Source organism: Emys orbicularis, chromosome 10, assembly GCF_028017835.1.
Source record: "Emys orbicularis isolate rEmyOrb1 chromosome 10, rEmyOrb1.hap1, whole genome shotgun sequence".
NCBI lineage: Eukaryota > Metazoa > Chordata > Testudines > Emydidae > Emys > Emys orbicularis.
In genome coordinates this window covers 87310346-87454524 of record NC_088692.1, presented here as the reverse complement: position 1 = coordinate 87454524, position 144179 = coordinate 87310346, and the positions used below count along the sequence as shown (strand labels likewise).

The following is a 144179-nucleotide window of genomic DNA, read 5'->3' as shown; positions in this document are numbered from 1 at the left end:
ACCCAGAAGTTCGATTGCCTGCCGCCGAACCAGCGCGGTAAGTATAGACAAGCCCTAAGTCCAGGATTTTTAGTGTCCAGCAGAGTTATGAATTTAAGTTCCCAGCTTGCCTTTTGAAACTGTTGTGTAGGCTTGAGGACAAGGACTGAGAAGTCAGATATGGAGTTCGTTTTGTGAAAAGTGTTCATCCATGGGGAATAGGGTGTTTTTATATTTTATCATTTTTCTGTATGAGTTCATTCAAGAGCATAGTTTTTGTTGGGGCACTTGATGCATTGGATGAGGTACACATGTCATAGGAATGTGTAAGACCCATGGATCTTGAAATATATGTTATGGGGGGTATTAATCATCATAGCAGTGGAGATATGTCTGCAGGTTTGATATCTGTTGTTCTGGCAGGGTCTGGTGCTGCTCTGAATTTAAATATAGCAGTTAAACTACTTCCTACTCTTTCACCATTGCAATCTTTAATGTTTTATACAGAAACAGGTGGATCCTGGGGAGTGACAACTTAGTAAGAGGGGGACTACCGGTAAAGCAATGGTATGAATAATCAGAGGCTAGCTACAAAAATATATGCTTTATGTGGTAAAAGCCAGGACTCCTGCTATTGGCTAACCAAGAAGCTATTTAATTATTTGTTAATCTTTGTACGGAAATGTGTTTATAGTCATTACATGAATTATCTGTGATCACTGCTATAGAAAAAACACTCATCTGTGATCACTTCAGAACAAAGTCACTTGGATATTTGCCATCTAAGTTAAGATGGGTTTAACTGCCAAAGGGACTTTTAAGAATATTCATTAAGTTTATACTTTGAAGAGTTTTGCACAAAAAAAGCACACTATATCTTGCATCTGCTAAGTAAAATCTGCAATACACATACTATAATGTATTTAGAATAATCAGCTTCTGCAGGAAAGACTGCCATATATTTAAATATGTAAAAATGAAATCTCAGGCTTAGTTTAAAAACTGACACACAGGCTATGGGGATTTATGAGATATTGGTCAATTGCTTTGGCAGATTGGAAAAAATTGGTGGTATTTGATTCCTTCCCTTGTTCTCATGAGGTTATGTATTTTCTAAGCACCATTAATGTGTTTGAGATATTGTACAATTGAAAAGACAAGGCCCAGTCTACACTAAAAACACTTAGTCTCTTGCCACAGAAATCAATTCACTCACACCATGTACTGTGGCCAGAAGTAGCATCAGTTGTGCACTACAGACAAGTAATGAGAGCAGTATGAAATTCTGAGTAGTACATATAATTACACTATAGTTTTATGCCTTCTATGTATTGTGTGTCCAGACCAGCATAAATGAGAAACAGTTAACAGAAAAGAGGGCTTTTCTCTTGGCCAGAGGCTGAGACACTATTATGTGAGGCATGCCAAACAGCATTCAAACACTGGAGTCAGGGTATATTCCTTACTCCTGGTTTGACATGGTATAAAGAAAGCACTCACACTCCACACAGAGCCCAGCACAGTGCTCATGTCGCAAAGAAAAATGAATGTTAACCTCCACAGCTGAACATCCATTAGGTGGAGGCATAGGTACCCAAACACCATCAGAATACATTGCACTTATAAACCACGTGCTCACAAGTGTTACCAGATTTGCCCATTACCTTGGGGTACGCTCATTTATTAGGGTTACTCTTTGGGGGAGAGGGGTTCTGTAATTCTATCAATGTACTGCTTGTCACTTGTGTTCTCATAGGGAGCTCTACTCCTCGCTTCTGCAAGTTCCCTCCCAGTGGAGCTATCCTGCAGGACCTAGGTTTCCCAGGGCTGGGTTCTTCCAGCTCCAGAATCAGGCAAACACAGACACAGACACCGTGTGTCCGAGACCGGGTTAATCAGCACTCCCAACCTGACCCCTTATATGTGCCTGGGTCAGTAGGCTGGGTCGAGCAGCACCTCCAAGCTGTCACCCTCATATGCCCTGGGCACCACACCGGAATAGAGTACGCCTGAGCAGGGTGGGTCGAGCAGCACTTTCAAGCTGCCACCCTCATATGTCCCAGGTTCAGCACATCCCTATCCCCACTTTCATGTTACAATTGTTCTGGTAGTAACGCACTTGATGAGCAAACCCCATGGGATTTTTGGGCGCTGCAGGGATCTTTAGCTTAGGTATGAGAAGCATTGCTGCAGAGAGAGAGAGAGAGAGGCAACCGGCTTAACCATGAAAGTTATTTATTGCCAGGTAATAACCATACATGGGGAGCCAAACAAATAAAACAGTTATATTAAAACTAACTTAAATTTGATTATAAAAGTCAGGTTTAGAAAACTATAACTGATCACACATGTCCGAGAGAGAGATAGATTCTCACCACTCCGTGAAGCTTGACTCTATCAGGAGTCCCAGGTGGTGCTAGTAGCTGTGGGTCCGGAGTGCTGGAGACAGGCAGAGCCCCCAGCATGATCAGTCAGGAAAAGATAAGTCCCAGTGGAACTGATGCAGATTTGGGATCCAGACATCAGAGAACTTACTTGAGTGTGGGTAGGGGCTTTTGTAGGGAAAGAACAATGGTTCAAGGGAGAACACTAGATTTGTTTATGGGTAAATTGATGGCTCAAGGGAGTATCCCAAAGTTGTTTTGTTCAGCTAGACAATAGGAACTGCTCATTCCTGGCTATGGGCAGAGTTCCTTCCAGGGAGCTCACAATGCAATTAGGCAGCTTCAGTATTTTGGATACCAATAAAGGATTACTAGAATTGGTCTGATAACTACTGAGCTGGGGGTATGCAGATATGGGTTCATTAACATCTGGAGCAGTGATCCCCCATCATGCAGTGCTTTCCTGCTTTTCTGGTCCCAGAGTTCAGTGCAGTTCTTGCCTTAGAATCTCTGTTCTCCATTCTGTATGCTAATGGAGATGCCTCCCTACCCCATCTTTGATGCAAATGAGGCTAGGGGAGTTTCCTTAATCCTGTCACCCTTGTCCAGAGGGGTTTAGGTATGTCTTTCACTGCCTTTTCACTGCACCATAAGGTACTACACTGCATATAGGCATGTACACATTCAGTTGCACACATATTACTAAAAACAATGCCAAAGATGAAAATGATGATCTGATCTACATCTATGCTATGAGCTAAGACAGTGATACACAGACCTCAGTGGTTCAGGAGCCAAATTAGCGATCATTATCCAAGAGCCACAATAGTGTGAATTCATTGTTTCATTTATATATATATATATATATATATATATATATATATATATATATATATATATATATATATAGTCAAATCATCCTGATTGGTTACTAATTAAATCACATTTTAATATCATGTGCTGCAAAGAGTAACAGGAGACACATTAAAGAGTCACTTGCGACTCACGAGCCTCAGTCTGAGTACCACTGAGTTAGCGCAAGCATAAATAGCATTGTAGCAACGGTAGCAGTTTAGTCATGCCAAGTACATACCTAGCTTGTAGTGCATCATTTTCGCAGGAAACACTCCTGATCATCATCTGTGAGTGACACTCCAAATGCACTTATTGAGCTACCTCCTCTCATTAACGAGAAATACCACTTATTATGATGCTACATTTAATAATAATATTTGGCATTTATAAGCAGCCTTCCATCCAAGGATCTCAAAGTGCTTTGCATACATTACTGAATTCAGCCTTCCAACTCTCCTCTCATGTAGATTCCCCCCATTTCACAAAGGGGGAAAACTGAGGCACACAGAAGTTGACTCTCCCAAGAGCACACAGAGAGCCTGTGGCAGAATCAAGAATAGAAGTGACATAGGGCCACACTCCCTGTCATTTCTGTATATATACTTACACTCAAACTTTAAATCAGAGATTGCTCACTTCTTGACTGATGGATTTGGATTTCATTTTTTCCCCTTTACTGTCAGAACCTCTTTTCATGGACTGCTCTGGAAGTTGTTTCCCAACCTGACAATTTCCTTTTCCCCGCTCAGATTTAGTATGCGGTCCCCCTATGGCATGCACATTTATCTTTCTCGATTCAATCTATGATTCTGCACATATACTGAATATGCCATAAACAGCCCACTAATTCATTACTAATCAAGTTGTCATTTTGTATATGAATATTCCTGTTTCCATTTGTTTCCCTAAAAAAAGGTATAAAGCAAGTTTCTTGTTAGCTTGGTTTTGCTGCTTTGAACAAGCTGCTCCATCATTTGAGTTTCACTGTTATACACTAGCCACTCTTACTTTAAATATAATTTAAAAAATAGTCATTTTGAATACTAGGAGTCTGATTATGCAACCAGTGTTTGCAAACAACTTCCATTGAAGTCAATGGGAATTGGTTATGTGCAATATCTACCATATATTATCAAGTCCTGGAAGTTTCAGCACTAGAAAAACAATTATATTTCATATTGTTTTGGAATAATCTAACCCACATAGAACAAATTACAATACACAATTTTAGGTAAATAATGTCAGATCAAAATATCCCTGAACTTTGGATCCAGATGTAACCTAACTAGTGCCTAGTTATTAGTACAAGTATCCAACAATCCAATGTTTTTTTAAACGATTTTAAGCACTGGAACTTTTAAGTCCAAGATGCAGAGACTTTTACTTATGTCTGTATATTTCCCATATTGATCATATCAAGAATTTTAAAAATATAATTGCAGAGGTTGTAAAAAATGTTTATCACAATTTCCCATAAAAATTTCTCTCACTTTGCTTATTCTCCCTTAACAATCCCTCCGTACAAATCACAGGTATAGCATCTGTTTAACTATAAGGGGTTTGGCTCAGAAATGGATTATTTTCATTCCAATTACCATATCTACATGCACTACCAGTGAATGAAGAAAAGATGTTAGCAGTAAAGTGAAGAAGGAAATGCACTGTTCAATTGTAGCAGAGACTGATAAGATACTAGTTGGTCTCCAAAGGAATATTATAAACAAGAAAATCCCCACCAAGAGCTCAATCCAGCAAATGCTCAAGCACCAACATAACTTTATTTACATGAGAAGTCCAACTGAATTGATTAAGACTAATTATGCACTGAAACATTTGTATAGGCAGACCCTCAAGTAAACCGCCTGTTGACTTTGGAATGCAGTACTCCAGATTCCCAGTCCTGTACTGTAGACTTTTCCTTTAGAAATAGACAAACTCCAGGTTAAGTTAGCTAATTGGTCAAAGCTATTGAGGTGTTTAGCTAGTAAAATGAGGAGCACAAGCCCATGTCTACAGAACCACCACACAGACTTGGGTATGTTTCTATTTGGTCAGAGCAGTAACTGAAAAAACAGATACTTTTTGGAATTATAAAACGTTAATGGAGAGTGCATTTTAGTGTTTGCAGCATGGGACTAGAAATCAGGCCTCCCGGGATCTGTTCTCAGCTTTGTCATTGACTCACTGTATAATGAGGAAGTCACCTGAGTAAATCAAGGCACAGAAGTTTTATCTATAAAATGAGATTGACCTACCTCCTACATATGTTGTGATTTAAAACTTCATTTTGCAAAGCTCACTGGATGCTATGGTTTGTGCTAGGTATGTGTGAATTATTTGGAGATCTTTTCTCATGCTACTGAGTGTTTGGTATTCTCTGCTAGGCTAGGACTCTACTAGTAGGTTCCTCTAAGATTAATGAAAAAAACCAAACAGAATAAATGGACAAGTACATGGACTCCAGCGATAGCACAGGGTTAGATATTTAATTGCTGTGATTCTTACTCATATCTATAGTATTAACTGCTTGCTGTAATTGGGGCTGGAAAACAAGAACATATTGGTAGGCCCTTTGGAGTATTTTCACCTTCCAAAAGATTACCCAGAGATCACAAGATCAATTTCCTGCCATTATAAGATGAAGACTCTGGTCATTTATGCTTCTTCGTTCCTCTAAAAGCCCTGCAAGATAGGATCCCATAAACTTCACCAGTAAGTAATATATCTGAATTGACATATTTTATATATATATAATAGGTATATACAAAAATGCACAAGGAAATAACTCAATTAGGGTTAAATTTTGCTTCAGTTGAAGTGTTTTACCATTATTGAGCCCTTAATTATTTAAGTGAACTAATTAAGGCTATACTATTTTAAATGGTTTCACTTTGGTTTCTTCTTCTGTTTTAAAACTAATAAAAACCTTTCAGTGACCATACTGAGGCATGACATCAAAATTCAGCTTCTGTTTACAAAGCTAGAGCTTCCTCTGTTATCTGAAATGCATTAACAGTTGTGAAAGTGTGCTTTCTTTCAGGTTTGGGCCCTTGTTCTGTGCTGGGAGAAACTGTCAAAAATTAAACTCTGTGCTCTGCTTTTCAAAACGTATGAAATCCTTGTAATAAGAGGAAGTGCGGGGGGGGGGGGGGGGGGGGGGGAGGGATGGGAACCTCAAGGAATTTCATTTGTTTCTCACTGAATTTTTATGTAATCACACTTACATAGCAGTTAATTTTTTTTGTTGATTTTAAACATTTGAAACAACTTTATTGAAATGTACAGAAAGGAAGTTTGTACTTTCTTATATGATCTGGAAGTAATAATAATACCTAGTTTTTACGAAGCAATTTTCATCATAGCTTTTGTCAAAGTTCTTGGTAAAAGAAAATATATTTGTACTCTTTCAAAAAAATATTTATATGGTACAGCTCTAATTAAGGTTCTAAAATATTTTATTTCCATGAGCAACTCTGCTTTAGAGAGGCTTATAACTTAGCGATCAAAATTCATTGCAGAACAAAACTTTGCACAAAGTCCCAGACTAAGAGACAGTTTTGTTCACGATGTCTGAAGGGGGTATTTGGCCACTTTTAAAATAAAATTCAATTCATGTATCCTTCTTCATCCAATAAACCTAAAATTCTTTACAAACATTAACTTTTTAAAAAAAATGTACATAACTTTAGTTATTGTGGAAACTGCCATAAAGGTAAATAAAATGACTTTTCCAAGGTCAGATCAAGTCATAAAACAGGGAAAAAAAAAAAAATCAGGAGTAGAGGCTCTTAGTCTTGTGATATAATCATTACATAAACTCTTGAAAGAGAGAAAAAATAGTTCTGACCACTTCAAGACAATTTTATTAACTATGAATTTGTTTTGTTTCTTTTAAAGTTATGCTTTAAACATGTGGCCTTCCCCAGGTCAATCTAGTTAAATACATATTATTTCAGAGCCTATGAAGCTCAGGAATAAAAACAACCCTCCTGAGCTTTAATGAAAGACTAGTCCCCTCCTAACTGGGTCTTGCTGCAATTTTCCTTCAGTCAGGAGAGCCAAGCAACTCATTTAGGAGGTGCATTGATAATCTCTAAAAGTCATTATGTGGTGGTTATTACAGACCATCCTTGCCCTGGAGCTCAGCACACTTTTGCTTTGATCAACACAAATCATCTCCAAGCTACGAAAATTGAGGCTGAAACAGCCTTCAGCCAGGCAACAGATGGCAACACCACTAGACTCATTTTTGTTGGTGCTGAACATTTAAAACTAGTCCATGGGAATAGGGCTTCTTCCTACCTCGGGGGGGGGGAGAGGAGGGAGAGGAGGAGGGAAATAAAACAAGAGTCTACTGAAGCTTTAAGTCTCAATGAATGGTAAAAGGTGCTTAACCAATGGGCAAGTTGGAATCTCACCAGGTGATTGAGGCATGAAGTGCCAGATTGAGTGTTGCACACTGATCCAAGTGAAAATGGCCCCTGTCCCTGATAAATCCATTTAGGGTGACCAGACAGCAAATGTGAAAAATCGGGACAGGGGGTGGGAGGTAATAGGAGTCTATATAAGAAAAAGACCCAAAAATTGGGACATCTGGTCACCCTAAGTCCATTCATACGCAGAGGCAAGTGAGTGTGGGGTTTCACGAGCTAAATACCAGTGGAGCCAGTATTTGACGCAGACAGTTAGCCTTGCCAACACATATTTGGGACCTCATTTCAGAAATGTGCCTGGCAAAAGGTAAAGAAATACCTTATTGGCACCCTAGGACCTCCTCCACCTCTTAATCTGACAACAGGACATACTACAATCAACAAAGCATTTTGAAATAAGACTGCAAGGTTTTCCTTGTGACAATCCTTCATTTGTAAGACTAGACTACAGAAGTGGCTCCACAGTGACCCAGAGCCGTCTAAAGAGAACACTGTCCATTTTGGGATTTGTTTGATTTACAAACAGGTTCTTCCCCTGTGTTTTTTTTCAGTGTTTGACACCTCAGTCTTGAAATGCTGCCTTCAGAGCTAGCAGCTTCTGTGGCTTGCACAGACAAGAGTCCCATGCAGGTAGATGTATGTGGGAGCCATGTATCTTAACTATAGTACCTTTGTGTTTAGCAGGTGCTCCTGCCTTGGCTCAGTGTATGGGGTGGTATGGAGAAAGCTGGGGCAGCAGGGATGAGAGAGAAATGAGACGGTACAGTAAGAGGCATCTTGGGCAGCATGAGGATGGGCTGGGGCAGTCTATCTAAAGCTGATGCAGCAGGCACATGCACCCCCTCCGGCTAGGGGAACCACAGAAAAAGGCCCTTCTATGTCTCTCACAGCACCAAGACTGTGCTCCTCTGCACAGCTCCCCACCAAGCTAGGGGGATAGAGAGCTGCGCCTGACCATGCCAGGGCTGCAGCCCATACATCCAGTGAGTAATGTCTGTCTCTCCCCCCCCCCCCCCCCCAATGCACCATTCTCTGCTGGCCTCCATACCCAACCCCCCTCTGATAGGGCTTGGACTCCAACCGCCACCCTTTCTCCCCTCATTCTCCCTCCTGCACCACACCCCACCCTCATCTCCCTCGAGCTCTGGGTATCCTTCCACACCCCCTGAGCCACAGCCCCCCCATACCCCAAGCCACACACCCCCACCCTCAGTCCCCCTCCACACACCCTGAGCCACAGCTCCCCCAACCCTCAGTCCTCCTCCACGCCCCAAGCCACAGCCCCCCATACACTTACAGCTCCCCCCCAACCCTCAGTCCCCCTCCACACACCCGACCTCACCCACACACCCCCTACAGCCCCCCAAACTATCCCCACACACACCCTAACCGCAGAACCCACAGCCCCCCCACCCCTACCATTCCCCCAACTCTCAGTCCCCCTTCACACCCCGAGCCACAGCGCCCATACCCCTACAGCTCCCCCAACCCTCAGTCCCTCCATACCCCAAGCCACACCCCCCCACCCTCAGTCCCCCTCCACACTGAGCCACAGCTCCCCCCAACCTCAGTCCCCCTCCACACACCCCAAGCCACAGCCCCCCATACCCCTACAGCTCCCCCCAACCCTCAGTCCCCCTCCACACACCCCAAGCCACAGCCCTCCATACCCCTACAGCTCCCCCCAACCCTCAGTCCCCCTCCACACACCCCAAGCCACAGCCCCCCCAACCTCAGTCCCCCTCCACACACCCCAAGCCACAGCCCCCCAGACCCCTACAGCTCCTCCAACCTCAGTCCCCCTCCACACACCCCAAGCCACAGCCCTCCATACCCCTACAGCTCCCCCAACCTGTCCCCCTCCACACACCCCAAGCCACAGCCCCCCATACCCCTACAGCTCCCCCAACCTCAGTCCCCCTCCACACACCCCAAGCCACAGCCGCCCCAACCTCAGTCCCCCTCCACACCCCCCAAGCCACAGCCCCCCCAACCCTCAGTCCCCCTCCACACACACCCTACAGCCCCCACCCCCCCCAACCGCAGAACCCACCGCTCCCCCCCAGTCCCACGTGCCTCCTGACCCCAGAGCGCCCCCCCCAGCCCTCGGCCCCGCGCGCCGCTGTCCCTCAGCCGCCCGCCCCTTCCAAGCGCCTCCCCACCCCGTCGCGCCCACTTCTCCCCACAGCCCCCTCCCCCCGGCGGCCCGCGCGCCATTTCTCTCACCACCACCCGCCGCGCCTCAGGGCCCCGCTCCGCGCCCCTCCCCCTCTGGCCCCGCTCCGCGCCCCACGGCCCCCACAGCACCACCCCCAGGCCCGGGGGGGAGGGAGAGCGCTGCGCACCCCGTCCCCACCATAGAGCCGCCGCCGCTCCTTCCCCATCAGCCACCAGCACCGAATGATCCTCCGCTCGGACTCGGGCTGTCCCCTGGCCGGCTCCGCCGCTCCCCTATTGGCTCCCGCCGCCCCTTGCCCGCCCCATTGGCTCCGGCAGCCAGCTGCGGCGTCGCGGTTGGCCGATCCAGGTGTCAATCACGACGGAGCCCCCGGGAGTGCCCGCCTCCGCTGTTATCAGGTTAGTGTTAGCCGCGGTGCTGGGGCTCGGGATTCCAAGCGGAGCTGGTTGAGCCCTCAAAGTCCCTCACCGCGCTGGCTTTGGGGGGGTCTCCACTGGTGTCAATACAAAAGAGGAGCTGAGCAAAGCGAGAGACTCCTGCTAACCAGGGACATGGACATGAAGAAAAGGATCCACTTAGAGCTGCGGAACAGGACGCCCTCAGATGTAAGCAATGCAAAAAAAAATCCATCCCACATTTTGGGGGGTGCATTAAAATTATTACAAAATGTAGGGGTGCCGTTGTAATAGGTAACGCCCGTGCCAGCTGCTGCTGAAGCCGCTGTTGCCCTTGAGGTGCCTACCGGTGTGTGTATGTCTCCGTGCACCCAATTTGGGGTGCCCAAAGGCGCACGCGTTATGGTCTAGGGGAAAACTATAAGCTGCTCCTGAGTCTGCTGGTGTGAAATGCATTAAAGGGGCTTGCAATGCATTAAATGAAAATAAGTTGGTGGTTCTCTCTGGCTGGTTTAGTTTGCAAATATTTGCACTGGGTGTTGGGCAGGGAGGGACTGTGAGTGAGTTGGAAATGGTTTAGTTTAAAGTGCGTCTTCATTTCTTTGCAGTGATCAGGCAAGAGAGACTGGGGAGCCATATTTGTAACTTTGTAGTCCTCATGAACGCGCCCTTTCTCTCTCTCTCCCTCTCCAGATGCTGAGAAGACAAAAAATAGGATTTTAAAACAAATGTTCACGGGTTTTTAAAATCTGATCCAGCTGACAGTATCGCAAGCTTTTAATAAAAAAAATTGCCAAAATAAATCCACTCTCCACCCCCTCTCCATCCACACACACAAAAAGACTGGATGTTTTTTTTCCCTTTGGGGCTGGACTTAGGTTGTTGTTCAGCGTCTGACTGAATAAACGAGAACAAGAAAGTTTGTCAGGACAAAAATAGTCCATGGCTGGTTGGGTACAAATTATGCAGACAAGAGACAATCTAGTTACCTCTCCTCGTTTTTCTGTTTGTCTCCTACTGATCCTGCAGCGATTGCAGGAGAACGGCGAGAGGGGTGGGGGAAACCCAATTTGGGAAGACCCCCTAACCTCTTGCCAGATGCACCCAAGGAGAAATTAAGGTTGCCTCTGTGTTTGTGCGTGTATGTGTGTGTTAGAATCTCCTGTGACGGGAATTTGGTGTTTTGTGCTGCGCAAAGGTGACCGGTCTCGTCTCTCCTGTGTAGTCATCGGTGTATGGGATCGTTGCAAGCGCCTTTTCCTAGCCTGGCCGCCTTGGGAACTTTAGTGTAACACACAGAGTAAATAGCCAGTCTCTGGGGGGAACCCTCCCCCCCAAAAAACGGATCCCCCCAATCTGGCCAAGGATTTTTTAGAAGCCAGGGCAGAAGAGGTCATTACATAATGGCTTAAGTACTAACATAGTTTGATATTTGGGGGGGAAGGGGAGGTGTTCTCCAAACGATTCGCCTCCCTCCTACAGACTTCTAGGCTGCTTTGGTTGGAAGGCGCTGGGCGTAGATAGGACCGAATGAAAACATACCTCTCCAGAAATCAAAAAGTATACGTCTCCGAGGGAGGGAGGGTGGAAACTGCCCCCACGGTTTTCCTATCGCTAGTAAAATGTCTGACGGACAAAGCTGGGCAGATTTACGTAACCTCCTTTTTAAACTTAAAAAAGTATTGGGGATGGAGCAGGAGGAGGGAGTTTCCGTTGTATTGAGCTGGCTAGTGGGTCAGACGCCTTGCCTTGAGCAGCAGCACCTATTAATAAAAAGTGGTTTGTGTGTGTGTGTGCAGGTTGCTGCATGAGTGGGGCTGCCAGTGCTCCCTTGTGTTGCACTGTGTGTGTATGTGCCAGCTAGCTCAGCACACGAGGGCTTGTTGTTTGTGAGAGCTGTGCAAAGGGGACAAAGAGCAAACGGAGGAGCTTCCTAATGAGGGGCCTCCGTCCCTACATCTCTGCCGGGGAGATGAAATATTCCTCCCTCCCTCCCTCCACCCCATGAAATCATTCCCAACTTTGTATCCTCGCGTTGGCAGCACCACAGTAAACCTGAAGTAGGACAAGACGCCATGTTTTTTTCCGTCGAGCTGCAAAGGAGAAAAAGGCTGGGGTATGAAACCAAGGCGATTTATTCTTTAGGATCCGTGCGAATACAATAAAGGAGGGAATTCTTAAAGGCACCATTGATGCAGTTAGCAAACATTCCTTGTTTGTTACATTCTAGAGGGAGTGTGTGTGTGTGTGGGGGGGGGAGTTGCTTTAAATGTTAGTATTTGTAACAAACTATTAAATGAGAAGCTTATATAGATCTGCAGTTTCCTAATAATGGTGATTATTTGGTGGGGGAGGAGAAAAGCTTAATGTTTTGTTATAGGGCAGGTCCTGGATGCAGAATCGTAACGATTAAGCGGCTGAAGCAATGAGGGCGCATTCAGGGCTCGCTCTGTGTGTGTGTGTAACATGACTGCCAGCATTCAGGTCTGCCATTTTGTCACTGTTGTTGTCACTGAGTGGGGGGGGAGGGGAGGAGGATGTTTTTAAAGAAGATAAAAATCTTTTAGCACGATTCCCAGCAAGGTACCAACGGTCTATTCGAACCCGAAAAACTGCTGCAGAGTGGCTGATGTGGCGGGGGCCTTCAGGGAGGGAGGCCGGGTGTTGGGGTGTGTGTGTCTGCCTGCAGAGGGGAGAATCCCAGTCCTTGTTTGTTTCCCTGCAAAGGCGTCTCTTGGCAGCGTGGAGGAGCCTGTATCTTTAAATGGAGCGTTGGTAGCTCGAAATGGAACGTTGTGTTCGCGAGCATTCTGCGGCGTGGTGACTAACGTTCGGAGGAGACTGGAAAGTCGGCCGCGGTCTCGCCAGTAGCACCTGGCCCCTTTGCACCCGTCGTCAGCGCGGGCATTAATGCCAGTTTGTTGTTCGTTGTCCAAATCCCGATAGAGGCTTCCCCGGAGCTGGAAGAAGCAAGCAGACATAGAAGGTCGTTTGCATAGTGGGTGTTTTTTTTTTTTTTTTTTTTGATGGCTTTAAAATGCCTGCAGCAGCTTCCAAAGGGAGGGGAGCGCATTATTGATGAGTTGGGAATATGCCTTCTTCCTGGGCAGGGCCCTGCGGGAAGGTAGGTCTCGGTTTTTTCATGGATTATGTAGCAGTAACAGCGAGCGCCGCTTGAGGCTTATCTGCACTTTTCTTCATGCTCCCCATTTTTAACAGGGGTTAACTATAACGATTTTCTCCAGACTGCTAAGTGGGACGTTTTTAGCAACAATAGTTTTTAAACCAAATTTGGTTTACTTTTCTCCCTGTGCTTTTGATTAATGGAGAGTAACATTAATAGGCCTTTGATTGGGACAATGTTGCATCTGAAGAAGTGGGGTTTTTTTTACCCATGAAAGCTTATGCCCAAATAAATCTGTTAGTCTCTAAGGTGCCACTGGACTCCTTGTTGTTTTTGCACTTATATAACTCAGAGATTTGGTGGGTAAAGAAACCCTGTCAGTCATAAAATGTTAGTTATCTAACATGTTACTTTGTCACCTGTTTAAAGTCTTTTGACTCTGAGAATAAACTCACATAGCAAATGCTATAATTAAAATTGTTCTAAATTTCATTATGCATATTTATTTTAAAGATAACTAGGGGGAATAATGCTTGTGAGCATTGCTGTTTTACCAACCAAATCCGAAGGCACCCATTAGAATGTGGCCAGTTCATGTGCATATAGGTCCTCATGTCATGGAGAAATCAAGTGTACAATTTGGGGCCTGCCACTCTTCAAAAAACCCTTTTTAAATCAAATTGAGTGAGCCTGTGCCTTTGGGCACTAGATAAAGTGGCGACTGAATTTTAAAAGTGATTATTGCTTGGGCCCATCCACTACTTCATGTGGATTGTGCATGTTTCAATATAGACAGAACAATGACATTAAATTTGATATTGTATTAGTCTGTGAGCTCTTGTTTACATAGGTAAAGATGATGCAGTATCTTCAGTAACTATCTGGCAGGTTAATGGTTTCCAGTATATATTTGCACTATAATCCATATTTTAGCAGTATCTGGTCACATTGTTCTATTATTACACCTCTACCCCGATATAATGCTGTCCTCGGGAGCCAAAAAATCTTACCGCGTTAAAGGTGAAACCGCGTTGTATCGAACTTGCTTTGATCGCAAGCCCCCCCCCCCCCCCCCCCAGTACTGCTTTACCTCGTTATATCTGAATTCGTGTTATATCGGATCGCATTATATCGGGGTAGAGGTGTATTTTTAAAAATACACATTAAAAGAAATATACTCTGAAAAATTGGTCTTCACTTTACAAAACCAAAGTAGATTTAGCTGAAGCTTTTGAGCCATTTGTGCCTTGGTATTGCAACCCATGTGGTATTTAACTTACATCAGCCCCTTGCCAGGGTTGAGATTTTGCAAATCAAGGGGAGTAGTGAAGTATTATATCAGAATTTCATTACCTTTGTGGGTTTATGTTAATATGCTGTAGGCTGTAGAGAGATGTAGTATAATTCTTGTTTGGAATACTGCTTAATACTGTGTAACAGAGCTGGTTACTTTGAGATGTTAAATCTTATAATTCTGTAGGTTTAGTATACATATTAATTAACAAAAATATATAATGCAAATGTATTAAATATGGTGGAATGCATAGGAGCCCCATTCCCCCCCCCCTTTTTTTTTTGTTTAACATGAATTTAGGGCTAATGAAAGGTGCCAGATTGATAGTACCTGAAATTATATTTTTCTATGTATTGTACAGTTGGTAGTTATGCAGTTTTTCCTACTGGAATTTTCTCCTTTTCTTCTGTATCCACTGTGTTTAATATTGAGAAAGTAGTTCATGTGCTGTACACATACACATCTAAGCTTGTCTTACTTATGATAGTCGTTTTCTGATGTAACCACCTGTTCACTTGGAATTAGAAGAGATTATTTCACACAGGTTACTAGAGAGCCATCAGATGGCAATGTAACTACTGAACTACATAGAAGACGCTTTTGTGGGCAGATTTTTGGGCACTCTTGTTTATTTGTATTGTACATAGCCTAATTCAGTAGCTAAATACAAAGGCTGTAAAGCAAATTATCAGTTTAACGTTGTCTGTCTGGCTGTGCAACACAGATCTTGCCTGTGTCTTTGAAATTGTGCTAAAATGTCTTTTTTTTATGCATTAGAGATAGATTGTTGGTTACTTTAGTCCAAAGACTTAATGCTTGTTCTAAAGGGGACACTATTCACTTGAAATTTAGTCAATTAAAATAAATGTTGAAGGTTACTTCACTTTTTTCACATGCTTCTGATTCCCCTGCCAGAAACTTCTGTTTAATTTTATTTATGTCTGTTCTCTTCTGTTGTGTGGAAAACCTACACAAACAAAAGGGAAAACAGTGAAAATGACTACTTGTAAAGTCTTATGAAATACAGAAGGTAAACCAAAATATAACTTTCCCCTCTAGTCCTTTATGGTTACTATGTTAATTGCAATAATAGTAAATGGCTTCAGTTGGTGTCTCTTTAAAAATTTGCATTCTTGTAAAAGCATTGTAATAATCCAAGTTAGTGTCTTCATTTAAATTTTCTCTCTCTTGTGCTTAACAAATAAAAAATGAAAGGTACTCTAACTATTTTATGCAGCTACTAGCAGCCTCTCTGAATTTGTGACCTGCTGGTATTCTGCCAAGTTCTCAAAAGTTTATATTGGGGCTATATATCTCTGCATCTATACTGCTGGATCCCCAGAAGGGGTGTTTTAGTAAAGTGAATAAATTGTTTGTGTTGGAACAACAGATATTGGAAACAGGTAGGTATGAAGGAAACATAGTTAGGCAAATATGTACCTCATTTGATCTAGGATCATGGATGAGAATGAACATATACAGGTACAGAATTTGTGTGTGCGATCCATAGTGAGTGGTCTAGAAATCTTTTTTTTTTTTTTTTTTTTTCCTTTTTAAACTTGACCAAGTTGTAAGCGTGTGAAGGGATCTATGTACATACAAGATAAAAACTTGCTGCCTAGCTTTCTAATCTGTCCATGATGTTGCCATTATCTGATGGATTTTCTAGATTTTTATTGTGTGGTTTAATCCTGACATTTCACCCTCAACTGTTCAAAATTCCCCCGCGGCTATCAGTATCTCAAATGCAATCATATTTATGTAAGGTGTAGGATGATTCATGTGTGTACAGAACAAGAAAACATCAACTTGAAAAATTGTTCTCTTGATAAAGTTATCAGAACAAAAATAGCGAGCTTTAGTTAACAAGCCACCATATAATGGTATAAAGAATTGCATTATGTCACATGAAGAAATAATTATTGGAAAAAAAAGACACCAGAAGTTGAAAAAAGACACACAGCAGGAAGAACAGCTAACTAGTACGGATTCTTGAGGGCCTACGTGATATGATTGACTTAAGCCTGAATCTGATAACTTGTCCTACAGCCAGATCTGCACACACAGAATCTTGGAAATCAATGGGCAGAATCTGTCGTCTGCTACGCTGCCCTACTTATGCACCAAGATGTGCCAATATTTTGAGCTTAACCATATGGACCTTCAAAATGCAACTTTAGAGGTAATAGTTCAGGGCCTACAGTACACTATTCTTCCCCTCTTAATTAATCTTGAATTCTTAAGGACTGTATTGTCTACAAATACGTACATCTTTAAAGGTGTTGAATTTGTAGTGTAAAGGATGATGGCTGCCTTTTAAAAACTGATATACTGTATGTAGTGCACCTCAGTTAGGAATAATCATAGACATGGACTATATTTACTAATTCCACCTCTAATGGAACTGTAGAGGCCGGAGAAAGGTAAGAATTGGACCCATAAAAATGTAACTACTTACGTTTCAAGTGCGAACCACTTTCAAATGATTTAAACAATGTAAAGCTTTAGATATGAGTGGTGCTATGAACTCAACTGGTTTCCCAGCCAGAATCTCTGGTGTGGGAAGAAGCGTGTTTGGAATTCCATGTGAACGGACTGGGAGGTAACAGAGCTGGCATAACCTGACGCTAACATTGAGACTTTTCTTGCTGTGGCAGGTCTCAGTAGACTGTGTGATAAACACCTTGGCCAGGTAAAATGAAATGTATGTAGTCAGGTATGGTTGCTCCCCAACGAGAACAGTTAGCAGTTACTCTCTGCTGATGGGCCTAGCTGGAGTTGCTGGTTGTTACTTGACTATTAACTTGTTATTACTGTAACATACAAACCATTTTCATTTTCTTCCTCTGCCATCCTTTCACCCTACCATTCTTCAAACAACATTTATAAACTCTTATTTTCTGCCTCTTGCCTAACTCACTAACCTTGCTTTTCTCTCTTTCCTGCTAGATTTTCCCTCAACTGTAGGATTCATTTCCTGCATGCTTCTCTTCAAATATATTGTGTTTCTTCTCTTCTTCTTTTTTTTTATTAATAACTCCTTGGGCTCAATCTTGCAGCCCTCACCTACATGAGTAGTCTGAGAGAAATCTAAACAAGATTCAGTATTTGGGCTTACTATCAATCTTCATGTCTTCACTTCGACCTGTATAACAAGAGTCACAAGGCAGACTCATTATTGGAGCATTAATTTTTCAGTCAAACTGGCCTATCGGGCACTTCCAAGTATTAAAAAGGTTGGAAACAGCATGTCCCAGTAAATCTAGTGGGACATTTCACTTACATGGTACTCAGTACCTACAACTTTTCAGATAAGATATTGATTTAATATTAGTGATTAATGTGCTAACATTCTTAGGAAACTTTTATTTGACTTAAGGCAGGAAATAAATTTCATGCTAAATTTATGAGAGTAGCAGATATGATTGCTCCAGTACTGAATGACCACAGAATGTGTACAGCAGTCTAGCTAAATGTTAACTTGGAATTAAACTATTTTAAAATTAGCTATGATGTGCACAAGGTATTTGAATGTGTGTTTACTGTGTGGCGCTGAGGTCATTTAACAATATCTAGCTTTTCTATAGCGTTTTCCACTGGTAGCTCTCAAAATGCTTTACAAAGGAGGTAAGCATCATTATCCCTATCTTACAGATAGGAGAAGTGACTTTCCCAAGGTCACCCAGCAGGCCATCGGCAGAGCCAGGGATAGAGATGAGGTCTCCTGAGGCCCAGTCAGTGCTCTATCCACTAGGACATCCTGCGTCCAGGAAAAGGAGATGGAAGCAAACCTCAAAGTGGCGCCAAAAAAAGGGGGAGGGGGGCATTTGTTTTGAAAGTCAAGCAATTTAATCACTTCCCTATCACTGTTTAGGCCAGGCCCCCTCAAACGAAGTGTGTTCAGACCTCAGTGGTTCAGGAGCCAAATTTGCGATCAGTATTACCCAAAAGAGCCACAGTCATGTGAATTCATTGTTTCATTTACATATATATAATTCTCACAGCAAAATGACTGACCAAGTATTCTATAATTGGTTAATAACATAGTAAAAGCTTCCTGATTGGTTAATAATTTAGATTAATAATTAAATCACACAGTTTTAATATCATGTGCTGCAAAGAGCTGCAGGAGAGGGATTAAAGAGCCACTTGTGGTTCATAAGCCTCAGTCTGAGTATCACTGTTCTAAGGCATTTGTGCTGGTCTATAGGTAATTTTATAAAAGAAACAAACAAACTAGAAAAACCTGCCTATAGATGCCCTTGAATAAAAGGGTCTTGCTACATTTTTATAAGTATTCTTTGACTTATTGACTAGCATGGTGCATAGTCTTGTGTATGTACAGGTAGTTACTGAGATGTTTCAATTGGAAGCATGCTTTCATGTGACATGATTCTTAAAAATATATGTAAGTTTTACTAAAGTCATAGATTTTTTTCTTTTTCTTCTAGAAGTTTTGGATTGGAGGTGCTATGTAGTTAGTCTCCACAATTTTGATTATAGGGTGTATACCATTAGCTTTCTTCCTCCCTCCCACCACTTTCCTATTTCATTTGAAACTTCAGACTTTCTTATAACTCCACTATAGAAACATAGTTCTAACATCTTGTCTTTGACTCTCTATGTATTTGTTGGTTTCTGGGCTGATGGTGACACACTGTACAGAATGTTATAGAGTGGAAATTATCTGATAATGGACCAGAGTGATGGCACAACCTTAAATCCAATTCAACTGGCTAGTGAAGAATTATTTCCCCTATGTATAGGAACAATTTGGTAGAGTTGATCTAGTAGTTCTTCCTCCATACGTTCTTCTGGCCCCCGTGCATTGGGTGTGGCCAGGGAAGAGTGGGCCTTGCCAGGATGCCCCTGCAGGCTGTTGGCAGGCAACAGAAAATGGTAACCTGTAAATCCTACGCCTGCTGACTAGTCATTCAATCTGAATCATTAGCTCACTTTCTATGGGCCCTCCTTCCATATTCACAATGAATAATTCAAGAACAAAATGCTAGGCTGGTTAAGATTTGGGATAATTGTTTAGAGCTAAAGTGTTGGTGTATTGTATTTTTATTTTAGTTGATCTAGTAACTGACAAACTGCTTTTTCCTACTAATGAACTTGTAATGCTCAAATATTTCATTGTGGCTAAACATTATGGTATTAATATAAAAAAACTTGTTAAAAGTGCACTAGAAGGTAATGTTGGGGTCTTTGTGCACACACACGCACTCACAACTTGAGTGAAGTAAGCAGAGAACTGTGCCAACATGATACAAAAGTTAGTGAGCTCTTCAAATATGCACATGCTGAAATTGTTGGATGTAGTAGTTTGGGATTAAGTAAACAGTACAGGGAGCTTCCAAGCAAAAGGATGTGTAGGTGTTAGCATATTGAAGTTTGATGGGGCTGCACCATTCAAAGACCACCCCCAGATAGAAGCTTTTAAAGTCCAGTGTTGTATTTCATATGACATTTGTGCAAAGCTTCAGAATTCCAACTCAATGAATACAGGTGCCAAGTGAATAAAATAACTTGAGATGTGAATGGGTCTTATTTCTAGTGCTGTCTGTGATTTCATGAACTTGGCAGCACCAAAAGTGCATATATTAAATCAGGCCTTGTGTGTTGGTGATCTCCATCTTGGATAGGATTTGAACCTGTCTTTTTAAAGGGCACCTTTGAAGTTAGTAGGACATTAACCATAGTGAAGATGCCTTTGGGATGCTCTCTCTCTTCATACACAGTTTCCATAATGTGGTAACTGAATGCCTCCCAAAGTTCTAAAGCAGGGGTAGGCAACCTATGGCACGTGTGCTGAAGGCAGCACGCAAGCTGATTTTCAGTGGCACTCACACTGCCCTGGTCCTGGCCACCGGTCCGGGGGGCTGTGCATTTTAATTTAATTTTAAATGAAGCTTCTTAAACATTTTAAAAACCTTGTTTACTTTCCATACAACAATAGTTTAGTTATATATTATAGACTTATAGAAAGAGACCTTCTAAAAACATTAACATGTATGACTGGCAGGCGAAACCTTAAATCAGAGTGAATAACTGAAGACTGGGCACACCACTTCTGAAAGGTTGCCGACCCCCGTTCTAAAGTTATACATTCGGCCCATTCAGAGTGTCCCCTCTTCCTGAGACCAGGAGATGCTGCCTCAGCTGCTAGATGTGCTGTTCATAGCTCAGGATGGGAGGGGTGTGTGCTGTGTGGTTTCCCAGAAGGGAAGTGTCCCATCCCGATATGTGGCGTTCTCTGCATTTGTGTTGCATAACATTGACCAGGCTCCGTGCTAGGTAAGTGGCACTCCCACTGCCAGTTTTCTTAATCGTTTGTTTAAAACGCTTGTGATATTTGCTGATAAGTAGGTGAGTGAAACCAGTTTGTTTCATCTTGTCAAAGGCCTAGAGTAAGGCCTGTTGGTTGAAATATCAAAATTACTAGGTTTATCCTGACTCAGATAAAAAACAAATCTTTAGTAACATGCTCATGTTGGGAGGGTGGAGGGGGGCAGGTGTGTGTGTGAGTGGTTATATTTAAAAAGTCTGTGTTTTGGGGGAGGTTCCAAGTATCAGAACCCTTCCTGTATCTGTTGAAATGTAGGTTAGAAAAAACTCAGATTTAGTCCGGCCTAGGCTGTCTCCTGTGAGACACAGAGCAGTGCTAAAGGAGTAGTTGAGGATTACCCCATTATAGGGGAATCCCTAGTGGCATAAAGCCAGCACATTCAATGCCAGGCGACCTATTCTCCCCCCACCCCATCTCCCTCCATGTTGGTGCAATGCCAGAGATGGGAGAGGAACATGGCCAGAGTATGCTGAGCTCTGGCAATCCTGGAATGGCAGAACAGTCCCTAGGAGGTGGGTCCTAGTTGGCATATATTATAATAGCCCAGTAACTATTCTAACTTGACCTGGGGGCCACACAGGGTCCTGGCTGCCCCCAACGGTGTATAAGGGTGGTATATTGCCCCTCTGCCACCTCTCCTTGGGTGTGTCAAGCAAAGCTAATGCACCTCTGAGGATCCACCTCTAAATGCCCAGTATTTTCCAAAGGGCATGTATGCTGCTAACAGTTACTGATTAAAAGAGAAAACAACCTTTCCAAACCTCTCTTGGTTTCATTTTGGTTGCTGGTTTAGAGCAGGAAGTGCAGGGGTTTGCATAATTGCACCACGAGTTTGCAAAGCTTCACGGCAGCTGCCGCTTTAGTGCAGCCTGTTTAATAGGCTGAGCACTCGAGCATGTCTGGATGCCACATTCCCGATAGTATCTGAAGTGAACGTCCATAAGAATTGAATCCTTTCTGCCCGGGTGTGGCAAAAGTAACTTTGAGGGAGAAGATCGTCTTGTAAACACTGAGAATGTAAAGCTCTTCACCATCAGTTTTTCTTTCCCCTGATTTTTCTGCGAAGTGCCAATGATGGGCTGTCCTACTTTCATTACACTTCTGGACAGTTTAACAGGATTCGCCCTTCCCCAACACACCAAAACTTCCAGTGTGGAGTGTATTGTGTCCTTTTGCATGGAATATGTTAAAGGATAATTGCTCTTGCTTGCGATGACAGATTGTGCCAGAGAACAGTTTATTGGAGTAACATAAATTGGGGTGAACAAACTGGTAGGTTTCTGCCAGAGAATCCCCAGCCCACAGGATCACTGATCTGGAATTAAGCTGGAGCTAGAAAGAAATCTGATTTGACAGCCTAAAAGGATGGGTGTCCATCATTAATTATGAGTGATGCAGGGGCAGGACTTCCTGCCAGGCCCAAAAGCTCAGAGGGACGTGCTCCCGCATTTGGGGGAGAAATAGAGTTTCTGCAGATGTATCTAAAGAACTGAGCAAGCTCCCATTTGTCACAGACCTTTTCCCCTCTCCTTATGGATGGGGAGAAGGGAGCACCTGGCACTGAGATTAGGCAGTGGGGGACAGGAAGGGACATAACGCAATTGCTAATTCCAGTAGACCAGACACTGGCCAAGAGCTTTGTGGTACCAAGTGAATGTGCTTCCCCTTACTCTGCGGGTAGCATGGCCATGTGGAATGGTGGCCATTTTCTGTCCCAAGGGAGCCAAATATACAGGGTGGGATTTACTTGTGTGATGCCCTGATAATCTACGAGGTCCCTACCTCCAATATCAGTGGAGTGGTATGGCTGAATTTGATCCTTGGCTTTCTACTAGTAAATTTGCTATTTAACCTGTTAAAAACTGAGCTTTAACGGTGTGGTTTTTGTAATATCATTTATGTCGCTCTTCTAGTCTTGATGATCTGTCATGGATTACAGTTCAGGGATTTAATCACTGGCAGTGCCTACTTGCCTTTGAACCATTGCGCTGTGCTTGCAGGAGTGAAACTGTAGGCTGTTTGGAGCAGTAACTTTGTACTTACTGTAATATATATGTAGACTTAATGTAAAAAACCCACCATGTCATAAACCCATTGGAAAATACTGATGTACATGTCTGTATTCTATAGCATGTGTGTAAATTAGTATGACAAAGTATATTCGTTTTTCAGAAAAGTAAACTGACCTATCTTAGGGTCTCTGTCACCTAGGCAGAAAAGCGAGCAAGGAGAAAAATCGTGCCAGGTAAACTGTGCAGAGAATGTGTAATGAAAGTTGCGTATGAGTGTCCCCATGGAATACAGTGCCTGTGTGCATACAATGGGCTGTCGTTAACTCAGAAATGAGCATCGTTCCACAGTGCAAAGCATGGGTACATTAAGAATGCCGCATAAGCAGTGATGAATACAGCTTAATACAGCATCTGTATGAGAAAACTCTGGATTCTGTTGGTTATCAAACATGGAGTACTGCAAGGAGTGATGTAATCAAAGGCACGGAGAGATACAGGACACACTGTAATCCATAGTTAGGCATGCAAAGTGGACAGACATCAAGGTGATATCAGTCTGGAAGAGTCTGCCAACACCAGAGATAGAAACTGGAGAGCGGCCACAGAAATAAGTCAGGAGTCAGGTGAGGAGGGAGCAGTGACCTATTTATGGTTCTTGGAACACCACACAAAAGCAAGCCTTGACACTAGCAAACCACAGAGTAACACACAGGCAGCAGTACGTGTACCACCAGGAAGCACCTGGCGCAGCAGGTGGCAGTTTGGCGGGCCACAGAGTGGAAGAATGGGGAAATGGATCACCCAGAGCAGACCCCTGGGACGTAGAGACGAGAACCAGTTAGGGCTCTGCACACCTTGACCAGACAGTCCCAACCATGCAGCAGTCATTGCCCCGCCCCCAAATGCACCACATTGCATTGCAGGCAGAGGCTTTAACGATCCACAACGTAGATCCCAATGAACCAATCTGTCTGTTAGCCTCTCCACTGGGCTTATTGCAGGTTCCTTTGCCGCAGTTTAGGTGTGAGACCCACCTGCTCTGGCAGTAGAGTGGCCATATGAGACTGGCTTATGGACAGGAACCCTCTTCGATACAGAGATGGTGAAGGATAGTGTTCTCTTTGGTGGTCACAGCTGCCTGCAGCGTGCTGTTCTTGCATTGTTTCCCAGAACACATCAACTATTTTTGGGCAGAGAGCATGTGGCATGCTCACTTTTCTGTGCGGTGCATGGGCTGAGTGCTGATGGTATGCAGTTATGGGACGCTTAGGAGAGCGGAAATGTGATGTGATCTCTTAGAACAATATTGCACAACTTGTATCTTTCCTTCTGTCTAGATTCTTGTGGAGCCCACTACCGCCAGTAGTTTGCTTTGCTTGTGCATCATGCAGTGAACAGAACAGTTGGAGCCTAGATGACTTTGAGCACTGGGGGGGCCTCCCATCCTTTTACACAGCCATGTAAAAATGATCTCTGGAAACTTACTTCCATAGTCTAGCTCAGGAGGTCTCTCAAGAAATTTTTTGATGGCCTCAGACTGTGGCCACCAACTCTTGCTGGTGGCTGCTGACAGGTTTTTCCTAAAATACTTAATTAACTTTTAGGAAAAACAAATAAATATGCACATATACATGTCCAAATCATTATAATTTATTTATGTACATTTTTATTGGAGACTCAAAAATAATGTACAGTCGACTGTATTCTTTACTGGACCTAAACAGAATAGAAACAAATAATGTGCTTTGCATGTTCTTGTCATTTTGTTGTTGTTGTTGCAGCTTCTGTTTGGTTGCTTCTTTTTTTTTTTCTGTTTCTGTGAAAAGTGACATTTGTATGTCTAACACTGCTTTGCCCCTCCTCCCCCCCAGTCACTGCCCAGGAGGGTATGGCCGCACAAAAAGCCCTTGGTAGCCACAGTTCGAGAAACGCTGGGTAGCTTGTACCTCTCATCAGCGATAGTGTCTTCCTTAGCTTGACTGAACTGCAGGGCTCCCGTAAGACAGTATTGGTTCAAATATGATACGGGAGACTCTCACGTTCTTAATTCATAATGGTTAGGGCCCATTCATCACGTTCTGACGTGTCTAACGAGCCCTGTAAAGGGGGTTAGGGTCTGAGTGGTGAATACTACATCCATCCAGAAATGCTTATCTGCTGTGTTTTATTGGGGTGAAACAAAAGGGGAGAAGTCCTGTGTGTGAAAGCAAAGAGCTCAGTGACCCACTCGGCATGTTCAGTGGGAAGTGTGATAGGCGTGCTCTGTCTGAGACCAGTTTCCACAAAACTTCCCAGTTTCTTTGAGTAAATAATCCAGTGCAAAAAGCCTGCAAATCTCCGTCATGCCTTTAGATAGTCTAGTCAGATACGTTTAATGGGAGTGGGGTCTTATTTGCCCTTCCAGTAACCCTGCCTTTTGTCACTGTATGTAAATATCTATACAGTGTCCAATCTTACACCCTGCCCTAGTCCACATGTAACTCCCATTAGCCTGGGGGGGGAGGGAGTATGCAGTGCCCAACACCTTGGAGTTCCAATGGTGATTGTCTTTTTTGGTCTAGTTGGGCAATAGGATATGCTAGATATATGTGTGTCTTCCCAAACAGGGCCCTCTTGAGGATGGGAGGTCACTGTCAGACCTCCTCAGCTGTGTGGACTCTAACAAAAAGGGATAAGCTCTAGAGAAGGGGAAGATAAAAGGAGAGGTAAAGTAAGAAAGAAAGGAATGGAAAGGGGAAGAGAGGAGGAAGTATATGTGGGCAGGAGGAGGGTAAATTAACATGGGGTATATAACACCCGGGGGAAAATTTGCAGGCTGGTTGTATCAGCTGCTGTGTGTAAAAGTGCAGACGAAAAACTAATGCAAAATTAAGTTTGTGCACTGAAAACAAAGTGAAGTCAGGAAGTTCACAGTGTATGGTTTCATGCAGCCATGTTACCTTGGTCCCATTGTACACCTGTGGTATTTGCTATTCCTGTATATTTAATGTGGTGAAGCCAGCTCTGTTGTGGGATCCTTCACTTTTGAATTTCAGAATGATTTTTAACTTTGCCACTGTAATGTTGCACTAACAAAATTCGTTGAATGAAATTTCTCTCTCGGAGAAAAGGACCAAGATCCCCAACTAAGCTGGAGGCTGGCCGGCTCCTCTGCTGCCATTTCTGATGTGTCCTTCCTCCCCTATCCCCTCCCTTCACTGCTGAGGGAAGAGACTAGAGAGTCCTTCTCTCTGTCTCTCTTGCTCAGCTTCAGACTTAAACACCATTTTCCCTTGAAGTGGGTTGCAGGCCAGATCTCACCCCTAACCTTGGTGCCAGCTCTTGGAGCTGTGGGCGCTCTCTCTCTGCCTGAACTCACCTTGGAGTGCAAGGCTGTGTCGTCCCTGTCACCCCCCGCAGTTTAATAGCCTTCGGATAACTGGATCCAAACGGACCTCACGGAGAGTCTTTACTCTTGGTCCGCTTTGCAGCGGTGAAGCCTGAGGCTGCAATCTACAAACAATCCGGGGGAGATGGGCTAGCTCACCCAGCTGAGGGGGGATGGGAAAAGGAGCCCCATGTTCAGCACATTAGCCCTTTCCTTTGCTGTCACGGTTAGAGGGATAGGAGAGATTCCTTTTAAAGGTGGATTCCAAAACCACTTAGTGCCCGGTGGGCGGGCAGGCTGCAGGGGATAAATGGGGCAGGCAAAGGCCCTCTGCCCTGCTCAGCAAGGACATGATCCGATAAAGGGAAAACCGAAGGGTGTGAATGTAAGAGTGTCTTGCTTGGGTTTGAGTAAGTAGAGCCGTTTGAAAAGTATGTGCATTTGTGAACTAAATGTAGAAACGTCTTTAGTTTAGGACAGGAAGTGAAGATTTGTAAGATTAGTTTGAAACTGCAGGAGGAACTAGGTAGGCTGGAAGGATGTAGCTACTCAGATTCAAATTTGAACCAGTCACTGGGGTGAATTCTATTTAAAAGTGCTTATGTGATTATTTTTAAATGAGCACAGTTGACTACAACCTCCGTTTTTTACAGTACTTCTCATCTGCAAGTTGGCATGTCAAACCACTCAGTCTGTACTGACCAGTACTCTAGCCCTGTGTTGGAGCAGAGCTTCCATCACTGCTTTATGTGGGAGTCTGGTTGTTTTGGGAGTTTTCTACCCCTGGATTTGTCTCATCCAGGTACTAACCAGGCCCCACCTGGTATCTTGAAGTATTGTGGCAAAAGGATATGCCTATTGAATACTTTTGGGTTTGTTTGTTGCTCCTGCCTTAATTTCAGATGAAGTGTTTTTTGGTTTTTGGTTTTTTTAAAGTGAGACATTTATATAGGAAATAATACATAAAACTTTATTAATAGTCTTCTGGTCTGTGTGTGGATTCTTTTGCAAAACTTGTACAAGGACACTTGCTTATTGTTCTTCTGGGGGGGAAACTGGGAAAAGAAACCTGGAAATTGCATTTCCTGTTGAAACTCTGATTACGTGCATCACTTGTGAACCTATACCATCTTGGATCTCCCTTCACCTGCATGGAGCCCCCTTGAATTCAGCCCATGGATTTCATTGCAAGAATGGAGACTGTGATTCAACATAAAATGGAGTTAAATATCTAGTAAAGCTGTTTGATGCACCCATCAAATCACATCACATTGACTTGAATCTCCTGCTGTGGGATTACTGCAATAACCATTTTCAAAAAAAGAAACATTTGCATATTAACTGCCTCATGTATGCAAAGGAAGGTTTCCTCATCTTGCTAACTCTGTGGTTCTTGCAAACTCTCTTGGGTCCTGTCCCCTTTGCTTTTAAAACAAAAGATTCTCCAGATTTCTCAGGCGATCTGTCACAGTAGGGGGACCCGACTATTGCTGAGTTTTGGAACACTGCTCTGCCTCCAGCCTTTCCCCCTCCCTGAGTGTCAATGGTCTGTGGTACCCCTTGACAACCTATATCATGCAGGGCTCTGCAATGCAGCCATAGGGGTGTATTCTTCTCTCAGTGTGGGAGAACTTGCTCTCATAACTTGCCTGTTGGTAGGGGAGTATTTGCACTCTTTATTCTGGCAAAATGGGGGAGGATTTACTGTAGTGGGTCACCGCTCATACTGTGTATCCTGCTAGTGTTTCTACCAGGGATGTACTGAGTGTGGTAAGACCGCGTGAGGATTTTGGTTAAAAGTGAACTGTTTTTATTCTTTGATCACTGTGGTGGGGCTTTTTCGTCTTAAAGGGCTGCTTCCTTGCTTGAGCATCGAGCTGTGTCATTTGAAGGTGGCACCTTCCTAAGGTCTGATCATCAGCCAGGAGCTCCCATACAGTAATTTATCCCAGCTTTTGCTGAATGGGGCAGGGTCAACCACATGGGCAAATCCTGCATCCTCCTTTCCCTCCTCCCTCTGTTCCCCTCCATGCCCGCTCTTTCTCTACAGTATGGGGGAAGGGGAGGGTGAGGCAGAAGATACAGGATCCGTACATGCTCAGGTGAGCGCAGAAGGAGAATCAGGCTATATCCTCTACCCCTTCCCGTTCCAGAAACATCTGAAGCCTGCCTTATAAATTCTTCAAGAAAAACCCATCTCTGTGGGGAAAACCTCGCCTTAGAACTCTGAAGCCCGCAGAATACTGAGCGGGAGACTTCCAAGAGTACGTAGTGGAGTTAGGATTACAAGTGCCATGGAAAGTCAGGCACTCCCTAAAATGTAGCTCTGCATAGTATTAGTCAACCTGTTTCACGTCTCAGAAAATAGATATCTCCACAACCAGCGGTCTAAAATTAAAGTTTACTTCTTTGAATAGCTTGTTATGATAAATTGAGATAATTTCTTAATGCAGAAAATGGTATTTTAAATGACTGATGTATTGCATTGACAGGCAAGAAGTTATCAGAGCTGTAGGCTCTTTTTAATGAAGTCTTGAATATTCCAAGCTATTGTTAAAATGTCTTCAGCAGTAACTTTGATGAACAGTTGTTAGGAACTACTAGTAAATCATGTAAACTAGCTTTAATGCAATAGAACTGGCTCTAAGCCAGTTGCAGAATGCCATCTATGTTCAGGTTTGCTTCATTTGTCTCTCTCTAATAATCGTGTTTGTGAAATGTAGCTAAAATCCATCGTGAGATGTTAAGCTAGCATTGTAAACAACACTGCATGGCAGAAGCTGGAAATAACCATCCAGCGCAGTTGCAAAGTAGAACAACAAACTGTTGTATTCGGTTTCATAGCTTAAGTTTTTTTTATTGTGCTTTGCTTGTGAATTAACTGTTTAAACATTTATATGTATCTGACTGTAGGATAAACATTTTAACACATTTGAATTTTGTCTTTTCCAGGTTAAAGAACTCGTTCTTGACAACTGTAGGTCAAATGAAGGCAAAATTGAAGGACTCACAGATGAGTTTGAAGAGCTGGAATTCTTAAGTACAATCAACGTAGGCCTAAGCTCAGTTGCAAACTTACCAAAGTTAAACAAACTTAAGAAGGTAAATAAAGACGTGCCACATGTTGTATTTCTCTCTTTTTATATTTTTTTCTTGCAATATATTAAGTGCGAAATAGACATTCACGTAAGAGCTTCCTCTAACGAGCTCAGTTGCGTTTGTTTTAAAATCTCTTTAATTTTTATTTTTTTTGTCTGACTTCTAGCTCGAACTAAGCGATAACAGAATCTCAGGAGGACTGGAAGTATTGGCAGAAAAGTGTCCAAACCTCACGCATCTAAACCTAAGCGGCAACAAAATAAAAGATCTCAGTACAATAGAACCTCTGGTGAGTTAATGCGACAGCAAAAGGTGCTTTAAGTGTAGTTAAAACCCCTAGATCTGTATGTGACCACAGGTCCCTTACAAGCTGACACCCCAAATAGAATGCGAGGTTGTCCACATCTGACACTTGGGCCTAACAGAGGCAGGCTGTAATATATTGGCTGTGTGTGTGTGATAACGCCTCCCTCTAGTGGCCAGTCCTCATCAGATAGTCAGTACACATCCATATTGGGGCGGAGAATGGGTGTGGCTTAGGGGAATTTGTAGTGGGATATGGAGTCCTGAGGATGATAGTGCAAGTCTAGTGCAGCAATAGCAATCGAAAGTTGCTCTGTGGTGGCTGTTTACTGGGCTATTCCATGAGTTGTGTTGGTGGGCTCCATCCAGTTTCTGGTGGGCATTTGGTGACATCACAGTCCTCTTCCCTCCCCATTTGTGTTTGATACTAATTAGTGCACTTGTTGCATAAAGAAAACCCAAGAACTGGAAGGGCCAAGGTTACCATGGCTACGTTCTCCGCTCCAAAAATGATACCGTCAAGCCATGGCTGAGATTGGATGGGGGGGGATGTACGCACAGGTGGCTCACTGTACTCCACTTGTCCTGAGACGAGAGGAGGGGCTGCAGTCTCCAGGACTGCCCATCTGGAATTAATCAAGAGCCCTGAGACTTACAGTAAGGGTGTCCTCACATTAGCCGTGCACCTATCAATGTCCCACTTCTGCTCTGGAAGTGTGAAAGGTAGCTGCCAGTCATTTCTGTACTCTTTAAAAGTGGGAACAATCTTACTCTTCAGGGTAGCTCGTCAGGAGCGAATAACAAAGCCATTTTTTATTTTACAGTATTTTGGTGCCATGGATCTTGTCCCTCGGCCCCACTCCTCCACCGGACACAGTTCTGCTAACAGGTCCCTGGTTTGGAAACCTGTGGGCCATTCCCGACTCTTCCATTTTCTACCCCTGTTCATGGCTGGCTTCTACTAACAGAAGCACCTACTCCCCCTGAGCAGTCCCGTTGGCATAGCTGGTGCATAGCCCTGGAAGCATGATCTCATAACTACCCCCTCTTTTCCTGTTGGACTCCTTTAAATCTCTTGTTTTCATGACCCCTCAACCATTGGGTTAAAAGTGGATCAGATTACAGTTTCAGAACACAGCCGGTGCCCTTCACTTCTTGCCCGATAATACTGTGGTGCTGAGGAATCAGGCTGCAAAATCAAGGGCTATGGCAGGCTTTATCACCTTCTTACCTTCACTCTTTTTACCCCGTTAATCTTTCCATGAAAATCTCATGCTCCTGAGGCTTCTCCTATGTCGCTGGGATCCATCGCTAGCTATACACGACGGGCAGGGTGGCCGTGAGCCTCTGCCACCTGCTCGTAATCTCCGGGCTCTAAACTAATAAACCTTCACAATTTCGTAGGAGACCATTGCTCTACAGCCTTCCTACTAAGCTCTTAAAGGGAAACCTTTCAGAACATCCAAGGCAAACCCTTAAGCCACCACACTTCTCTTTTATTGCGTTTAGTTTGTAAGTGGCATTGCTTCCTTTTCCCACCTAAAAATTCTGTGCAGCTGAACATAAGCTGAAACCCCTTCCCCCCCAGTTTTCATCCAGCTGTTGGTGGTTATGTAGGCACTGGCCCCTGTGTGACATTGGGTCAGAGACTTTACCCCGTTCTATGCCTCAGTTTCCCATTTGTAACATGGCAGTATTGATACAGAGCTTTGTAAAGTGCTTTGAGATCTGTGAACAGAGAGTACGGATTTAAAACACTCCATTTTATCCTTAGAAGTTGCTTGCCGAGATATGTACCTTTTGGGTGTTAACTGGCTGCCCTTCAGTTTTTAAAGTCTTCCCAAGACAGGTCTCTGATGGAGCCTCCATTTTTACTTACAGAAAAAATTAGAAAACTTGAAGAGTTTAGATCTTTTCAATTGCGAGGTAACCAACTTGAACGACTACAGAGAAAATGTGTTCAAGCTCCTCCCACAACTCACGTATCTCGACGGTTATGACCGGGATGACAAAGAAGCCCCAGATTCCGATGCAGAGGGCTATGTGGAGGGCCTAGATGATGAAGAGGAGGATGAAGATGGTATGTTACTAGCTCCATTTAGCGTATTTAGATTATAGCCAACTGATGTGCATGCTCCTTTCTTCTCCAAAAGCAACCCATTCACCTGACTTGTTGGTGAGAGAAGGGTTCTCCCAGCACCCAGTTCCCTGGCTTACGTAGATATGAATGTACCTGTGGCTCCTCCATAGACCGAGGAAAAACTGGACTTGGATAGCCCAGGCAGGGCCTAAAAGAGACGCACACCCTTATCTTCAGTCAGAGAGTGCTGCGAGGTCTGACCAGGAGAGAGAATGAGACAAGCACATGGGCAGCAAATGGGAAGAGGCAAAACTGAGGGGAAGGTGACAGGAGGGAGAAACTGAAAAGACATACGTATTGCTCTCCATCTTCCAAGCCTTTTACAGTTAGGCGGCAATAAGGCATTTTCCCCATTTCCAGTTGAGAAAGCTGTGGCAGGGACAGAAGCAAAGCACATATAGCTATTAAAGATTGAGAGGACAGACCCTCAGAAAGGGGGAGGGGAAGGGAGACTGAGAATGGAAGATAGCAGCCGGATTAGGGGACAGTGAGTGAGGCTGTCGTGTTGGTTAATAGGAAAGTGTGACATTGAATGATCAGTAACAAAGTAAACAACGGCTGAGATGGATCAAAGGAGCAGAGAAGGCACAGGCTGAACTTTGCTTGGGGTCAGCGCTGTCAGAGGCACTGCAGAAGCAGAGAGTAACTTTATGAATGTTAGGAAAACCAACCTGCCAGTTCTCTTGGGGTAAATTGTGCCATTCTGCTTCACCCCGCCAGCCTGCATTCAGAGGCATCTGGCTTACCAGTTGGACCAATGTCAGGCTGGGTTTGGGGAATTTGCTAGACTCTTCAAACCAAGCTGAAAAGCAAAGCACACAGAATAGCTGGAGTTGCACTTTCTCCTCGAGTGCGGAATTTGTTGTGTTGTGATCCAGTAAACACTGCGGCACTGCCTGGCAGACGGGTGCGCTGACAGAACAACGCAGGGGCTCAGTGGGGACAAAATCTCTCTCCAGCACAGTATAAATGCAGGCCTGAGTGAAAATGCTTTAACTTTCTTCTCAAAAATCCATACCAGTCGCTGGATTATGGCCCCCTTCGCATTGCTCTTGCAGCCTAGCAAGGATTGAGCAGCCTCTGGGGGAACTTTCCCATCACTGGGACTGGACAGGGTTGCTATGTGCAGCTTTTTCCCTCCCCTTCCTCCCCGCCACCACCGGGTGTAAGGAGCAAGCTGGGGATAGAGGGTTCTGGTCAGTCCGTGATGCTGGGTAGCCCACTGGCAGCAGTAGGGAAGCTGCTGTCAATCAGAGCAGCCCCCGGTCTGCTCTGACTTACTCCTGGGCCACCCATGTTCCCCCAACAGCTCAGGATCTGCGAGGCACACAGGTGGCTTTAAGCCACCATTGCACCACTCTGTGCAGGATTCACTCTGGCCTCGTACCTTGCACCTGGAAAAAGGCAACAAGCTAGATTCTGCCTTCAAGCAGTACTTGTGTGAGTGCCTTTTACATCAGTGGGAAGGCAGGATTTGGCTGGTAATGTTTGAAAACTAAGCTTCCTGTAGACAGTTAACTGAGCTGATAGTCTTGCTTGCTTGTGTAGAAGAGGAGTATGATGAAGATGCTCAAGTAGTAGAAGATGAAGAGGAAGATGAGGAGGAGGAGGAAGGAGAAGAGGAGGATGTGAGCGGGGAAGAGGAGGTAAGGATTCGTAGCAGGGGGAACATCTGTGGCAGGTCTGGTCTGAATACCTGCATAGAAATGTAAACCACATCACAACCTTTGTTTTTAAGTGCCCACACTTTTTTTCTTCCATCTAAGATGCAATGAAAATACATGGGGATAGGTTTTGAAGAGCATCTGCCTGTGAGCCAGCTGCCATCTAGTGACCAGTAATAAATCATTCAGCTTCTTGGGATCATGTTGAAAACAGATGTAACTTTCAGCAGCTCTGTCGTTAATGTCTCCAGAGCTAGCCACTTTTCTCACACACAGCCTATTAAAAGCTGGAGTCGAAGTCTCTGTGAACGATTGAGAGAGAGAACCTATGTCTCAAAAAGCAGATGCTTAAAGGAAAACTGAGCCCAGACTTTTGCACAATGATACTGATTTAAATAAGATTTCAGTCAGAATGTTTGAGAATAAGATTGGCCTGAAAGTAGAAAACAAAGTACTGTTGGCTTCAGACTCGGGGTGGGGGTGTTTGTCCATGGTCTTTATCTAAAAATAAAAAGGTGCCAATTTTTATAGTACAGAGATTCTTCCCTAAGTCTAACCTCAGAGAGGTTGAATGGGTAAAATGGAAAGCAGAATTCAGCACAGTGTGTGGTTCCTACAACTGACTTCTCTTCCCCCTGCCCCGCCCCCTTCTCTCTCTCTCACACAGCTTTCCCTCCTACTGTTAAAGTAGTAACAGAAGTGGTGAGGTCCTGTGTTTAAGTGTGTAACTTTGGAATGCTTAGAACTAAGCTTAGTGTTCTGTTTCCACAAACGGGCCCTGATCCCATTGAAATTAGTTTTGCCATTGATTTCATTGAACTCGACTTGAATTTGTGTGTTTACATATCAGTGTGGCTTTTAAAACCATGTAGTGAGAATATCGGTTTCTTCTTTGAGAGGAGGCCAAATTTTAGATGAAATTGGGTAATATGGCTACTCTTGAGTCCTGCTGTGAAGAGTGGGCCAGAATCCAGTGTAGGAAGGTATTTTAGGGAATAAACATGCACACTTATGCGGGGGGAAAGACACCTTTCAAGGGATTTGCTCAATTTCAAGATACTGTTGAAGGTTGTCGATTGGGAAAGGTGTTGAACAAAACTTTTTGTTAATCTTTCTGTAGGAAGATGAAGAAGGTTATAATGATGGTGAAGTAGATGATGATGAAGAAGAAGAAGAAATTGGTATGGCAATAATACAAACTTTAGTACAGAACAAAAGTAGTAATGTACTGTTTTTAAAAGTAGAACTGTATCTGAATATATATTGCTGTGGTACTAAGCCATTTCTTAATGTAGCCGTTTGTATGAATTGTTTGTTTTTACGATTATGCTATGATAGTACATCAAGGTACACACATAACCCAGTCCATGTTTATTTTGCAGAAGAAGAAAAGGGGCAGAAGAGAAAACGAGAACCCGAAGACGAGGGTGATGAAGATGATTAAACTGAATAACCTATTTTGAAAGTTTCCTATTGTGATTTGACTGTTTTTACCCTGTATTCTTCTCCCCTCCCCCCCCCCCCCCAACTTATTTTTTTTCTGATTGTAATGTTGCTGTGGGAATGAGAGGGAAAAGTGTTTTGGGTGGGTGAGGGAAAATACTATTTTTACTGCCACTCCTACTTTTCATTTTAAATTTTTTTTTGTCCCTTTTAGTTCCTGACTGTAAATGCAATAGTAAGTATAAACCAAGTGGCAATTTGTTTCTTATTATTGGAGTGGATAGTTTGACATCTTAAACTTAAGATCACTAGAGGATATCCAAAGTAGGCATACAGTCTGTTTTGAGACCGCTAAATATCTCTGGTTGTTGGGATTTACCATCTCTGCCAGTCACTAAGCATATTGTAAGCATTTTTTCGGGGGGATGCTGCAGATCTAGGCAAAGCATCCAGTCCACAGCAACAGGAGTGAGAATGGCATATTGATAAAGTGATTTCTTTGTTGCCTGTTTGTGAATGACTGCCATTTTCAGCCAATGCTTTCCCTGCTTCTGTAGGTAACTCTTATTTTGCTGTTTGTAAATAGTGACCAAATGTGTTCTTTTTGTTTTTCCTTTTGTTGAGTTCCTTTGGATCTGGTTTATGGGGTGACTACTTTGCAATCCCCCTCTGTGTGTTGTGTTTTGGGGGTTTTTTCCTTTCTTTTTTTCTTTTTTTTTTTTGGCCTGGGGTACAGCCAATACACTGAAAATGGCAGGCATTTAAATATATATATAAATATATATAAAAAAGTGTTCCTAATTCCTGAGTTACTAGTGAAATGAATTTGAAAATTGTAATAAAAAAATGTTTCAACCCTTTTAAATAAGGTGTGTACTATTTTGGTCTGTAATATATAATGACACTTAGTCAATTTGAAGTGATGAGAAACGACTTCCACTTGTGCTATATACTTTGAAAATTTTTACAAACCTAAATACAGGAGACAGTACAGCATGTAGTGTAGAAGGTTTCTTTTCATACACGCAAGCACGAAATACTAATACAAAATTGTATTTTCTTACCTAGTGGAAGTCAGTAAAATGACTGAAAATACCTAGTGAATGTACAGTTTTACTTTCGTATCCCTCTTTAAAATAGCTTTAGAAGTGACTTGTATTTCCTAGTCAATATTTCATCTGTATAAATACATTTGCAAGTTTTTTTTTTTCCCAGAAGAGCCAAACTTTTGAGTTTTATGTCTGTTTGTCATTGATGAATTTCAATAAATCTTTTTATACAATTTTTTTTTGTGGCTTATTTGAGTAAAATGGGCCACTGGGAATGAACTGCATACCTTTAACGATAACATTCTGTTGAATTCCCTGGTATTTTTAGTAGTCGCTTCATACATTTTCTTCTATAAAATTGCTCTAAGCCATGGTTGGGTGAAAGCAAGGGGATATTTTCGCTTTAATGCAAATGATGGTATGCTATCTTTATTTCAGAATGTTTGTTTATTTTTAAGTTGCCAATAAGGTGACTCTTACATTTTAGCATGTTAATTTTTCCCATCAGTGGTCTGTCCTAGCCATAGTAATCCAGGTCCAAACAGAGATTGTTTTAGTTACCAGGGCTCTACATGTCCATTGCTAGGCCAATCTATTTAGCAACGTTGGTGTGGTTTTTGCTTGCTAATGAATGAGATGAAGGTTCCTAGAAGTCATCTTTTGTTTTTCATTGAAGATCCAAAGCAAAATCTGGCTTTCCTTTGTTGGGAAGGGGTTCTGTACCATAGATGTTTGGCGTACAATGTTCATAAAAGGGATACACATAGAATGATGCAAGCTACAGAAGAGCACACGCACTCTAGTCACCTTTAAGAATGTGCCAGTTGCTTTACGTATAACGGCATATTTGCAGGTAGGCAACGACACTATTTGCAGCATTTGTTTGTAAGGCGTTTCTTAAAGTACGTGAACGTAGAAGTGAATGTGACAGACACTGGGGTAATCTATATACTTTATGTAAAATTGGTAAGTTTAAGGGCCAGATTCTTCCAACCAGAGCAGTTGTTAGAAGGTCTAACTAACAAAACACCAGACGCCTCCAGAGCCTTCTCTCCACTACAGCTGCTGTCTCTAAAACCAGATCAAGACAATCGGTGGGGATACTTGTGTCAAGTTCCCTAGTATAGATATGGCCTTGAACCAGTAAAACAGAATTTGGTCTGTTAACTTTACACCATTCTTCTAAAGCTAATTGCCTTCCTCTCGGCTGTTTCATGATGGAACAGACTTGTGGGAGTTATACAGAAGCAGAGTTTATAAAGGGTGATAGGACGTAAGTCAGTTTTGTTTGTTCCACTAGTAGTCTGTGTGCACCTACCAAACTCTGTTCTCTTGGAAAGTAAATTAATTTTTAAGAAATCATTGCAGAGATAAGAAATTCCCAGTGATTCGTGATGCCAGAGGATGTGCATTGCATATATACACCCATAAAGTAAACATGTACTGAGGTTATTACTTGGCACATGAAATAACGTTCCTGTGCACCAAGCGTTGCATTTCCAGTTACTTGTTAATTGGTGAGGGCTGTTAAAAAAAACAAAAGCTTTCCACCACAGCGCGGGAGGGAAGGGGGACCCAACCGCTTTCTTTGTCTGGGCCTGCACCCATTAAAGTCGAAGGGTAGAAGATCTGTCTGAAAATGTATTGTGACATTGTCTTGGAGTTCACTGTATTATATCTTGCAGTGTCCTTATCTTATAAAGACAGTAGTTTGGCCAGTGAATGGAGCATTTGGTAGCCAGATCCTAGTGGATGATTTTGGCAAACTTAGTAAAATGTTTCTGGTTTCAGAGTAGCAGCCGTGTTAGTCTGTATCTGCAAAAAGAACAGGAGTACTTGTGCCACCTTAGAGACTTAACAAATTTATTAGAGCGTGCTCGGGGGTCGCATAACTAGTTATGCTTTTGAGACACACCTAACTAGCCAAATTCTGCCCTCGCTTTGTTCCCAGTTAGTTCTTCTAGGATACAGAGTTTAGTCCACTAGCCCATATTCATCCCTACCCTAACTCCACAGAAGACTCTGGGCCTAGTTCCCTGCATCCTGGTGTAAATCCACTGAAGTCACCCCCAATAGAGCTAGGCTGATGATGAATGTGGCCCAATATCTTTAGTGCTTATAAACAGGCAGTCTCTGCTTCAGGTATTTAGGAAGTAAAGGGTGACTGACCATTGCATGTGCTGTAATTGTGTGAATTTAGCAACAGGAGCCGTGCGAATATCTAATGAGGCTCCATTCCAGTTTCTCACTCCTCTCGCAGATAGTTATTTTCTCTCGTCCATATTTTGCAGAAGCAGACTTGCTTGAAACATAGAACAGACTCTTCAATCTCCGTGAATTGTGCATGACTGTTCTTCCGCATCTCTGGGCCTTTATGCACAGCTCAGGGCCTTGGGTTACTTATGTAACATTGGTCTGGTGATTTGGAGCCAGTTCTTAAGTGCAGATTTTCAAATGCGGGTGCCCAAAGTTATGTTTCTAAATCCTTATTTAGGCACCCTAAGTGGCCTGATTTTTCAAGTGCGGATCACCCAGCAGCGCCTGTCTGTGCCAATGGGAGGCAGTGTGGGCTCAGGATTTTTGAAAAATCAGGTCACTTGTTTGGGGGCCTAATTTTTGACACTCCTTGAGCAGGTTAATAAATGGCAAGTGATTTAAGAACTTCCTGTTCTGTTAACCATTTCACTCAAGCAATCTGGAATTTGGCCAGTAAGTGCTAATATAAGGCCTGGTTCTGCAGTCATGATGCAACAACTCCCATTGAAGTCAACATCAGTGGTAGTTATGTTCCAGTAAGCCTGCATCCAGGAGCACACCATTCCAGTTTGCTTAACACTTGGATCTCTCAATTCCAGCTGCTAAAGGATTTAATCACCCCAGAATTCACTGTTTTACAGGACTATTGGACTCTAAAATGTCACGCTGCCCCCTACAGGTCTTACCATTGTCTGATTTGTACTTTCCCTTATTGCATTGCTAGATCGTATTGTTGTAAATATGACGGGAGAGAGAATTTTGCTCTATTGCTCTGTCCTTACATCTTGTGCACTAGGAGTAGAAACAAGCTTGTCTAATACAAAGAATCTTGCATAAAATTAGATTGGGGATTGCCTTCATCCCACTGGTTTGAACAGTCGTGGGTGACTCCTAGCACAAGTAATTATTTTGCTATGTGGGATAACTACTTGATGTTCTTATTCCTGATTGAACTTTGTCAAGGGTGTTTTGTTTGGCTTAAACTTCATTGCCAAAAGTAAACCTGGAAACTCTCCATATCCAGGAGTTCCTTCAGTATTTTGCAATTCAGTATTGTCTCTTGCGTATTCGGCCAGGTCTTCGAAAAGCCCAGCTGTCCTTTTCGTGGGCACAATTTCCATCCACAGTGCATTGCATCCTTCTTTTGAAGAATACCTCTGCCTAATTGTGGTTGCACTTGAGGTGCTTAGAAGTGTAAGTACTTTATTTCATGCCCAGAATCATCTCTGCAACAGAAAATTCAGTCTGCAAATGCTTTCTGAAAATGTAGTCCTAACTATTCTACTAGGCGCTTGAGATTGCATCATAGCCTCGGTGTTGAATTTCCTTGCTTTTGGCAGTTAAGTCTAGTCCTTGTTTATGTACGTTATTTTGTTAATGTTACATAAAATGAAAATCTTAACTGACTTCATGGCCGTTGGACTGACCCGGAGTATAATAGAACCTCAGAGTTACGAACTCACCAGTCAGCCACATAATTCATTTGGGACTGGAAGTACACAATCAGGCAGCAGCAGAGATAGATTTTTTTAAAAAGCAAATACAGTACTGTTAAATGTAAACTACTAAAAAAATAAAGGGAAAGCAGCATTTTTCGTTTGCATAGTAAAGTTTCAAATCTGTATTAAGTCCAATGTTCAGTTGTAAACTTTTTTTGAAAGAAACACCATAATATTTTGTTCAGAGTTACGAACAATCTCCATTCCTGACGTGTTTGTAACTCTGAGGTTCTACTGTAGATGGTAGCAGAATAGATTTTATCATAGTTTCTTCTGACTTGACCCAATGTCAGTGGAAAAGCTATGGTCCATATCTTGCATCAGATGAGGATCTCTTTCATTGACCGCTTCTCTGCATGTGGCCATGCTATTGCATTATTTAGTTTTATATCTCTAATGTAATGTGCAGTATAGCGGGGACTTTAAAAGAGTCATCCTTTCTGAATTTTCTTTTCTAAATGGATAATTGCAAAGTGTATCTGTGTCTAGCCAGGGTATGGCACAATCAAGATTTCAGTTTAAAAAAAGAAAACAACCCCCCCCCCCCCCTGATTTTCCCATTGGCAGGAAAACAAAATAGCCATGAAAATAATTCATCTACTCTATATCAACACCTTTACAAATCTAATTCTTAAAAAGCTTCAGGGTTGACTACTTATCACAAGATTCACTGTGCTAATTAAACTGACAATTTATAAGCTTCTGCATTAGGGTCTTCTAGTGGAATATTTACTTGTCGCACTCGTCCATCCACCAGTACTGCTGATTAACTTTATTTTTATGAAATCCTTAACTACCCAGCATTACTAGTATTTAGTTTTAGGTTATGTAGTGCATGGAAAGAAAACCAAGTCTTGACCAAGGTGATGTTGACCAAACTACAGCATGCACCAATTAAAACACAGCAATCGCTACATTTTGTATGGGGTCTTAATAGTAGAATGACTTGGTCATTCATATTTCTGGTATCCTCCAAGCAGCATTCCCTTGGTTTTTGATAATGCTTGTGGCTGAATTACTAATGCCAGAAGGAACCATTCCATCTAGTCTGACTTGCATATCACAGGCCATTAAACTTCAGAGTTACCCCTGTATTGAGCCCAATAACTTGTTTTGGCTAAAGCCTATCTTCTATAAAGGCATCTAGTCTTGATTTGAAGACCTCAACAGATGGAGAATCTACCACTTTCCCTGATAGTTTGTTCAATGGTTAATCACCCTTATCGTTAAAATCTTCTCTGTTTAGTGATGCCCCAGGGCCTGAACCTGCATACTCTGACAGCATAGCATTTTGGCCAAAAAGTAGAAAATCTCTGTCCGTAGTTTGGTTTGTGTGCAGGACAATTGTATAACCTCACGTACTTGTCACAAATCTGCAGAAATGCCTTTTTTGCCATCTCTAAAAATAGCTGTTTTTAAATCTTGCACTTCAATAGAAATGGATCATTCTATGCCGAAACTTAGTTGCTTAAGATTTCTAAGAAGTCAGGATTGATAAGCAATTCAGTACACGAAGTAAGACGGTGGATGTTCACAGCCCACAAAATTGAGGAACAGCATTGAAAATTTTTCTTTAATACCTGAGAATCACTTTTACTTATTTAGTTATCCAATTGCATGGAGATCTCCATCCTAATGTGTGAATGCCTAGCCATTTTTCCATCTTTATGCTGGCCATAATCTTTTAACTATTGATTTTCATGCTTACACTAGACCTATCATTTAAATAATATATTTGAGAGGTGCATCACATGAGTATTGACTTTGCAGTCAGAAGTTTGATGGGCTGGCAGTGGCCATTTCAGCACTGATGGGGAAGACTTTAATCAGTGTTTGGACAGCACTGAATGGAGGACTGTGTAGATATTTTGTATGAGAGTAGTTTCTGGATGCCACAAACAGTAAAAGACAGCCCAATCCCTGAAGAGCTTACAATTCTGCATCTTAGATTGTATTTCTGATTGAACACAACCCTTTCTAAAGCAGGTTTACTCCAATATTTACCGGTGGCCAGTGACTCTTGCCTCTCCCCGAGCCCCTAAACACACCAAGCTGTGGAAGCCAAAGACAATAGCTAGCTATCGGTGTCAGCTACTGTGGGTCAATACCAGATGTTTAATTGTAAAGGTTGAAGCAGAAATGGTTCTAACAACTGTCGTGGCTGATGCATATTGGGAAATCTGTGATTCCAGCAGCCCCTTCTTGCTTCCGTGTCTCAGTGCAAAATCATCTGCAAGGCTCTGAGTGTGTAAAGTTCCTGCTATTCCATGGCAGTTCTGAATAGGGTCACTCCTAGCTCTGATATCCTGGCCCCATTCCAGGTCGGGAGCTTACATTCTGCCTGTACAAATGGCCTCTGACATGTAGTTGGAAGCAGTCCTCTTCCCACTTCCCACCCAGAACAGTGGTGGGGCTTTGCTGCGCGCTGCTGAACGTTTCCCTGTTAATAGTGGGCAGAGCAATCATGTGTATACAGTTTCATTTGCCAAGGCCCTTGGCTTCGAGATGAAAGTCATTCTAACACAGGACGACTCTTATTATTATTCATAAGAACTGTTTGAAGGAAAGGGGGATGGATATCTTATTGTAGCAACCACAACTGTAAATGGGTAACTTTTTTTTTTTTTTTTAATAGCGTGTTTTAGATGAGGGTAGCAAAGACCCAACCCTCACCATCTAATATCACAAGACACCTGTTAGTGGGCATCAAGCTGTTAAAAAGAGTACCAGCAACCTTTAGTACAATGTTTGTAGTTAACAAGCTACAATTCTGTGCCCTTTTTGCTAGTGAACTTGAAGATTGTTTTCCTCTCTCTACTTCTCCCAATAAGTCCCTGTTGTTTTTCTAATAGTATTTTGACTACCGTTGTATTCAGTTTGGCATTTATTGCTTTCCCCTAAGAAGTGTTTTGTCTAAACATTTTGTTACAGGAAAAGTAACAGCAGTTTTATTGAATCTTTGTTTTATTCCTTATATTGCTAGGCCAATAAAAACTGGTAATGAATTTTTGGCAACATGTACAATTTTTGTTATGATTTTTATTTTCCATTATACTTAGCCATACTGTAGTATATAAATAACAGAGAGGTAGTGCCCTTCAACCACACTAGCTTACTAAACTGAGCTGTGTCAGTTGATAGAAAACCCCTAAACTCCCGCAAGATGCACCCAGGAGTCAAACAATTGCATATCCAATTATTCTGCAGCCACTACTTTTACCATAACTTTTAAAGAAAGAAGTACATTTCTGACCTAAGAACATAAGAAGGACCATTGGCCTGACCAAATATGGCCAATCTAATCCAGTATCCTGTCTCTTGATAGTAGCCAGTGCCAGATGCTTCAGAGGGAATGAACCGAGCAGGGCAATTTATCGCATGATCCATTGTCTGTTGTCCAGTCCCAACTTCTGGCAGTCAGAGTCACAGACAGAGCACGGGGTTGCATCCCTGACCCTCTTCGCTAATAGCCATTGGTGGACCTATCCTCCAGGGACTTATCTAATTCTTTTTTTGAACCCAGTTTTACTTTTGGCCTTCACAATGGCGTGAGTTCTACAGGGTGACTGTGCGTTGTGTAAAGAAGTACTTGCGTATATTTGTTTTAAACCTTCTGCATGTTAATTTCATTAGGTGACCCCTGGTTCTTACATTGTGTGAAGAGGTAAACACCACTTTTTCTCCAGGCCATTCATGACTTTATGCCCCTCTGCTATATCCCTCTAAGCTGACCAGTCCCAGTCATCTTAATCTCTCCTCATATAGAAGCTGTTCCATTTCCCCGCCCCCCAGTCACTTTTGTTGCCCTTCTCTGTACTTCTTCCAATTCTAATACATCTTTTTTGAGATGGGGCGACCAGAACTGCATTTCATATTCAACATTTCATTCTTTATTCCTATTGAATGGCCTCTGGCATGTATGGAGAGCATCAGGAGCTGAATGGAACATCTAGGTTGATACTGGCTAAGTTCACCAGCTGGATATTTCTGGCATAACAATCTGTGCCAACGACAAGGTTAGTGTTGGCACATAGGTGGTCATAATTAAAGCTTTCATGCTAGAACCTTAGAGGGGAGATGCACAAAGACAAAGTTAGGTGCCCAACTCCCATTGACTTTCAGTGGTACTTGGTCACAAAACTCTCCTCTGTAGCTTTGAAAGTCTCACTACTAGATATTTGGGGAACGTTACACTTGGTGTATTTGCTTTGATCTCACTGTAGACTCAAAAAGCCAACAGTGAATCACCTTAGACTTGTGACAGCTCATCTAATAGAAATTGTTTCTGTGGTTGATTACCCTCACTCTTAGACAGGAGGGCTGTATTTCTAATTTGAATTTATCTAGCTCCAGCTTCCAGACACTGGATTTTGTTATGTGTTTGTCTGCTAGATTCAGGAGCCTGGAGGTAGATGGCAGGAGAGAGTTCACTTGATCATTACCTCTGGGGCACCTGGCAGTGGCCACTGGCGGTAGACAGGACACTGGGCTAGATGGACCTTTGGTCTGACCCAGAATGGCCGTTCTTATGTATTTATAGGATGCTGGAAAATACAGGAGGGGAAAAAATTGGGAGGAGTCCTGAGCGCTTCATGTCTGGGCTTTCCCATGCCTGAAGGTTTTACTGTCCCAGCTCTACGTAATTTCCATGATCACCCTGCAGGCCCGCTTCCAACAGTTACGGGGGCATTTTTCTCAAACTTGATTTTGTCTAGTCTGATCAAGTGCTCAAAAATGGGAGCTTCCATTTTAAATAGTAGGGGGGGACGACGACAATGAAGAGGTTTTAAGAAAAGTGAGGAAAATCTGAATTGTTTGAGAGATGGAGATTGTGGGGGGGGGGGGGGGGGAGAAGTGGAAAGTTTGTTTGTTAAACATTTGGCATCCCAAGAAGGGTTTGGCCTAGAAATTTCAAAGGTAGCTTAGCAGGTTTTATATTTTGCAAGTTATGTATTGCCAAATTAGGGGCTACAGAGCATAGTTTGTCCTCTGACAAAGCTTTAAGTTTCTCTATAGGTCTAATCAACACATGCAGTCTAAATAGTTGGACTAACTTTGGAAACTCTTCGCAAGGTCTGGCGAACTCTGTGTTTAGATATGCATGAGCAGCAGCACAGCTACTAGACATCTTAAATGCTGTGTAGCGTGGTGTTTGGGTACAAAACTCTGATACCGGAGTCTGTCTTCAAGTCCCTTGCAAAACCAAAGTTTGGAATTTGGTCCTGCAGCCATGGATAGCTTTAAAGAATATGTGCGCTAGCTGCCAGAGGAGGGTCTATGTATCTGAACAGTATTTACCGGGTTTAATATGAATACAAGAGCACGGAGGCTGAACACAGGAAAAAATGAAGATGAAGCTTCCAATGGCACACAGGGGCAAAGCTGTTGGGATGATGGGCTGGGGGCTGAATGGCTCTTTGCTGTGTAGATAGAGGGGGAGAGATGGTGTCCTTGGCAAAGAGACTAACTTAGTCATAGACTCCAATCCCCAAACTCAGATTGTGTCTTGAATCCCAGCAGGGTAGGGATTGTCTAATTTCAGCACACGGGGGAGTGGGGCCTTCAGGCAGTACCAGAATAGAAATATTTAGTATTAAATACTGAATTGGACATGAGGAATGCCTGAGGCTTGAGGAAACTGATAGTAGGACAACCCTCTACCCACCTCAACAGCTGTCCCAGCTCCCAAACCCTCTCCCCTAGTTCCCATAGATCACTCTTGTGCTGCCACATCATAGAATATCAGGGTTGGAAGGGACCTCAGGAGTTCATCTAGTCCAATCCCTGCTCAAAGCAGGACCAATCCCCAACTAAATCATCCCAGCCAGGGCTTTGTCAAGCCTGACCTTAAAAACCTCTAAGGAAGGAGATTCCATCACCTCCCTAGGTAACCCATTCCAGTGCTTCACCACCCTCCTAGTGAAAAAGTTTTTCCTAATATCCAACCTAAACCTCCCCCACTGCAACTTGAGACCATTGCTCCTTGTTCTGTCATCTGCTACCACTGAGAACAGTCTAGATCCATCCTCTTTGGAACCCCCTTTCAGGTAATTGAAAGCAGTTATCAAATCCTTGACCCTGTCTTCCGTTTCCAAGCAGAATAGATCCCTCAATGGCTTAGATCCTTATAGTTTAGCATCAGACGATGAAACCTTGCAGATTTATGCCGGGAGAGTGCTTGCAAGTCCCAGCCTTTACTTTGGTGCTTGAAACAAAAAACCCTGGAACCAATAGTGCCCTGCTGTTATTTCCTACTGACCCTTTCCTCACTGCCACGGTCCATACCACTTACCTCCTCCATGTGGATGTCTTATACAGGAGGGCCTGCCTGCCCAGAGAAAAGAAAAGAAGCTTCAGTTCTCTTGGGCTAGAAAACCACTCCTGCCTTTTACTAAGAAGAGGATCTTCAGTGATCTGGGTGTTTTCCTCCTTATGCCACAGCCCATTCTCCTTGGAATCAGACTTTTTCCTGTGGTGACTCACCACTAAAAATATCCTTTTTCCCCATGTAAAATCCAGGATCTTTTCCCTGCTGTTATAATCTCATGGTAGGATCCATCAGCCCCTCAACTCTCAAAGTTTCATACAAAACTTAACCGCCCCTGCTGTTTGTTCCGGTATTTTCAGCTGCCTGCTTTACTGCAAGGAAGATCTACTCAGGCATGTTCCATGTGAGCAGACACCCTCGTGCAAAGGGAGGCCATCCAAACCTACGTTAATCCATTTTAACTCCCTTAACTGGTGCTTTGGGCTCAAAACTTACCTTTGGTCAGGACTAAGTGAAAGTCAGTTTGGGGGCCTTTTCTGAATCCATGTAGACATTATTATGCTCATCACACACCTAGCCACCATAGATGATTTTTGCTAATGAGTCTGAGAATAGGAGTAAAAAATCTAGTTGCAAATGTTAACTGAATGACACTCAGACCTTGCCCAGCATTATACCTTGCTCTACCCTCACTATTAATCTCACTTCCTTGAACACAAATTTGCTCCCAACCGAAACTATTTTATCAGCGCCTTAGATCTCTAGCAGCTCTGGTTACAGTTGTCTTGGTTATATGAAAGAAAAAGGCAGGTAATCCAGTGCACTTGATTCCGGGGTTATCAGTGAAGCTTGCTTTGTTTCAAGCATTTACAGTCTTAGTATGTAAAATAGAAATGAAAATAAATTACACAGTATTCCTACGGGATTCATAAGTCAATGCTGAAATGTAGTAGACTGAATAAAGACTTGCTAAAGCAGAATGGATATATTGTACAGACTACCACCTGCTGGGCAATTTCTGATTAGACAACAACAACACAGGTGTAAGAACTTTCTAGTCCTGCACTTTTACAAAACCTACATCTAGGCCTGCAAGTCATTAAAAACATAAATCCTGCACATATACATAATTGTAAAAAGCCACTGGATTACAAAGACTAGTCTCACTAATAACATAATGGTTGCAAAACAAAAGTATTTGTGCTGATGTTGGCAGAAATGCTAATCAACTCATTAATCATCACTGAAACACCAGCCATAATTGGGGCTGAATACATGTTGATGCAAGAGGCTTTGGAGAACAGCTCTCTCATCTTACACATGAGAGTTTTTTTTTTTTAAAGAAACATTTGCATAAGCCTAATATTGAGACATAAATAACTGCTAAAAAGATAAAGGAGAATTTCCATTCTGTAGAAAGTTTTATACGTAGTTAAGAAATCAAGAAAAACCAGAAGTTATTAAAGTGATTTAAGACTTGCTTAAGCAAGATTTTTTTCCTTCAAAAGGTTGGTATATATGCCCTAGTCGGTCGTGAACTGAAATAAGTATAAATGTGCCTTCAGTCATTTCCATTGGAAGGGACTCATTGGTTATTTTTAAAGCACTGCAGGTGGACGTGGCATTGTACTAGAGCGGCTCTAAAACCAAGGAAACCAGGAAAAAATTCAAAGTTGTTTCCATTTCAAGAGTTTCAAAATGGATCCATTTCCCTTTTTATTTTTTTAACTGAGGTTGTTTTCAAACTTGTTTGCCAAAAACCCACTTTTCAGATGAAAATGCTGTGTCCAATAAATATAAAATTGATAACCATTTTTGGGGAAAAAAATTAAAAACCAGGAAACTTCAATAATTTTTTTAATTTACCAATAGTTTCCCTGGGGGAGGGGGGAGGCTATTTTTCAACAGCAGCAAAAATAAATAAAAGCTGAAGACTAGGACCAGCTCTACATTTTACCAACGAGATAGCAAGTCACAGTGTAAATCACAGCAAAGGGTGACAGCCAGTTGGGGAAGGGACTTAAGGTATGCCTGCCTCCATTGATTGATTGAAAGAGCCAAGCCCCTGCGGTGTGTGCGCGTTCTCCAGAGGAGTGTTTTGCTTTAGGTAAGTTTCTGCACAGCTTGAGGGAGCAGAGGCCAGCAGGCGGGTGGGAGTGGTGAGCCGGAGGTCAGCGGGAAGGGGAGACTAGACGGAATTGAGCGTTGAAGAGGGATTTAAAAGTGCAGGCCAGCGACTGCGTAGGCCCCTGGAGCAGGGAAGGCGGCAGAGTTGACTAGGGGCATAGGAGACCAGCTCGACGCATCAGGGAAGCAGGAGAAGCAGAGGTTTGAGAGCGAGGTCTTACCCAAACCGCCATCGTTCTAGAGCAGCCCGAGCACTGCAGATTCTCACCGGCACAGTAAGTTGCTTTTCTCCTACTGTTTTAGTCAGGTTTGGCCTCCATTTGCCTCAGCACTTCACCCCTTTGTCCTCTGCCTTCACCTTCTGCCCAGCAGTACAGAGGGCCACCCTCAACTTTTGGGCCACCTCCCCACCGGGCCTCCCCATCCCCCCATTTCTCGCTTTCTGCTCCTGCGAAGACAGACAGGCTCCCCCCTCAGTGGCCCAGGCCACGGGCAAAGACTCCCCCACTGCCACCCCATCCACCATGGGGCCTGGGGGTTTTGGCAGACATTCACCACCCCCGCTTTCCTGCCCCAGACCAGTCGCCGTGGTGAGGGAGGGGGCTAGACCCCAAGCAGGGCTGGCTCTAACATTTTTGCCGCCCCAGGCAAAAAAGAAGAGCGCCGCCACGCCATAACCCCCCCCCCCAGTGCCGCGCCACCGACCTTCCCCACCCCCAGCACCGCCGAAACCCCCGCACCCCGATTGCCACGCCGGGCCGGCCAAACCCCTGCCCCCCCCCCCCCCCCCCCCCGAGCGCCGGGTCACCCAAAACCCCCGGAGCACTGGGCCGCTCAAACCCCGAGGGCCGGGCCGCCGAAACCCCCGCCCCGAGCGCTGCGCCAGGCCGCCCAAACCCCCGGAGCGCCGCGCTGGCCAAACCCCCGCCCCCCATCCCCCCAGCGCCGCGCCGGCCAAACCCCCGCGCCCCCCCCCGAGCGCCAGGCCGGGCCGCCCAAACCCCCGCCCCCCCCCCAGCGTCGCCGAAGCCCCTGCCCCCCCAGTGCCGCGCCGCCGAAATAAAAAAAAACAACCTCGAGCGCCAACCCGCGAACAAAAACAAAAACACTGTGCGCGCCCCCCGCCACCCCAACATTGGCCGCCCCTTATAAGGTGCCGCCCCAAGCACGTGCTTGGTCGGCTGGTGCCTGGAGTCGGCCCTGACCCCAAGCACAGGAGAGGCAACCCTGCTAGCCTCCATGTCCCAAACAATCACTTACCAAGCTGGGTTGGAGGGTTAGCACAGGCCCACGTGAGCCTGTCAGGCAGCTGAGAAACGCAGGTCAGCTGAAGGTGGAGGAGCAGGTCCCTTTCCTTTCCCAGGGTGCGTGGCCAGAGCAAGCTGCAAGTGACCTTGCAGGAGAGCCGTGGGGCTTTTGATAGCAAGGCCAGCTTCTTCCCTGAGGGAGGGAGCGTGATGGAGGGGGCGCCCCCCAGGCGTGTGGTGGCCTTGGTCTTCCTGCTCCACAATAGCCTCTCCCACAAGCTTCAAAATCCAACCTGAACGCAGCTCTGCGCTGGAGGGGAAAAGCTGAGGCAACTACCACCTCTCAGCCCCCAGAATCATAGAGATTCAAATTGATGCAGGGCCCTTGAGGTGCTCTGTTTAACACCAAGCCAGGGGTAACCCTAGGCAGAAGGTAACAAAATGCAATTGGTCTGGCCCTGAAGGTCAAGAGTGGACAAGTTCTGCAGCCAGAGTGTTTGCTTCAATCTCTGCTAGCAGTAGCCTCAGCACCACTGGCCTGGCTAACATGGGTTGGCTCTAGCCCTAGGTAAACCAGCAAATAGCAGGTCAGCCCAAACTTATTACACATTCAGCTGTCCTAAACACTTGCCTCAGTCTTTCTGGTTTGAGCCCCTCCTGGGGGTTGCAGAATCTGGAGCACCTTGGAATGTTATTGGCTCCTTGGAGTCATTTATTCTGAATGCTTAAATAAGCATGTGGTTAAGGAGAGGCTGCACCAATGGAGTTAATTAAAAGAAAAGGTGCAGGTGGACTCAGAGGGGCTTTGGAAGCTATGTAGCGTTAGGCAGCCATTTCATGAAGGAAGGATATGCTGTGGCGTATGCAATCAACTGGTAGACCCAGCTGCCAAATGGTAAGTCGGTTTGCTTGGGAAAGACTCAGGTTCTCTCTCAATGCCTTATAAGGGCCTAATTTGGCAAGTGGCCTCAAGCTGGTCTTCTATTAGCTGGACACAGTTTTGCAGGCACTTTGTCATCTGCTCATCCAGTTAACAGGGATAATCAGCTACTTAGACAAGTCACTTGCATAAAGTTAGCAACAGGTGTAAGATATTAACTGTCTCCTCAGTGGCTCTCCAGAGGGCAGGTTCATTGGATTTAAATATAATTCTGATAGTCCTTGAATCCCTTCTTTTTGGTGTACAACACGGGGAATTGGGTGCTTAACTGCCTTGTTTGCCGTTAAAAATCCTCCAGCTTCATCTTTTTAGTAGGGTTCCAGAGGCTGTACAGTTTTGGGGAGAAAGTCTTAAGTTCTTATTAAACTTCTCTGGTTAGGCTGCAGGAGTTAGCAAACCCTCAGCTCCCTGCAGCTGCATGGCCAGGGGTAGTTCTTGAAAGCTTATTCCATGTCTGTCTCCTGCAGCATGACATTCGATAGCATACCTGGATTTTGCTCCTCTAAACCTGACTCATTCTAAATTTTGAAAGAACTAGTTGCTCGCGCCAGACATCTTGTTGCTCCAAATGAAAACTCAAAGGAAACTTTGCCACTCACAAGGTTTGGTATCTTGAAAACATTTTATTTCATCACTTTTGTGGTAACATAAATAATAGCGAATGACAGCACTTTTAATGTAAGGGAGGGGAAGCATTAGGTGCAGAGCACAATGTAAAGTAACGGGGGAAAAAAACTTGTTGCACTGATACTGCTAGGGATAGTCCTACTTGATTTAAGTGAAAATATATATAGGTAAACTAGCAGTATTTTGGTGTCTTTCCCTGTATTATGGGCCTAATTCACAAAAATGTCATTGTGTACATATATTGGGTATATATAATTTATTGTGCAGTTTAAACCCTCTGCAGTTCTATCGGTAGGAACAGATATGCAGAACAGACACAGATGACATACCGAGTTCCCAGACATCAAACGTCTTTGAACCAGGGTTCCACAGGAGAGGTTACCACTAACTTGGCAACATTTATTACTGAACAAGAGGGTGTTCTAAGACAGTTATGGGAAGAGAGCAATGGCAAGTTCCTTTGCTGCTTGTCATTTGCATATCATTATGGCAGTGTTATCACCGCTATGTTTCCAGGAGGAAGTAGGACTCTAAGGTCCCTATTAGCAGATCAGGGAAGATAGACCCACTACATTTAGGAAACCTAGGATCATTTTAAAAACAAACAAACCGTATATACAACCAGCCCCCATCCCGCTAAGGAGAGTGACTGGTTTCCATACAGATAAACCTAAGAAAGTGACAAATTAAGGTCTTACAGGAGTGTAGCAATTGACCAAGGGATTTGAACATTTGACCATCAGGCCAATTTCTAAGACCCTGACTTCAAATTTTGCCACCTTTCCCCAGAAAAGGAAACCTTTGCAACAAGTGCCAGGGCAAAGGGCAGGTTTTCCTGAACCTCCTTTAAACAAAGGCCAGGGCAAGAGGATTTGGAGAGAACATTTGTGAATTAAGCCCTATATTTTAGGTCATAGTTAAGTGAATTAAAATTCCAGTTTTGTAGGCTGTGTGCATTCTTTGTCAGGCTTTGCATAGGAAAAAGTTAATAGCAATAAACCATATTGCTTTCTTAAGGACACCCTGTATTCTCTTTTCATTCTCTCTCCAGTTCAAGTTAAATTTAACTTGTGCCCTATTGGTTAGTTCCGTAGTCTTTAGATATAGAGAATAAATTGCTCTTCTACTTACTCCATGAAAAATGCTGGGATATAAATACATACCCAGCTTCCTTTCATGCAGTTATTTTCAGTTATAGTGTACAGGTCTTTCTTTTTAGTGCTAGATAAGACTACAAGGACATATTTCCAGTTAGCATGTGGACTCTTGGCAGGTCATTGACTTCTGGCTCATATTCTGTGTAAGTGGATACAGTAAAATAAAAGAGCAAGTATAAACAAAGAAAGTTTATTTATAAAATGTCCCTTGAGGTTAATTAATTATTCTTCGGGCTGTTACGTAAGTTTTTCAACTCCAGCTGTAGTTGTCGAATTCTTATGTCTTTCTGCGAAAGCTCATCTTTCAACCGTCGGATCTCGTCTTGTTGTCGAAAGAACATTCTGAGGAGCTTAAAAGAAAGAAAAAAAAAAATAGGTGTACAACATTGTGGTAACATTTATAATATCTGCTTTCCCCGATGGCTTCATGCCTTTCCTGCCAACTGTCAGAGAACCTGCCTTCGATTCATGTCATTACACTGTTCCTTTTGAAAGATCAGTTTACCTGCAATACTCCATTGATGTGCCCTGTCCATTTTCATGGTAACTCAGTTAATTCACATCGTCTGGCTCAACAGCTCAGTTTGTGAAAAGAAATTCAATATTAGATTCAGTGTAAATGTTTCCCCACAGCCTTTAAGAGTAGCACAGAGAACAATCGTTTATTAAAAACTGTTAGGAAATTAATCCAGTTCGTTTTGTATGCTCTCTGCTTAAACCTCAGCAAAGTCCTGTGGGTTGAAGTTTGATCCAGGGAAACACACACATGGATTTTCACAGCTTGGGAACAAAAGTAGAGATGCACAAATTGATGTGTTTATATGCTACAATCTTGGACGTGTGCAGTTGCTCTCTGTCAGAGAAAGTCATGACCTCATCTATGGTCATGTGCCCTATATTGATAACAGATGGAGATTTTTATTTAGTTAAGTTGCTAGGAGTCTGGTTTCAGAGGCGGAGGGTCAGAGTTCAGTCCCCCACTGTTGGTGTGAAGTTCCAGGTGGCTATGTTGTGCATCTTAATAACAACCCTGCAGTTCCTAGATGATTACAAACTTGTTACAATACTGTACAAAGAACTGTTTATAAGTTACACCATCTACATGGAAAATACAGTGAAAGCCACTGATGTCAGAAACTAGGATGGCACATGGAAGCCAAGCTGGCAGAAGGGACACCGGAATAGTTAAATGCACTCTGTGGTCAAGGGAGGCTAGGAGTGGTGACAATTATGGTACAACACAGTCTCTACTATTTTCTACTGAAATTAATGGGAAGACGTAGATTGAAAACTCTCTGGAGCAGGACTACCTTGTTCAGTGCTTGTCCTGGTCCTCGAGCGGGTCAGCTAGGTGTTACTGCAGTACAGAATGACATCTGCGGCATAAAATCAGGCCTCTGTGGTATTCAGTAGGATCAGAAAATTCAGCAGACCTTATCAGCTGTTTTCTTACTATGTCCAAGAGAGGTTTTGCACTGCATAAGCTTGAAGCACATGGCTGAGATCTTGGCCATTCAAAGCCATAAGTTAACACCCATTGCTTACCTCATTCTCTGTCCTGGGGGGCACGTTTTCTAACAAATCTATTCCATTGACGACAACACTTTTTTTCTCTCTTATTGGTGCCTTAAAGACAACTTTGGATGCCTTCTTATAGCCCTCCTTCAAAGACATCAATATGGGATCTACATGAGATGGTAAAATAAAGGAGGATGTTAACACGTGCTCTGCTACAGGACATGTGTATATATCCCTCCCCTATTGTCCTACCTTAACATTCACTACCTGTCAGTTGCTACAACAATGTGTTTTCATGGTGACTGGACTGGACAGGCCTTGGACTGACAGTCAGGAGACCTGGGTTCTAATCCAGCTCTTCTACTGACCAGCTGTGCAACCCTGGCAAGTCACTGCCCCCCGCCCCGTACCTCTTTCCCTTCCCATCCTTTGTCTTGTCTAAATAGACTCCCAACTTTTTGGAACATGAACTTTCTCACTAGGGCCTTGTCCAGACTAGAAAAAAAGCCATGGTTGGTTGGTTTTTTTAATCGGGTTAGCTAAAAAGATTTGAAACACCACTTGGTAATGCAATGCTAAAGAGACCAGCACCTGGGGCAGACACAGCCTAAGTGGTGCTTCAGAGCATGTTAACTAGCTTGAATCTCTCTCTCTCTCGCTCTCTCACACACACACACACACACTTTTCCCATGGTCACACAAGGCCTATATTTTCAGTTGGAGCAACTAGGCACTACTTTAACACAAATAAACTTACTTATAGATGGAGCTCAAAAGCATTCAACGGCCTCCTTACCCCTCCCTCCCCTCACAGCTTACTAGCTCTAAAATGGTTCCCGTGGGTTTATGTACACTAAGTACATACACACACAGCACCTATGCACCCACCATCACATCATCTGGTGGCCTATGAAAAGTGCCCAAGGATGAGTATGGATTTAGACACATTTCACAGTGAGGCTCAGAGATCAATTCTGTTTACATGTCCAATAGACGTGCAGTAGATGCTCATGCAGGGTTCATTCTTTTACCTCTGTTCATTCCACTCAGCCATTCGTCTGGTGTCAGGGCTGGTTCTATACCTGGAGTCATCGGGTAAATATCCTCTTGGTATGTTTCTGACTGGAAGTGAGGAAGAATAAAGAGTGGCTGTCTTCATAACATTTGTAACTATGCGTTGCAAAGTGCCATAAGCAACAGTTTTCTTACAACCCCGGCCAACGGTAACGTAGCCATTCAATAGCATCCCAGGAAAAATACTTAACTGCCTTTTCACCATTAACTTTAAATGGGGAATAAAGAGTCCTAGCCCCTGCCTATTAAATTCATGTTCTGAAAGAAAATTATACTCCAGCAGTACTGAGCATTTGAGCTGTAGACAGACTAATAAATATTATCCAGCTGAACTGGGAGGCTTTGGAAGGGCATCGCCTCTGGCCTGTTGGAGAGGGTGCTCCCTGCTGCTGCACAGACCGTTCAGGGAACGCTAAATGCACAAAGCATACGGTTACATATTGTAGTTCCCATTTCAAAGCACGAGCCAGTTAAGTCAAGGAGCACCCACTCTGGCCACATACGGCATAAAGAAGAACAGCCCAGGGGAAAACACCAAGGAAAGTTGTCCACAAGGGTAATTTGCCTTTCCCCTCCTCTCCACATTTCTGCTTGCTGTAGATTAGCAAATTCAGGGCAATGAGAATGAAGCTCTGTTGAGTCACCTCTGTTTGGAAAAATACTGACTCAGTCCTAAACCTGAACATGGCTCGTAGCTTTGTTTCAGATTTCATACAGCTGGACAAAGCAGGTAAAGCCAGCACTGAATACTGCTCCCAACACACGGAGATGTGAGTTGTACTTGGGATGGGTCTCTAAACCTAGATGTGGGACAATCCTTTGTCACACATTTCAAAAGACCCAGTTAATTTCACACAAAATGATGGCAGCAGAAGTTAGAAAAAATGCTGGCGTCAGCTCTTTAAAGAACTTTCCATAAGCACGGAGTTCAGACTTAGCATTGCTGTACATTAGAAAAGCAGTTTTTAGCAAGATGTGAGTTTGGATCTAAAATGTGTAATTGATATAAATGAGAGGTCACAGAGAGATCTACCCATCAAAGAAGACAGATGTTATCCACAGCCAGGAAAAAGCAACCCCATGATGTTTGAGACGCAAGTCAGGAAAATGTCTAGCATGGTCAGAGTACAGTATGTAAGATGTGTGGTTGTTGTGGACAGTGATATAAACCATCAGGGGCTTAATTCACTAGATACAGTTTGCCAAGGTCCTTTTGACATTTACTGTATTTCATCTAAATGATTCTGCTCTGTGCAAGTCAGAGCAGGATTCCTAGTGTGGTCTCAAAAGGTAAAAGTTCAGTGACTGAGTCTCCCAGCTCCTTCCCTGTGCATCATTTTAATAGAGAATACGGCAGACTTTGACGTACCCGAGTAACAGAAATAGAATTCCCCCGGCACACCGAGTGTTTCCAACTCTGTGCTTTGAACATGTTGGGCAGAGATAACGCATCAGAGCATTGGAGTTCCGTACGGGAGTAGGAACAGTGCTGACATGTACTCACCCTCCTTGGCACGATCATAGAGATTGGCTCAATCAGACCCTTTAAGGTAACCAGTTTATAGAATCTGAACACCTCACATGCAGACACATCCAGCCCGTGCTTTGGCATCACACCTATTAGAGAGTTCACATGTGAGCAAGGGTCTGTCCTTTCATGCCAACAAAGCATTGGAATATTCAAAAGCTCTTGTTCTACAAATTGGTCCGTGAGAAAGGAACCAATCTTACTCGCCCCATGCTAGCTGGCTTAGGATACGGTAGCAGTATATAGATCCAATTAGGCATCATGTCGATGGGAAAAGTTCTGACAGCGTAGGTACGTTTCAAAGCTGCTGTCGAGAGAACCCTCGTTTCCTACCGTAAATCGTCAGCGCTTTACAAGTCAAGAAAAGCAATCAGTGTGTTCCGCGAGAATGGGATTCTCTGTTTTGCTTAAACACAAAGCTAAGTGAGAAGGTGTGCCTTGTAACTCCCCAATGGATACCAGCCTACCACTGCTACCGGCTACATGGAGTTACTTCTTTAGCTCGAGTAGCAGCGGCCCGTGCTTTGGTGCTCTCGGTCCTATCGCTGCAGATGACTCATGGGGGGCAGGGGTTATGTGTATAAGATAGAGGAAGAAATACAGGACCCAATTCTGTGAGGTGGTGACATCAGTGCAAGTTGAGGGCATGCTGCATCTTTCCCAATCAGGCCCAGGGTACGTATATACTTTGCAGAAGCTGCAGCTGGCAAGTGGGGGAAGAGACCACTAGCATGTGGAAAGTGTTATCCCGGGTAGGAAAGCTTTGCCAGACAAGTACAGAAACCACCACACAAGCACTGCCCACTGGAGCCTGCAGGCAGCACTGGGGAAAGGGCTGAAGTTAAGTATGGGCACAGAGATTTGTTTCGTGATCATGTCCAGAGTGCAGGGTATTACCACAGCACTGAACTGAGCTGCGAAGCAGAGAGCGACCTCCTTTAATATCCCGTCCCTCTGCGTCATCGGCTTTCCCTGAGATTGCAGGCCTGCGCCAGCGCCAAAGAGCTGATTCCAAATCAGCAGCTGAGCTGCTCACGCCTGTCCCTGCCCTCTTGGGGCTGTGGGACACCGCAGAACTGGGTAGCTGGGCCTCCTGCCTAATTCTCCAGGACGTGCTAGGTCTGTGTCCTGCCCGTGGGGGTGTGCGAGAAGGGAAATACTTCCACCCTAGGCATCCTTCCCTGCAACCCTCCCCACCTGGGCCTTCCTGTCCACCTGCAGCCTGGAATGTGACTAGCCCATTTCTTCTCCCTCTGACATTCTACACCCACCGGGAGAGCCCCATCCCACAAGCAACCCTACCCACACCCCCGGGGGCCAGCCATGAGGGAAACCTGCCTACTCCAAGAGCCCAAATGGGACCTGCCCCCCATGCCACCAACCAGAGCTGATCCTGTCCTCACCCGGCCAGCCACCCCACAGCCAGAATCCACCAGTCACCCCTGCTGCTGCTGCGGAGAACTGCTTCCAGGTAGGGAAGCCACATGCAGGGGTCTCCTGGAGGTGCTGGGAAGGGGAGGAGAGCGGAGAGTGGTGCAGATCAGAGCCCTGTGCTGGCAAAGGGGCGGGGAATGGGCCAGATGGATTTTGCAGCAAGGGTGGGAAGGGAAGAGCATTTTACCCAGGGAACGTCCCATATATCACTGGCTCAGGTCACTTGTTAAAGTTTAGGCAGCCGGTCACTGCACGTGCATTTGCTTGGAACTGGGCCCTCAGTCAGATACATCAGAGTCCCACTGCACCATTACCCAGGAAGAAATACACAAAAATATTAAATGCCACAAAGAACATTGGAATTCTGAATTAATTTTCCAGCAAGTCATCAGCTACCTAATGACACAGAACATATTTGAACAGCGAGAGTCAGCACAGTGCAGAGAGCACGGGAGGTTATTATGCAAAATACATTTATCAGCAAAATTTAATTATAGTATTTCAGTCTGCTGGCTTTTTTTAATATTAATGTTCAAAGAGGCGGCCTATTGACATGCCAAAAGCTCTTACCCAGTCCTTTCTGTGGGGCAGGAGAGCGAAACTCCATGAGATAATTCAGATAGGGCTTTTCTGTGCTGATTTCATAGTATCGGATGTTCCCGTCGCCCTGAGGCAGGGGGGATAAAGGCAGATCAGTTTAACATTTCAGGGTAAAAGTTGTAGGTAAATAAAAAGATATGTAAAAAGAACATCATGTTGTGCATCACTGCCAAGTTCTAGGTTAAATATACAGAGACGACAATGCTAGTTAGCCATTGTAGAACAGAGTCTCAAACCAAACCTACCTACAGCATTTCATATACTGCGTCTGGGTTCTTGGAGTAGTAGCAGTAGAAGGAACAGATGTGGTCTCTTTAATGGTGTTTGGGGAAGAAGACTCACAAGTGGACTAGCAATTTTATCCCCGTCACTCCCATTTCTCCCTCACACTTTATGGAATTAGTTTTTCTACCCTTGGGTTAAAGAACATAGAACGGCAAGACTGGGTCCGAGCAAAGGTCCATCTAGCCCAGTGTCCTGTCTTCCGACAGTGGCCAGAGCCAGGTGTTTTAGAGGGAATGAACAGAAAATCAAGTGATCACCAAGTGATCCATCCCCTGTCACCCATTCCCAGCTTCTGGCAAACAGAGGCTAGGGGACACCATCCCTGCCCATCCTGGCTAATAGCCATTGATGGATCTGTCCTCCAGGAACTTATCTAGTTCTTTTTTGAACCCTGTTACAGTCTTGGCCTTCACAACATCCTCTGGCAAAGAGTTCCATATCATATACGAGTTGCTTATCTAATCTAGTTCTCTCACAATGGAAGGAGGATAAAGTACTAAAAAATGTACTAGGACGTTGTGTTGCCCAGGAATGCTAAAGGAAATATTCCAGGACAGAAATAAACTAATTTTAGAACAAAGCGAAAGTCAGTGGAGCTGCACTGAATGGGCAGGGCTCCGTTGCACTAAATTTATGCTAATAGATTCATAGATTCCAAGGCCAGAAGGAATCACTGTGATCATGTAGTCTGAGCTCCTGTATAACAGACAATAGAATTCTCCCAAAATAGTTCCCTTTGAACTACAGCATATCTTAAAAAAATCCAACATTGATTTAAAAATTGTCAGTGACAGACAATCCATCACGACCCTTGGTGCATTGGTCTAACAGTTAATTACCCTCGTTGTTAAAAATGTATGTCTTATTTCCAATCTGAATTTATCTATTTTCAGCTTCCAGCCCTTGGTTCATGTTATACTTTTCTCTGCTAGACGAAGAGCCCGTTAGCAAATATTTGGTCCCTCACCAAAGGCTCTTAAGCAAAGAAAGCAGTCATGGGATAAGAGGGAAGGTCCTCTCATGGATTGGTAACTGGTTAAAAGATAGGAAACAAAGGGTAGAAATAAATGTCAGTTTTCAGAATGGAGAGAGGTAAATAGTTATACTGGGTCTAGTCCTACTTAACATATTCATAAATGATCTGGAAAAAGGAGTAAACAGTGAGGTGGCAAAATTTGCAGATGATACAAAACAACTCAAGATAGTTAAGTCCCAGGCAGACTGCGAAGAGCTACAAAAGGATCTCTCAGAACTGGCTGACTGAGCATCAAAATGGCAGATGAAATTCAGTGTTGATAAATGCAAAGTAATGCACATTGGAAAACATAATCCCAACGATACATATAAAATGATGGGGTCTAAATTAGCTGTTACCACTCAAGAAAGAGATCTTGAAGTCATTGTGGATAGTTCTCTGAAAACATCCACTCAATGTGCAGCAGCAGTCAAAAAAAGCGAACAGAATGTTGGGAATCATTAAGAAAGGGATAGATAATAAAACAGAAAATATCATATTGCCTCTATGGTACGCCCAAATCTTGAATACTGCGTGCAGATGTAGTCGCCCCCTCTCAAAAAAGATATATTGGAATTGGAAAAGGTTCAGAAAAGGGCAACAAAAATTATTAGGGGTATGGAATGGCTTCCATATGAGGAGAGATTAATAAAACCGGGACTTTTCAGCTTGGAAAATAGATGACTAAGGAGGGATATGATAGAGCTCTATAAAATCAATACTGGTGTGGAGAAAGTAAATAAGGAAGTGTTATTTACTCCTTCTCATAACACAAGAACTAGGGGCCACCAAATGAAATTAATAGGCAGCACACAATGCACAGTCAACCTGTGGAACTCCTTGCCAGAGGATGTTGTGAAGGCCAAGACTATAACAGGGTTCAAAAAAACAACAAGGAGTCTGGTGGCACCTTAAAGACTAACAGATTTATTTGGGCATAAGCTTTCGTGGGTAAAAACCTCACTTCTTCAGATGCATCATCCACCAGACTCCTTGTTGTTTTTTTGAACCCTGTTATAGTCTTGGCCTTCACAACATCCTCTGGCAAGGAGTTCCACAGGTTGACTGTGCATTGTGTGCTGCCTATTAATTTCATTTGGTGGCCCCTAGTTCTTGTGTTATGAGAAGGAGTAAATAACACTTCCTTATTTACTTTCTCCACACCAGTATTGATTTTATAGAGCTCTATCATATCCCTCCTTAGTCATCTATTTTCCAAGCTGAAAAGTCCCGGTTTTATTAATCTCTCCTCATATGGAAGCCATTCCATACCCCTAATAATTTTTGTTGCCCTTTTCTGAACCTTTTCCAATTCCAATATATCTTTTTTGAGAGGGGGCGACTACATCTGCACGCAGTATTCAAGATTTGGGCGTACCATAGAGGCAATATGATATTTTCTGTTTTATTATCTATCCCTTTCTTAATGATTCCCAACATTCTGTTCGCTTTTTTTGACTGCTGCTGCACATTGAGTGGATGTTTTCAGAGAACTATCCACAATGACTTCAAGATCTCTTTCTTGAGTGGTAACAGCTAATTTAGACCCCATCATTTTATATGCATCGTTGGGATTATGTTTTCCAGATGCATCTGAAGAAGTGAGGTTTTTACCCACAAAAGCTTATGCCCAAATAAATCTGTTCGTCTTTAAGGTGCCACCAGACTCCTTGTTGTTTTTGTAGATACAGACTAACATGGCTACCCCCTGATACTTGATACCATGCAAGGGTTCAAAAAAGAACTAGATAAATTCATGGAGGGTAGATCCATCAATGGCTATTAGCCAGGATGGGCAGAGATGGTGTCCCTAGCCTCTGTTTGCCAGAAGCTGGGAATGGGTGACAGGGGATGGATCACTTGATGATTACTTGTTCTGTTCATTCCCTCTGGGGCACCTGGCATTGGCCACTGTCAGAAGACAGGATACTGGGCTAGATGGACCTTTGGTCTGACCCAGTGTGGCCATTCTTATGTTCACCTTGTAGGTATTTATAGACTGATTAAGTCACACTTTAAAATTAAGTCACACTTTAGCCTTCTCTTTGTTAAAGCAAATAGACTGAGCTCCTTGAATATAAGACATGTTTTCTAATCCTTTAATCAAGCTCATGCCTCTTCTCTGAACCCTCTCCAATTTATCAGCATCCTTCTTGAATTGTGGGCACCAGAACTGGACTCAATATTCCAGCAGCAGTTACACCAGTGCCAAATACAGAGGTAAAAAACCCTCTCCACTCCTACTCGAGATGCCCCTGTTTATGCATCCAAGGATCGCATTAACCCTTTTGGCCACAGCACCGTACTGGGAGCTCATGTTCAGCTGATTATCTACCACAACCTCTAAATCCTTTTTAGAGTCCCTGCTTTCCAGGATTGAGTCCCCTAGACATATGGCCTACATTCTTTGTTCCTAGACGCATACATTTACATTTAGCCATATTAAGCATATTGTTTGCTTGCACCTGGCTTACCAAGCAATCCAGATCTCTCTGTATCAGTAACCCATCCTCTTCATTAATTATCACAACCCAAATTTTTTGTCACGTGCAAACTTTTTCAGTGATGATTTTATGTTTTCTTCAGGTCATTTGATAAAAATATTAAGTAGCATCAGGCCAAGAACTCATCCACGTGGGACCCTACTAGAAATGCACCCACTCGATGATGATTCCCTCTTTGCAGTTACGAGACCTATCAGTTAGCCAGTTTTGGATCCATTTAATGTGTGCCGTAGTAATTTTGTATCATTCTATTTTTTCAATCCAAGTGTCGTGCTGTACCAAGTGAAATGCCTGAGAGAATCCTAAAATATTACACTAATACTATTGCCATTATCAACCAAAATTGTAATCTAATAAAAAAAAAAGATATCAAGTTAGTTTTACAGGGTCTGTTTTCCATAAACTCATGTTGATTGGCATTAATTGTATAACCCTACTTTAATTTTTTTATTATTCAAGTCCCATATCAGCTGCTCTATTATCAATGTCAGACTGACAGGCCTATAACTACCCAGGTCGTCCCATCTACCCTTTTAAAATATTGGCACAACATTAACTTTCTTCCATTCTTTTGAAATTTCCTCAGTTTTCCAAGACTTATTGGGAAAAAAATCCACATTAACAGTCTAGTGAGCTCCTCAGCCAGCTTTAAAAAAAAAAAAAACAAAAACTCTTGGATGCAAGTTATCTGGACCTGCTGATTTAAAAAGTGCCTAACTTCAGTAGTTGCTGTTTAACATCCTCCTGAGACACTAGAGCAGGGGTGGCCAACCTGAGCCTGAGAAGGAGCCAGAATTTACCAATGTACATTGCCAAAGAGCCACAGTAATATGTCAGCAGCCCTCCACTAGCTCCCCCGACTCCAACCTGCAGCGCCTCCTGCCCGCCGGCAGCCCCGCCAATCAGGGCCTCCCGCCCACCGCGATCAGCTGTTACGCGGTGCGCAGGAGGCTCTGGTGGGGAGGGGGGAAGAGCGAGGGCATGGCAGACTCGGGGGAAGGGGTGGAGTGGGGGCAGGGCCTGGGGCAGAGCAGGGGGTTGAGCACTCCCCAGCACATTGGAAAGTTGGCATCTATAGCTCTAGCCCCGGAGTCAGCGCCTATGCAAGGAGCCGCATATTAACCTATGAAGAGCCGCATGCGGCTCCGGAGCCACAGGTTGGCCACCTCTGCACTAGTGGAATGGAAAGTGTCATCATTATGTGATATGCCTACATCATTTCCTGCCCCTCCCCCCCGATACAGAACAGAAATATTGATTAAACACTTCTGCCTCTCCTGCATTATTGATAATTCCACCATTTCCACCTAGCTATGGACCAGGACCATGATTAGGATTCTTTTTGTTCCTAATATATTTAGACTCCTTGTTATTATCCTTAACTCCACTGGCCATAGATTACTTCTTGTATCCCTTTGCTTCCCTTATCACTTCCCCTCTAACCCAGGTCAGTTTTTTAACCACTACGGCCTTCTTTCTTGATTGTGGCCTTTATGAACACCGATGGCAAAGTATACTTGGTGCTTCTCTACTCAGGGCCATAAGCTGACTTGAGAGGGAGTCCTACATGCAGCCCATAGGAAATAAATGTGTTTACTTTTTTAAGGGCCTCCTAAATGCACTACAGTATCTGCAGGTCCTTTCACTTCGGTGGAGCTTTGTGCACAAGCTAGTGTGATTGCAGAGAAGTGTGTGCATGTGTGCACCAAGCCACACCCTCCAGGATACACAGGTGCTTTTGGGGGGCCATTAGAGAAGTATGCCCCACCATAGAGGTTTCTGTAGTGGCGGCATTTGGACTTTACAACACAAGCAACACCAGTGAAGTGCAAAATAATCAAGGACCTTTAAAAGAAAGTCAATGGCCAAAGGCTGGTTCCGGTTACACTAGTATAAATCCAAAGTCTTCAATGGAGTTGCTCCAAATTTGCACTGGTGAAAGCAATATCAGCATCTAGCCCCGACTGTTTAATTGTAATCGTTATTTATGAAAAGCCCCAAATAACCCCATGCTCTGCTCATCGGAGAGGTGCCCCTTTGCTTGCGTTCTCGAATGGGTTATTTGGGAGATGATTTATTCTCAAGTTTGCAAGAGCCACATCAGTCTTGAGAACAGCAGGATACGCAGTATATTGCCTGTTACCCTCAGTAAAGCCAACGCACCTTTCCAGCCAAATACAACATGTGCGTATCAGCATCGTAGAAAGGAAACAAGAGCCCCGACAGCCCATCGATCTCCTCCTCTATGAGGGGCATGGCCAGGTCTTCCTGAACAAAGAGAACATGGCTTTATGAGTCAGCAAGGGTTAGAGGTTGCATAGAACATGAAAGCGAAACCCACGAAGGAGCGACAGGGGCAGCAGGGTGAGGGACGGGTTTTGTCCCAGAAAAGCTGAAGCAAACCCGCTGTCCCTCCCAAAGGGTGCCACGGGATTTCCATGTCCCACAAGCCAGAGGTGGGAGGGAGAGAGGGCTAGCAGATCTGGTCATGTACACACAGAATAAGGAGGATGTCCACTTCAGGTCACCTCTCTGCAGGACACTCCGTGGGTCACCCTGTAGGGTTGAGGGGGTTCTGGGGCTCTCAGGGTAAGGGTTGTAATGGGGTCCAGTCACACACCCCCCCCCCCTCCGCCCCAGAGCCATTTCTGTGTGGCTGCATTTCAGGGAGGCTGGAGGTCTGTGTATATTTTAAGGAGCAATTTGGGGCAGATTGTGCCTGGGCCGAAAGCACGGAGCGAGGGGGGTGGGGAAGGAAAACAGAGGAGGGTGCAAGGAGCTCTCTCTTCTGCCCCCACTCCCCCACGGACCAGGGAGAGCCACAGTCCAATGTGCTCACCAAGCCACACCCTCCAGGGAGCACACTGCCTACAGGGAGAAGGGCCGGATGCAGTGGGGGAAGAATGCTGCATCCTCTCTGGAGCTTTGACTCCATGGCTGCTGTGCCCAATGCTGCCATCTGGGCTATGACGCTCTATTGAGCGGAGATGCCTTCCGGAGAGAAGCCAGAGAACTGCTCCGCACCTTTATTTGGTTTTTAAACACAAACCCCACCAGACTCTAGGAAGATCTGATGATGGTGAGGCTGCCCAGCTGCCTGGGGAGAGTGTACTGGCCTCTTGGATTTAGAGGGGAACCCAGACATCCTTGTTTTCAGTTTTATATGTCACAAATGGATCTGGTTTCTCCCTTTGTCCTTGAGTTTATACAAGATTCCTCCCGAACAGATCAGCCGCCCACCCACATACTTCTGTTTCCTCACCCTGCCCCTGTAGCAGTCGCAGCCAAGTAGGTGTCTATGGTGTTCACTGGCAGGCTGACAGATAGGACTGGACTAATCGGTCATCTCCCCCCAGCCCAGCCTGAGTGAGGGGACATCAGCTTTCCACTATCTGCAGCTTCTACCACCCGAGTGAACAGGGCCAGGCATGGCTGCAGCCTGAAACACCGTTGGTCCAGAATATCATGCATGGAGTCAGAGGGGAGGGTACAAATGCTTGCTGGGATGAATCTGGTAAATCTGCATCTGCTTTAATTAATCTTGTGAATTCAGATTCCCCAACGTGTCATGTCTAGTCAGATCTCCATAGCAACCAGCAGAGTTTTTAAAAGTTACCTAAAGACCTTTGTAGAATCTGCTAGGACACAGGAAGGAATAAAGAATCTGCGGTATATGTATCTGCTGCTCTCCCTGTATTACAGTACAATACAATACAAGAGGCTGGGCTATTCAAAGAGACCTGAAGGAGCTGGGCCCCCAGCTTCACTGGAAAGTCCATGAGAGTTGAGTTAGGTCTCCGTGGGAGTTGGGTGCCTATGCACCTGTCAGCCGCTTTGACAGCCCTGCATGACTGATCCACAGCACGTCCTAGCCGTGCTTCTCAGAGCACTTCCCAAACGCGAGTGAATGTAGTTGCATAAAACTGTTGCAAGCTAGGCAGGTTTTCTCAACATGCAGATGGATAAACTGTGGCATGGCGTGAGTAGGTGCCTTGCCTATAATCACCCTACACTTGCAGCGGAGCAGGGGCTAGACCCCCGGTCTCTGGACTCGTCAGACATAGGGTCTATCTACGCTATGATCACAGGTGATATTACAGCGGAGCTAGCTTTAATCTGGCTAGAGTGAGTCCTGGAGCCGGGAAACTGCGACACACGGGCTGTTCCTACACACTGCAGGGGGGCTTGCGCAGCCCGCACAGAAGCATGCACTAGCGCAGCTTCCCTGCTTTAGGACCCAAGCGAGCTAGATCAAAGCTCGCTTGGGTAGGTCTACTCGTACCATACTCACACTGCTAGAGCAGAACCCAGATCGCCTATCTCTTAGACCTCTATTTGAACCCACCAATCATGCTCCCTTCTTGGGAAGGAATGGCTTCCAGCGATCTATTTGCTGACCTGGTCCCAGAGCGCAATCTGCCTCGTATTCCACCTTGAGACTCCAGTCGTTAGAAGTCGCTTCACGTTACCTAGAAAGACCACCCGGTTCACACGATGGTTCTTACAGCTGGCTTCCTGGAAGAAGACATTGTCTGTGCTACATGCAGTGAACAGCTATACATTTCAGATGTCTTCCTACGCAGGGTGCTTAGTATAGATCAGTGAAAATGCCAGCTGTAGAATTTCAAGGAGAGCGATACTCGAGGGAGAATTCTCCCCCATGTTAGGAACTGAGTTCCTGGTGTCTCTGCTCCCATATCCCACAGGTAGGTCCCTTCCTCCTCGTATAATCTCTACACTGTCTATGGGGAAAGGCTCCATTCTTGTCCCAATAGAACCACTTCATAGCAAGCTGGGCTAACCCGGCTTTCCACCTCTACCGTTCCTCTTACTCCTTTACTGCAAAATGCAACTTTCATATTAACCAGCTATGGCTCAGACTGCACCGGTGAAAATGGGGGTTCATGCTATCTGGAATGGAAAGGCAAAATGCTGTTTTGTAAAAATAAAACCGAGCCTTCCCTGAGCTTTTTAGAATAATCCATAATTGACAAGGACAATTAAGCTTTTCTTCCAAAACCTGCTCTGTGGCTTCCCAGAACACTCTACTATTTCCCAGAAACCTTTGATTAATGAAAGATTAGAAGCCCTGTATCTCTGACTAGGAGAGTGCTGAATCCTTTCTATTGTAATAATGATAAGAAACAGCAACATTCTCTGAATGCGGAGCGCTAGATTCAGAGGCTGACATTTGTGACACGTTGTTGCGTCCTGAATATCAGACGTATTTTGTGACAATTCAATATTGTACAAGGAGTGTTTACCTTACTGTACATTAGGCTTAAAGGGCGACTTCCCCTTGCCCCAACTCTGCCCCGGTTGCACATTAGGGGAGGAATGCACTCAAATGGGAAATCCCAAATAAAGCCACTCTTTAAAGCCTAGGGTCAAATTTGTATTTGTCAAAAATAATGGATTTACTTCTTGTGACTGGTGCTTAGGACTGACTCTTGAGAAATCAGCTCTTCACCTGAAGGACTTTGCCCGAACGCGGCTCAATGACTCGCAGCTTCTTGTCTTTGCAGGTGGTAGACAGCAGGCTGCCGTCGGTATTGAAGGACATGCAGAGAATGACATCTGTATGACAATCTATCATCTTCACGGGCTCTCCAATGTCCAGGTTCCAGATCAGAACCTGAGGGAAATGGGGCAGAATTAAGTTAGCACTGCTGCTGCTGCTAGTTGCGGGTGGAGGGAAGGGGGGAAAACACAGTCATAACTCCAGGGTACAGACTGCCTGGAAACGCACAGGCATGCAAGGCCACGTTTTCCAAACTTCTGGCTCGGTATTTTAAATGTACTGCTAATTTGGGGCCAAATTCCAGTCCTCCCACTCATATGTCATCTCATTTCACAAGTGGTCCCTTTACTTTAACGTGAATAAAGTTATCCGAACCCGGCACTTGAGAAGCAAGCCTCTCTCTTGCACTCCCTGCAGTTATTGCCACCAGCAGGACAGACTGTGATAACTGTACCCACTTCTTATTGCCATCTTTTGTATTACATGGAGGAAGATAAAGAATCTCTCTGGCTCAAGCCTACTCTCAGAAATGACTGAAAATGGCACCATGGGGTTCCATGTTCATTATCGCATTGAATTTCATGCCAACCTTGGCTCAGGTTATAAATAAAAAAAACCCCTGTGATTCTTCTAACGGCCAGCCCTGCAAACTCAACCTGGGTTCCGTTGTTATGACATATGACCGCCAGGAGTAAGCGTTTTACAGTCCAAATGATGCCCCTCATTACATCTTATCTATGAAGTGAGCAAAACTGCTATGGAGTCAGGGAGACAATACACATGGAACCCCGTGAGGCCATTTTTACAGTTGCTTTTCAGAGAAGATCCACACCTTAGTGTTAGAAACAGCAATGATCTGTGACGACTGGACAACATAGAAGAATCCTTTCAAAAATCCATTAGAGAAAAAACCTGAAGATTTCAGTGCTAGCTATACTCTTGTACTTTTGTTTTACATAACCATTATGAAGCAAGCAAGTCATTAAGACTAGGTAGGACACAACATGAATTGGGGAAGCTATAATCTGACACAGATCTGGCATGGAATATTATTTAGACAGTAGGGAATTCCCACGAAGGTTAAAGGCATACGCAGAGAAATACTCTAAACTATCAGCAAAAGAACCTCTGATCTCAAATGGATTTCCATTTCGTGTATGACACTTCTAAAGCAGAGAGAGAGATCGGAAGAAAGATCTGAGGATAAACTGTGACTATTACAGAAACTGCTGCCAAACAAACAGTGAGGCCATCTGCGATTTTACCCTTTAAAGCCACACATGGCCTTAATAAATGCTAGTCTCCAACTACAGCTGAGGATTTAGTAGAAATCCTCCAGAATAGTTCACCTTATAGTCGTATCCTGCACTGAACAAGATATTGTTGGTGGTCGGGTGCCACTCAACGAGGCCGACCCGTCGGCTGTGGCCATAGAGCTCTAGAACAGCTTCTGTCATGTTCCGCTTCAAGCCGCCCTCTGGGATTTCCCATATCCGGACCTGAAAGGACAGGATGAGCAAAAGTTATTGGGAGGAAAAACCTTTGTCCTTATTTTAGAGGCTTATAAGGATCTTGTTCTCTCCACTTGGCGTGCGGGGGAATCTTCATTGACTAAATTCCATCTGTGGTTCCTTCATCAACTTGGTCTCCAGATGCCAGAAGCGAATTAAAAAGAGACCTGAATGTGCCCAATGGCAACACTTTTGTGTCATCCCTTCATGCCCATGTGCATGTTTGTTCCCTCCTTCCTTCTCCTTCATCCCCTCTCCACTCCCCAATAGTTAGCTAGCCCTGGGAAGCAGCCAATACCGGATTCTCTTCAATGAAGACCACATGCAGGATCTAGTCCTGTAAATAATGGGAGATACCACAGGAATCCCACTGAATGCAATGGGGCTATCAAAGAGCTAATAGCACAACACTTTCAGAGCTCTGCCCATAATCGACAGCAAAAGACAAGCCAGTTCTTGAAAGAGGCAGGAAATAGAATACTCTAAAAACAGCAGTTAAAAAACACACCATCCCCCTATCTGCACAAACACATGTAACAGGAAGGAAAAATCAATCCAATTTGTCTCAGATGACCTTCTTAAGGAATCAGTACTAAGGACTTCAAGATCCTTAGAAAAGATACTAATTACTTAATAGAAATAACTGAATATACTCCTCTGTTAAAGTCATGCTAGCAGTGCACGATAAAGGACAGCGTATTAGCAGGCATCAGACATGCTGGTAGCAAAGTAGATCAGGTTGTTATGTGATGTACTTGTTTTGCCACCTGACATTTGTAACTCAGTTTAACTAAAAGGGACCCTTGTGGTTCACACTGTTTAGGTTCAAATATATGAGCCACCCCCAATACTGGTCTGATATAACAGAGTGGCATCCTTGACCCGAAGTTCTATAGTTCATTAAATCCGCCTTTCAATCACTAACTTAACAAAATGAATGATTGTTTCTTTACGTGATCATATCAAAATATAAAGGCAGGCGCTGGCTCGGCTGCCTCTAACCTTGTGAAGAGGAGTAAACGTACACACACTAGAACAAATTCACCCCGGCTGTAACACCGCAGACTTCAGCGGAGCTGGAGGGGCGAGTTTGGCCCACTAAACTTCTGTACCAAAGGAAAACCATGTGGAGAGTTTATTACATCGTAGCGGGATTCGTGTTTCTGTGGAGGTCATTAAAAAGGGGCCACCAATGGCTGTGAAAGTGCCATTGACTTTAATGGCAGTAGAGTTAGGCTAGCGCTCAGTGCTTTTGACAATCTCGCCCCGCATTGGCCTCCATAGCGCTTGGGGATAAAATCCCCGTTAGGAGTGTCTGCGGGATAAAAGAGACAATGCATAGAGAGAGAATAGGTGATCCGAAGGCTTCTCCCTTCCTCCTCAGTTAAAATGGCATAGAAGTTCTTTCCTCTCTATTGCAGGTCACTGGTGTGAATCCGACCCTTGTATCAGCCTCTTGATTTTTAGGTTCTCTAGTTCACTTGAAAGTCTTTTGATTTCTCTTTTTTGCAGAGCATTGCCATTGTCTGGGGTGCTCAGGGGACAACATATCAAGATTTGCAGACCTAGATCATTTGGTTAATTCCGACTGGCATGTTCATCGCCATCATGCCATCTACCCATCTTGCATGGATAGCTGAAGGCGTGGACATACTGAAACTCATGTAGCTTTGTACAAGTGCTTGGAATCTCTGGGTTTTCAGAGTCATGAGAGCAGGTCTTGCACATACACTCGCATAGTTCAGATCAGCAGGCGAAATCACTGCACACTAGTTATTTCCCCCCCTGACCACAGACTGCTCCTATTGAAGGTTTTCATCCCATGTGCAAAGCTGTATTTCTCATAGCAACTCCATATTACAGCAAAATTAAGAGGTTCCCATTAAAACAGCCAGGTAACATCACATGCATTCAAGTATCAGGGGGTAGCCGTGTTAGTCTGTATCTTCAAAAACAACAAGGAGTCTGGTGGCACCTTAAAGACTAAAAGATTTATTTGGGCATAAGCTTTCATCGGTAAAAACCTCACTTCGTCGGATGCATCCGAAGAAGTGAGGTTTTTACCCACGAAAGCTTATGCCCAAATAAATCTGTTAGTCTTTAAGGTGCCACCAGACTCCTTGTTGATCACATGCATTGTACAATCAATTTAGTTTGCTTTTTGCCTCCACTGTAAGAGTCTAGGAAGGCAGTTTGGTGTTTCAATGTAGTTTTTCTTTCTATATTATCCAGACGACAAGCAGCTCTGGAATGGACAGTAATGATAAATGGACACCTGATCAACTCCCAACCACACCATGTAGCTCTGGTTCCTGACAGACACCGCTGGCTTTTCCCTGCACTCTGCCAACACATGTATCGCTTGTCATGCCCCACTGAATTGAGCTGATAGCGGTAGAGATGTGCTGAACAGACACCAGAACCAGAGAAGACCACGGGTTGGTGTCTCCTCTTCTAGCTCTGGGGAAGTTTCGCTGGAGTAAAGGAGTCACCGTCTTCCAAAGCCACTACTCTGACCAACACCAAAGGGTTCAGCAGGCCTATTCTCAGTGAAGTCTAGGTGAGTTTTCTTATTACTTGATTGGGATGAGCAGTTCAAATACAAGCAGCCATTTTAGCTGGCCTCTGACTATAAAACAGGCAACGTATCTTTGGGGATTGGGGCGGGGGAGATCTGTCAAGCAGGACAAACACAAACTCAAGAGAGAGATTAGAAATAAATTATTCTAAAGTTTAGCTAGGATGTTAGAGGCTATTTCACTGGTTCAACAGAAGGATTCATTGAGATTGTTTGGAGTGAGACTCTCCCCTGAAAACAGCTGGATGCTTGGAGTCACCTTTATGGAGGGAAAATACTTTATTTAAAAAGCACTAGAAGTATTGCCACTATTTTTCACCTTGAGATAACTAGGGCTGGTGGGAGTTTCCCCCCCAGTTGCCTCTTGGCAGGTATAACAAGAGACTGTGCTTCTTTTTGTACAGCACACAGCAAACTGCAGCATCATGTGGCCTGCTAGGGTGACCAGATGTCCCGATTTTATAGGGACGGTCCCGATTTTTGGGTCTTTTTCTTATATAGGCTCCTATTACCCCCCACCCATCCCAATTTTTAACATTTGCTGTCTGGTCACCCTATGGCCTGCATTTCTCTCTCAGCCCTGGGGAGATTTTGTTTAATACATCGTTCACAACTTCCTGCATCAGTTCCCTGGAGTTCGGATACATCCTTAGAACAAGGCAAAGAATGAGAAATATTTACTCCTTTGGTAGGTAGGCAGCAAAACACAGCTGTCATTTACTGTACACACACTGCATGGATGGCAAAGTTTATTGCCGGTGTTATCAACACAAAAGTAAAGAGAGGAACATTTTGTTCTGTTTGTTTTCCTGAAGTTCCCTGCAAGTGCAAGCTTTGCTAACAAGATGCATTTGTTGTGAAATCATGCAGTTTTATTCCTTAAATTTAGTCATCAAGAAGGTATCGCAAGAACCCAGAAAAGAAAAAGTGCCTTTTTGCCACCCTGATTCGGGAGGAGGGGCAAGGAAATAAACGGGCTTCTTTTTATTTTAAAAGACCTAAATGAGGCAAGAATGAAATCAAGGAATGCATCTTTCTGAAATAGCCCTGCATTTTGCTTCATTCATGGGAAGACCCGATGAGATAAGGCTCACAAAAAAACTAAGAGCATCCCCGTTATTTAGCTGCAGAACTGAGATCAGATTTCAGATTTAGAAAGACAAGTTAATATGCTCAGAAAGATGAAGGAATAAGAGTCTCACTCATAACACGTGGCTGGATTTAGGCCCAGAGGGAGTGAGAGCAGAAAGGAGGACCAGCTGTACGAGCTGGAGGCTGAGTGAACTGGAGAAGGGACAGGATGATAAATAGGGCAGTGGTGGTGAAAGAGAGCAGGAGGGAGAGCAAGTCAAAGGATTTTTTTTTTTTTTTTTTTTTTTTAAAGAGTTGGTTACATTTCAGAGAATTCTGGTATTTGGTATCACTCGAGAGAATTCAGGGTGAACAATAAGCAATTAGAGGAGCTAAGGGGAGAAGACAGTGGTATTCTGGGGACCCATTTGATAATGAGTTTGGTGGAGAGCTATTCTCAAGCTAATGGGACAGTGTTTGAATCTTCAAGAGGCAATTTTTCAGAGTGTTACGGACAAAGCTGATCCAATGCACTGGATAAAATATTTGCAAGAAGCCTGTTTTATCTGTGCCTGATGGAATGCATAACATACGAGTCAGAGAGATGGTTACAAAAAAGCTCAGGCTACTTGCAGGCTGACAAAAATTAAGCTATAAAAATCATCATCTCTGCTAGGACCGAAATGGTGCATCTCAGGGGTGGGCGAATTTGTGGGAGAAGCTATTTTCCAAAGGTGGCACAAGTGTAATATAAAGAAGAATGGAGCATGCCACCTGGAGGATCAGTACTACAGCCTATCAAACAGGACTGACTGTCTGAGAGAAGAGAGGACACTGGAGTATAGCCCTGAAATTGTTAGTTTGCTGATCCGCAGTGGAAGATCCACACAAAACATATGGTTCCACAGCTGGTTTTAAGCCCTGACCTGGATGTTTTCTACTTTAAGATGCAGAAGGCATTGATCTCTGGATTGCACCAAATGAGATGGTACATAGAGAATGAAAGACTAATTGAAAAATGAGGACAATATATAGGAGACTCGAAAAACCTAATTTGAATCAAATAGATGATCCTAAGAACCAGTGGAGATTTGCAGTACAAAGAAAGCGAGTGAGGAGAGACATCTGTATACCACAAAATCCTAGCTACTGAGTATTAAAGAAATCAGCTACTAGAATGGACAAGATATGAAGAGGGTCTCCCCCTCCAGCGTGGCTGGTCAGGTATTGATATAAACAGACACACATAGGCCTGCCTTGCCCCCTCATTCATACCAGCTGTAGAGCAGTGTCACTCCACTGCTTTAAACGGAGTTACTCCAGATTTACACCAGCGCAAGGGAGATTGGAATCAGGCCCATGGTGTTTAAGCCAGAGAGGAATTGGCAAATTAACTGACGTGCTTCCAACATTCATAAAAACCCCTAGAAACTTTATAAAAAGCAATAAAACAAAAGTGTTTGTGCTAATCATGGGCAAGGTCCAGAGGGAAAACTTGACTTTAGGCCGGTTGAGCCTGCTGGCATTTTAATCTCACGTCCCATGAGTATTCCAGTGATTATGCTAAATTCCAGAGACTGAACCTGCTGGGCCAAATTCTGACATTTACACCACTGACTATCCAGGTTAACGGGGTTACCCCAGATTTACAACAGTGGATCTGAGAGCAGAATCAGGCAAGCTACAGAACAAATGGTACTTACAGGTACCAAAGTAATGTGGATTAGTGAGTCAATTGTGCAGAGCTTGAACATCCTTTAGGCTCCCCTTTAAAATGCGCAGGAGGGGGGCGGGATTTGCACATTTCAATGCGTGTTTGTGTTAAAGAGAGAGGGAGTGTTTATCTTTAAATAATGGACTGCAAGTGTTCACGACGCCAAGCTGACTAACTGGAAGGAATACATGTTGTTTATGCTAGTGAAATAGATAAAAGAGCCCACAAACTTCAGTAAATATTGGAAGAATAACTCCATGAAGTTCACTCACAAAATGGTAATGGCCTAAGTGTCCTCCTTTGGCAGAGATGACCTGTACTTGCCGATTGGGGGATGGGGGGGCACCAGAGTGAGGGCGGCGGCTTCAGCAGATGTTACTGAGCATGCTCAGTACAAGCCAAGCAGCAACTGGAGGGGGGCGGGGAAGGGCACATGACTCCATGTGCCTCCCCTCCCCCATGCTCACCTCTGTCCTTTGGGGGCTGCCAGCTAATGTAGTGGCTCCTGTTATCTGGGACATCTGAGGCTTGATTCTCATTTACACTAAGGCCCCAGATCTTCAAAGTTAGTTCAGATTTTCTAACATACTGTAGAACAGGGGTAGGCACCTATGGCACGCGAACCGAAGGCGGCACTCGAGCTGATTTTCAGTGGCACTCATACTGCATTTTAATTTAATTTTAAATGAAGCTTCTTAAACATTTTAAAAACCTTATTTACTTTCCATACAACAATAGGTTATATATTATAGACTTATAGAAAGAGACCTTCTAAAAACGTTCAAATGTATGACTGGCACGGAAAACCTTAAATCAGAGTGAATAAACGAAGACTCGGCACAGCACTTCTGAAAGGTTGCCGACCCCTGCTGTAGAAGGTGGATTGACCAAAAGCACCCCTGTATTCACACCATTGTAATCATCTTTGTACAAAATATGCCTTGTGTGGTATCATTTGAAAACTATTAACTCGCTGGTCAGTTATATCATGGTGAAATACATGTAGCAACATTATATATAAAGTTATGAAATCCTCCTGTATGATGTTATTAGCACACAAAATTACACAGTCCTGCCTTGGCAAAAGTTGTTAAGCAGGTCTATCCTTAGGGTTGCCAGTTTTGGCTGGACGTCTTCCTGGAGGTTTCATCACATGACATAACCTTTAATTAAAGATTAATCTTTAATTCCTGGAGACTCCAGGACCATCCTGGAGGGTTGGCAACCCTATCTCTTCTAGACAAAGGAAGGTGTGTTTATCTCAAGTTACATATAAATAGTAAATGGGGTACTGAAGATGGCAGGAGACAAAGCAAATTTGCATGTCAGCAAACATAGGTGAGAAGGGCGGGAGGGATAGCTCAGTGGTTTGAGCATTGGCCTGCTAAACCCAGGGTTGTGAGTTCAATTATTGAGGGGGCCATTTAGGGATCTGGGGCAAAAATCTGTCTGGGGATTGGTCCTGCTTTGAGCAGGACCTCCTGAGGTCCCTTCCAACCCTGTTATTCTATGAAAGAGCAGGGCACCTACTTTACCACCAGGCTGCATGTCACCTTCCTCACTGTCTGAATAAACTTTGCATTGAGGGGTAACCTTCAGAAGCATCAACTTCAAAGGTTCAGTGGAGTCTAAAAGAAAGGGGCAGAAGACCCCAAGTTCTCTCTCTTTCCCATATGAAGACAAAGGAACCAGCACCTTTGGTGCTCTGGGAGAGATCCTGACCAAGGAGAGGTCTGTCACCATGCTGGATGACCATGGGTGAGAACAGCCGGCTTGAACAAAGCCTCAAACCAAACCTTGCTAGATTAAATTTTAGACTTTTAGACCCGTGTTTTCACTTCGATTTGCTTGTAACCATTTGTAACAATCTCTTACACATGAATTCACTTAAAGCCCCATCTTCTTTTGTTAATAAACCTGTTTTATTTTTAACCTAAACCAACCCAGTGTTGTGTTAGGTAAGTGGACCTAAAGGAGAAACTGTTGAATATTGATTCTTTAAAGGGGCAATGGATCTTAATAACTGACCTGTTCAGGAGAAAGCTAGACAGTGCAGAACATATGGTTTGGGAAAATCTGGGACTGAGACTGTCTTGGGGCCACCTTACAAGAAGTCACCAAGGCTGGTGCAAGCCAGAGCGTGACTGGTGTGCTGCTGACAGGCTGCTGGGATCACTGCTGCTGGACCAGGGCTGCAGCTATATCCAGGCACTTAGGGTGTGACCTGCATGCTGTTTGTGAGGAGCCCAGGTTAGCAGCTACAGCAGCAAAGCATTGTGAGGCACCCAAGGTTGCAAGGCAGGTGGTGATAACTCCTCACTGGTCTGGATTGCATCCCAGAATCTCAGTGGTGATAACTGCAAATGGTCTTCCCTCTTTGGTAAGGAGTCCAAATGGGAAGCTAAAGTGGTTACTGCATTGCAAATACTTAGGGTGAGCTTTGTTCCAATGGTCTCATTTTCTGAAACGTTGGGATGTTCTTTGGACATATAACACATTCGCCTCCTCATTTCCTTAGCTAGCAATCTGGATAACGAGAGCAGTCTAAGAATTCAACTTGGAAGCCTGCCACACAGTAGATCAAGAGAACTGTCAACCTGTGACAGGTGTTCATGTCATGAACAAGTAACAAAAACAAAATGCGACTCTGCAGTGTATTACCTGCCTATTGCACAACATGCACCTGTTCTACTGGTGCGGGGGTTGGTTTGTTCTTTTACTAGCCTCTGGAGAGATGTTTACAGAGGTGTATATCTTCTCCTCTGATTAAACCAATCATTAAGAGAGCTCTGGGGTGGAGTAGCAACTGTGAGAGTTCTGGGAAAGGAATATACACCATAAAGGTCAGCCAGCTTTTAAACATTCTGAAGTCTCTCTCAGGCTGTGATCAGACCCCAAGAAGGTAATGGGAGTCTCTCTCCCCTCTAAAGGAAACTCTAGTGCTCTGATAGGGGGCACCAAGCACCCATGCCGCTGACAGGCTGTGCCTGGTAATTTGCAACGTGGTAGCAAGTTTGCCCTCCTGTTTATGGTATAGTTATGTCATCTTTAATGTTACTGTAATAGGGTCCTACAATTAACATTTTTGCAGTCGCTTGCTTATAATGTTCAAGTTTTAGGCAGCTTCCTAGTTGCCCATCTATCCCAGAATGAGGTCACTCTGACATGAAAGTAGGCAGTTCAGAAACTGAACATAGGACAAATACAATTTATTAGGTAATTCAGCAGTAGGAGTGGTACAATTTCAGTATATTTTTTTAAGTGGCTAGAGAACCAGGACACAAGGAAATTGCCATACATAGCCTTTAACACCTACTTACATTAGGTTTGACTTGGACCTCCAGCATATTGTCTGTGTTTGTAAAGCACCCTGCAAATTAAAACTGTATTGTGACAAAGGAAGTTCATGAAATAGAACAACCAGTGGGTGACAAATGCACGTGATTACAACAAATAATGCTACTGCATCAACAACAAGCGGCATTTGCAGAGCACATAGAATGGACATTTGGAACTTGGCATTAGAGCTGGCATTTTAGGCTGACATTTCCCCCCCCCCAAAAATGGGTTGACCAAAACACTTCACCATCTTGTGTTGATTTCACCAAATTGTTTCAGTCAAAATGAAGTATTTTTCCAGAAGGGTCTAAATGAATCGATTCAACATTATTAAAACCTTGGATTGTTCAGGTTGGATTAGGAGGGGTCGCTGACAGTAGCCCCTTTACACTGCAGTAGCCTAGTGGTTAGAGGCCTCACCAGGCAATGTGGGAACCTAAGTTTAACTCCCTGCTCTGGAACTGGGATGGGAACCCTAACCACTGGGCTATTGGGTATTCCCCCTCAAGCTCTCCCATTGAAACGGTTCCAATTTATACAAAATACTGAAGAATCATTGGGCCAGAGAAGGAGAGAAAGGGTCTAAAGCACCACCAGCACCTTCCTCCTTTCAGTTTTGTGGGTCTAACCTTTCATTTCCTTCTTTTATTACAAAGGTTAAAAATGCCTGAAACAAACATTTTACTTGACCAGACGTTTTGATTTACCAAAAAGTCCCCAAAAATTCAATTTCGGTTCTACCCAAACTGATTTCCCCCCCATTTTTCAGAACTAAGAAGAGCTCTGTGTAGCTCGAAAGCTTGTCTTTTTCACCAACACAAGTTGGCCCAATAAAAGATATTCCTTCACCGACCTTGTCTCTCTAATATACAGAAATGTTATAAGATCTATTGAGGCAGAACTGTAACCAGTAAGAACTGGGTCACCACAAATTCCCATTTCTGCTCTACTAAACTTTCACACACTACTTTGTACAAAGGCAGCTTTTTAGTGCAATGCACTATTCCAGAGGGAAATGTTAGTATCCAGAAAACAAAGAAGTGGAGGCAAACAGCAGCCAAATAAAGACAGTCTGGCTCAGCCTGCACCACGTTGTAAGACTACCTTTCCCCCCCCCTTACTTGATATATCTCTAGACACTAGAATAGTTGCAGCCCCTGTGGTCTTTGATAGTAAGAAGGATTAATAATAGCTGTTGGGTGGAAACAAGACATCCTTGTTCACAGCCCTACTGCTTATCTGCAGCATGGGCTATAAAAAGAACACTACTACAACGATAAATGACATCACTGTATAGCAGAGGGAACTGGATTCAGCCAGACAACAGCTACAGATTTACATAAAACACCAGGTCAGAGCTCATTGTAAGCTGCATAAATGTGTCATTTAAAATTTCACAGTTAAAATCAGAAGCACTTAAACACCCGTGTCTGTTTTGTAGGGGGCATAAAGAAAGACAACAGAAATGCTAACACAAGCCACGGAAACCGCAGCACACGGCTCCAGAACCTTCTAATTTACTCCAGCTTTTACCCGTAGAACAGACGTGCTTCCCCTAGATCTGCCATCCCCCTCCTTCCGGCACATGCCAGTTTCCGTGAGCAGTCTTAACAACTACCAGTCTCTTCTTCCCACCAGCCTGCATGGAACATGGGCCCCGCTCCTCTTTCAGCTGCCTAGTGTGGAGACCCGGGGGACTTTGCCAGGTGGTCCCAGCTGGACTGCACCAGCCACACACTGAAGCCACACCTCCCCTTGCGAGGATGCTGATGACCTTGACAAAGTCAAGTCAGACATAGGAGTTCGGTTAGGGCTTTACGGGAGGGGCAGAGTGGTCTGCCTTTGGCTCAGGACCCTCCCTGTGCTGGCAGAATCTGTTAGGTTGGGGAAGGAGGAGCTCTCCTGAGAAGGGGGAAATAGGGTAAGAGGTTTGAAACAGGAGAATACCCTTTCCTCTTCCTTCCCCCTTAACGTTTCTCACAAGAGGCGGAGGATACCTGCTGTTCATAATATCTATAGATGGATGATGAATGTGGATGCTTCAACGCAGGGACTTTCTGAGCTAGGGAGAGACAGGAAGGGTGATGGTGGGGGAAGACATCTGAACAGGAGAGTTCAGGAATCGCCGCAGACCATGCGAGCAGGGAACATCCCCTTCTCTCACACACAGCCAGTGGCTCGGCCTGAGCCCCACTTCTCAGCAGGCTGAAGCAGAAGTCCCTAGAAATCATTCCAAGGTTTGGAAATAGCTTGTGGTTGATTTGTGTCTCAAGTATTTGTTTCTTCCAAAATGACCCCGCCCCTTCCTCCCTCCTTGTGGTTACTGGGGCCGTTCCCCTGACCTGTCCTTAACTTGCAGCACTACCCGCATTTTATACAGTGGGGGGAAAATGCACGAGGCCAGGTGTTTGTGTGCGGGAGAAAGAGGCTGTGTTCCCTAGGTCACCTTGGTCACTGATGACCCCAGTGATGGATGAAGAGATTGGGAAGGGGCAGTCACTACTTTTGTGACACCAATTCAAGTTGCTTTGTTGCCTCCTGCCTTTTTGCTCATCTGTCTCTGCTCCCTCCTTTCTCACATCCTCCCTCCACCCAAGCTGTATAATTATCTCCCCCCCTCTCTTTTCTGGACCTTCTTCCATATGGCCCCCTGGGATTACAGCCCATTTCCGCAAGCTGTCCATCAAATCCCTCCTTAAGGATCACGAACCAGGTTCTGCCCCTCAGAGAAAGGACGAGAAACCAGAGTGACAAAAACCCTTTGGAAAAATCCAAATCAAGATGGCGTAACTAACAAAACACCTGCTAAGAGTCACGGTTGGGGCATATTGCTAGTCACCTCATCCAGTCACTTCAAATTTTTGCATATGTGACTATTTAACCTTTAAAAATAAATCTCTCTCTCTCACCCACATACACACTTTGCAAGATAGCCAGTGTCCCAACCCTCTAGTATTAGATCCCTAGCAGCACAAATTCCTCTATTGCTTCATTGTTGGTACCTTCCCCCAAGCCCACGACAGGAGCCAAAAATTACATGCCAATAAAGTGAGCATGGTATGACTCACTCCGGACAGATGGAGCCTATGATAACCCTAGAAGCTTGACAAAGCGCTTTTACCACCCTTTGAGAGGAATGCAGGATGTTCACATTCTGCTCCCGCTGAAGTTTTTATGTCAAAGGAGACATCAGCTCAAATCATTTTTACTCACCGAGGTGTCTTCTGAGCAAGAAGCTATGATGTTTTCAATAAAAGGATTCCACTTGATGTCAAGCACGTTGCCCTGGTGACCGCAGACTTTTGGGTAGTTTGGTTCGATCCGACCGGTCTGTAAGGGAGAAATACAGGATCAGCAACAATTCTAGTCATCTTAAGAAATAAACTCATGTTAAGAGAGAATGCACAGCTCATTTGCATAACTCAAACGTCAGCAAAGAGGACACGCTTTTTAGTAACTCAGCTCTCTTTCTGTGGCTTGCTTCAGAGATCAGATTTCATTTTCTTCTACTTCTCTGTGGTTTGTACGTGCCTGGTTAAATGTGCAAAACAAATCTAAACGATGTTGATTTCCTCAGGATATTACCAACAACTCCTAGCAATTTTACAGCATGGCATCTCTACAATGATCAAAAGGTACTACAGAGAACTAGCTCGAAACAAAGAGATGGCTTGGAGGAGAAAGAAAGCTTTCTTTGCGTTCAAACTCTCCTACAACATGCAGGTGTATTACAGTTACAGTGAAAGACGTAGGGAAAGAGTTTGACATTTTCTGTTTGATGCAGGAGTTTAATTTAATTGGGTGGGGGGTGAATCACCAGGGTAAATTGAAAGAGTAAATGCATTACGGGGTAGGGTCAATTCAAACACCATTACCATGAGGACAAATATGTATCTGAGATACAAAAAGAGATGCTTGCTGTAATGACCTGAACCACTTATATTTCATGGTAGACCATGCTGAGGTCAGTGCCACAATTTTATACTTTTTGCTTTCCAGAGGAAAAGATTCTTATTCTTTCCATTCTAGGACACGCCCAGCAACTATTCGTAAATAAAGAAACCAATACAACAAATGCCTTTCCCTTTAGCTATACAACATCCTTCGATCCTGCAGAGTAACACTTTGTACATGCTTTAGCTATAGTCTCTTTCTAATGGAATTGTGTGAAGAGGCTTCAGGGTTTGTTTAGCTGATGGGCTTGGACTACTTAGGAGAAGGCTGACGGACTAATGCTTTTATTTATATAATTGTAAATGCTCCTAGAGGTAGGCTGCTAGTTGCATCGTAAGTGGAAAATAACAAATAAAAATAAAATCCACTCATTTAATGCCTGAGTTCTCAACTCCCTGTGGAAGTTACTAAACTCTTTGGGGAATAGAAATTTCTGGTGAGGAACATTGACGATAGCATGAGGGTACAATCACGAAATTGCTAATTGGGTCTTGAGGTCCTTCCTTCTCCCCAAACTTCTGAAGTCATATTGAGCATGGCATGATTTTTTTAAAAAAAAAAATATTCTAGACAACCACATGTAGTAGCTTAGAGAATAGGAACACTGAAAGTGTAGTAAGCACTTTGCACCTTAGAGATGTGATTTCTCTCCACTGGGATCAAAAATTCTTTTAGGAAAACTTTTAGGAATCATCTCTTTTTTTCTGGAGATGGGCAAAATTTTCTTGTGCAAACCTGTATTTTGGAGGGGGTTTTGTTTATTTTTTTGCGGAAAAATGCAGATTCTGGATGACCAAAACAATTAATGAATTCGGGTCAATTTTTGCAAATTCTTTCTGTCAAATAAAAAGTTTCATAAATGTCAAAATGGTTCATTTCAGCATTTTGAAAGAAAATCTGACTTTTCATTTTGGAAACTCACTCAATTATATTTTTTAAAACCATTCTAAAAAAAAGGTTTAAAAACATCAAAAATTAAAGGAAACATTTTTTTAAAAATGATTTTTTTTTTGTTTCGACACCAACAGATCCCCCCCACCCAACTTCTTGCTCCATCCACTAAACCCAAAAGTCAGTTATTTGCACAACCCTGTGTTTTTCCTCTATTTGCAGAGAGAAAGCTGAAAGATTTTTAAAATGCACAGTTCACTTGGTGACTACAGCACACAGATCTATTAATGCACATCAGTCTCATGTTAGTTTCTTCTCCTCAGTGGAATTGTAGAAAATTCCCCAGTCTTCGCTTCCTGAGTGTATAAAACTATTCTACAAGCTGCTCTGTCTAAAACTGTCTGTGTACAGCAGCCGAGGGATTGTTTGTTTGGTCTCTTAATTAGGGCATAAGACTTGCAGACATTTCTCTTTCCTTTGTTCTCTCCTTTTTGTAAAGCCACACTGAAATGTCAGATCTTAGTTATGGGCTTCTTGTGTCCACTAGGAGGTGGTGTCAAGCTTTTTTAAGGCTTGAAAACAAGATAGGTCAGAATGCTAAATACACTAAATATTTAATAGCACTTTCAGCACTGACCTTAAAGTATTTAGCTCCTGGCTTCATTTAATGTGAACAAAGAAATGCACATGGGTAAGTCCTTGGTTTCGGTAATCTACCAGTAAAGCAAACATCTGTGAAGCAGATTCATAGCCTCCTACTGTAATAGTTCCGCAAATACTGGTGAGTATTTTGTAATCCATTGTAACACAAGGGGAGGGAAGAATGGTACAGTGTTTCAGCCAGGGCTACCATGTAGATCGCCTTGTTTTGGTTTGACGGGATTCCCTGGGAGTGTGGACGACTGTGAACGGTCAGATACTGACATGCCAGACGTAGGAGTTTGCTCTTCAGACATTGCCTCCTGGGGAGATTATTTGAATTAATTTGTCCCCACTGAGCTAGTCTGTTAATTACCGGGGATTCTTGGCTCTTGCTGTGATGGTGTCACTGCTTCAACTACATCACAGCCACTGTGGCTACGGAAAGGAACACAGATACCGCTTATAACAAGTCTAGCCTGGGGTCCAAGAGACAGACTGGAATGTCTGCTTTATTCTACAAAAAGAACAGGAGTACTTGTGGCACCTTAGAGACTAACAAATTTATTAGAGCATAAGCTTTCGTGGGCTACAACCCGCATCCGAAGAAGTGGGTTGTAGCCCACGAAAGCTTATGCTCTAATAAATTTGTTAGTCTCTAAGGGCTAGTCTACACTTACCCGGTAGTTCGACGGCTGCGGATCGAAGTTCCGAGTTCGATTTATCGCGTCTGGTGTGGACGCGATAAATCGAACCAGGAAGTGATCCCCGTCGACTGCGGTACTCCAGCTCGGCGAGAGGAGTACCGCGAAGTCGACGGGGGAGCCTGCCTGCCGCGTGTGGACCGCGGTAAATTCGAAGTAAGGTATGTCGAATTCAGCTACGTTATTCACGTAGCTGAATTTGCGTACCTTACTTCGACTTGGGGGGTAAGTGTAGACCAGGCCTAAGGTGCCACAAGTACTCCTGTTCTTTTTGCGGATACAGACTAACACGGCTGCTACTCTGAAACCTGCTTTATTCTAGGAACAAAACCCCGGTAAAAGCAGCAGCTAATACTGTATATTGATTTCCTACCATCACCAGCCAAGAGAAATTCTGTCATACACGGAACAATCCCTTCAGCTTGCTTTAGGGTAGAATATGAATGGGCATTTCTAGAGGTTTTATCATGTGTATTTCAGTAGAACCTAGAGAGCCCCAATCAGGTAACAGGATGCCAACCACTGTACGAAGATTCTATACCCAAAGATTTAACACATGCACCAGCAATACCAATGATTGCTATTAGTCATTATTCAGAGCACCTAAAGGAAAGGATGGACATTTCTGATAGAAAATATTGCGTTGAACTGGAATGCAAAATGCAAGGGCACTGAAATATCCGCAAATTTGGCCAATTTACTACACAAAAAGTCATCTGGAAAAGAAGCACAAGACATCCAGTCATTTACTGGTGATGTATCAGGAAGATGTTTGAGCACTCAGATGCAGCACTTACGCACGTGACTGGACAAAAACCTGAAAAATTCAACAGAAAACAGAAATGCTTGCAAAAGTTTCCATTTAATCCAAAAGCCATTTTTTGTTGGAAAAGCATTTTGGAAAAAAAAAAGCGATTTTCAGCCAGCTCCAATAATAACTCTGCAGATGTAGAAAGACAGACAAGAACATAGGGGAAGATAAGAAAAAGAAGCTAGTATATAATGTCCATACCTCACAGCGATAATTTCCAGCTGGGTAAAGGAAATAGGGGCCAGTACACCAATGCCTGATGTTCAACGTTATTTCAGATTTGATTTGATTTTTTTAGAATGCAGTAGGAGATGGTAGTAACCTGCATCATGTGAACAAACCTCTCTTCAAAACAGAAATTAGGACAGCAGAAACGGTCAAATTAAAAACCAGAGTGATTAGTGCACTGCAATCAGCTTATTTCCAGTGTCTGCTTTCTTGTTTCCAAAGGACGTTTTAACACTTCGTGTTCTGTTTGTTTAATTCAATGAAGGTTTTAACTGAATTCAACAATACGGTTTCAATGAACCGATCATTCCAACACAACACATCAGCAGGCTCGGCAGCATTCGATTTTTATCTGTAAATGTTGGTAAACCTCAATTTCACTGCACACACATAAGCCAAAGAAAAATTATTTCCATCGATGAGAATTGAAATGTGAAGCGAGGCCAAGTAAGAAAAACACTGCTTGAGAATTTGTTAGAGCTTGATTTAAGGATATTTACTTTGTATATTTTGTCAATTGATATTGACAACTTGTGTTTTAATGGTTACAAAAGCTTTAACTTTTTGAATCTCAACGTGTGTCATTAAATAATTATTGTTTATACTCCCCCCAATTTCCCACAACTGTCAAAATTAAAAAAAAAAAATCCGATAAAAACAGAAAATGCTTAAAAAGAAACATGGATTATAAAAACTATAAAAATTCAATTCTGCCAAGCCTACATATAAGGCCAGAGTTAAGCTATTCTTGCAACACAGGAGCGTTTATTATCTGTGTCATTTTCAGTTACCAAGGTAAAGAGAAAAAAATTCTGCATTTGCTCATTACTTTCAATACAGGAACAAATGGACACATTCAGATACATCACTGTCGCAATAATAGGGACATTTTCAGCAGTTTCCCTTTGCCCTTTAATGAAATCCTTTATAAACATTCATTCATTTCCATGAACATAACAGCCACAGGATTATACCCCTTTTTAGCTTGCCTACGATGAGCACTTAATGCTACATTGATTTCTGACTTATGAGCCTCTTATTAATTAGGGCATGTGAGGCAAATTCCCTGACCATATGGCACACGCTTCATTTTTACTCCAGTGACTGATAGCAGCCAAAGTGAATTTAACCTACATTAGGCCCAATTTCCATTGTGGCAGGTGAGGATTTAAAAAAAAAAAAAAAAAAGAGAGGATGGAACTGTTGAAAGATATAGGGCTAAACTCCTGTTCCTTTAGGGTAGATTCCAATTAGATGTTTCTGATTGTGGGTCACTTGGATTACTCCAAAGGTCTTAATTTTATGCTGCTGCCTCTGAACTACCAGAGCAGATCTAATGGTAGAAACTCAGCCATTTCATGGACTCCCACTATCCATTAAGCTAATGTGCTTTCTTAAGCCCATACCTGTACTTACCATTCTGACTGTCAAGTAATTCCACTTTAATTAAGCAATAATGATCAATGTACTGGATATTTCCTAGGGATTAACCAATGACTGGGAGAATTAAGGATGGTTAATTCCCAGGGAACTGCGATCTGAGTTCATTAGTGCTATTAGAAATCTGTTCAGCTTTTTAGGACCAAAACCAAGTAAACCTTTGGACATTTTCCCCATGGCATTGTCAGGCCTCCAGACGGGCGCTGGGAGTGTTTGAAAAGTGCTGATGGTGGACAGCAGCCAAGCCACCTGTTTGCTTTCCTAAATTACTGCTCTCTCTCTTCCTGGGTTATAAAGGCACTAAACACGTTGGCAACTGCTGGTGCCTTCTAGGTGTACCAGAAAAAGTGAACTGCTTGATTGCACCCCCTTCCCCACCAGTTTTCCCAGTTAGAGTAAAAGTGAAGGTCCTGATTCTCTTCCCAGTGTAAGAAACATAAGAAACATAAGAAAGGCCGTACTGGGTCAGACCAAAGGTCCATCTAGCCCAGTATCTGTCTACCGACAGTGGCCAATGCCAGGTGCCCCAGAGGGAGTGAACCTAACAGGCAATGATCAAGTGATCTCTCTCCTGCCATCCATCTCCATCCTCTGACGAACAGAGGCTAGGGACACCATTCTTACCCATCCTGGCTAATAGCCATTTATGGACTTAGCCACCATGAATTATCCAGTCCCCTTTTAAACATTGTTATAGTCCTAGCCTTCACAACCTCCTCAGGTAAGGAGTTCCACAAGTTGACTGTGCGCTGCGTGAAGAAGAACTTCCTTTTATTTGTTTTAAACCTGCTGCCTATTAATTTCATTTGGTGACCCCTAGTTCTTGTATTATGGGAATAAGTAAATAACTTTTCCTTATCCACTTTCTCAACATCACTCATGATTTTATATACCTCTATCATGTCCCCCCTTAGTCTTCTCTTTTCCAAACTGTAAACTGAGTCGTGTCAGGAGAGACTCCACTGATACAATGGTGTGAGAACCCAGCTCAGATATTTATTTTTTTTGCCATCATAGAGAATATAAAGGCGACAAAGATTTAAGATGAAGAATGGAGATGAAGTCATTGCAGCTTGGTGAATCTTCCCCCCAGATCTTTGCCTTTCTGTTGTCAAAGACAGTGATCTTAAGACAAACATTGAGGATACACAATCCATTTCCTTTCTTTCTGTGCAATGCTCGATGGCCCCAGTAGGCCATTCCAGACAAACCAGGCTCAGTGCCGGAACAGGGGGACAGAGGAGGCTGCAGGAAGGTGACTTTGTGCCTCCTATATTCTAGGACCAGCAACCTGTTGTTCCAATTTGTGCCTGAATGAAACAGCCCCAGGTTCCGTTGCATCAGCTGAGAACAGACCGAGAGCAGCACTGCTCTTGGCCACACCTTTGGCAAAGCCCTACTGGGGGAACTGTGAGGGGTGCATCCAAGGAAGCCCCTCTGCTGGTAGGTGTGATCCACTGGTTTTGTCCCTTTAAGTCACTGAAATGTTGTAAAATGAAGAAATGGCCTCTTTTTATTCTGTGATAAGGAACCTCCCTTATGAATGTGTTTTTTCCCTTTCCTCTCTCATTTCTGGTGTGTCCACACTGTAGAGTTCATTTGAGTGATTCAACCTGGAGTTACTTCCCTCGAGTCAGCCTAACACGAGAGAGAGAAAGAGACACCACGCTGCTAAAGAACAAGGAACTTGCTGTGGCCTGTGTCCACAATGACTCAGACCTCAGGAGACTGATGCATGGTAGGAGATGTAGTCCAACCAGGGATGGCAGCCTATGGAGGAGCACGGCAGCATGAGGCACCTGAACTATAATTCCCATGAGGCACCACAGCAGCATTTCCAAACTGAAATATATTTGGATTTTTTGAATTTCCACTGGGGGAGGTGGGGAATAAATTCTCCATGAAAAATTTAAAAAAAAAAAAAAAAAGATTTCCCCCCTTCCTTGACATTTTCCACAAAAACATATTTTATTTGATGAGCTCTCTTGGCAGCCGGGCTGGGGTCTGAGCGCACAGTAAAGGACTCTGTGTGCTTGTGAGTGCAGAGCAATAGATTTGCAAGATACAGAAAAATCAACATCATTAGTGGGCATGGAGCAGTGTAATGCATGCTAGTAACATACAGTAGGATCACTGCAGACCTTCCTTTTTGCCTGCCTATCATCTCGCTGTGAGCTACTGGAAGGCAAAGCACAATTTTATGGGTTATTATTTATAAAGTGCTGTAACAGACATCACTTACCAACCCCACGTTGGATAATCTAACTTTCTTCCTGTTTTCATATTTGCATTAGCATGACATTACCAGCACACTGCCTGAAGATCACTCTTTCAAAGCTTACAAGAAATACAAATGTAAGCAGCTGCTCTTAAACTCCAAGAGGACAGATCTTGTAACTGTGTACTTTAATAAGCAATCGCTAATTTTGAGCAACTAGCTGGATAATTGTCTTTGCAAAGCAGACTTGGTGTTCTTTATCAAAATTCATTAGGCTTTCTGGAGGACAAAAAACACAGTTCGGTTACTAGACCATTACAGTGCAAGAATTTAATTTTTTTTTATTAAAACAAAATAATGCTGGTATTTCACAAAGCCAGAACATAGGATCTGATTGTTATCCCCTGAAACTGGTGCAGCCCATTTGCCTTCTCCATCAAAATACGCCCCCTCCCAGAGACATTTTGACAGCCGTTGTGTATGTGTGAAATATTAACAAAGGCAGAATCTGATTTAGCAACACTTTTGCTCTCAGTCACAGTGCTGGTGAAAGAGGAGCGGCTGACACACTCAGAACCTGTGCTCTGCAACGATTGAAAATAACGGATACATGAAGCTTGTTTGGTTAATGCTGATAAATACAAATCAGCAATTTCCTTTGCTGTAATTTCCCACTCGTCATTCTAAGGGAAACCTTGTCAGCATCAGTGGTTTAAGCCCTAGTGGAATTCTAATCATACGAGGAAGCTGTATCTATAACCCCTGGGCTACTTAAAGCTCGGTGACCCAAATATCATTTCCCTTTAAGTGTGGAAGCACAAGAACACAGGGAGCACTCTATTGAGTAAGATTTTGCCTGTAGGCTCCTGTACGCTTTTACATTTGTCGTCACAGGGACTTGAAGGAGTAATTCTTCAGCAGCGTTAAGCATTCAAACACATTTTTTTGCCTGGGAACCAGAGCAATTAAACAGCATCATTTTGGAGCGAAGGAATTCATTTTATTATGTCTTGGGGGGGGGGGAGGAGGGGGGAAGAGGACAATTAATTTTTCAGTTTGCGTAAGTCAGTCATTTTGCCTCTTGACGAATGAGAAGGAATCTTTGCTTTGGAAATGGTTAGTAATTGCAGTGCCTTTGGAACACTGACAAGGGCAAAATAGAGTTTTGTAATTATTCCAATACTACACGTACAGTTTCAATGGACAGTCTCTGCGTAAATATGCCCAGTGAAAGCTGCACATGCCTTCTTAAGACAGGCCCTTTTGAGGAGTTCCAGTTCACCAACAACTTTAATAGGCATCGTCAAATCTCACCCATTTTCAACCCCTTTACATTTTAAAATGCTGCTCTAATAATCATATCGTTAGCTAATAGCCCAAGTTTGTACAGTTCACATATTTTTTTCTACAGTCAGTAGCTTGAATATGCGGCTACTGTACAGGCAACTGTCACCTGCATAGAGCTTTCTGGTATAAATGTACAGCAGAAAAAGGAAGGCGAGCGTACTCAGACAGAGGCACTAGGCCCATCACAAAGCACTTTTTCTTTGAAGCTTCACTCTTAAGCAGTCTGAGGCTTCAAAGGTTTGTTGGAAGTGTTGGGGGCTTACATGCAAGTTTCAGTTGGTAGTCTGCACTGGAAATCCTATTTTGACATTATCAGTGTTGGACTCATTTGAAGGGAGTTTGTCAGAGCTTCAGATCCTGTGACTAAAAAGGAAGCTTCAAAGTTTCACGATGTCTTTTAACGAAGGCTCCTCCCTCCCATGTAAATATGGGAATTTGTTGTTTTGACTGCAGGAAGCAAGCCGTCAGGAAGATTGCCACAACATGCTTTATTGAAGTCACGCTGCAAGTTGACAGCTATGACTTTGCCTTTTCACTTTTCTCCTTTTCCTCATGCCCTCTAGTGTTTGCAAAGAGGGGCTGCATTTATTCACCCAGCCTCAGATCCATCAGCAAGTTGTGTTTTGTGTTAGCCACACGTTGCTTCCCCAACTGGGCAACGATTTTTTTTAGGAACAGGGCTTGAATAAGTCATTTCTGGTATTAAAAAAAAAAAAATCATGAATATTCATGAGAATTTTGCTTTCCACCAACATGCCTGTAAATAAAACAAGTTGCTCATATTCCCAATTCCTATTTGCTTTCTGTACAGAGTCAGTAACAGTGATGAACCACTTTTCCACCTCTTTCTAAAACTCAGGCAACTCCCACTACCGTGGAATTTGTCCAGCATTAGTTCCAATGCATTGAAAGCTTCTGCACAAACCAAGAAGAGAAGCCAGGCAAAAATAAGAATAGGAATTAAAAAACCCACCCTGGAGAGAATGACTCCAAATTCCTTTCTTCCCCAAGTGTACATTTTCCCATTAATTGTTGATAATTTCTACTTACCATTTTTATTTGTTAGTAAAGTTACGACTCGGCAATGGGGGGGAGGGATGATGAAAATGCTTCAGTACATACATCCTCCTCAGTGGCTGGGTTAAAAGAGTAAATAGATTTTTATACCGTCTTATTGAAGAAGGCCTTGTCTGCATCAGAGAGTTGCACCAGTTTAAAAGGTGCGTGATTAACCCCTCATACTAACTGGCTGCATCCCCTACTCAGTCAGGCGGACGTCCCCTCCTCTTACAGATGGATTTGCATTCTCAGGCACAATCCTTTTAGCAGATGTTAATGCTCCCTCTACGCGCGGCCCAGGAGTGGTCAGTTTGTGGATAGTCCATTGAGAGCGCGGTTCATCACTATACAGGATACAGGAGGCATCAGGCAATGTGAACAGGCCAGCTGCCACTTAATGGGCAGGGAAATGAATGGCTCTGCATTTGGCAGTTACGACCAGAAGGGTGGTTCTGCTGAGTAATCAGTTTCCTTCCCTGCTTCGCAATGGCTGCTGCACTCACATGGAGTGAAACAAGCTTCCTTCGAGTGTAGAGTCGGGCAACATGAGCTTTGATTATACACAAGGTGACTGCTTGGGGCATCTTTTGAGGGTCCCTATCTAGGTATTTATAAAGGAGCCACCCACTGCAACCATGTGGCTGATAGGCACATACAGCTTACATGGCCAAGTGAATCTAATTTGGTCTAATTAAAGTGCCAAACTAGATACCAGAAGGCTGGATAATAGCAAGAACAATGGGGCCTAGCAGGCAACAGCATTTTCAACAGAGAATATTCGGTCCATGTTCTTGCTGCAGCCCTGGCGAAAGTCTTGTCTCCAGGAGTCACAGGCTTCTCCTGTTGGTTCGTAGTTAGTCGCCCCAGCTGCTGTGGGATGATTTGGTTGCAGAGATCATGTCGCCAGGATTAATTCCATGCAGAGTTCTGAAGATCAGGGCAGTCACCTCGACTTCGCATTGCATTGGCTCCCTACTGAAGGGAGAGCTGTGTAGCAGAACGGTGCATTTCCAAGGACGTGTGTCGCTCAGCCATCAGGCGGCTGCATTCTGAGTAAGCTGGAGCTTCCTCAGGGCTCTGGGTGTTGTGCCTAGGCAGAGAACGACAGCAGCCCAGCACAGATGCTGCAGATGCCTGGAGCGAAGCAGCCACATCTCTGCTGGCCAGCTGCAAATGGCAGGGAGTGTTTTGCTGCTGCGGTCTGCGGGTGCAGTGTGGAGCCCAAGACTGGGAACAGATTTGAAGGCAGGGTGCCTTTGATGGGAGCTGTTAATACAAAGAGCTCTTCACAACACTTCTCTTCCCAGAAGCGTCTCCCCAGCACTTTATGTAGACAATAAGTGAGGGTGGGGCAGAGAAGCAAGTCTAGGGGGGCCTCTGCTCCTTTTGGGGATGAACAGGGAATATTCAGGGCACAAGCTGCTCAACAAATGGGGACAGGGAGATATTCCCTCCCCCGTGGTCTGTTGCACCATAAGGGGTTTTTTGGCGCCTTTCCTCCAAAGCATCAGGAATTAGCCACCATTGGACACCAGACAAGGTCACAGCTCTGCAACAGTCTTGATTTTTTCAGCTCAAAGGTAGCCTGTATTTTAGACCTTTCCCCAAACCTTCCCCACGACCTGGGGTTTGTTGCATAATTTCCGTGATGTAAATAACTGACATGAGAAATGCGGATTTATGGATCTGAGGCTACAGGCAGCATTAGTTCCTTTAAAAATACCTAACACCAAAATTATTGCAAGCTTCTCCACCACTGTTTTTACCCTGGGAAGGGGGGCGGCGGCTTTATTACATATTTGCATGTTCTACATTTAGCCTCTAAGAGCTGAGGATCATGATTCTGTGTCGATCACATGATCTGAATCATACTTGGATGAAGTCAACCAAGGCCAAGAAAATTCAAAGCACCTGCAGGCTCATCCATCTGGGTCAGTCTGCCTGACCCAATTAGAAGGTGACTCAGGCAGAAGTAGCAACTTGCAGAAAGCCAAACAAATGAAAAGTTAATTGTACGCTGCAAACATTTCATTGTCCACGTGAATGTCAATTCTAGTCTTGTAAGGATTCCTGCGGCGGCTGATTATTGGGAGGTTTGCAGACCAGGCACAACGGAACTGGTGAATATTCAAAAGCAAAGACTAGTTAAAAATGCAAGAGATTGTTCTGTTTTCTCAAAAAGTTTGCCAAATGTTGTGAATTTCTCCTCGAGAATACGATCACTCAGTTAAAAAAACTAACCCATTCTGCAGCAGAAAAAGTTTTCATTTTCAAGCAAAGATGGCTTTGCAGCCAAAAATAAAGAAAATAAAAAAAAATTAAAGTCGTTCTCACATGGCTTTGAAGTGAGGACAGCTATTTTGCCATGTTAGTAGGGACAAACTAGAATTTCAGGGCTAAAAATCACCCAGAATAATGCCACAAAAGTTGGAATTGTCACTTTGAAAAAACAAAACAAAGCAAAACCATAGCTCTGATTAATATCACTTAGAACATTTAAATAGAGAAAGACAAATGAGATTAGTAGTGAGCTCTGTTATGCCAAATGCAGCAAAATATATCTAATCTTTAAACTGTCAATGGAAGTAAACATGCATTGAATCAGCTACATGAATATAGATGGGCATTTGTTTTTAATTACTTAGTTGCTGTCTATTGCATTCTGTGGACTTTTTTGGAGTCGCATGTATGTGACACAGTATCATGACATCACTAACGCAACTGAATCTCATGTATTATCTGCTCTCTGGAAAATAAATGGAAGTGGTCACAAGTCAAGCACAACATTCCCTTCACCTGCCTTTGCCAACTGAGCAAAATAGACTTCTCCCAAGACCAAGTTCTTGTTCACTACAGAAATCCCGCCCGCCAATCTCCAGACAGGCAGAATTCCACAGCTCCCGGAACCTTAGAGTAGCATTGTGAACTTGTATTCTGAATGGCAGCTACCCGATTGCACAGATTGGTCATGGCAGGGGAATGAATAATCTCCACAAGGGGGTGCACATCGGTGGCTTTGCTTGCTCCGGGGAAGTACATAGGAAAACCACACCGGCTATTCCTGCTCCTCTTCAGTAGCCTCTCTGCAATTTTTTTGGAGCCTATGCTCCCCCCGCTAGGTCTAGGTTTTCCAGCAGCCACCTACACATTTCTCCCTGTCAGAATTTGCCCTAGCAAGAGTACTTGCAAAATTCCAGTGAAGAAGAGGACAGAATGACAAGAGACACAGCTAGCTAAATCCTGTTGACACCCCCCACGGTGCCCTGCCATTCTGCATGTAACAAGCTCATTTCACACATGTCAGATCAGCTAACAGACACTGTCTAGGAATATTTCCCCCCGCCCCCGCCCTCCGCCTTTTATGGAATTTTAAATGTAATGTCTCCACACTCAGACATCCTGTAACTAAATGAAGAAGAATCCCATTGAATTTTTTACACTATTTTGATCTACTTATTCCAGTTGGATGGGAGCATGGTCTAGTGATGAGAGCAGGGGGATGACAGTCAAGATTTCGTTTCTGGCTCTGCCACCAACTCTCCCCTTGAATAAAACACTAATGTTTCTGTGACTCAGTTTCCTCAACTGTACAATGAGACTAATACCAATCTACCTCAGAGGGATATATATCATGGCTTAAATTAATGCTTCTAAATGTTAATGTAGAATGTTAAATTAATGTTTCTGATGAATATAGTTATTATAACAACTCTGGGCCTCTTTGCCAGATTCCTTAGTTACAATGGGGCAAAGTTGCACATGTCTATTTTTGGGGTTTTGTTCACTTGAACATTTTGAAGGCACACCTCGCATCACTCTTATACTCCCCTTATAAAAATACTCCATCAGCACATACAGAACTTAATCCTCTGTAAAAATATGTTAGTGATAAATAGCTGAAAGAAACAGACATTTCATGATACTTCTGGACATGTATAAGATTTAAGTGCCAGTCACCACACTTGCATGGCTATAAGGAGAGTTAGGTTAGCAACAGATATTACATCTTCTGCCTCGCCCTTTTCTAATATGTTAACTACCTGAACTTTCCTGGGTAGCCAGCAAGAAAGCCCCCTATAGAGGGGCTGACTCACCCCTGCGGCGCCTCCTGCTGGTCATCTCCGGGAATTAGCTCATTTCAGCATTGGAGCGCCCCCTGCAGGCCGGTGGTCCACCTGTCCTCCGTGTCCCCCCAGACCCCGGTGCCCTTTTATCTGGGGTGCTGCCCCCTGGTAGTACACTCCTCAGTACTAGGGTCTCCCCTCCCCAGGGAACCCCCACCCACTATCCCTACCTCACCTCAGAATAAGACCACTGCCAGTCACCAACTAGCCCCCGCTCCCTGGGGCAGACTGCAGTATAGGCCACTCATCACAGTCAAGGTTGGGTTTGGACCTGCTGCCTTGGCCTACCCCTGGGCTGCGCTCTGCAACCCCCGGTACCCCTTGGCCTCCTACTAGGCCGCAGCCTGGGGCTATCCAGGCTGGAGCTCCCCAGCTCCTCAGCCTGTCCCCAGCCCTGTTCCACTCAGGTACTCTGTCTCTAGCTCACTGCAGCCAGGCCCTTCTCTCTCTGAAGACAGAGAGAGACTACTTGGCCTCTGACTCACAGCCTTTTTATATAGGGCCAGCTGAGGCCTGACTGGGGTGTGGCCCAGCTGCAGCTGCTTCCCAATCAGCCCAGCTTAGCAGCTCCCAGCCACAACCTTCCCCCAGGGCTGTTTTAAGCCCTTCAGGGCAGGAGCGGGGTAACCACCCCGCTACACGCCCCCCCCATGCGGACAATTGTTTTTTCTTACTTCCCTTCCACTGCAGGACATTTCTTATTTACTAATCACTGCAGGATAGGTCTACAAAGCATAAGAGATGTCTGATCTAAAATAACAACAAATGCATAAGCTTTAGATAGATTAAAGTGTTGCACAAATTAAAAACACAAAGCATTGCTGAATTGGTATTTACATTTATTCCAGAACAGTAGCCAAGATCAAGCTTGTTATTTAAAAAGACAAAAAGCCAAACAAAATCCCTGTTAAACTGCATTCCGTACATAATGTGGAAAAAATCTATCTTGACTGGTAACGAAAAGCCATTCTTTCCTAAAGGTGACATGGTTTAACCAGCAGAGGGTGCAAGTATTTGAGTTATCACAACTGTAGGCTGCTGTATGTAACTAAACAAATAAACACTGGCAACCCACATACTATCCGCTCCTATGGGACAATGTTACATTTAACAGCATTTTATTTTCACAGTGCTAGAGCGATGTGCAAACCTGCAGATTATGTCCTGTATAGTTTTAACTCCTCTTACAATTCGACCCAGACACATTTACCTGTAAATACAACAAAGGAATTGGGCATAATATTTGATTTTCCTTTTCAAAGCTTCTGTTTACACAAGGAGCTAAGTTTTCAACCTGACCTCTTCTTTCGCATCTGCTGGATCCAATGCTAAAATTCAGTACCAACGTTTTTCAACTTGAGTTCCTCAAATTAGGCGCCCACGTACGGAATTGCTGAATACACTCAGAAAACACTGACCCGTTGCTCAGCACCATTGAGAAAGAGCCAGGCCCCTTTCTGGTCATTGTCTACATACATGTGTGACTTTATGATGAATCAAAATGCAACATTTATTATAATAGCCAGCTCTTAGAGCACTTTTCTTTCATGGATCTCAAAGCACTTTACAAAGGGAGTCAGTATCATTGGCCTCGTTTTTCAGATGGGGAAGCTGAAGCACAGAGAGGTGAAGTAACCTGCCCAGCATCAGAGCCAGGAATAAACCCCAGGTCTCCCGAATCTCAGTCCAGTGCTCTGTCTTCTAGGCCAGTGCTTCTCAAGCTATCTGATGTGGGGGACCGGCAATTTTTTTTTCCAATGTGCCAGGGACCGGTGCCATATTATTATCCTATTCGACGCTCTTATGAGGAAACTCGCCGCGGACTGGCAGCCGATGGCTCGCGGACTGGCACCGGTCCGTGGACCACCACTTTGAGAAGCACTGTTCTAGGCTACGTTGTACTCGAGTTTGAATGCTTGTGTCCCTACATGTCTAGCTCCTAGCCCTGGAAGCACAATTGGGTAGGCATCCAAGGTCATTTCCATCCTCAGTCCTGTGTCTACAATTGCTTGTGGATACAGAATTAAAGGAGATTTAAGTGTTGCCCAGAAAATAAGTTCACGCCACGTCTCAATTCTGCTAGTATCACTCAGTAAATACAAGTATCTGAGCCCCCACGCTTAGCGTGGACACCTCCATTACTAATCCCGATTGTGAAGAGTGTTAGTATTTAGGCAGATATTGACTTCAGACGGAAAACCGGCATATGCAGTTGGAACCATGGAATTTTACGTTCAGTTTGAGCAAGAACAAGCCTTTATGCCATTTCTAAAAGGATGTTGAGGGCATGATCAATCACTTTGCTCAATGTCTACAATAAATTCTTAAATCACTGGTGTTGACTTCAACACCAGCACTGGGGCACTTGGTTCTGACTTCAAGCCATCCTCTCTGGTCTTCTGATTGAAGAACATGCAACCGTTCCAAGGCTTCCCAGTTCTCCCCGAGAAGACCTACATAAGTGTGGGTTCAAAAGGCCAAAGATGTAATGTGTTCTGTCACATTTCTGGCACTCTGTTTGTGTTACTACCACAGACAACCATCAAATCTCTGAACAGGCACCTTGTAGCTGGGACTACGTTAACCTCTTTTCTGTGGCACCTTGGTATTCAGTGTTCAAGCATCTCAAATTTGCAGGCTATTTGAACAACAGATGGCATAAATGCAATAAAGTCCTCCCTACATTGGTGCAAGTCTAGATTATGGAAGATGATTTGCACAAGTTAAAGGGAAAGGAGAATCTAGTGAGGCCTGAACAAGGCAGGTTGTTTGTGGAGCTCTGAGGGGGAAAAGCTAAGTGTGCAGTGAGTTAAATAAATTGCAGGCAGATTGCCATGGTTGAGGGCCCAGGACTATCTGCTGAGTCAGTACCAGGCTACTTGAGCAAGGTTACAGCGCTATGCAGCATCACCTCATCAAAACAGGGCTTGTTTTATTTCTGGCAGCTGGGAGGTGCCTACCAGAGAATTATCAATCCCTGAAGCACAGTAAAGATCCTTGGGGAAACTCATTCCTAGCAACATGTCCTGCAGAGGTCAGCCAGGCTGAGCTGGACGGAGAAGCACAAAGGAAAGTCCTTCAGGCCATGGGTGTGCAAGTCAACCAGCTGCTGCAAAGACATTTCAAGCCAAAAGAATAGGAGTCGCCGCAAGCTTTCCTTAAGTACACAGACCTCTTGGCTGGGTGAGCAGCTGTTGCAGACATGGATAATGGATCTGTGCCTGAGAATCTCTGGTCTAGCGCTAAGCCTCAGCTACACTCAGTTGCCTGTGCGTACAGAAATGTAGCTAAGACACCCTTTATACTGTATTTCAACCTTCCCAGCAGCTGTAGAAAAACTACCCACCACTCTCTACGGAGGCACCAGCCAGAGCCGCCACGCTGACCTAAACAGGGATTTAAATAGTTCTTTGCTGCCGATGGCACAAAGCCAACAAGTTTCCATGCCGCAACCTTTGTTCCACTTCTCGCTTGCCCCCGAAGCAAGAGAGCGTTAACAGTTACGGTCACATAGAGGGCATGCCAGGCAAACATGGGGCCCAGATATGAACTGGATTCAGTTTTCAAGCAGCTGCATCTAGGCCTGTTGTTGGCTTTCACACCTGCTGAATGTGGCCAAATTGCCAGCATAGATGCCCTGAGTTGCTGCGTGAGCCATCTGTCCCTTCTGGACACCTGTTTCCTTGAACTCACTTTGGACTGGGAAGGATTAGCGTCTTCATACATTTCTGGACGGCAAGCCCCGTGAAATTCCCTGACATAACAGTCATTGCCCTTAAGGAGCCACACACATCCCAGTGTGGGGGATCTTAATTACACCACAGTGTTTGGGCCCCCGAATAAAGGGGGTACCTGCTGGAGTAATGCAAGAATGACCCGCACAGAAAGTGCACAGAAAGGTTCATTGAGACTTCAGTGAGGGGGGCGGGATAACAAGCTGTTTGATTTCTCTAAGTCACATTTCATGCATGCAGCAAGAGGTCACTACGCATTGAGAAGACTTCAAATGGAGCCAGAACCTGAAAGAGCTAATTTTCCCACGAGATGGGAGTTTTTTGGGGTGTCAGATTCTGACCCCATCCTCAATTCAGCCCGAAAACCAAACTAGCCTAAACCTCATCCAGATTCCAAACAGCCTCCTTGGTCCATCACTCACAGTGTCAGTGTAAACGGATCGTTGTGCATCCTTTGCCAATCCATTTCACCCCTGACCCCCAGCCTCAGCCAAGCAGGGTTGGGCAGGTTTCAGCACACAGGTACTCAGACCAGACAGGAGACGCACACCACTGCATAGAAGGGACTACTGTCTGGGAGTGTGACAGCCGCTTCCACACTCTAGCGTGACCCGGGACAGCCTCTGGCGAGCCTGGTGCCCATCCCAGTGGGCAGGGCTGGGAACGGTACTGCCATGCCGGAGGAGCTGCCTGGGCTGGGCGCTGGCTCCTGTGAGCTGTGGCCCAACATGCTGCTGCTTTCGCCGCTGTGGTTCCTGGCCCGGTTGCTGGGCATGGCTCTGCTCATTGTCGCTAGAGCCTTGCAACTCTGCAGATATCCATTTTATATTTGCACCCACAGATCTAATTTTGTACCTGTGCAGGGCTCTAATTGTAAGCTCTTTGGGGCAGGGGCTGTCTTTCTGTTCTGTGTTTGTACAGCGCCTAGCACAAAGGGGTCCTGGGCAAGGACTAGAGCTCCTACGCGCTACAGTAATACAAATTAATACTAATTAGCTCATTCAATAGGAGCCAATTCCAGAGCAAGGCATTTATCTCAATGGCTATGCTGTGAAAGAACAACCCACTTTGGATCCAGCTTCCACCCAAAAGAAATACTAGTCCAATGGAGGTTCCCATGGAGGGGGAAGCACATTAACCCTGGGGCTTCCCCTTCTTTGTTTGGGATGACAAGCGACCAGAAGAGGCTGAAAAACCTGGCGGTCAAATGGGCACATAACACATTAGGCCAGAAAGAAGAGACAAAGTGGCTGGAAGTGGAGTGTTCTCACAGGCCACAGGAATTATAATCACTGCGGAGGAAGCACCGGTATCCAGGCAGGACCGAAGCCAGTTGCTGATAGTCTTGCAAGAAAGTCTGTTCTTGAGAGGGACCCAGGCAAGTGTTGCTGCTTCACGAGGTTTGGTTCAGATAAGTGTTCAAATGGTCAGATGGCCACATGAGTTCAACTCCAAGACTCCTGAGGGTTTGACCATCACTACGGCTTACCCACTTGGTGCCGTACGTAATCTTGTTTTGGCGTCTGTCCCTCCTAGTATGGGATGGCAGTAGAGGGAGGCACTTTCCATTACAGGTCCCATCTCCTTTCATCCATCCCTCTTCCCCAAACCAGAGATACCCCTCTTCCATCTTCCTGGACAACTGCCCCAACTCTCCCGGGATTGCATTAAAGACTGTCACAGTCTGCTGTGATTTCTGTCTCACTGCTGTTTTCTGATCTCCCGCTGGGTTTGCTGCAGATCTATGCTTCCTCCTGCATCACACCGGAGCCAGGCAAGCAAACCTGAGCCCAGCTGCTTCCTCTCCCCAGCAGCTTGCAGCTGCTTCTGCCTACAGCGAGGCCCCACTACCTGGCCCCGCTGGATGCAGAGGCAAGAGCAGTGTCAGCAGGACCTTCTGTGTGACATTCGTATAAGCAGCGTCTTCATCTATCCTTTGTAAGGAGAAGGCCCAGGGCCCAGGGCAAAGCTTCTTCCAGCTTCTTTGCACTCCCCTTCAGGAAGTCTCTGAACTAGAGATGAACCCAGGATTCAATTCAGGATTTTGCTACAGTCCAGCTGTGCTTTCAGCTCTCTCCTCTACTTCCAGCTTGCCTCGTTTTTAATTTGTGTGCCATGAAATGCAACCAGGAACATATCTGCATTTCTGCTCGGCCCTGGCCTTTACCAGGACATCAGAGGGAAGCCGTGCATTAGCCTCTCCATCCTGCCGCCTCTGGGACGAGAGGCTTGCTGACGTGCTGGGCGAGCATTTCTGCACCAAGCCAGCACGGATTGTTACTTTTCTGACCTGCAGCGTGGATTTCAGAAGAGAATCCCCCAGTTTTGTACTGCCCGTCTGTTACAATCAACCAGCCAACAGAGCCCATTGTTCTTCTTGGTGCCTAAGTGTAAGACATCATCTGACGAGTTTGGACTTCCGTTTACATCAATCCCCTGCCAGTTTCTGGGGAGTGGCTCCTCCTGCCAGACTGCCCACTCAGTAATAGTGCACCCTGCACAACTCAGACAGCCACACCCCCCGAGGTGCTGCAGGAACCCACTGGGCAGAAAACAAAGACTCCAGCTTGTTGCTAATTGCTTGCACAGTTGATGCAACTCAGCTCTAGCTAACGAAGTCCATGTTAGTGTCAGACAATTGCTTGAAGTTTAGCTTGCACTTTGTAACAGTCAGATAAAATTACAGGCCGTTGGCACAACATTTCTACTGTAACAGCGAATGCCACAAGCCCACCCCCAAGCGGGGTTCTTCACAATCCCTGTCCCAACCAGCTACTTGCAGCATTGTTCAAGGGCTTGTCTACACTAGATTTGCCCCATAACCTTCCTTTCCTATTGCCGACATTTGCAACTCAATTGGAGGGAGTGCTAGAGCAGACTAGCCACTGGCTGGTTAAAACATTGGCGGGGCCTGTCTCTGTAAGAGCCCCTACCATTGCTGACGCGGATGGGACTGCATCTGGGACAGCATCTGGGACAGCAAGGATGGAGTTTGTCCAGTGGAGACAGCCTGGCTTGTTTCCCCTGGCACGCCCACTGGGAATCTTTGCTTTTGTTGGTTTGAACAAGATTCTTGGATTTTCGTTTTGCCTTTATTAAAGATTTTTTTTCTTTTCATGCTCTCAATCCTTTGCCTGGAATTACAGAGTTCTGTCAGATAAAGATTTTCCACTAGCATAAACTAAACGTCTTCTCTCTCTTAAAGAGCTCACGGAACAAAAATGCCATCCTATTACAGAGCTAGCAATATACCAGTCACACAGTTCTTCCACAAAGCCTTTTCTAAATCACTGCAAGAATCCTTCCCTCCCCGGGTCCGAGAGCTGCACCCACTGACCGACATATCATCAGAACTATTTAGCCAGGGCTCAGACCGGCACGCACACTCCTGTGCCTGTCTACTTTTATATAAAGCACAACGGCAAAAGACCTAAGTACTGACGGACCTTATTCTTTCCCAGCTGTGCCGAAACAAGCATCTATTGTTAGCTGCAGTAAGGCAGCGAAAAGATGAACCATTGAGACAATCATCAGGCCAGTCCCGTGAAATGTCATGCCCACAGCTACACCACGTTATTCTGCTTCAGCCTGGCGTAGCCAATTCATCCCCACCCATTGGAAATGCCATTCAGTGCCATGACACCATCAGATTACTTGTGGTCATGACACCATGTGACAAACAGCCACAGGACTCTGGGGAAGAGCTGGTTTCTAACTCTTCAGAGTGTCACACAAAAAGCTTTTAGAAACAACTGTTCTCCATGGGGAAGGTACAGAGTGGCCCATTATGCCTGGCTTCCATTCTCCCCATCTGTCCTTCCAAGGACGTTAACACAGGGCACAGTCTTCTCTCTGTGTGCATGTGCAGTGCTCATTATTGGTAATCAGAGTTAAGTACGCACAGCCAGAGAAGAATATAAACACCTCCCTATTTCAGTTAATAGCCGCGGGCAAGGTATTTTCCATTCTTCTGCCTCCACACAATGGGCTACTTTTTATAGGGAGCAGAATGGGGCAGGGCAAAGTATCAACTGCATTTCATTATTGTCTCCCTTGATTTGACATTTTTTGTTCCTGGGTATTTATGTGGGTCACAGCAGAAATCCATTGGAGGCACTTTGATGTTGTATACAATCATTAATACACATTAACACTGGATTTGATGGTAGGAGAGATGCAAGACTTTGCATGTTGTAAACAGCTTCAGTTTTTAATCATTTATTCTGCTTCTTGTTGCTCTCTTTGCCTGGGGGCACGGGAATCTAGTGGATTAGGCGTAAGAGTGGGAGACCGGAGACCTAGGTTCTAGCTCCATGCGTTATTCTGCAACACTTTGGGCTTTTCTACACCTGCAGCACAGCAGAGGGGCACCCGCCCTGTTACAGCTGTGCCGCTGTAGCGCTTATCGAAGTTGCTACCTACGCTGACAGGAGAGCTTCTCCCATTGGCGTAGGTGCTCCACCTCCCCGAGAGCCGGCAGCTATGTCGACGGGAGAAGCCTGCTGTTCACATAGTGCTGTCTACACTGGGAGTTAGGACAATATAACTGTATTGCTCAGAGGTGTGGATTTTCCACACCCCTGAGCGAAGTAGTTATACCGACATAAGGCTGTAGTGTAGACCAAAGCTTAGTCACGAAGGCCAGGTTTCTGAAGGTGTTTAAACACCTAGCTCCCAAATCAAATGGGATTTATGTGCCTAAATACGTTTAAAAATCTGGCCCTTAGACTTTCTCAGCCTCAGTTCTGAGTCAGCAAATACACATGGTGATACTTATTTCTCTTTGCTGTGTGGCTGACGTGATGTGTTTGTGAAGCACCATCCGTGTTTGCTCTGATCAGCCAGTTTTAGAGGTCAGAAAGCAGGACTGCCTGGCTAGCAGCCCATGTTCTGTCTGTATTAGGTGTCTCCGAGAATTCCCTATCACCACCTCCTGCTTTTCTGGGCATTAGTGACCTGGGCCTCCTGGAATATATTGTAAGGTTTGGTCAACTTTCACAGTCCTTAGATCAAACTAAAATGCTTCAGAGTTTAAAATCTAAAGGGAACACAAACAACCTCCCCAAAAAATCCTGCTTTATATACATAAACATTCTTGTTCCTAACTTCAGAATGTGCACACCAATTTCCTGCCTTAGGTCTGAAGGAAATCTACAAAACCAGACAAGTTCGAGACAGATTAGTTCAGCTTTTGAGGATTTATGGCTGCACAAAAAACATTTTTCTCTAACAAATGCAGGAAAGTTGGGTTCTTTCACAATGCATGTGTTACAAGAGTGCGCTGTGTCTTTTTATATGTAAATAGTTAATAAGACCAGGTTGTGTGGTGTGTTGTTGTAGCCGGGTCAGTCCCGGGCTATTAGAGAGACAAGGTGGGGGAGGTAATATCTTTTAGTGGACCAACATTACCTTGCCCACCTTGTCTCTCTAATAAGACAAGGTGACAGTAGATGGTGCTTGTGAAGATGTAACGTAGCTCCCAGGTGTTGAAGGACCAACAAAAAACGGGCTGTGCATTGCAAATGGCTCTCTCTACGCAGCTCTTCACACCATGTCAGAAGTACGACAGAACACTGCACTAGTTCTTCCTTGCGGCTGACCAGAGGCACTGAGGGCAGGTCTACACTTAAACCGCTGCATTGGTAAGAGGTGCACCACTGTAGCACTTAAGTGAAGCTGCTCCTACGCCGACAAGAGAACTTCTCCCATCTGCATAGTTAATCCACCCCCGCGAGAGGCGGTAGCTGTGTCGATGGGAAAAGCTCTCCCGCCGACATAGTGCTGTCTACCCTGGGGGTTAGGTCGGTGTAACTACACCGCTCAGGGCTGTGGATTTTTCACACTCCTGAGCAATGTAGTTATACCGATATAGGGCTGTAGTGTAGACGTGGCCTGAGTTCCTGCAGCAATGGCTGTGAGCAATATTCTACTCCCTGGTGTGATGCAAATTCACGGGAATGTCTGAAAACTAGAGCTTCTGCAGGGCCTCAAGGACAAACCGAGGTGGCTGCAAGACTGCACAGAGAAAGCAGGGCAATTAACCTGAGTGGATGCCCAGAATGCAGCAACTGGGAAGGACTGAATCACAATGTGCTTGCTCCAAATTTCAAACCTATCCACCTCTGACTGGAGACTGAGCATGCCTCAGATTTGCTAAAATGATGAGATTGTAAAAGAGGGGTTAAAATGGAAGCTGCTATGTAGCCTTAACTCTAAAATGCACAGGTTTGCACCACCCTTTCCTAACAAAAGCAGGAACAGATGAAAACACTTCAGTGAAACATTACAAATGTTGCCACCACTTTTGATTCTGTCACAAGTCTCGGGACCTTTGGCTTTTCTCTTAGCACCCCAGCTTCTGGGGTCACCGGGTTTTATGAGAATCTCAGCTTTCATTTTAAAAACATTTCCCTAGCCCTCATGGCTGCGGAGAAAACTTGAGCCAAATGCCCCTACAGGCTCAAAAAGCCAGAAGGTAAATAAACCCCCAATTTTATTATTTGTAAAATCGCAGGATTTTAAAGCCAATCCTGTGACTTTGGGGGCCTGATTCTTGATTTGTGAGCAATACTAACTTAAGCACATGCTTAACTGTAAATACTCAAGTCAACGGGAGTTAAGCACATGCTTCAGTGCTTTGCTGAAGTGGGACTTAAGTCATTTTTTTAAATATTGGTAAAATGAACACTACTCGTTTAGCCCTAAAAAGCAATCTGCCAGAGAAAGCTTGAGACTTCCTGAAAGAGCTCAAGGAGTCAAGCCGAACCAGGTCACAGCCAAACCACGCAGTCAGAATCTTTATTAGAAGTTGTCCTTTACTGGCCCGCTCTCAACCAGAATCCAAACATCTCCCTTGAAACAGTTATTCCTTAGTGGATTGTGAAGAAGTCAGCTGCATTACTCATTATAGCGATAGCGCTTAACCCTGTTTAATATCCAACATATCCATATCTCACTTAACAAACATGCTACGGCACTGGGGAAAATATTGGTATTTTAGTTGCAAGAGAGCCAATCACAAAGTCTGACACATAGCACAATTAAGTCTCCCCTTCTCCCCCCCAAAAAAACAACCTCCAGGAGGCACCAACTCCGATGTTTCACTTTTGTGCAGATAGTAAAAATGGAACCTTTCACGCAGCTTTCCTATAAGTTGAGCAATTTCATTTCCACCCCATTACTTGTCCTACTTACTGGTAAGGTTGCAAACACTTTTTGTTTTTTTAAGAAGGAGACATACAGCATGAAATAAAGAAGAATCTCCTTAAGTTACTAGCAGTATTAAAGGTTAGGTTCTGTAAATGAGCTCCCCCCAAAAACACACAAACAGGTTTGACAGTCCAGCAGAGGGCAGTCACACACAAATCCTATGTTACACAACATAGAGAAATAAGGTGAGCTCAAGAAAACGGGGGAGGGAGGAGGAGGGAGTTGTTTTCGTGTTTTTAAAAAGAAAGATTTCCAGGATTTTAGCATGCACTGCAATAAAAGGAGTAATTGACATTACTGTAATATGATTGCCACGTAATGAGAGAGAATTTATTTGAAAATGTTAAAGATGCATCTAAACGTGTAATATCTTTCCAAATTAAATACAGTATATATATATAGAGAGAGAGAGAGATCAGCCAGTGTCTTGAATACGTCTAGGTGCAAATGAAATAGTGCATGCGTCTTCACGGCACAGAGAAAATAGGTCTATTATATTAACAAGACTGGTTTCAGAGTAGCAGCCGTGTTAGTCTGTATCCGCAAAAATAACAGGAGTACTTGTGGCACCTTAGAGACTAACAAATTTGTTAGTCTCTAAGGTGCCACAAGTACTCCTGTTATTATTAACAAGACTGTGGTCCAAGCTGCAATTTATTGCAAAGACTGTGCCTGGAAGTGAAAATGAACCAAAGTGCATTTCTATCCATTGCTTTTAGATAGCAAACGACTGGCTCATTTTCCTGAATTGTTTTCATGTGCAGAGTTCCCCACCCAATTCCTCTGGACTGTGGTCATGGCTACAATGAGCTTTGTCTGCCCGTGTTTATTCTGCTCCTGCTAACAGAGACAGAGATAGGGCTATTGCTGAGTCAGGGCACACAGACGTTCTCCGTATCTCTCCTCTTTAACTGAAGTAATTCTTGTGTCAGTGCTGGACGATAATGTGGATGAGTGGGCAGCCTTTCTGCTTAGTTTTTCTTTCCCTTTTAGCTCCAGCACCAAAGATCATGGGCGCTCCCACACCCACTCTGGAAAAAAAAAGACAGCACAAGTTTTATAGTGGTGGGAGAGCCTGGTTCTGTAGGGTCCACAACACTGCAGTCCTCATCGGTTTGATGATGCAGCAATGTGGAGAGGTGTGAGTTGAGAGGATGCAAAACGGGATGTAGGAGCCGGGGGGGAGCCGGGGCGGTTGGGTTTAAGAGACAGATGGAAGGACATGGCAACACGAGGAGAAGATAGATCGCAGGAAGGAGATATCTACTGAAAGAAAATGTAATCCTGTGTTATTGCTTTCCAATGTAAACAGGCCTCTAGAAGCAGCTAAACATTCACATTCTTATGACACAAACACTCAAGAGTGCAAATAGATTTGTCTAGTCTACATGAAAAATTATGTAAATTTATTTATTGAGTCCTCCAAGGTCTTAGCCTGACCGTCTACAGTTAAACTATTAGGCTACCTCTCCCCCGCTCTTAGTTATGTCCTGTCAGAAGATCTAAGAGTTTTTATTTTAGGCAGCAGCAAATTTTGAACTTGGCCACTACGGAGGTTGCAAACATCTGACAAGGAAGTCTGGGTCTCTTTACAAGCTTAGTTTCTTTTGGTTTCCATTTGTTAGATGAGTTTGATTGGGGCTTTTGAGATGGAAGTCGCAGGAAGCGAGCGGAGAGACCAATGGAGGGAGACCCCAAGGATGGGTTTCTGAAGAGGAAAGAGTGATTCCTTCTGAGGAGGGGCAAAGGGGCCATGGAGACCCACTGATGATTACCAAGGAGAAGATGGAGGGCAATAGAATGGGCTGCTGCAGCTATAGAAGGGATCTGGGGCCACATATTTTGTGCTAAGTAACAAGTTGAAATGCAGTTTTTGACTGAACACGCAGCAGTTTAATCCCAATTTGGATGGGCGACGAATAGCGTCATCCTACCCACCAAGACAGAAGAGCAATTCTAGCCAACTATGATAATACTCAGGTGGTCAGGGTAATTTTAGCTGGATAGTAGGGAAACCCTGGACAGGGCATGAGTAGTGCCTTCATTTCTGGTTCTGTGTGAGGCTGGGAGAAGTCAAGGTCAAAATTTTCAAAAGTGCCCTCTGATTTTTTTTTACGGCTGAGATTTTAGCACCTGGGGGCACCCACTGAAGAGCAAAACCAAGGCTCCTGCACTGCTACATAACACAATCTGTAGTAAAGACAAGACAGGTCCAAAAATGGGGTTTCACGAAAAAAAATTTAAATGACACATTCCTTTTTGGCCACCCCGCCAAAATACCATCAGAAATTTTTCATCAAAAAAAAAAACCATTCAATTTGAATCTAAACAATTTTTTTGGTTTGTTTTCAGGGTTTCGGTTTTGATTTGCCTTTGTCTTGACTTCTTTGGTGCATCTGGCCACACCCTCTTCAGGGAGCTGGCAAGTCTTTTGCAGATATTCTACACTGGACCTTTTCTGTGTTTCAAGTTGGTTTGGTGAGTACGAAGCAGGTGGGCTTGGCTCACGCTTAGAACATGAAGGCAGGTTTTATAGCAAGTTGCTGTGATTTCTGGTATGCAACAATGGGAACATATGGCCCAAAGTATGCAAATGTACTGTTGCTTTAAAAACATTTTCTAATGCAGAACAGTGCGCAAGAACGAAAAGAAAAGGAAAGTTAGGAGCAAATGAAATCCTGGAGTAGATCTGCCGTATCTAGGTTACCTTGATTATGTTTCACTAAATATGGATGAACATTAATTAGCAGGCTGCTTATTTCCAGAAAAAATTGATTTACTCTTAATGAACTAATCAGATTCTATTTTTAAAAATGATGAAATTATAACATTGCACCACGAAGTCCGTATTCAGTTTTCAACATTTCACCAAGCTCTGTTCTGATAAGAATGAATGAAATGACTGTCCTGATATTTAATATTCATGAAGACTTCTAAATCTTTGGTGATGATTCCTCCAGGTATCGACTGCAACTAATTGAGTGTACTATCTGTTCCTAATCCATTGCTCCCATGTTGGATTTACCAGAAATAAAAAGTGATGTGTTAGCAACAAAGGTTTAACAGCTACAGGTTTACAGCTGCTCAACATTATTGGAGTATGGACTGGCATATTCATAATTATAGGCTAAAAAGATTCAGTACTGAATAGAACAGGGAAAATACATTAGTCTCCATCTCTGGCCTAACCCTGTTTAGCTACAGCTACTTGTTTTTAGAATATTAATAAGATTCAAGCTGTGCACTGTAATTAAAATGCTGATTACAGTTCCCTCCATCTGCAATTGATTCTACGCAAGAAATTAAAGACAAATTCACAAGAGACCTGGAAAGTTTACTGGAGAATTTTTTTTTTTTTTAAAACAGACTGATAGGCTTAGGAAAGGAGTAACGCAAGAATTCAGATGTGATCCGTTCTTACAGCCGGCCGCAATATTCAGGTACCACTACATCCCAATGGCTGGCTGGCCAGGAAGCTTTCTATCCTTGTACAATATACACAGCTGAGTGTTATGTTCATTATGCCAAAAGCCAGAAACCTTTACCCAGTTTATTTAATCAAATCATCCCCAAGTACTTGGGACAAACTGAACGTTGGGGTAAAATGATGTCAGTTGAGTTATTCCAAGACTGAAAGTAGCTCTTAGCATAAAGCTAAAGAGGTGTTCAATCTATGTTCATGATTCTGAGCTGCACTCATTTACAAGGACAAGTAGATTTTGGAACCTGTCCAGCCTGAAGCTTATTGATCATGCAGCAAGAATCCTGTAGGGTTTCCGTATAATGAATCCTTTGACTTTGTAGGAACTACAGGCATTATAAAATGGTTATTTTAAAAGCATACATTAAGTACAGATCTCCCCCCTCCCCCATACCTCCCTTCTTTTGCATTTCAGTTCAATCTGTCACAAGTCTGTTTCCTGAGCTTAAAGGCAAAATCCTGCCTCTCCAGTAGAAGTTGCACTAGGTGTTGTGGATAGGAAAGCAGAACAGGGGACTGGCAGCATGTTTGTCACAAGAGCCATCCTAATGATGCAAGATAGGATGCCTCGGAGCACTGCAGAGTAGGCAAGTCACACCGGACAGCAACACGCCCATCCTCACTCCTTAGAAAAGAGTAACGCATCCCTGGTCAGTATATGCTGGAGCTGAAAGCACGCAAGGTAGCATCTTGCTGGGCACCTACCATTCCTCCAGCCGGAATACCACGCCCCTGTGAGGGTGAGACACACTGGTAAGAATAACAAGGAGTCCGGTGGCACCCACGAAAGCTTATGCCCAAATAAATCTGTTAGTCTTTAAGGTGCCACCGGACTCCTTGTTGTTTTTGTGGATACAGACTAGCACGGACACCTCCTGATACTGGTAAAAATGTTCCCAAGTCTCCTTCACCCTGGGCACTTGATTTAGCCCAGTGCATATTAGGTCAAGGTTGAGCTACTATTCTGATGGAAGCAAAGCAAACAAGATTAAAGTGTAAGATTTATTAAGTCTCTTCACGGTAATTGAAAGTTGAGCTGTTCATGTCACTAGCAAACTACTACCTGTCAATGCTGCACATGCAAAAGTGTAAGAAACTGCATTCCAACCAAAGGTAATGTTTAGTGAGTTGAGCTGCGAAGTTGCAGCCATACAATACATTCTTCCAAGAGGCACAGCAAAGGCTGAGAGCAGTGAGTCAGCCACAGCAATGGCTGTTCAACCAGGAATGACCACTGGTGACAGACAGTACTTTTTACACAACATAGTATATTCCCATCGGTCCATTTCTGAAGAATCTGCTGAATGACCAGGAGATTAAAATTGCATGAAGTAGTTTATTTTCAAACTCCTGTGAACAGCTGAAGCAAGTCTCGGGGGGGGGGGGGGGGGGGGGGAGATAAAGTGCAAGGTTATCTGCAGAAAAAAGGTGACTACTCCAATAGGTTTATTATTATTATTGGGGGGAGGGATAGTTCAGTGGTTTGAGCATTGGCCTGCTAAACCCAGGGTTGTGAGTTCAATCCTTGAGGGGGCCACTTGGGGATCTGGGGCAAAATCAGTACTTGGCCCTGCTAGTGAAGGCAGGGGGCTGGACTTGATGACCTTTCAAGGTCCCTTCCAGTTCTAGGAGATGGGATATCTCCATTAATTATTATTATTTATTAAATGTAGGCGCCATTCTTCACACAGATAAAAGTGCTTTACATAGATAAGAGCCAGCTATAGACCACATCGCAATACAATTAAGGGGAAAACAAAAGCATGGATTGGATTTGCTTTTAAGCAAGCCATAGCTTGCCAGTCATTAGAAGAGGAGTGCCACCAAACAAAGGATGAAGCTTACAACATGTAATGGGTAGATCGGTACCAAAAGAGGCCATGTTGTACATCAGATCACTACAAGCTGAACATTCGAACACTGTGCACTATAAATACTCCTGCAGGTTGATTGCTCATAAGGTTCTAAGGGTAGGTGATAAAAACTTAAAATAAATCTTCAGTTTAAGTGGGAGCTGTCAGAGCACAAAATAAAGGCTTAACCAGTGTGATGTGAAAGTGACAAGCAGAACGTGGAACAGATTGGAGAAGGCGAGTAGACGCTATCGGGAGGATGACAAACAGAGTGTTATAAAGGCACAGTAATCTCTCCACCAGACTATGCTGTGAAGATTTGGCAGCAGGAATAATGAAGCCAAGTACTTAAGTCATCGAGACCTAGGGAGAGTCGAAAGGAATACTCAAAACTTTAACCAAAGTTTCCACTACTGAGACTCTGGGTCAATTTTTCCTCTCCATTAAATCTATATGAAGGATTCAACCCTGTCTGAAAAGACCTGAGTCCATGTGGAGTTGGGATCCTTCAGAGTGAGAAAGGGAGCCTCAGTTTTGTCCATGGAAGAGACAGATGAGATTGATGCCCATCCGATTGCCCAGCTGTGACTGATTCAGGGCACCAGTTTAAAAGGGCCAATTAAATTTTCAGAACTGTCATTTACAGAAACCCACAGAAAAGGCTTTATTGTCTGAATTTTATAGAGAAGAGGAAAAGGAGTAAAGATATAGTGTAGCTCTTAAATTTTATATCAGTTTTATTGCCCTCTTTAAACTTGAAGAGCACATCCAAAGAAACCTATTGAGTTTAGAAGAACGACAGAGGCTACCTAACAAGGTACTGCCCCATGGCAGTGCTTCTTAGTGTGCCTGACACGGCCCATGGAGCCTTGTGAACTGGGCACTGTAGCTGCAAGGCACATGGGGTTAAGGGAATACGGGTGAGAAAAAGGAGCAGCGTGGATATGTATCCACCCCAAACTAGGGTTGCCAGGTGTTCGACCAGAACGCCCGGTTGAAAAGGGACCTTGGCGGCTCTGGTCACCACCGCTGACCAGGCTGTTAAAAGTTCGGTTGGCGCGGGGCTGGCAGACTCCCTACCTGGCTCTGTGCGGTTCGCCGGAAGCAACGACATGTCCCTTGGGTCCTAGGGGGAGGGACAGCCACGGGGACTCTCTGCGCTGCCTCCACCCCGCCCCAAGCGACGGCTCCGCAGCTCCCATTGGCCGGGAACCGTGGCCAATGGGAGCTGCAGGGGTGGCACCTGTGCGTAGAGTAAGCACACATAGCTGCCTGGCCGCGCCTCTGCCTAGGAGCCGAGGGACATGTCGCAACTTCCGGGGAGCCCCCTGAGCTAAGCACCACCCGGAGCCCGCACCCCCGCCCACACCCCAACTCCCTGCACCAGCCCTGAGCCCCCTCCCACACCCAAACTCCCTCTCAGAACCCGCACCCCCACCTGCACCCCAATCTCCTGCCCCAGCTCGGAACCCCCTCCCGCACTCTGAACCTCTCAGCCCCAGCCTGGAGCACCCTCTTGCACCCCAAACCCATCATTCCCGGCTCCACCGCAGAGCTCACACCCCCAGCCGGAGCCCTCACCCCCTCCCACACCCCAACTCCCTGCACCAACCCTGAGCCCCCTCCCACACCCAAACTCCCTCTCAGAACCCACACCCCCACCTGCACCCCAATCTCCTGCCCCAGCCTGGATCCCCCTCCTGCACCCTGAACCCCTCATTTCTGACCCCACCCCAAAGCCCACACCTCCAGCCCAGATCCCATACCCCCTCCCATACCCCAACCCCCTGCCTCACTCCGGAGCCCCGACCCACACTCCGAACCCCTCAGCCCAGAGCCCTCTCTTGTACCCCAAACCCCTCATCCCCAGCCAAGAGTCTGTACCCCCAGCCCAGAGCTTATACCTCTTCCCACACCCCACAGCCTCCCAGCCACCAGCCCAGATCCCCCCCTGCACCCCAAACCCCTCATCCCCAGCCCCATCCCAGAGCCTGCACCCCCAGCTGATGCCCTCAACACCTAACACACCCCAACCCCCTGCCCCAGCCCAGTGAATATGAGCAAGTGAGTGAGGGTGGGGGAGAGCGAGCAACAGAGGAAGGGGGGGATGGTATGAGCATGGGCGGAGCCTCAGAGAAGAGGCGGGGCAGGGGGCGGGGCAACAGTGTTCAGTTTTGTGCAATTAGTAAGATCCGGTCAAAGTGACAAAAGTCAACAGTGTACTGTGACATGACAGGGGTCAGTAGCCACCAACTCCAGTGGCTAACGTTACATCCACCACTCCACATTACCAGGCACAACACAGCTGAGAGACAACTGACATTTGTGATTTCGGAAAGACACGTTTCCTGGCGTGGCTCCTATGTAGTAGCATTAGCAGCAGCTCCGTTGGAAGAGTGCTAGGCTTTAGGGCCAAATCCATTGGGTTGTTGCTGAGGCAATCTCCTGTCTACTTCAATGGATTATTTGCCCGTTATTAGTAAGGACTAAGTAATGCTTGATGAAGACCTCAGCATTGCAATCTTAATGCAGATATGGACTAAAAGATACAAAGGGCCATTATAGCAAAGACCTGTTTGCATACAAATGTTTTATTTATTCCTAAATGATATAGAAGAAAGATACAATTCATTAAACTGGCTTTAAAGTCTCACTTCCCTAAACAAGAAAGCCACACTTAAAAAGAAAAAAATACCAGAGATTTCAGCCTGTCACAATGGTATTAAAGAGATTCCTGGGATAGAACGTGTGTTTTAACAGCTGTGTTTTAAGATTACCACTGAACTTCAATCAGGTTTGTTAAGGAAAAATTACTTACTTGTTCCAGTGGAATGACAAGAAAGGACCCTCCGCCAGCACTCTCCGTTACTATGGCGAGGAACTTGGCATTAACAGCACAGAAGTGGTTGTCATGAACATTCTTGGTAATTGGAATCCCATCAAAGCAGTGCTCTCGGTTTGCCACTTTCCCATAGACATTTCGAAACTTTGAACTGCGATACTGCGGACGCCATGACATCTGTGGAGCAAATGTACGAAGATTTTTACAATAGTCCAGTCTTCATAAGGAAAGAGAAACAAATGCCACAAGTGACTTCTACACTTAACCTGCATGGTCACAGGAAAAAAAACCATTGAGTAGTTGAAGTCCTCCCTCCTTGTCATTAGGAGATAATGTGGTTTAAGCCAGACCCTAGTTACAAATCACCAAACACTCTGGACAGGTTCAGATCCTCTGGTGAACTTTACAGTTCAGATGTATCTCTACATGAAGGGCAAAAATTTAAATCCAGAGTTGTAGTCGGGAAATTTCTCTCTCTCCTTCTACAGAGATCTACGAAAAGAACTTGCAAGGGATGTTGGGAAAGTGTTCCAAAGATTTCTTTTAAAGCAAAGGAAGCAAAGCTTGGAAGATTTGGATTGTCATCTGAAGATTAAAAGAAAGCTGGGTAGCTAACCAGCAGGCGAGCCATACTTTGTGTTAATGAGCTGTCTCATTCGCCTACTCTTCGCAAATGTACAGAGAACTATTCCCAAGCTAACGACATCACTTAAAAAAAAGCCGCGAGCTGCAATTAATCAAAGCCTGAATACAAATACCATAGTTTTACATTTACATAGTATCTCTCCTCAAAGTACTCAGTGAAATGATGAACAGCCATCTTTCTACTTTAAAAATACATATTCCTTGTACAAAAGTGAACACACCTGGAAGTCAGTGGGCATTTGGGATACCAAAGAACTGAAAGATAGGGATCTATGACATAGAATTAAAGATTCCAGGGTCTTGACATCTACTCTGTCTAGGATAAAAAAAAGGGTTAAAGGCAGTTTCCAGGCACACCCCCACCTGTCCTTGGGTCTTCCTTTTAATTTTAATACTTGTCCTTTTTTCTCATTTTTCCCATTTGTGTGAAAGACCTACAACTAACAATGCAGGGGAAGCCCTTAAACTGACTATATTCAAGGTGCTGTTATGTGTATAAAGTCCACAAACTGGAAAAAAGTGAATTTCTGTCTAGTCCCACGTATTCCTTCCAAAAGTAGATTTTTAAAAAGTCACTTTTCAAGCTACAGGATTAACTGTAAAGTATAGTATGCTACTTTACATACATGCAGCACAACCCCGTTAGCATTGCTGGAACATTTACCTCGGTCATCCACACAGATGCTGTAACTGTATGCACCAGAGAAGATTCCGGAGACCTATTTGCATACAGTTTCCCCAAAAGAGCGCATACAATCATGCTAAACACGTTCAGATGCAAACCAGTGCACCGTGCACTCATTTTTGCTTGTGCCCACTGTTGTTTAGAGTTTGTGATATGCACAAAAAGAAGAAAAATAAAATATGGTCCGACCTGTGCAAACATTGCTAAATTAGTAGGGTTTGTGTGCGTGGTTATTTTCCTAAGTTTATTAAAGAAAAGTCCTTATGGTAGCACAAGTGCTGGTACCACAATAAAGCCTTACACTATAAGGAGTTAAGGCATTTTAAACATTTAGAAAAGCATGAGCGCTTACACCATTGTAAAGTGGCTTAAGCACTTAAATCTCTATCACACACTGACAATTTCATGCTTAGGGACTCAAAGCAGTTTATATTCTCCAAGACGGACTAGCATCTACTGACAGATGAATTTAAGTGAGCACCTAAACAGAGAGACACGTGCAATTGGACTCTCGTTTGACAAAGCGAGGCTGTTTTTAAGATGGGCCCTTCCACACACTTCCTACCTTGGCATAACTCACACGAATGGTCTGTTCTGTAGCATTAGCTACATATCTATAGCATTCGCTGCCAGGCAAACACTATAATTACTAGAAGTGTATAATACCAGCCCATACTACTCCATTCTTAGCCAAAGAAAATCAAGCCAGATTCTGTACGAGACTCATCCAATCACAGCACCAAAATTATAGGTGCTTTATTCACCTTTTGACAATTGATAGTGTACAGTTAGTGTGAGATTTTGCTTTCCTTCATCCTGGTGTTTCCACAGAAAATAAGAAGTCTCTGCTTTTTTTCTGGTCAACATAAGAACGGCCACACTGGGCCAGACCAAAGGTCCATCTAGCCCAGTATCCTGTCTGCCGACAGTGGCCAATGCCAGATGCCCTAGAGGGAATGAACAGAACAGGGAATCATCAAGTGATCCATCCCCTGTCACCCATTCCCAGCTTCTGACAAACAGAGGCTAGGGACACCATCCCTGCCCATCCTGGCTAATAGCCATTGATGGACCTATCCTCCATGAACTTATCTAGTTATTTTTTGAACCCTGTTATAGTCTAGTGTGTATTTTGTATATAAGCTGTTTAGCGGTGTCCTATACAATTAGGACTCAAAACAAAAAAAAGAAGAGTGAGATAATGTTCGTTTTCAGGATTTCAGCATCATTAGATTTCTGGTTTTATGTCCCTGTTATTTTTTCCCCCCACAGAAAGGTAGCCAAGCCTCTGCTCTGGTCCAACCATAATGAGAGTGCATATTTCACTGGAGAGTTCAAGCGTTCCTCTCCTTCATCCTCAGTAAGTATTTCCTGTAAACAATGTCAAGTAGCTCAAACGCTTCTGTGCTGCACAGAGCCAAGAAGTGAAATATCTGGAAATTGCTTCACACTGTTTTGTTGAGAAGAACTGCACTGTGTGGTACAATGATCACTGCTGCTATCAACTCCCTGACACAGGGGGTTCTCTGGACTGAACTTTTTTCTGGTTGAATGTTTGTTTTTGGGGCAGAGGAGAAACAGTGGTGCCTTAAACAGCTAATCCTTTCACGTGGGAGACTCGACTAAGTCTCACACATCAAGCCAACCTCGCCTGGGAGAATTGTGGGGGTGAAGCTTTCTGGAAGGAAGGAAGTGCATCCCAAACAGCCAGCACAAATAGACCTCCAAGATTTAAAGGCCACCAGCCCACTCAGCTACATAGCCCATTATGATGCGGCTTGAGTTTCAGAACAGGAAGAGAGATGTTAGAAACGGGTGACAGTCAGAATGCTTGGGGAGGGAGGCTCCCAGACGAGTTAGGACAGACCAAGACAAGGGATAAAACCCACTTAAAGGTGTTTGGGGTCACCAAAAAAATTGCTAAGATCAGGAGGTTTATAAAATTAGAGAGTTTTTTTAATGCTAGGGAAAAATAGCAAAAATACACTACAAGTTACATTTGCATAGCATTTTAGCTCCTATCAACACGAGCAATGTCAAGAACCGCTGATGACATGATTTCTAGCTCTCTCCTCCCTCCCAAGTTTTGTCCTCCCCTTTCCAGTTGTTAAAACCAAGTATGCTGACCTGGTGCAGGATACCCAGATGTTTCCCAAAGGAGAGGAGAGCAATAGTTCTGTGCTTTAGCCCAAGTTCCCATGCCAGTGTGTTCTCCAAGTTCTCAGGCAGGGATACCTGGGCAGACATGAAGGCAATTATGGAGTGAAATCCTGGCCCCACTGAAATCAAAAGTAAAATTCCCACTGACTTCAAGAAGGCCAGGGCTTCAACCGTGGTGTTCCATAATATCAGTGTAGTCTAGTGCCTCGGATGCAGGACTGGAAACCTAGAGTTGTGAGATCTATTTCTGGCTCTGCCCCTGCTGGATGACCTTGGGCAAGTCACTTCATCTCCCTGGGCCTCAGGTTTTCTCCCCTCTGTACATAGCAGTTAGTGATAGGACTGTGTTTGTATATCACATAGCACAATAGGGTCCTGGGGTTGCTAGGTGCTACAGGAACAAGAAAATAATAGCAGCTAAAAGTGTAATAGAAGCAAGAGAAACTAGCCAATATGCCCATAACAGCAATACCATTTTGAAACACAGTTCTTCAGCAGTATATGTGGCAGCTGTCTGTGGACTCTTTTCAAACAAGATTTATTTGATGTATCTTAAGTCAGGTATTTACAAGGTTTCTGGGGAAAATTGGATGCGTTTTCTTTCACATCAAGCTATCGTTATCATTAGTGTGTGAAAGATGGAAGTGAAACATCTCCCCGGGGCCCCCCATGCCCTCTTCCTCATGTGAGTAACCCTGACTGTGTGTGTGTGTGTGTGTGTGTGTGTGTGTGTAAGCTAGAGGGGCAGGATCAGGGCTGAGGGTCCGACAGTCTCCAACCTGGGGGAGTTACTCTTTTTACACGTTATACTCAATTCTATGAACTTGTTCAGCTTGTTTCTGGTTGGTTTGGTTTGCTATCATGAGCTACGTGTTCTGGGCAACAAAGTTATTTCGAAGAGGTAACACATGAGGGATTGCTGTTGACTTTAATTTTGAAGTGTGCACATCACAAAATCTTTCATTAGTGAACTCTAACGTCTTGCATTTTATTTCTCCACTTATTGGACTCCACTTACCGTGAAGTACAAGCGTACCTTCTGCAGCTGTTTTGGAATTCAGAGAGCGATTCTCCTCTTACACCAGTGTTGCACCCATGTAAGGCCAATGGAGTTACCTCCAATTTGCATGAGCGTAGAATCAGTCCCAAATCGTTTTGATCTGAGCTGCTATTCTTTCAGACAAACAAATTTAATTGTAAGTCAGCTATCCTAAATCCTTTACAGGAGTGTTGTACTATAGCTGATTTGTGACACAAAGAGTTGAGTGCAGCCTTATCCACGTTAACAAACAGTAAAATATTAAAAGCCATTCTTTCCTCCATGACCGTCTTGCATAAGCAGCAGTATGCTTTTGTCATTGTTTTGCTCCATGATTAATGCGAGATGCTAAAGGCTGGCTGGAAAGTCAGTTTTAAATACTTTGCTTCTCCAGTCCTGATCCTTCAATAGATTACTCTGGCAGATTAAGCTTTCCCATCTGGAACTTTTCAGGAAAGTAAGACCTGCGTTGCAGCACTAATTGCATTTCTGTAATTCATGCACATTGAGGTGTTCTGGTCTCAACCTGAAAATTGTGGTTTGTCTTCCTGGTATTAACATTTTACCCCAAAAATCTGAGAGTAAATGCTTTCTCTGGTTTAGTGAGCGACCATAGTGTAACCAACTCTTCCCACGATCTTTATGCAAGTGTTTTCACCTGGATGGAGGAAATACTCACACAGAGGCGACTCACAGAAGTGAATTCTAAAACATAACAGTGCCAGGTTTGTTCCATTCCATTTTCAGGGGACACGGTGACATACACATAAGCTTTTCAAAATGCAAATTATGGGGGCGTATGGAAGGAGTGGGAGTTAAGCTATGCCCAAGTGCAAGACAGACACATGCTTGCAAGACATTGGTAAGTTTGGGAATCTTTTTCAGAACATATTGAAATTAAGATGATCAACTGCTCTATCTTCTTTCTAAAATGACCTCTAAGGGCCATATGTAACCAGTATTTGCAGTTTGATTTTTTTTTAAAAAGTTGGAAGTTCAATACAGTATGACAATGGAGCATCTGCTAGATCGTTGTTTGCAACTATTCGGTTACCATGCTTTGCGTTATACACATTCGAAGAGCAGCTGCAAATGGCTCGGGTCAAGCTTGTTGGAAAATAGTAAGTATTTGCTACAAAGAAGTGTAGAGGGGAAAACACGTTTCCATTCATTTTTTTATTTGGGGGCAAAAAGGCTATTTTCCATCTAACTATCTCCAGTGAAAGCAAGAGTGTTTTGAGATCATAGTGCAAGATGGAAAATTCAATATCTGGGGACGGCCTCTCTACCAAGGTCAGCGAAAAGGACTTTACACTTTGAAGTGTCAGACACTGCAGTCACTCTTCTCATCTTTCTCCTGATCGCAGCCCCATGGTACAAACAGGAAAAATGTCAGGATCCCTCGCTCATAAGTTAGGAACCTCATGCCTTTCTTATGGGTATATGGAAATGGTTGCAATCACTATGGGAACTGAGAATTCCTGGACTTGTGGGCTGTTTCCTCTTTCCAGATTCAGAACAGTGAGTTCCTTTTTCAGCCCCACCCTGCTGCAGGTCTTGATTTCCAACTGTGGTCGTGACCATTTGGCAGGTGTCTGATGTAAGACTTGCAGGGCTGGAGGGAATTCTTCTGGGGATTAACGGTATGGGCTAGCACATGGCTTTTCCTCTTTCTTTATCCCGAATGCAAGTCCCAAAGCCCAGATTCTCATCTCTGAGGGAGGAGAGGACCTGGCTATGCTCTGTCTAGGACACACAGAGCAGTCTGAAAGGCATCGCCTGCTATGAATGTAGTTTCAGGATAAAGGGAAGAAGTGGAGAGCCTTGCAAGTTTTTTTCTAAATCCTGCTAGAGCTCTGACAGGAACTTGATGCCACCCTAAGTGGAAGGGGTCAAGGGCTCTCACTCTTCCAAGAGTCACTTAACAAGCAAGACCCCGAAGGATACAAAACTCCATCTCTATTCCTGTTAAGATGAATGGAGAGATTAATAGAAATACATGGGTTTGCTGAAGTTGCCTAGTCAGTGGCAATACAAGAAGTGCTCTCGCTCATTTTCCTGCCTTTTTGCGCCCCTAAGGAGCCTTCGCCGTAAGAAACAGAAGGAACAGTAGGGACATAGGAAACAGTAAGAAGCTCTTGAATTTGCTGATGTACTATGTTACCGCAGAGCATAAATGGTGCTATTTCCGTAGAGAGCATCCTACCTATAACTGCTGGTGAGCCGAGCCCTGAAATTGCTCAGGGCCTGAATCACGGCGAACCTTTCTTCAGGTGACAGGAGGAGAGAGAGCTTTGAGAAGAGACCTCCCAGGTGCACCACTTCCTGTGACAGAATTAGACAGGGCAGCCCAGCGGCTTTAGGTGACAGAGAAAAACAAGGAGCTGCTAGAGCCATGGCTGGGAAACTTGGGGCAAAAGCTGGTTGCCACCAAAGCACCTTGGGGGGGCCATTGCTCAGGTAGGACCTTTGCCCTCTGGCTGACCTGATCTTCTTCCTCACGGACATGCTCAACACACAGAAAGCTGGTGAAGGAGTCATGAAAAACCTAGAAACTACAGCTCCACCCAGTCTTGTCTCAGCACCACTTCTGAGCAAGAAGGGACTGTTGACCCCCAGCCAACAGAAGGACCATTTGATATGCAGCATCACACTGGGGCCTACCACACAGGCTGCTTCTAGTTCTGGAGAAATCCTCTGGGCCAATGGAGTCCCCATTTCCCATCAGTCCTTAGCAAATCCCTTCTCTACTATTACTGCTGGAAAGTTGGAGGGTACAGCTGGTTGGGAATTTTTTTTTTTTGGAGAACCTCCCCCCCCGCCCCCCCCAAACCCAACCAGATTTGTCAAAACTGAAATGTCACAAAACAGTGTCAGGTTCAATAAGCCACCCAACTCGAAACATTTTTGGTAAAAGAGTTTCAAGGTTGTCGAACCAGAGGGTCAGGATTTTTTTTGATAATCGAAACAACTTTTCGTTTAGAAATTTTAGTAAATTTACACAACCGAAAGGAAAAAAGTGCAAAATCGAAGCAAAAAATATTTCCATTGACCCGAACCTAAACATTTTTTGGGTTTTCAGTTTGTGAAAAGCTGAAGTTTTGACTTTCCGTCCCAATTCGAGATCGGAAAATTTTTCACAATGTCAAATTCTCACAAGACAGGAAAACCATTTCCCACCCACCTCCCGCCCTGGAGAAAGGGCCGAGAGGAATCACTAACGCCTGGGTTTCAGATGTGAGGGCTGCATCACATCTGCTGGTGGGGGAGCAACCAAAGGAAGCCACCACTTGAGGAAGAGGAGGAGGAGTTTGGGCTCTTCCATCTGCACAGAATCGCATGAGGGTACTTTCTACTTTTTAAAAAAATTATTATTATTTAAAGTAACAGTTTTACTTTTTTGAACAAGTTATTTTACTTGATTTACGCCTTCCAAATAAAGGGCCTGGCACAGCGCCCATCACCAATGGAGGAGTTTTGCCATTAACTTCAGTTGGAACAGGATCTGGCCCTAAAATAAAAGTACATCACAAAATTGGCTTGTTTAAGTCCTGCAACTGTTATAAACTAAGGGTCCACTCCTGAAAGATTCCAAGCACCCGCTGCTCCCACAGATTTCAATGGGGGGGGAGTTGCTCAGCACGCAGCTGGACTGGCCCCTAAGCAGAGGCTGTGGCACTACAGACCTTCATCCCCGTAGGAGTGGCTTCCCTGGAAGCAGGATTCAGCAGTGCAGCGGATGGAAGTGAGAAATCGTCCTAATTATTCGCATTTCAACAGGGTAATGCAGTAGGTCTGGCGATGAATAATACATTGCGGACCTGGGACACGTTTGCTCTTTTTCCTCTAATTATCTCTCTAAGTTGTCCTCCCCTCATGCAATCGCCACATGAAGCAGAAAATTGAAGTCAAGCTGTACCAGCACAGAGCAGCAGGGTGGGCCTCATTCCACCCATTCTCTCGTTTGTTCATCAGTTACATGCTTTCGTAAGCAGACTTCAGTGCCCGGCGAGAACCTGCAACGTCTTCGTTCAGAGAATCTCAGCTCCTCTCATGGGCAGGTCACCCCAGATTCCTGCGCTGCCTCACGGGCGCTTCTGGGTAGGACACCCCTGCCTTGGCTTGTTCCCCTGTGCACAGACAGCGCACTGGAGTAGAGGCAGCAAAGGGGACAAGATGGGTACGGCAAACAACTGTCTCTTGCCCACTAGGGGTCAGTGACACATAAGCCCCTAGGATGGGAAAGGTAGAGATGCCAGCAGTAGCCACAACCGATGGGTTGTTAAGGTCATTGGGTGAGTTAAAGCACTGTCTCCAAGCCATAAGCCCTTTCTGAGCTTTCTTTGAATTATATGCAGAGTTGCATACAAAGACGGCCAGTGGCCAAGTCTCCTTCCCAAACCCTGCGGGGCCCAGGCTTAGGAGTTTGCCAGGAGTGCAAAAGGCACAGAGTTTGTGAGGCAGCAAGACTTATGTGAGGCCCCGAAGATAGAAAGAGGCACAAGACAGCTGCACCTGGGGACAGGGCAGCTGTGCTTTACTGGCTGTTCCAGCCAGGGGGAAATTGTCTGTGCGTAGACCATAGGGTTGCCAGGTGTCCGGTTTTCAACCGGAACGCCCAGTCAAAAGGGGACCCTGGCAGCTCCGGTCAGCCGTTAAAAGTCCGGCTGGTGGCGCAGCGATGGGCCCGGGGCTAAGGCAGACTCCCTACCTGCCCTGGCTCTGCGCTGCTCCCGGAAGCGGCCGCCAGGTCCCTGCGGCCCCTAGGCGTTGGGGCGGCCAGGGAGGCTCCACGTGCTGCTCCCACCCCCAGTGCCGGCTCGGCAGCTCCCATTGGCTGGGAACCATGACCAATGGGAGCTTCAGGATGCAGAATCTGCGTGTGCGAAGGCAGCGCACACCACACAGAGCTGCTTGGCCGCCCATGCACCTAGAGGCCACAGGGACCTGGTGGCTGCTTCCTCGGAGCCGTGGTAAGCACCGCCGAGACCCTGCACCCCCCCATGCACCCCAACCACTTGCCCCAGCCCAGAGTCCCCTTCCCAGACCCCAAACCCCTCATCCCTGGCTCCACCCCCCAGCTGGAGCCCACACTCCCTCCTGCACTCTGAACCTCTCGACCCCAGCCCGGAGCCCCCTCCTACACTCCAAACCCTTCATCCCCAGTCCCAGCCCAGAGCCTGCACCCCCAGCCAGAGCCCTCACCCCCTCCCGCACCCCAATCCCCTAACCCAGCCCAGTGAAAGTGAGGGAAGGTGGGGAAGAGCGAGTGATGGGGGGGGGGGGCATGAAGCGAGAAGGGGGGGCCTCAGAGAAGGGGCGGAGCGGGGGCGGGGCAGGTTGTTCGGTTTTGTGTGATTAGAAAGTTGTCAACCCTAGTAGACTGCCACCACCACCACCACCTGTGCCCCAAGAAACAAACAAAGTTACACGAAGAAATTACCTGACTCCACATCACCAATTTCTGCCCCAAACAGAAACTGCTAGAGAAGGCCCTAAAAATCTGATGCTACTTGGCAAAGAGCCAATGATACCTTGGTGAGCAGCAGGCAGGGGTGGCAGGTTTGTAGAAATTTTGGTGGTGCCCACAACACCCAGAGCCCGCCCCCCCCAACTCCACTCCCCCAAACTCCGCCCCCCAACCTGCCTAAGGCTCTGGGAGGAGTTTGGGTGGGGGAGGGGGTCTGAGGTGCAGGCCCTGGGCTGGGGCAGGGGCTGGGGTGCAGGATGCAGGCTCTGGGAGGGAGTTTGGGTGCTGGATGCAGGCTCTGGGCTGGGGCAGGGCGTGGGGGTGCAGGAGGGGGTGAGGGGTGCAGGCTCTGGGAGGGAGTTTGGGGACGGGAGGAGGTGCAGGCTCTGGGAGGGAGTTTGGATGCTGGGTGCAGGCTCTGGGCTGGGGCAGGGCATGGGGGTGCAGGAGGGGGTGAGGGGTGCAGGCTCTGGGACGGAGTTTGGGTGCAGGCTCTGGGAGGGTGTGGCGCTTACCTAGGGCTCTTAGGCAAGGCGAGCCGGGGGGCCTCAGCGCACTGCTACCCCCAGGCACTGCCCCTGCAGCTTCCTATTGGCCGCAGGGGCGCTTGGGGCGGGAGCAGCGTGTGTGGACAGATCCGACCCACCCTGCCCAGGGGCCACAGAGAGGGGCCGGCAGCCACGTAGAGCGAGCAGGCAGGAAGCCGCTCGGCTCCGCTGTGCTGCCAGTGGTGGGTGGGGGCCATTTTAAATCACCCGGGGGAGCGTCCGGGGGCGCAAGGTAGGGCCGAGGGAGAGACCCGTCCTCAAATAGTGCTGGACCCGGGCCCCAGACCAGGAATATTCCTGGTGCCCAGGCACCCCGGGCCCATAGAACTCGCTGCCTACGGCAGCAGGGGAGATACTGCATCATATTTTGGTCTTCCTGCCTATATCCAGCCTGCAGCATTTCGGTGCATGAAATTACGTCCAATGGAGTGAAAGGGGCTTAGCAGCCACTAAATAACAAAACAATCCTCCACACTGAACTAAAACTCAGAGATGCAGCCCTGTTTGAACAGGAATTCAGGAAAGTCGTGGGGCCTGTGTTATACAGGAGGTCAGATTAGATAATCACAATGGTCCCTTCATGGCTTTATAATCAGTGAATCTACAAAGAGTGCCCTAAATCAATACAAAAAATAGAAGTATGTGAACAAATTTAGCTTGGCTATGACCTTCCATAGTAATCTAATCTCAAGCAGCTGAACAACTATTTGTAACAGCAATGGCAAGTGACCCTGAAGTAGAGTTTTGCAAAAATTTTCAGACTTAAAAATGTCCAGCATGCAGCTAATTATGTAAACTGCTCCACAGGAGTACATAGTAATAACCACGGGTGGCACCAATAGCACTGCAGACACGCTTGGAACCAGTCCCTGGCAACAATGACCAAGCTACGGAGCTTCAAAACATCCCTGACTCTTCCCCTGTCTCCCCCCACTTCCCCTGGGATGAGGAGTGTTGCTTCTGGACTCTCTCATGACTGCCTCAGTGGTCAGAGCCAAGCTATAATCTTGACAGCGCAGCAAGTTCTACTCAGGTTATAGTGTGTGGAGATGAACTGTTTTTATAGCAATTGGGAAAACATTAAAATGTGAGACGTTGCCAGCAGAATGTGGTCTTCAGACAGCACCATTTGTCCAATTGCTCAAGAGATAAAGAACATAATTCTTTTAACTTCACAGAGAGTAAGGAAAAGCACAAAAATCCGTGGGTCATAACAAGAATATTTAATATAAAGGAGACAAATGCCACTACCAATGCCTGCCCAAATACATCTTCATTGTTATTCTAGCTACAAGATGAAGCAAAAGAGACAGTGGGGCTTATTTCATCCTCATGTGTATTGCACAACCCCTAATGCCGTTTCCCAATGGGACCTGCATCTTGGTATCTTGAATGAGAATTGGACTCCATAGGATTTAGAACAATAGCACAAACTGCAGAGGCAAATTTGCAACAGATCGATGAGGTTATATGGGAGTTAGATCTCAGTAAAGATACATAAAATACAAAAAAGATATTTTTGACAATCATGAAGAACTAAGCCATCTTACTGGCACAGCAGCAGTATTTATACATTGGACATCTGACTTTGCAGTAATTTTGAATTATTCTGTATATCCTAGTTTCATCTTGCTTAGAACCAGATGCTTCTGTAAGACATAAGATGTTTCCTTAAAATACTTTGCTTTCCAGCACCAAAGTATTGCATTACCTAGTGAATAGCAGAGTAAGTGATTTTTCTTACCAAGATTTACACATATTAGTAATTTTAAATTTGAGATTTAGATAAAAGTGGTTTGAGATTTAATAATGGGGCTAAGCAAGTTGCAATCAGCAGGTTTCTAAATATTAAACCAGTCATACACTACAAAACGCGATCCAGGGAAGGTGAGCATTATATGCAAATATTTCTTTGGAAGAAAGAGAAAAGTAGAGGAATAATAAATTGTCTCCAGGAAGTATGTTGGGTCTTTCCTGTACTGAACCCCAAAAAGATCAAATTAGGGGACGGCTCTAGAGCAGGGAGTTTGGGTTTTGCAATTTCAGGCCAGGATGCTGCGGCTGACATGACCTGTAGTAAAGGATCATTAACTTGTTCTACTAGTGCCCCAACTCATAAGAGCAGAAATGGATTGGGGATGGGAATAAGAGCCCTGTGTTTGAATACAGGTTGACTAGCAAATGATTTCCCATACACTCTATTGCCAGGTTAGGGCCCTAGCATAGATTAATAGATTCTAAGGCCGGAAGGGACCACTGATCATCGATTCTACTCTGACCTCCTGTGTAACACAGACAATAGAACTTGCCCAGCATAATTCCTGTAGCTTTTAGAAAAACATCCTCGTCTTGATTTAAAAATGGTCAGTGATGGAGAATCCACCATGACTCTTGATAAATTATACCAACGGTTAGCTACTCTCACAGTTAAAAATGTACGCCTTACTTCCTGCCTGAATTTGCCTCGCTTCAACTTCAGCCATTGGATCATGTTATACCTTTCGTCTGCTAGACTGAAGAGCTCACAATCAAATATCTGTTCCCCATGCAGGCACTCACAAATGATAATCAAGTTACCCCTTACCTTTCTCTCTTTTAAACTAAACAGATTGAGCTCCTGGAGTCTATCACTATTTGGCAGGTTTTCTAATCTTTTAATCATTTTCATGGCTCTTCTCTGAACCCTCTCCAATTTATCAACCCCTTTCTTGAACTGTGGAGACCAGAACTGGACACATCCCAGCAGTGGTCACACCAGTGCCAAACACAGAGTAAAATCTCCTCTCTACTCCTACCAGAAATCCCCTATTTATACATCCAAGGATCGCATTAGCCCTTTTAGCCACAGCGTCACATTGAGAGCTCATATTCAGCTGATTATCCACCATAACCCCCATAGCTTTTTCAGAATCACTGCGTCCCAGGATACAGTCCCCCATCCTGGAAGTACAGTCACTTTCTTTGTTCCTAGATGTATACACTTACATTGAGCCGTATTAAAACTCATTGTTTTCTTGCACCCAGTTTACCAAGCGATCCGGATCACTCTGTCACATGACCTGTCCTCTTCGCTATCTACCCCGCCTCAATTTTTGGGTCATCTGGAAACTTTATCAGTGATCATTTTATGTTTACTTCCAGGTCATTAATAAAAGTGTTAAATAGCATAGGGCCAAGAACAGATCCCCGAGGAACCGCATTAGAAACACTTGCTTGATGAGGATTCCATGTTTACAATTACCTTTTGACACCTGTCAGTTAGCCAGCTTTTAAGACATTCAGTGTGTGCCATGTTAATGCTATAGAATTCTAGGCTGTTGGTTTTTTTAAATCAAAATGTCCTGCAGTGGACGTTTAAAAGCATTGTCAGCTGACTACATCACAGTGTAACCATCCTGAAGGCCTCAGAATGCTTCTGAAGAGCAGCGAGATTTAGGATGCTGTGCTAGGACGAGACCCCGCAAGGTGCTGAGTGCCCTCGACTCTCACTGGCTTTGGGAAATGCAAGAGGTGTTCAGCACATCGCAGGACTGATCCATGTGAGAATGGTCCTGAGCTAGAGGTGAAGGTGGGAGGAAGGTTCTCTCTCCTCTCACTTCATACACAAAGAACGTAAGTTTCTCCCAATATTTGTATTGCTGTTCAATCAAATATGAGAAACAGGCATGAAGAATGCTCAGTGTGTGGAAGCGGTTATGGCGCTCTTTAACGACTGTCCAGTGGTGGCTGCATGGGGAGACTAGGATGAGTAAGTGAGCAGGGCAGTAAGTGTACAAAGTAAATTGTTTGAGGGAGGCATCTGTGCTGAAAAAAAATGGGAGTGGATATCTGGCCACGTTCTGTGTGGCTCTAGTCCGGTGTTCTCTTGGATCATGTGCTTGAAGGAAAGTTTGATTTCCCTGGCTGGGATTCTCCTCTTGCAAGAGAATAAATCACTATTCCTATTTTAAAAGGACATGCTGGAGCCTAGATAACGAAGACAATATAAACGCTCGATTTTCTGTCTTTTTGCCTCCAGTCAATTAGTGAAGAAATTAAATTTGGGCTGAGCTGTACTGAGGTAATGAAAGGTCATACAAAACTCAAAGAGAGGCTACAATATATCAGATCATCAGAAAAGAGGGGGATAGTAGGACAGAGATTAAAGCTGTATGTCACAGTACAGCAGAAGGCAGAATACGGAAAATCCTAGGAGACATCATCTCCTGATAACTGCAGTGCAGTCACATTTAACGGCTTTAAAAAAAAAAAATGCTTGGGCCCTTTTCAGATGTTCCAGTCTATGGCAGCTCCAGCTTTTCCCAAACAGGAACAGCAGGGCGCACCGTGTCTCAATTTTTATTTATTATAATTGGATCTTTTGAATAGTCGGGAGCCTTGGCAACAGTCGTTAAGGAGAGCACTTGCAAAAATCCACACAGCACTAGAACATGCAATCACCACAGAAGAGTGTACAGTAATCCTTTTAAATAACAATATACAGGCCCTTTTAATCTGCTTCAATCAGACAAGCTCTTAGAGAATGTACTGTAAAAGCCTCTTCCTCACTCTTGGTTGGTCAGCCTGTATGAAACAGTCATTTTCAGCTCTTGGTAAGAGAGGTTTTTTGATAATAATCTTCTAATTCTTCCAGTGCACATAGGGAATTCGTTATTCCTCAAATTTGTCTCATTTTAAAAGAAGAAAAAAAAGTTATTGTTGGCACAGTCAAACCAACACTCTGATGAAACATAGAAGGGTTCATGGCATTTCCAAACAGCAGTTTTAGCTCGTTACCATGTCACAGAGAATGGTTACTTGATGAAACCATGTTCTTTTATCCTGACTCGCTCCAGTTTGTTGCTTCAAAATCCTAAATAAGACTTTAGAGATGGTTGGAAAAGCCAAACTCTTCCAGTGGATAATTTATGCATGAAAAGTGTCTGATTTTTTTTCGAGAACATGTTGAGTTTTCTGCAGGGCTTCACTTCTAGAGCAAAAGGTACATTTTTGTTTTGATTAATGACATTTTCATTTCATCTTAAAATGTAGTGCCCTTTGGGGTTTTTTTGAAATAAAGATTTCTGGTTGGGCATTTTTTCTCCCCTCTTGTTTTTTTAATTAAATACTTCCCTCTCTCTTTCTTCCCTACAAAAAAATGAGAAAGCTAGCTAAACAGAAATTAAAAGGAACAGTAATAAGGGTGAAATGCCTGCAAGCTGCATGGAAACTTTTTAAAATCATCATTATAGAGGCTCAAACTATATGTATACTCCAAATAAAATTTAAAAGAAAAGCCCACAGCAAAATAACCCTAAAAACGTCAGTATGTACAGTAAACAACCAAACTGAAAAACGCAGTTAGAGACAAAACGACATACTTTAAAAGAGGAAGTAGAATACTGTGCTGGAGGGAGGGATAGCTCAGTGGTTTGAGCATTGGCCTGCTAAACCCAGCGTTGTGAGTTCAATTCTTGAGGGGGCCATTTAGGGATCTGGGGCAAAAATCTGTCTGGGGATTGGTCCTACTCTGAGCAGGGGGTTGGACTAAATGACCTCCTGAGGTCCCTTCCAACCCTGGTATTCTATTATTCTAAATCTGCCTGAGAAAAATAGAAAGGAGCACAAACTCTGACAAGTCAAGTATAATTAGGCAGGCCAAAAAAGACTTTGAAGAGCAACTAGCAAAAGACATAAAAAGGAATAGCAGAAAGCCTGCCAAACAATCAGTGGGGCCATTGGACAAGTGAGGTACTAAAGGAAGACAAAGCTGTTGTGGAGATGCTAAATGAATTCTTTGCATCGGTATTCACTGCAAAGGCTGGGAGGGAGATTCCCTCACCTGAGGCATTCTTTTTAGGTGACATATCGGAGACAGCTTTCATATGAGAAGAGATTAAAAAGACTGGAACTGTTCAGCTTAGAAAAGAAACTACTAAAGGGGGATATGATAGAGGTCTATAAAATCACAAATGGTGTGGAAAAAGTGACTAGAGAGGTGTTATTTACCCCTTTACATAACACAAGAACAACAGGTCAGCCAATGAAATTAACAGGCAGCAGGTTTAAAACAAACATAAGGAAGTACTACTTCACACAATGCACAGTCAACCGGTGGAACTCATTGCCAGGGGATACTATGAAGGCCAAAAGTACAACTAGGTTCAACAAAGAATTAGATAAGTTCAATGGCTATTAGCCAAGATGGTCAGGGATGTAATCCCATGATCTGGGTGTCCCTAAATCTCTGAGTGCCAGAAGCTGGGAGTGGATGACAGGGGATGGATCACTTGATAATTCCCCTGCTCTGTTCATTCCCTCTGAAGCATCTTGCACCGGCCATTGATGGAAGACTGCCTACTGACCCAGTATGGGCATTCTTATATTCCTATTTGCAAAGGAAGGGGGAGGGGGGGGGGAAGGGAGGAAAGCACAATCCAAAAAATGCCCCAATTGACAGCACTTCAAGTCAAAATAGAAAAATTTCTTTCAGAATTTCTGTTCAAAAATTAAATTTTTAGGTTTTTATTTTCCAATCAGACAAATCAAAGTTCTGTCCTAGAAAGAAAAGAAAAAGTAAATTCAATCAGCTCTAATCATTACTCACCAGGCCTAAAATCCAAGCCATGCAAAACAGAGTCCTATAACAAGAACACCACTCTGGACACAGAAGAGAACCCCCTTTCCTTCAGGAAGAATCTAGCAAAGGGAACCTATATAAAAACCACCAGGGTGCGCCCAGTAGACATCGTCCAAACCCCATTGTGTATAAATGCACTAGATATACCGCCCGGTTGCCAATATTTTCTATTTCTTTCACTGCCTATTGATTCACCTTTATTTAAGGGTCATTGGTCAAAGCCACGTGCTACCCACATAAAATCAATTTTTAATATATTAGTTTCCGGCTGTTCAGACAATAAGTTTTCTTAGTTTCTAGCAACATATTGATAGATACTGCATAGCTTGCCAGAGGAAAGGGCAATATTTACTGTGGCCTTACTTTAATTAGCAGATACTAAACAGAAAACAGAGTTATACAAAAAACGGCAGAGGGTGTTCTAAACCCTGAGGGTTATGTGGAAGGAGCAAGGGCTGGGGAACGAGACATCTCACCAAGCTCAGTCACCACTGGCCAGTTTTGAAGCTACTCCAAAAACACTTTCTACAGAAAGCCTTCCGGCTCCTGGGATTCAGCCAACCCCACACACAGTTGTACTCCCCCAAAAAGCACTTTAAGAATCTATATATCATTTAAATTATTAATGCATCTAGCCCAAGAGTTTGCTGACAGGTACCGGACAGATACACAACTCTGCATTTCTGTTGATGCTAGGTATTCCCAAGGAAATTGAGGAACTTTTCTAACTGGTTTGTTTGAGAGTGTTTTCAGCAGAAAGGTTCACGTAGGGTTATATCCATCTCTCCTCTCCAGCACAAAGTTAAAATGTTGACTGCACAGAGTACTTTTCCATCAGAAAGGTCAGTGTCGTCTGTGTTTGACATTTAGAATATTGATCATCCATTAAGGCAATGAAAAATTTACCATGCAAAAAGAGAAAGGTCTGTACTAGTTTCTGATCAGGCAACAAACAGGCCACTTTAAAAAAAAAGAATAAAAAAAAAGTGCCATTTCTAGGAAGTGGAGTACTTCCTTCCATGTTCCCCCCTTCCGGCCCTGGAGAAGGAAGAGATGTTCTTCACATCCTTTTCTGAAGTTACCCCCAGTATTCCTTACTTTATAAGTCCCATATCAGGACCCTGAGGGGAACCGGTCTTCCTGATTAGAGAAAACCCAGACAGGACTCCTCTGGGAGCCAGTCAGTGCAGTTTCTCAGTAGGCCACAGTCCCACAGTTGCCAACTTTCACGCGGTCAATAAGCACCCCGACTTTCACAATAAGCCAATCATCAAGCTAATCCCATTTCAAAACAAGGCCAAAACAAGCCAATCCCTAAGAACCCCAACACTCTGTGACTAGATCCCCCCGGCCTGCAGTCTGGGACTGTGGTGGGCCTGCTGTGCACCCCTGACTCTCTCCCCCCCTTGCCCCTGCTTGCCGGGAGTCGATCAAAAAAAGGAAGCAACAAGCCAAAAACTAGCCAACAAGCAACTCACACGCCAATTAAGCCAAAACCATGCCCAATTTCTGCGTTTTTTTCGTGGGTTTGGCATGTCTGCACACTCCCCACTCAGTGGGCAAATGCTACGGCCACAGCACTCCCAGCCCCTAGTTTTCTAGGGACATAGGGTATGTCTACACAGCAAAGAAAAACCAATGGCTGGCCCGTGCCGGCCGACTCGGGCTCACGGGGCTGTTTCATTGCTGTGTAGACTTCCAGGCTTGGGCCTGGACTCTAGAACTATGCAAGGTGGGAGGCTCCCAGAGCCCTGGCTACAGCCTGAGCCCAGATTTCTACACATCAATAAAACAACTCCGCAGCCCAAGTCAGCCGGCACGGGCCAGCCACGGGTTTTGCTGTGTAGACATCCCCCAAAAGGCCAGGACTGAGAATCAAAACAGGTTTCCAGAAGTCATTTTCAAATTACAGGTTTCAGAGTAGCAGACACTCTCTAGGTTATCACGCTAGACTAGATCACGTATTGCTTAACAGGCCATGTTCCCACTGCTTTAAAAACAAAAGTGTGTGTTTTTATACCTTGGGGTAAGTAACATGCATCAGCATGAGATACCAACACAGAGCAGATCAGGCACTCAAGTTTTTCTGTGAGATAAATAGCCTAATACCTCCTCCAGGGGTTGACTTTGGCAAATTTACTTCATGAGAAAACTAAAGTGCCCAGTGTTTGCTGTGTTTTTACCTCAGGACAGTGTCCATGTGTTATTTATCCCAGAGGCAGAAAACGCACCTTACCAGTGAAGCCAAGGCCTCAGTGAGTTAGGATTCAAATTCCCATTTGGTCCTTAGGCACCTTTGAAAACATTAAGCATAGAGCACATACAGCCCTAGATTTATAACAGCTTTGAAGAGCTATCACTTGTTGAGCGTACACCACATAACATTTACTCTTAACAGTTTCCTTGGTTGGAATGTTTAAGTACTTAACACTTATTGTGCTATTACAAATGTATATGGGCGCTGTTCCTAATTAGTCAATGCAAGGAGATAATGAAGACAACATGTATTTGCAGAAATGTTCCAGTAATGGTCTCTTTTCATGTTAAGTTGGAAGACTTAAGTTCATGTTGCTGTAATAAAAGCTTCCATTTCATGAGCCGTACAGGTAGTATTGTCTGCAAACTACAGCCAAATAAAAGGAAGTCTCCTCCGATCATAAACATGGCTAAGTAAGGGAACAAGCATGCTTTACAGGAATCTCATCGAGTCACATCTACATTTGCTAGAACCAGACAACCAAAATTAAGGGCCAAATTTGCACACTTAACTGAGGTCATAATAGAGTCTGAATATTAACTTTTTACCATGATTATTTATGCTAGGATAATTAACTATCCTCCACTTCTGTTTTCCTCTTGCAGTACAGGATATAATTTAAACTTCAACAACCTATTGAGAGGTATTTCTAGATTCACTATCATTGTGGTGTCTTCCTTTGAAGTCTTCAACCAGGAGGAGGTTGTGACGGGTATGCAAGGCTATCAGAGGTGCTCATGAAATTACCTGTGTCTTGATGCTGCAAAATCTGTTAAAGTATCTGAATCCAAGGCAACCCAAATTTTCCCATTTCACTGTATTAGCTATTTAAGAGGATTTTCCAAATACCAAAATAATTGAGAACATTTAGTGTTGTGCATTTAATTAAAACATTGTGTGTGTGCGTGAAGGGAAGTTTGGCACATGTGAAAGTCTGAAACTAGGTTCAGATGAAGTTTTTGAAAGATCTAGATCAGCTTCATTTCATACAGAATCTTTCACACATGTGATGCTTCACAATCCAACCTTGTAAATTCCTTTTGCTCACATTAAAGTATTTGGAGCTAATGAAGTTAGTTCAAAAAGATTTAATACATAGGCACATCTTATTCCTCAGCTTCATTACAATTCAGCAGCAAAGAACATCACTTTTCTGTAATCATAGAATCATAGAATATCAGGGTTGGAAGGGACCTCAGGAGGTCATCTAGTCCAACCCCCAAATGTACACGTTTAAGTTAAACACCATCAAGCCATGGAAAGTTTCGGAAAATCTACATGCACAATTCCATGTCAGTTCCTAGCGCTGTGAAAAGATAGGACATATAGAGCTGGAAGAACTTTTTGGCCCACACTTTGGTGGAAAATGCCAGTTAGGAGACAGTAAAACATTGTGAATTTGTTTCAGTTTTGCTGAATTATTCATTTAGAAAAATAACCAAAAAACCGAGATGTTTTATTTTGACATTTACTAACAAAATGTTACAAATTTTTGGTTCTAAACAACTTTTGAGATTTTCTTTCTGAATTAAAAAAAAAAGTTAAAAAATGCTCAAAATCTAAATGAAACATTTTATTCGACCCAGAATGTTTTAACCGTGATTCACCAGAAATTTTAAAAAAAATTAATTTCCAGTCAGACCTGAAAACTTTTTTTAAACTTTTCAAAGTTGCCAATGATCTGAAAAATCAGCTAGTTATTCACTCAGCTCTGTTGATATAGCCAGAGCACATATCTACATATCCAGCCTTAGCTTGACATTTTCTAGAGTTTCTGCTTTTAAGGTCAGACCTTCACTCTAATTTTAGTAATTTCTCTTTTGCTAAAAAGGAATAGTAAACTGACCTGGTTAGTTAAGCAGTTATCTTCACTAATGTCAGTTAAAGTTTCCAGATATCTACTCATCTATTTTTATGATAAAAAGGCCTGCTAGAGATCAGAGCCACTTTACGCTAACTTTAAAGACACGAGAGTCCATTAGCTGGCAATCAGGCAGTTATAAATTATAGCCTATATACCGTATCAGGGGCTTGTTGTGACATGATCATGCTGCGACCTTGGGTAACATAAGAGCTGCCGTACTGGGTCAGACCATCGGTCCATCTAACCCAGTATCCTGTCTCCAACAGTTTCAGGGAGAGTGTACAGGCAGGGCAATTTTGGAGAGATCCACCCCTATCTTCCACTCCCGGCTTCTGGCAGTCAGAGGTTTAGAGTCACATCCCTAACCACCTGGGCTAATAGCCATTAATGGACCAGTCTTCCATGAATTTATCTAATTCTTTTCCTAACCCAGTTATACTTTTGGCCATCACAACATCCCATGGCAATGAGTTCCACAGGTTAGTTGTGTGTGGTGTGAAAAACTATTTTGTCTTAATATATGGAGATATACCTATCTCACAGAACTGGAAGGGACCCTGAAAAGTCATTGAGTCCAGCCCCCCTGCCTTCACTAGCAGGACCAAGTACTGATTTTGCCCCAGATCCCTAAGTGGCCCCCTCAAGGATTGAACTTACAGCCAGGGCCGGCTCCAGGCACCAGTCTGGCAAGCAGGTGCTTGGGGCGGCTGCTCTGGAGAGGGGCGGCACGTCCAGCTATGCGGACGGTCCCTCACTCCCGCTCGGAGCGAAGGACCTTCCACCGAATTGCCACAGAGATCACGATCGCAGCTTTTTTTTTTTTTTTTTTTTTGTCTGCTTGGGGCGGCCAAAACCCTGGAGCCGGCCCTGCTTACAGCCCTGGGTTTAGCAGGCCAATGCTCAAACCACTGAGCTATCTCTCCCCGTTAATCCTTCTGCTTTAATTTCATTGGGTGACCCCCTGGTTTTTGCATTGTGTGACAGGTTAAACAACACTTTTCTAGTCCCTTTTTTCCACACCATTCATGATTTTATAGACCTCTAGCATATCCCCTGGCTTAGTCATCCCTTTTTTCTAAGTTGAACAGTCCTAACTTTTTTAGTCTCTTCTCATATGGGAGCCATTCCAAACCCTTAAAAATCTTTGTTGCCCCTCTCGAACCTTTTCCAGTTCCACCAGACCCTTTTTGAGATGGGGCAACCAGAAATGGACACAGTATTCACGGTGTGGGGACACCATGGGTTTATATAGGGGCATTATGATATTTTCTGTCAAGTCCCATTTTCAAAAGAGACATAAGCTCCTAAAGGCCAGATTTTCAAAGGTATTTGGGTCCCTAAAGGTGCAGACAGGCACTTTGAAAACCCCATGTAGCTCCTAAGTAGTTTAGGCACTTTAACTCCCATTGATTTCAATGGGAGTTAGGCACCTTTGAAAATCCCTTTATTTTGCATCTTTAGGCCTCTTAGTACTTTTAAAGGGGGCAATCTTTTAAAGTCTGGCCCATAGGAGCCTAAGTCTCAGTGAAACTCAATGGGACTTAAGAGTGTTTAAGTCTTTTTTGAAAATAGCATTTAGGTGTTTTTGAAAAAGTTGACTCGCCTTTACAAGGCTACAATTCCATTATATGGCTATGGCATGGTTTGTTGATCCTACCTATGCAGATGGGGCCCAGAGAATAACAGGGTATGCTTAAGGCACATACAACACAATCACCACTTATGTATCAGGGATTTGCTTGTCTAAATCGTGTACATGAAATTAGAGGCAGATCTGTCTGAGACCTTGAGTCCTGACCTTTTAAACAGGAGACAGACACAGACAAGCCTCATTCTCCCCCCAACCCCAAATATGCCCCAATCTGCCCATCCACCCCTCAGGCAAAGTCAGGGGAGAAGCGATGGCTCAAGTCACATAGGTACAAGGATAGACAAGGGTTCTTAGCTGTGCCTCAGGTAGTTCGTTATTCGAGACATTGCACCAAGTTCTCTTTCTACTTTGTTTTTAATTCTGATTCAAGAAAGCGTCACAATAAAGGAAGGTTGTGCAGCCACAGAATTGTAATGCAGAGAAGTAGGAAATAGCTAAGAAAGGACACAGTATGTTTTCATTCCTATTCATTTATAAAGGCAGGTGGCTTTCCCTCTCTCATGTGTCTCAGATCTCAGCTCAGACATTCTGTTCTAAGTGCGCAGGTCTCTCATTCACTCAACAAGAAGGCTGCCCAGAGAAGGAAAGCAACATATTGAAATTAAAATTCACTGTGTGGATCTGAGAGAATGTTGTCCTTTTTCCAGGCTGAGTCAATTCCTTGCATTCACTGATTGTTGCCATACTAAAACCCTAGATAAAACCTGTGGCTTTTGGTTTAAGTAACAGGAAATAAGCATATTTTCAGCCCAAGGAGTTACACACACAGATGTTGATTGTAAGTCTAACTGGTGTATTGGATGCAGAAAGTTCATGGCCTTGAGTTAAGGAATAGCCTAAGAATCATCAGAAAGGGAATGAAAAAAATCCTCTATAATCCACTCTGGCCAGTGGCATGTATGTTTTGGCCCAATGATTTCTGAGTAGTGCAGTACACAGCCTTAGGAGTCTGTTCAGAGAGCTGCTGAACACCAGCAAATGCCACTGGTGCCCAGGGGAGCTCCTGAGGCTCAGAAACTCTCAGGATCAGGCCTTAACTGTACCCCTTTATAAATGTTATTCACAGGGAAGTTTTACATTAGATGAATCACTCGTATCAACAAGGGACGCAAGCAAAAGCTTGCAAGCTATTAAAGAACAGTTGAAGTTGGATCAGCCTACCCAAGAGCTATCAGCAGAGAGCAATCACTCTAATCCCACTGCCTTATTATATTCAGACTGACAGCTTTTAAACTACTACTTTTTGTTGTAATTACACATTACCACCCACCCTCCTTTAAAGAACAAAGTCGTTCTAACAAATAACTTTCATGCTTTAAACCATTAGCAAATAGAACCACTTATGTACAGTACATATTATCTGACTCATATGCATCTAATTAAGCTGCATATTGATCTGTCCAGAAAGTAACCGGACTGATAGCAGTAAGTAATGGAACACTTATGCATGTTCTCAACTTTAAAAGTGTACATGCATGACTTGTACTCTCATTACAATTGACCTGCTCCTTTAGTATCTTTGCGAAGATTTGTAGCTCTCCTTTATAATTTTAAATAGTCCCCCTGCCAGCAACACTTTGGTCTTGCAAAGCTTCCAACCCCAGGTGGTAAGGTTAGATTACATTGATTTAAAGTGGTAAGTAGGATGGAGTAGGTGGACATACAGATGAGGTACTTATGAAGAGTCAGAGGACTGCTTGTTAAACTCCCCAACCCCGCCCCAAATCAATCCATATAGGCCTTGGCTACACTCGGGACTTCCCAGCGCTGCCGCAGCAGCGCTGGGAAGCACGAGTGTAGTCGCAGCGCTGTGAAGCACGAGTGTAGTCGCAGCGCTGTATGTACTCCACCTCTCCGAGGGGAATAGCTTGCAGCGCTGCGAGTGAGCGTGCAGCGCTGCAGGCTCTGATTACACTGGCGCTTTACAGTGCTGTACTCGCTGCGCTCTGGGGGGGGGCGTTTTCACACCCCTGAGCGCAGCAAGTTGCAGCGCTGTACAGCGCCAGTGTAGCCAAGGCCTAAGTCTAAGAATGCAGCAAAGGTGGTGCTCTCCACTGGAGGATTTTAGTATGATCGGCATTCACCAGAAACAAAAAGGGCAGCCTTTAAAAATAGGCATAATCAAGCATCATTTTAAAAAACTGTGAAGTTGCTGCCCATTCAGTTCTGGATTCAAACATTCAAAACGTAAAGGCTCTTAATTATAGGAGTCTTTTGCAGGATGAGAATCACTGCCCCAGCGTCTGTGAAGAGCTCTAGCTATACAAAACACTTTGTGGCCCTTTGCATAAAGGGCAATAAGCGGTTAAAAAAGTTGGTTTGCATAAATTAAACATGTTGATTTTCATGGCTTACTGAGCACATTTCCAGCCATGTGACTGGAGTGCTTTTCTCTTTGATGAGCAGCTCAAGGCAGAATGCAAACTGCAAAGAAAACAAATCCATTATCAGGTCATTGCCCTCTTAAAGAAATTATGGCTGGGTTTATTACACATACCGCTCCCATCAATACTGACAATAAAGAGTTATATACCTGGTATGGACAGTCCTTGAGAGATTGGGGTGGGGTGGGGAGAGGGACTAATGGCCATTAAGAGATATGTATTGTAGTTACATATTTGCCTCTTCAAAAACCCGCTAGGATTTATGATTCAGACAAAACAGCATGCCTCATTACAAAATAATCTGTCTATAATGGGAAGTCAAGGTTTCTATTAAATTATACACAGCTATAAAAAAAAAAAAGAACAGTTCAGATTAATCAATAGTTTATAATTCCTGGTAACATCTATGGTCATAGAGAAAGTATTGATCAAATGGAAGAACTGAAGAGTTTAAGAACCATCGCTCTTAAGGTACTGGCTCAATAGAGTCCAGCTGTGGGGGAACATTCCACTTTCAGACCCCAATTGCTCATGGAAATGCTGAAAGCCAGAACACCTTTTCAGGCCGGATTTGATTGAGTCACTGTCTTCAGGTCTGGGCTGCTTAGATGCCAACCGATCTTTCCATCTGAGGATCTTGAGATTAATTAAAACTGAAACCTGTGTGAACAGATGGGAGAAGAAAAGGCTCGATTACCTCCTCGCACTGAATGGCCCACTACAGGGGGCTCTGGGACAGGAAGTCTGATGTTCCTGACGTCGCCCAGTTAGGGCTTGACCCACCCCATAGAAGAAAACGCAGGGGCTAACGCTCCAATAGTGAAACAATGGGAGGTCAGGGCCATCCAGGCTTTGAATTCCAGCAGAACCCCCTCAGCTTCAGTGCCCCAAAGCCAGAGACTCCCCCTGGTGAGACCTGTCCCTGGGGTGGGGCCATTCATGGAAGAGGTAACAGGCTTCTGGGGATTCTGCCCAGGACTGTAGGAGAGACAATCTACATCCACATCCCTCCCCAGTGTGGTCCTGCAGCAATGGGGCAGGAGGAGATGCACGAAAGGAGTGTTCCTCCAAGCACAGATCTAGGGAGCAGGATCAGACATAAAGAAGACAGTGATTTGCCTAAAGTCCCTTAGGAAAGCTGTTTAAAAGAGAACCCAAATCTTTTCACTCCCCATTCTTTAGTCACAAGATTGTCTTTCCTCCCGCTATACTGTTTTTATTTAGTAGCGAGTCAGATCCAAACCTTAAGCACAAAAAACACCACCCTTACGGAGATTGCAGTAGGACCAAGAAGAAAAAAAAATATTTTGATTCCCAGAGCGGTCTAGAAAACCGAAGTGGTGACCATAACTAAAGTTTGTGGTAGGCAAGTACACTGCTGCTTCTGATAAAGTGCTAGACAATATTTAGCTGGTTGTAGCATGTGAGTAATGAATTGGCTTTAATGGAGACATTTCGTACTATCCCAAGCATCCTCCGCAATGGCCAGCCTCTTAAACGGAACGGAGAGAAGGGAGCAAGTCAGAGGTGTAGGAGGCAGATCAGGGCAGCGGGAAGGACTGAAGTTTTAATGCCCTATTTGTCAGAATACAAGACAGGATAATGTAATGGTGTGGCACATTGCGAGACCTTTGCTCTTTACATAAGAAAATAATATGCAGAAACTGTCCAGGCACACTAGGGTCACACATAACCTAGTGTACTAAATATGCACAAACATACACACCGCTGCTCTGATTGGTTTCTGGTGGCGTCCAAAAAACAGAACACAGTGAGCACCACTAGAAGGCTCACGAACTATTTAAAAGACTACTCCCCTATTCCGATACACTACAATTTAGTCAGAATTGAAGTTTCCATATTTTAAGAGTTGGCTTTACTCTCTCCCGCTGAAGTCTTGTTTCCATGTCAATGACCAGTTTTCCTTCCTCAACACTAGGGGAAATCTACTCTTCTGCAGGAAGTCATATAGATTCATTAGGTGAGAAAGTGCTATTTTATATACAGTCATCATTTGTACATTGCTCACTGTATAAATTTAGAGCTGGACAAGTTACCTTTTTCTCCAAATGGATTTTTTGCAAGAGGAGACTGTCTGGAGTGCATTTTGGAGGGAATGACTAAGACTCTGGCATGCTCGTTTTCATATCACAAAGTCAGACACATCTGAAAGAAAGTTTTAAGTCTGACAATTTTTTTGATTCCTATGGGTTGGATGAGAAGAGAGACTTAGTGTTAAATTTTTAGTGTCCTCATAATCGTATATTGTATATAAAATCTCAAGCTATTTTTTTCATTAAAAAATGATCCCAAGGCAGACCACACCCAAAAAAGAAGTCATTGGATCCAGCCAAGCTGAAAAGCTTGAGATCAGACAAAATTCCTTGGCTTTTTAACATGGAACCAGCGTTTATTGACCTAGTACCACTGGCCTAGTGGCACACCAGGCACCTCATTCTTTTATTTTAGTTTAGAGAGGTCATGAAATCAAGAGGGAAATCGAAACACCCCCAAACTCTGAGGAAGCCGGGGCCTAATCTGTTTTGCAGATGGCACTCTGTATTCCCTGGCTACTGTCTGTGGAAGACTGTAAATGTTCCCTTCCGTTCACAAGAGTAGAAGCGATAAAATTTTGTAGTTACAAACACAGCATTGCCAGTGCTTGGGACTTTATCCCAACTCACAATATTGGATATTTCACTTGGAGCCCCAGCCTCTTCAGCCAGTTACATGAAAATCTCAGTGGTCATTTAAAAGAAAAGGTACGTTTCTAGCCTTCATGAGAGTGGGGAAAAGCTTGAAAACATGATCCAACTGCACTCGGAAGGCTCCACAACCAGAAGGCAAAGGAAAGAATGTTCTCAGACTTGTGACGGCAGGGGCGATCACAAAGTTGCATGCAGTAGCTCCATTCCCTGCGCTCCTTAAGTCTCGCAGTACAGCACACAGGTACCTTCAGCATGTTTTGCATTCTGCAATTAACTTCACCAGTGAAGTGGTGAAGACCAACTGGAGTTGCTTAAAAAAGGGCAGTTTGAAAGACCATGAGACAAAGAACTAGAGTATCCAGCATGGGAATTGACAGAGATCTGGGTGAGAAAAATAAATCTCATGGGAAAGAAGCCAAGAATCAAAGGGGTAGCCGTGTTAGTCTGTATCCACAAAAACAACAAGGAGTCCGGTGGCACCTTAAAGACTAACAGATTTATTTGGGCATAAGCTTTCGTGGGTAAAAAACCCACTTCTTGATGGTTTTTTACTCATGAAAGCTTATGCCCAAATAAATCTGTTAGCCTTTAAGGTGACACCGGACTCCTTGTTGTTTTTATGGGAAAGAAGGGTATTTTCCTGTTCTTCCCTGGGGTTTAATCCCCATTTAAAGCTGGCGTGGGATAAAAAAATCAAGTCATGTTTCATATAAAAGCTGATTTTATTAAACTGAATCTAAGCCCTGGCTGAGACAATGGCTTTGTACACCATACAGAGCACAGAACAGCAGCCTGCCAAAAGCCACTGGAGCGCAATCTTTGTCACAGGCAGGCTGAACAAAACCCTTCCCCTCCTGCTTGTATCAGACCACATTCAAACCTAAAGCAAGTCAGTAGTCTTGTCCGCATGCCAAGTGGGCATGGACCTTGTCAGCTTCACTGCTTGCCATGGACTGGAACCGCATTCAAAACAAATCATGAAAAGCCACTTCTGGCTGACTTTGTTCTATGTTTATATTATAAGCTGATCAAAAAAAGCTTTGGGGAGGCAAAAATTTAACTTGGCTTGACACAACCAGCAGACCATTCCAGACGGATTATTTCACAACCATCGTGTCAGCACCGGAGCAGTATGGAGGGGCTCCTGCTGGAGAAAGTTGTGCAAACCAATTTGCTTATCTGCATAAAATTCAGTATTCAGAGCAGCAATTTAATACAGCCAAGAAACTAAGTAAGTGCTGGAGAAAGGTCAGGCATGGAACCCAGAAGAAAACTACCGCAGGGGCAGATGAGGCTTTGCCTATATCGACATAATAAGTAGGATGCTATTCAAGAGGCTCATGTCAAATAAGCAGCAGAAAGTAACTTGGCATGATTCCAATGCAGTCAATACAACTATGCCAGTTCACATCCATTGCTGATCTGCCCCAGGGAACTAGAGATATAAGGGAAGGGAAGACCTCTTTAGTAAAGTTGACAATTGCCATTTTCACCAGCTGTGGATGTTCCCAGACTTGAGCTAGGCATTGACCACAGGCATAGCCCAGTGCCTTATAGCGACATGGTCTCCCTGAGGAGATGAGCTGGCCTTTGACTAGGACATTTGTGGGACAGCCACTTGCATAACAAAACATTCAAGCCCATGTAATTAGCAAGGCTGCCACTTTTCAACCTACTAATTTGAGAGGGCTGGCTCTAAGGGAACAGGGCTCTGGGCTTCTGTTGGTTCC

General features: G+C 44.1%; 2 protein-coding genes across 3 annotated transcripts; one reads left to right on the top strand and one right to left on the bottom strand.

Annotated features, from left to right (window-relative positions):
* Positions 1–10051: 10051 nt before the first annotated feature.
* On the top strand, positions 10052–36305 carry ANP32A (acidic nuclear phosphoprotein 32 family member A). Of its 2 annotated transcripts, none has more exons than XM_065411677.1 (7): positions 10052–10435; positions 29327–29476; positions 29640–29762; positions 31658–31856; positions 33465–33562; positions 34701–34761; positions 34963–36305. In XM_065411677.1, exons 1-7 carry the CDS (start codon positions 10052–10054, stop codon positions 35022–35024), a joined length of 1077 nt encoding a protein of 358 aa, XP_065267749.1. In that variant the 3' UTR covers positions 35025–36305. The 2 variants fall into 2 exon arrangements, with proteins under 2 accessions (XP_065267749.1, XP_065267750.1); XM_065411678.1 differs by lacking the exon at positions 10052–10435 and adding an exon at positions 13275–13349.
* Positions 36306–52411: 16106 nt separating this feature from the next.
* Positions 52412–115303, bottom strand: CORO2B (coronin 2B). The gene is made up of 12 exons (XM_065411695.1): positions 115286–115303; positions 114396–114596; positions 81099–81215; positions 69022–69171; positions 67622–67786; positions 66550–66666; positions 64315–64419; positions 58318–58414; positions 56290–56402; positions 54743–54833; positions 53739–53878; positions 52412–52543 (listed from the first exon to the last, which is right to left on the bottom strand). The coding sequence occupies exons 1-12, from the start codon at positions 115301–115303 to the stop codon at positions 52412–52414; spliced, it is 1446 nt and encodes a 481-aa protein (XP_065267767.1).
* Positions 115304–144179: the final 28876 nt, after the last annotated feature.

Bases quoted from the DNA above. Each gene is read 5' to 3' on its own strand.
- CORO2B (XM_065411695.1), bottom strand. The intron at 56,403-58,317 runs GTAAGAGCTTTT...ACTCTCTAATAG, and splicing joins TGCCCCACAGAAAGGACTGG to GTGTGATGCCAAAGCACGGG. The intron at 52,544-53,738 runs GTAAGCAATGGG...CTTTCTTTTAAG, and splicing joins CCCCCAGGACAGAGAATGAG to CTCCTCAGAATGTTCTTTCG.
- ANP32A (XM_065411677.1), top strand. From the start codon at position 10,052: ATGATCCTCCGCTCGGACTCGGGCTGTCCCCTGGCCGGCTCCGCCGCT. The intron at 31,857-33,464 runs GTATGTTACTAG...TTGCTTGTGTAG, and splicing joins TGAAGAGGAGGATGAAGATG to AAGAGGAGTATGATGAAGAT. The intron at 33,563-34,700 runs GTAAGGATTCGT...ATCTTTCTGTAG, and splicing joins ATGTGAGCGGGGAAGAGGAG to GAAGATGAAGAAGGTTATAA.